At 41.0% G+C, this 121,896-nt stretch overlaps 2 protein-coding genes and 1 long non-coding RNA gene across 4 annotated transcripts; 2 read left to right on the top strand and 1 right to left on the bottom strand.

The window, feature by feature from the left end:
* Positions 1-458: 458 nt before the first annotated feature.
* Positions 459-85,470, top strand: MAP3K15 (mitogen-activated protein kinase kinase kinase 15). Its single transcript, XM_072137955.1, has 29 exons — positions 459-1,106; positions 30,452-30,591; positions 31,738-31,761; positions 42,967-43,160; positions 44,576-44,744; positions 46,400-46,506; positions 55,320-55,490; positions 57,860-57,972; positions 58,590-58,749; positions 59,997-60,147; positions 60,941-61,048; positions 61,914-61,963; positions 62,324-62,419; positions 66,279-66,366; positions 67,228-67,361; positions 67,446-67,573; positions 68,212-68,342; positions 69,832-69,937; positions 73,692-73,849; positions 75,834-76,017; positions 78,593-78,773; positions 79,205-79,379; positions 80,230-80,415; positions 80,538-80,643; positions 80,763-80,970; positions 81,992-82,101; positions 82,194-82,297; positions 82,395-82,471; positions 83,264-85,470. The coding sequence occupies exons 1-29, from the start codon at positions 734-736 to the stop codon at positions 83,340-83,342; spliced, it is 4,011 nt and encodes a 1,336-aa protein (XP_071994056.1). The 5' UTR covers positions 459-733; the 3' UTR covers positions 83,343-85,470.
* Positions 85,471-88,826: 3,356 nt separating this feature from the next.
* PDHA1 (pyruvate dehydrogenase E1 subunit alpha 1) lies at positions 88,827-100,382 on the bottom strand. 2 transcript variants are annotated; one of them, XM_072137953.1, is made up of 12 exons: positions 100,175-100,382; positions 98,409-98,423; positions 95,682-95,750; positions 94,653-94,826; positions 94,287-94,413; positions 92,939-93,030; positions 91,916-92,008; positions 91,623-91,778; positions 90,529-90,600; positions 90,370-90,437; positions 89,435-89,543; positions 88,827-89,349 (listed from the first exon to the last, which is right to left on the bottom strand). In XM_072137953.1, exons 1-12 carry the CDS (start codon positions 100,235-100,237, stop codon positions 89,185-89,187), a joined length of 1,203 nt encoding a protein of 400 aa, XP_071994054.1. In that variant the 5' UTR covers positions 100,238-100,382; the 3' UTR covers positions 88,827-89,184. The 2 variants fall into 2 exon arrangements, with proteins under 2 accessions (XP_071994054.1, XP_071994055.1); XM_072137954.1 differs by lacking the exon at positions 98,409-98,423 and having other exon boundaries at positions 100,175-100,381.
* LOC140119184 (uncharacterized) lies at positions 94,041-98,983 on the top strand. Its single transcript, XR_011853346.1, has 3 exons — positions 94,041-94,092; positions 95,398-95,466; positions 98,264-98,983. It is a non-coding gene; the product is annotated as an uncharacterized lncRNA (long non-coding RNA).
* Positions 100,383-121,896: the final 21,514 nt, after the last annotated feature.

Below are 121,896 nucleotides of genomic sequence, written 5' to 3'. Positions count from 1 at the left end.
GTTATGTATTTTATAGTTTTATTTGCTAAATTAGTTTAATTAATCCCATCAGTTTTTCCTTTTGTTATTGTCAGACAATACAAGATATTTGAAGAACAGGCGCGTCTCTGTCATTTTTCCTACAGTATCAATGTTTTTTCTTTAGTAAAATTGAATAATTGTCACTTGTTGGAGTGAATATCCATCTTCCCCACTACCAGGGCAGGTTATGCTGTGCTACATTTCTGCACTTGAGTTGTAGTTTTGCTCTAGGCCTCTCTGTCTCAGACAGTCCCAGTCTCTGACCCCTGATTCCCCTAGCCAGTAATGAGTGAGGTGGCTCTCTCACACTACTGTAGGTAGGTCTCTCTGTACAGGAGGTGTCTGCCTCTGGCCGGGTCCCTGTGCTGGGGAGAGGAAGTCCCTGGGAGCTCAGCCCATTCCCTGTACAGTAGCCGCACCCTTGTCCCTGACACCGGGGTCCCCCTGCAGGGTGTGAGGTGGAGGAGGAGGAGAGCTGCTCCCGCCCTCAGGACGAGCTCTGAGCCGCACACACAGCAGCTGATAAGAACATCCAGCTGCCGCAGAGCTCAGGAGACGCCGCACTCTGCCGCACAGTGTGCACAGTACCGCAGGCTATGCACTGGTACCCCGGTGTTATAGGGCGCTCTCCATCCTCAGGTGATATACTATGAGGTGACCCCCGTAGTGCTCCGTGCACTGATCCCACTACTTTCCCTATCAGTCTCCCCATATGGTGAGGGAGAGAAGCTGCAGCATGGAGAGCAACGGGACAGTGACGGCTAATGGGGAGCCGGGGGCCAGGGAGCAGCCGCTGCCCGGGGAGCCCCAGTGTAGCCCCCCATGTGGAGGCTCCGCAGCCTGTGCCCTGACCGAGCCCCCATCTTCAGGAGAAGGAGCCCAGTGGCTGACCAAGCAGAGGTCCCTGCGGGTCGTCTATGTACTGAATGACAGCCTGAAGGCGGCCATGGGGGGCAGCCCAGAGTCCGGAGCCCTGCACTGCCTGCGCCGTGCCTGCGACAGCGAGGGGGCGCAACTCACCAGCGTCAACTTCGGGGAGCTGGACTTCGGGGAGACCGAGGTGCTGGACACCTTCTATGATGCCGGTGAGTGCAGGGACTTGGGTACAGGCAGGGGGCTCACTAAAAGTAATCCTACTAGTGCATATAACAAAGTTGTCAGGGTTACCAGTATATTGTCTGTAACAATCCCTCCATGAGGTTAGAATCTCTGCTTCCTGTCATCCAGTGGAAAGTTTAATTGTGTATACCCATTGTATAAAAGTGTAGCATAAAAAACAATACCTTCATCTTTCCCCTGTGAACTAGTACTGGGTAGAGATGAGGGGATCCGAACTTTGCGTTCATGTCTGTGTGCGTCCTGCACGACCCGGACATTTTGGCAGCAGCAATCTAGCAACTTGACCCTCTTAGGTGCTAACCATGGCTGTGAGTGGCCAGGGTGCCCTTTATAGCAATCACAGCTAGTAGCTAGGGGCCTCAATTTGGCGGAATCTGGCAATATGTAAAGGTGGTGTGGGATGCACCCGAACTTAAGGTTCGGACAGCTCATCTCTAGTGCTGGGACTTTGGCAGTGCCCCTGGTTATGTTTGCTGGTGGCATGTAACTTCATGCTGTACTTACCTGTATGAGGACTGTAAGTGTCTGTATGATGTAGGTCACCAAGATGACTAAACAGACTGTAGGTCCCCAGGGCCGAATGCACATTGGGGTCTGTGTTGGGTCTGTGATAACGGGTCCAAGTGGTGCAGCACTCACTTCTAGCACAGCAAAGCCAAAAGAGTTGAAGAATATCAACTATCAAGAATATCAAGAATATCAGAATATCAAACATTGGAGCACATTTACAATTCAGGACTTTTGGCGACCGTTCTTTATGAATCTGGCACGCCCTGCACTTTCCCGACAACTCACCACACTTTTCTTTTTGGTGCACGGTCCGACTGAGCACCCAAACGCCCCCTAAGTCTTGTTGCATGATGCTTAGTGCTGCTGCACCACAAAAGGGTTGCGTGTGACACAAATGAGGCACAGGCACTTCTTAAATACCTGTGCAAGCAGTTTGCACCTAAAAGAACGTACAAAGTCAGGAAACTGGCGCACAGTCCTTAGTAAATGTGTCCCATTGTCTCTGATGCACTGAAGTCTTCCTGTGATGTAGTATTTGAGTAGAGGTCATTGATGAGGCCGGTGTTTGGCTGCAATGGTAACTTAAAATGAGACATAGTGTCACCCTGTGTTGGCGATCAGGCTGGCAGAGTAGGAGCGGCAGGTGAGTTGTGTTGCACATGATGCCTGTTGTTTGCTGTCATCATTCTCAGACCTTACTCCTGGGTGCTGAGACATTGCTGCAGCTCCCTGATGGACAACGTTCCTTCAACCCACAAGATCTTATCTCCAGCTTACAGGACTGGTCATCAGGGATGATGGAGAGGACAGGAGATGAGACCAGCAATTGGAAAACATTTTATCCAGGGACATTCTAGAAGGGTATTCCGGCCATTACAAGTTATATGATATACACGTGGCTGTCTCCAGTTGACTTATGGTGAATGATTTGTGCGGCCACACATGCACAAACACTCACTACTTTACCCCCCGTGGTATAAGAGTGTCCTGCTTCTGTATTGGACCGGGTCCATCCTGGGTGCATTAAACAATTTTGAATTAACATAATAATGTTTTACAAGTTGCTGTCTTATTCTATATGGAGTAATGTAGTAGCATGCAGCGCTATTCAGACAGGAATACAAAGTAAGGCTGCATTCACACGACTGTAGGGGGACATATATACAGCAGCTGTACATACGTCCCCCATAGACGGTAATGGGCGCATAGAGTGATACGGTTACCACTCCTTAAACAAGGAAAATTTAGGACATGTCCTATTTTTCCCCGTTTAACGGCACCGTGCGCCATGTATCACTATGGAGAGGTGAGGGGTCACCCCTCCTCCTCTCCATTGCAGCGAACGTATACCCGCCAGGCTACGGCCCAGCGTACATACGTTCGTGTGCATGTAGCCTAACTCTTACTACTTGACATAAAGGGGTTCTTGTGATCACATTGTCAGCAGCCTTTTCTTGTATCAGTAGTGCCCTGTTTCCCCTATAATAATACACTGTCTTATATTAATTTTTGTTCCTAAAGAAGCGCCAGGTCTTATTTTCAGGGGATGTCTTATTTTTCAATGTACAAAAATGTATTGTTGAGCACAAAATCAACATTTATTAATATTCTGTAGTCATTACATCACAAACCTCATCATAACCAGACAAACGCTGAATTCCTTCAAGAACTTCTGGTGACAACTTCCTGGTACAACAATCTATGGTACATTTGCAGATCCCAGTATTTTAAGGCCGTATAACTTTCTTCTGGACCAATTTGTCATGCTTTGTGCAGCGCTGTGTAATCTGTGTGCGCTATATAAATAAAGAATTATTATTATTACGGTATTTATTATTATTAAATCCTGAATTTCACACTGAATTTCTTGTGACTCCCCTTCTTTTGGAATCATTGGCCCCAATCTCTCACATTTTAGCAATAGCACTTGCCTACAATGAGGACTTCTTGTCCATGTAGCCTGCTCATAGCACAATTTTAACTTAACAGTCAGTGATTTTATCCTATGAATTAATCACCCATGTCACAACGTGCTGCAGTCTTCTAGACAATCTTATAATACTTTTGTATGGTGTGGGGGGGCTGTAGCTAAGACTGTCACAAGGTCTTATTTTCAGGGGATGCCTTATATTTCTAAGCATCAAAGAAATTGCATTAGGTTTTATTTTTGGGGGGTGTCTTATTTTCAGGGAAACAGGGTAGATTGTCATCACTGTACAACCTGTTGATATTCCTCCCCCGTCTCAGTTTAGCAATCCTGTCTGTAATCCTAGTATACGATTGACTGTCCCCCATATCTGTATATAAAAGGCTGCCAGTCACCAGTAGGACCAAACCCTGGACTTGTGAACCCAGAATCATCATAGCTTTAATTGGATATAATATACAGTAAGTTATTCTGATTATTAATATCAACCTGCTATTCTCCTATGATATGTTGTCTGCAGATATTTTGGCATTGTGGAGTGATATCGTTAACTTGGCACTTTTGCTACATGCGCAGTTTTACACAGTTTACCATTAGTTTGACATTAGTATTTATCATGGTGCATGTATGAGAATTTCTTGTACAAGGACTGGCTTGTAATTCAGTGCCTGGACTCTGTCCATATTGGCAGACTGTACCAGAAATATTTGTCACAGAGCTAATAGTTATTGTACTCATTATTGGCAGGGAATTGCGCTGTGACTTGGTGTTTGTTACCGCAGCCTTAGATCTGTGTAGTAGTGTTCTCCTGAGCAGGTTGTATCTGGTGACGTCTAAACATCAACTGTTTGTAAAATGCTCTAATGTTGAGGCTCATCTGTCATGGGAAGAATTTGATATGGAAAAAGAATTTGTCATTAATTTAGCGGCAATGATAACTTTTAAAAATGCAGGGCTAACTTAAAGGAAACCTACCACTTAAAAGTGGTAGGTTTATATACATATACATGGCACCAGCTCAGGGTGAGCTGGTGCCAGAGCATATTTTTGTTAGGGGAACAAAGCCCCTATCGCAGAATTATAAGTTTTATTAACTTATAACTCGGGGAAACAGGCCGTGCTAAGTTGCGCAGGCGCGTGTGTGCCGGAGAGCTCGGTGGCGTCACCGGCTCTCCAGCACTTTAGAATTGGGCGCACGCACGGGCGGGCGCATGGTGCGCCGTGCCCAAGTGCGGTGCGCCGAGTTATAAGTTAATATAACTTATAATTCTGCGATAGGGGCTTTGTTCCCCTAACAAAAATATGCTCTGGCACCAGCTCACCCTGAGCTGGTGCCATGTATATGTGTATAAACCTACCACTTTTAAGTGGTAGGTTTCTTTTAAAGGGGTTGTCCAGTGTTTTGAAAATCGGCCTTAGTGCAGGGAAAGCGATCACATTGCAAACTAAATGTTATATTCCCCCAACGGAAGGAAAGTCACTTTGTGATCCCGCCTGTCCTGCAGTGATGATGTACCCACTATACACATGTACTAGTCTCAATGGGGAGAAGTTGGGGATCCAGTTATGCCAGACTTCTATTTGCAACAAAAAGCTGTCCAAAATTCCTATTGCCACATTTATTGAGGCTTTTAGTCCCTTTTGACTCTTTTCCAAATAGCCCGTGGTCCATGAGTAAGTGTAAGGAGCATCTTTATGTATCCGGAGCAGTGGGGATATCATCATACACTGACGCACAATATATTTCTCCTAATGCTATGGTCCCACAGTCAACATCTGCAAAGAGTTAAAATTTTCTTTTTGCGTTTGCGTGGGTTTCCTATAGGTCTTCCTGTTTCCTCCCACACTCCAAAACATACTCGTAGGTTGATTAGATTGTGAACTCCATTGGGGACAGAGACTGATTTGGCAAGCTCTGTGCAGCGCTGTATATTCTGTGTGCACTATATAAATAAAGAATTATAATAATTATTATGATCACCCTAAAGAGGTGTGTTTATTAAAGTGTATCTTTCACCTCCTCTAAATCTAGCTTTTGCTGGCTTTAGTGGGCGTCACTCCACTGATTCTGGTGCAGAATGTTCCCTCTAGCCGTCACTATTGCTGATATTATTAGTAGGCTGACGGCTTCAGGCGAGGACTCGTCACCTAACAGTAGATTGCCTGCTCAGCATGCTGGAGGCTGAGACTAACATCTAACTAATTGTTTGGGAATGGTGGGACCAGAGAAAAAATTCCAACTATGCCAGAATAGGTGGAGAAACACCTATGAGAGGATGCATAGAGATGCAGTTGGTGGAGGTGATGTAAGGTCCACCACAAGAATGGGAAGAAACATCTTTAAGGAAATCAGCGGGTTACAAGTGCTTTGAGGGGTGTGTCATTATCAAAAATCCCAGTGGGGCTCTGGTAACGCCCCCTGAAGTACTTTACATAAAGATAAAAGTTTATTTTATGGCTAAAGTTGCAGAGGAAAGGCGCTAATAAACATATTTCTGTATTCACACTGCTGGAAGCTACCCAGAGTGATGTCTCATGGACATGCCCATTATTGGGGACATGATCTGCCCGCAAAAGGCCAGCTCACAGCCCCCATAGAGGTATATGGCACCCGGGCACAGAGGGGTGAGCACTCTGTGTTCTTGTCACAGCACTGTGACGCCGCTGTGCAAATGGGACGTCCTATATTTTGCTGTTTTGTGGCTGACTATGCTCGGCTTTCTATGATGAGCGCTTCTCACCCCACCCCTCCTGTCATACATGTACGTGAGGCCTGAATCTGATGGGAGATTTCTCTTAATTAAAAAAAAAATTACTTTAGGGAACATTTATTATTGACTTTCCGCCAGAGAAGTGGGATTTTTTTCCCTTCTTTGCTTCCTTTTCCGACATTTGCGCCTAAGTGCTGCGAAACTAAGTGCTGCAAAAAGCTGGTCTATGGAGTTCTATTTGACCAACATCTGACCAGCTAGTTCAAAACCTTTGGTCGTGCACCAAATTATTAACCCCTTGCAGTACAATCTAACATCGCAATATAAATGAAAGCACGATTTGTGGACAAAAACACTGAGTGTACTACTGGCCCTTCTATGATCATCTGTGACATTTTCCTGTAGATTCTTCTAACAATTTCTATACAGGCAGTCCCCGGGTAACTTACAAGATCTCTCCCACCAAAGAATTACCCATTATCAATGTCTTTAGTGTAGCATTACTAACAGCTCCAGTATCAGTACTCTGACTTCAAGTAAATACATGTGAGCTAAAATTAAACTTTGCTGCTGGTACTTTTTCCCAGAGGTAAATATAATTCCATAATGACTTGTATTTTTAATAAAAATTGCAGCATGGTTCCAGATCGGAGGTATAACATATACCATCTGCAGCTGAACACAGACAGGCCTGTTAGAGTTGTGTGCATAGGCCATCAACATAGGATAACAAATTAGTGAAGAAATGCATGTGTAGTAAATGGGATATGGGAGAAGGCTCCTGCTACACTCATATGGCACAGTAGCCTATATCCCAGTGAATGTATGGACTAGGGAGTTTAATTTCAGGAGGGGGGATCTGGAGCGCCATCAAAATGAAGAAGTTCAACCACTGCACATCTAATGAGTATGGCTGGCTTATATGACTATGCTAGGGAGACGATTATCACATGGAATGCTCTTTGGCGGAATGTCTTGCCTGCATGAAGCATTTGCTCTTATGATGTTAATGTTTGGATGATTATCAGATAAGCGGTTAAATTGGAGCTAAATTCAATGTGAGCTAAATACATTATTAGCTGAAATCCCCTGCTAGAGGTAAATACATGATCAGGCTGCTGGCAACCTGTCGTCAGAATTAAACACTTTCCTGACCATGTATTTTCATGAAGCACTGAAGTCAAGCTCTCAACAGCACTGAACATTTCCTTCCCTGTGAGTGACATCATTAGGAGATCTTGTTAGTGATGTCTCTAGATTCAAGACCATCAGTTCAAGTAAAGTTTGTGATCTGAGGCAGGGAGAGCTTGACTTTGGTGTAAAACTCTGTGCCTCCTCAACTGTATACAACCAATTTACAGCGCACTTTAAATTTGATTTCTGAACGATGCCACCACTGAACGATGTGGAAGATGTTAATCCCCTTGACAACATTCTCGTAGTGGTATATTAGATCAATTTCTGCTGTCAGGTTCCAAAAGGAATCAGGTATGTATTTGCATCATAAGCCAAGCTTTCTGATACATTGTGTATATATGTATATATAATATTCTTACAGTGCATATGTTTCATAAAAGAAACAATAAGTTCTCAAGGAGTATAGATGGTATACACATTTCTAGTGTCTTTAGATCAAGGTCAGGAAGTGTCATTCCTCATTTACAGGACACAAGTAATTCAGCCTGAAAGCTACAAGGACAGGCCAGTTGTTAATAGAAATAATTTCACTCATGTTGATCAAAGCCGGCACTTTCCTCCTAGTGTAGCAACAGCCCATAAATCTACCACACATGTCACATAATGTAAAGGCCAAAATAGCAGTGTAGTATCTGTATGGTATGGACACTCATTCAGTCTGACACTAACAAATCCTGTCATGTTCTTTATCTGTGCTAATGACAGGCACATGCTACTTCATATTATGCATGATTATTATTAGGATATATATATGTGTGTGTAAAATAAACAAATACTAGTAGTCCCCATATTAGTTGTTTTTTTTATTTGGAAGTCCTTTACGCTTTACATGTTCAAGTAATTATGATTTTGACTTAAAGTGAAATTTTTTACTGATAATTGAAAGCTCAAAATAATACGCAAGTAACTGTATTTAAGTTGAAACGGATATGCAAATGGGACAAGACCCTCCCTGTTTTCAATAAAATGGGTTTCAAAGCGCAATTCAACCGGAATGTGTGATAGCAGTCATAACATTGCCCAATTTTTTCATTAGATACAGCTATGTGCCCCCCCCCCCCCCACAGCTATCGGCCCTGGCAATTGCCGAGTGCTAGTGCCGGCCCTGGCTGTATGAATATTATAACCCCTACAAGTGTCCCTTCTGTCCGCTTTCAATTGGCCCTAGTGTACATGTGTATTTAGAGCAGGACCAGATTTACAAGGTGAAGGTATACCCACCGAGTATAAAATTCGGTGGGTAGATCGTGTGGCCATGGGTCCCCCAGGAGTCCACCCAAATCGCCCATATTATAATCCACTACTGACACTTGAAAGGATCTACAGTTTTCTACTTTATTGGTTTCTTTTAATGAAACCCCACGTTGGAGTGCAATCATGGAGTGCACCTACGCTAGGGAACCTCGCCAATTAGCCTTTACGCTCCGGCCACTTACACAAAATGGCATCTTTACGCTATTTTCTGCTCCCAAGCACTCAGCACACCCAGTCAACCCAATTCTTGTCAGGGAAACCAAACGCCTCAGAATCCCAGACCCTACACCCCATGCACGCACAGCCCAGGGGGCACACAACCACGCTATGTACCCCTTACCACTTAGGCCCCTTTCACACTTGCTTTGCAGATCACGTCAGAGTTTGATCAGGGTGCGATCAGTGTTTGGTCAGAGTTTGTTCAGTGTCTCAGTTTTTCATGTGCGTTTTCAATGCAATTTCAATGCAATTTCAAAGCGTTTTTCACGCGCAGGTAATGGACTCAGGACTGAGCTCTATCTTTTCTATGGCAATTGTTGCGTGAAAAACGCATTGCACTTGCAAGTGTCTCAGAGTGCAATGCGTTTTTGATGCATCTCCATAGACTTGTATGTTGCGTTTTTCACGCGCGTGAGTTGCAAAAGTAGAGCATGTCGAGATTTAAACGCGCGTTTAAAAAAACGCACATGTGTGCGTGAAAAAAAATGCAAGTCTGAAAAGACCCATTGATTACAATGGGTCAGAGTGCAATGCAAGTTCTGCACGTCAAAAGCACGCGCAGAAAACGCACGTGAAAAACGCCAGTGTGAAAGGGGCCTTACGTGCCTATGAAATGCTACTGCACAGAGCCACTCTGACACAGTCACAAGCTCACACTTATCACAGCTACCACCACAAGACACCAACACCAGGGCCGCACACACTTGGTGCCAAGAGTCTGAATCCATTAACAATTTTATTCATGTCACAGAGACAAAATCTGTATCAGGGTGGGGTTTGCCTGGTACATACAGTCGGTGTTAATTATGTTATTTTATAAGGGATTTCCTCTGGGGAAAAAAGTGCCTTGTAAGCCATAATTTATTACAGTTACCTTATCCCCTTATTCCCTACCCTGGATTTGCTTTCTTTCTTGGTTCACAGACGCTTTCCCTCCCCATCACACATCCTCAATCTTTCTCTGTCCCCAGTACAGCTTTCCTTTCTCTCCTCTTTGCTTCTTCACAACCCATTTGTTTTCCTGGTGACTGGGTATGATATCCAGAAAGTTTTATAGTAATATATATATTTTAAGTACACCTTGACAAATCCCCAGACACCCCACCAGTAACTTGCAGACTTGTCTTGGGAGTGTGGGCTTTATAACATGAAAGTATCTTATTGCATGAAAGGGTGTGGGACAAGTCACCTCCTGTCTTTTTACTCTGGAACAATAGACGACTATTCATATCATGGAGGAAACCATAAACTGCAACTATTTCTGGCTATAGAAGGCACAGTATAGAAAGTGGCTTCACATTGTTTTCTGTGTGTTCACATTCTAGTCTGCTATAACAGGAAAATTTAAATAATATAAAATAATAATACATAAAAAAATGTCTGAAGTGCTGAATCATTTCTTCCCCAAGGAACGCCCCTTTGACACAGGCTGGCATGTTGGTGATGCAGAGGGCACCCTGTATAAAATAATTAATTTACTACTCCACTTAGTATAGTAATGATGGTGTTTACCCTTTAAATTGCATTTTGCCAACTTTCGATTTCACAAGGTGTGACGGTAGATTTCACTGATTGTACTACATTACCTGAATGAATCTTGTGTATATTTACTACATTTCTGCTCTCTATATGTATCAATCAGGGCAAGTCTTTTACCTGTACAGGCAGTTCTTTAGGTTTGTACTGAAGTTGAATTTGTATGCAGTAAAAAAGTTTTTTTGTCCCAGTGACATTTGCCTTTTCAAAAATATATGCTGTCATGAGAATAAGGATTATAGATTCATTACAGACACCTTACAGCTAATCATTGCAGCCTATGACTAAAGTAAAGCATCCAGAGAGCTTCACCAGAGATCACAGAGTGCAGAGAGGTCCGGCTGTAACTGGGGGTTGTCTGTTAGTCGGGTGAAAGTACAGGTGCACCGTGCATGCATCTGTTATGTGCATGGCTCTGGTGTGATGGAGAGCTATCCAGCCCTGCACTGGCACCTGCGCGGTGCACCTGTAGGGCCGGCCACGGACATGCACGACAATGCCAGACTTACAGACGGACTGCGCATGCGGGGAATTTCGCTGATGCTTCGTCCTGATGTCAGGACGAAGCATTAGCGAAACGCGCGTCGGGGTGTACCTGCTCGGCCTTCCTCCTGACTGCCCTCTCCTTGTTGTTACTATGCCTGCGGGTAAGTGCAATATGTAAAGCCATTAACTGTATACACCGGAAGGTACCTCCGGGGTATTGAATAGGCTGGAACTGTATTGCTATCTACCCTCTTTTACCTCACTGGCCCTATTGCTGGGCACTGTCACTAACATCTTTATTCTACTTGACATGTCTTTACCTATGAGGCTTTAGAAGGAGGGGGGCCGTTTTGGTATTCTGGGTGGTCCCAACTGTCATCTGGGACACCTGGTTCCCCTGGTATATTTTTAACATGATCTGTATATTGATATGTGTTTGACTTGGAATATTAAGAATAAAAATATATCTATTTTTTCAAAGTAATGAATTGTCTAGCTCTTTTTTCTCTGATGTTAACTATTTAAACTGTTGAGAGCTGTGTTTGTGCACTCTACACTATTGGTTTTGGTTTTGACACAATCTAGTCTTGTCTGTTTTTCACAGATCACTATAGTTTACAAACATCAGTGAAAAATGCCACATGGATGCACCATAGCCATGGAAAATGGATTGAAAAGTTCAGTTTTTTTACACCTGATAATTGGCTTGGTTGTGTGAAGAAAACTCTTACACAGTAAAAGCTTGTACAATACCATACAGCATAGAGCGCCTGTATTTTTCTGTTACAAAGCCATAGGCACTGCACATGCCATAGTGTTGTGAAACAGTATAAAGTTCTGCACCTTCATCCTAAAATGTCCAGTGGGACATCAGAGCTATTTTGTTTTCATTGATTACCATATATACTCGAGGATAAACTAGCCCGGATATAAGCCGAGGCCCTTAATTTTAGCAAACCTATTGACTCACGTATAAGCCTATAGTGGGAAATTGATTGGTCATAGCCTCCCTCCAGTATATAGCCAGCTAGCCCCCTACCCCCCCAGTATATAGCCTGCCAGCCCCATTATAGAGCTTGCCGGCCCCCAGTTTATAGCCTGATCGCCCATGCCACAGTATATCGCCTGCCAGTTTGCCAGCCCCCTGCCTGCCCCAAGTATATAGCCAGCGCAGTCTATGCCCGCAGTATATAGCGAGACAGCCCTCTTCCCCAGTACATAGCCTGCTAGCCCCCAGTATATAGCCCGCCAGCTCATGCCCTAGTATATAGACATCCAGCCCATTGTCCCAGTATATAGCCTGCCAGTTCCTTGTCTGATAGGTTCTGGTAGGTTTGTTCTTAAGTTGAGTTTGTATGTAAGTCGTTGCATACATTATAATTGTAACCCCAGTCAAAAATGTTTTAGGTCTCTGTGACAATTGGATTTTAAAAATTTTGGATTGTCATAAGAACTAGGATTAACAATAAAGCTTCATTACAGACACCTGTGATAACTGTTATAGCTGTTTATTGTAGCCTAAGGATAAAGTACAGTAAATTACCAACATCTAGAGGTCTGTTTGTAACTAGGGGTCGTCAGTGAGTCGGGTGTTCTTAAGTAGAAGAAGAGGACCCGCAGGGGCGTCAGGTGAGTACTAAGTTTATTTTTCAAATTGCGCTGAAAAAGTCTGCTTATAAATACTATATGATACAGTATATCAGTGACAGAAGTTGAGTGTGGACCAGAATATATGGAAATTGTATTTTGAAGCCATATACAATTATCTAACCATGTATGATATATTTTTAGTCTTTCAGTTATACGTTTCCTTCTGGATAAACTCCTGGCTAAAATGTCTGCTGCAAAACTATAAGTGTGAATCAAGTCATAGAGATGTATTTACCGTATTTACTCAAGTATAAGCTGAGGTACCTAATTTTAACACAAAAAACCTATTTAACGTATTGACTGGAGTATAAGCCTAGGTTGAGAAATGCATTGGCAACAGCCTCCACCCAGTATATAGCTAGCCAGTCATCCAGCACTTGGCCCCAATATAGCCAGCAGCCCCTGCCCCCAGCATATAGCCAGCAGCCCATGTCCCCTGGTACATAGCCAGCAGCCCATGTCCCCCAGTGTATATACAGCCCGTAGCATAAAGCCAGCAGCCCCATAGTATATAGCCAGCATCCCCCTAGTATATAGCCAGTAGCCCATGCCCCCTATTATATAGCCAGCAGCCCCTTGTCCCCTAGTATATAGCCAGCAATTGCCCCCTAGTATATAGCCAGCAGCCCCCTATTATATAGCCAGCTCCCTGGCGGTATATAGCAAGTATCCGGGGAATATAGCAAGCAGCCCACTAGAATATAGCCAGGTGCCCCCTAGTATATAGCCAGCACCCCTTAGTATATAGCCATCAGCCCCATTGTATATAGAAAAATCCCTGCCCCATAGTATATAACCAGCAGCCCCCTAGTATATAGCCAGTAGCCCATGCCCCCTAGTATATAGCCAGAAGCCCATGTCCCCTAGTATAGAGCAAGCAAGCCCCTGGTATATAGCCAGCCCCTTGCCCCCTAGTATATAGCCAGCCCTTTGCCCCCTAGTATATAACCAGCCCCTGCCCCCTCATATATAGCCAGCCCCCGAGTATATAGACAGCAGCCCCTACTATATAGCCAGCAGCCCCCTAGTATTTAGCCAGCCCTGCGCTGTTGCCCCATATACCATGACTTCAGCCGCTTGCTGACATCATAGTGTGTGGCGATGGCAACGTACACACTATGATGTCAGCAAGACCTGAGGGGATTTTTCAGCACATTTTTTATATAGGGTATTTATTTTAACATTGATATTTATTTGACCACAAATCTCCATGCCCATTATAAATTATCAGAATCCTTACCTATTTACCCAGCACTGTTTTACAGCACGGATTAAATCGGATGAGATGACACTGCCCTGGCACAAATTTAGGTGACACAGTGCATTCTTCATTCGTTGTTTTCATACACTAATCCTGCACAGATCTTATTTTATCTTGTCTGTTTTATTTCCATGTCAATAAAGGGCAACAACAGCTTGTTCATACGGCACAAACATAGACTGGGAGGAAACAAAGCTGCTTACATAAAGCATAAACACTTCCCACCGTTTTTTTATTATGCCTTAATGTCAAGAGACAAGTCTACTATGATTAGTTACGTGTGTTTTGACTAAATAATTTACAATAAAAATAACAATTTAGGAGCAATTTTCCTAAGAACCATGTGTTTCGATGTTCTTTCCTCCTTGAAATGTATCTATAATTTGACATAGGTGAGTGTTAATATGCCCCGTGTCAATAAGACCCAGTTCATACCACTTCATGCTTTTCGTTCTGTCCACATTGGAGCACATTGATTATACAAATGTCAAAAATCTTGTCAGAATCCTCTAATAAATACATTAGAGGTTGCCCAAATTACTATACTTGTTTGAGACAATGCCAGTTAGAGTGCCCACGTCTTGGTTGGCTAGAATCCAAAGTCAGTCATGACTGCAAGTACCTCAAATGGAGGCCTTGCCTTCCCTGACTTGCAACTGTACTTTCTCAACCCATCTCAGACATATAACCTCCTGGACCATGCTTCCAGCATACAATAGATGGACTGAACTAGAGAAATTCCACCCAGCCACTTTGATTTGGGGTCCTAAACACGAGGCAGCTCCTTCTACTCTTTTAGGGCCTATGCAATTTACCAGAGAGATCTGGCTCAAACGTAGAGTCAAATTACAATTAGCTATGCCCTGAACCCCACTAACTCTAATCCTCTTCACCCCAGATCTCTCCAATAGTGTGTCCTATTTCAGCCTTGGTTCCAGGCCTAATTATTTCAGATAAAAGATTTTATAGACGCCCACACAAGGCAGATCCTCTCATATCCCACACTAGTATAGAGACATCCCGATCTAACAGGAGGGCTTTTCTGTTATCAACAGATCAGACATTATACTTATATATATTTACTTTCCATTTTAGGATCCAAGACCACCTTTGAGCTATTATTTGCCAGTGGTCCATGCACTAAAGGTCTGATCTCCAGTATTTATAGTATCCTTAACTCCCCCACTGTAACCTGCCTGCCGACACATGGGTATATGAATAGGTGGGAATCTTAGCTGGGTAGGCATTTTTCATTGGAACAATGGCAGATCATCTGGACCAGAGCAAAGAAAGCCTTTGTCAACTCCCTTTCAACCTTTAAGGAAAATCAAATGAAAATACTCATGACCTATAGAAGGCAATGGACGCACAGAGCGATACTGTGCCACAAACGTGCGCCGTACAACTCTGTACACAGGAAAAAGATTGGACATCCTATCTTTCCCTGTGTTATGGGCCGTACCTAATGCATTTCAATGGAGAGGGGAGGGGTCACCCCTCCTCTCCATCGCCGCTGACGTATGCCCGCCCCAGCTGTAGCTTTGTAGACATACGTCAGTGTAAATGCAACTTAAGAATGTACGGGGTTCGAGGGCCACGCTGCTCTTGTCCTTACTGTGGCTAAGTGTTTAATCTCTGTATTCTGGAAGAAATCCATTCCATCCTTAACTATGGATCTATATGTATGCATCAAGGACATGAGGCTAATGAAGCACTTGACTGCTCAAATGAACAATCAGATGGATGCTATTTAGTGCTTTATGGGATCTCTGTTGCACAACACACGGACTTGGATAATTGTGCCGTCTGCTTAGTTTTTTTCTCTCCCTCTTTGTACTAGACTTGAGACAGGAATATTTGTTTTATGTTTTTGTTTCTTACCATGTTCCATATGTTATTTTTCTACTTAGAAACATGCTATAACATATTCTATATATATGAGCAATGTTTTTGATGTGATCGAGATTGTATGCCCTGACACATGCCTTCTTTTTGCCCTTGATAGGGCTGATGAAAATAAAGAATTGATAAAAAAAGAGGTTGTCCGGAAAAACTTGGCTGCATTCTTCTAAAAACAGCACCTCACCACAACTAAGTTCAATTAATTTCTATATAACAGAGCTGCAATACCGTCACAAGCCATAATCAGGTGTAGTGCTGTTTACGTAAGAAAGCAGCCATGTTATCAACCTATGGATAACCCCTTTAACTGACCTTAATGAAAGCCATCCATATTCACAAATATTTATACGCAACCTTTACTGGGGCAGGAGACGGGAAGCAATCAGTTTAACAATAATACCAAACCTAAATCAGTATGCGAGCTAACTGTGACACCACAGAGTAAAAACCAACATGAAATTCCTGAATTAATTTTTCATTAAACCCTATTACACAAGATCATCACAAAGACTTTTGTATTTATGAGATGATAAAATCTTGGAATATGTGGATGCCCTACTCCTGCTATTGCATTCTGTAAGAGATGTAGACCATATGGAATTTCTTTCTCTAGCCCTCTAGGTGCACGGTGCCACACTGTCTAATCCAGACCAGTGACGTCCACCTAACTTGCAGAACGTAACAGCACTAGGATAAAAATTCCAAGTGTTGCAGAATTAATGGAGCGACACCTATGAAGGGAAGCAAAGAGTTGAGGTTGATGGACATGTCGAAATGTCCTCTTTAAATCTGTATACTTACAATTATCTACAATTCCCAGTCATCCGGCTTTACTCTATGTGGGACATTTATCGTACATTGGTTCCGGCTTCCTGATGTGTTTGGTGTCGGGCTGCACAGGTGTACTACCAGCAACCATTCCGTTTAGGCTTGAACAGTCACAGACTATAGCGAAAATGAATGAGCAGGAATTTCCCTCTATGTCTATATCACAATTCTAAAACCGGGCCCCATCTGTCAGTTCACCCCCTTATGATGACAAGTCCAATCTTACAGTTATTAGTAGTTAGCAAGCATTGCATACATCCTTAGCCACTGAGCAGCTACTAGGACCACAATTCTCATCTTTAAAATGACGTGGTGGGACCATACGTAGTTCTCAATTCCATAGATCTAAAGCTATATGCAGCTGAATTGCCAATTGTTGGCTGGATTTAATAAAAATAGTCTTTATACATATATAGTGCCATCATATTCTGTAGCACTTTACAAATCATATGGGGCATATACAAAATAAAATATTACATTTAGTAGTACAGTCATATGGAACAATAGGAGTGAGGGTCTATGAAGATGAGGGGGTAAAACAGGTGTAAGAGCTTGTATAATGGTACAGCCATTCTTTACAAGGGAACGGTATAAAATAATTTAATAAATAAAAACGCTGCTGCTAGAACCAGTCATCAGCCGCATCTTATATACAGAGTTCATTTAAGAATATAAGCTATTGGGGATTTTGAGGATTATTGTATGAATAAATTTAGCTCATCTTCAGTGATTTTTACAAGTTTTGACTTTGATTTTATTTATACATGACAAAGCTATAACTTCACCTGACCACTAGGGGTGCTGCTGACCAGAAGCCCTGAGATGCAAAAAAGGCTATTGTAAATGCAAAGCATACATTTACAGCACAAGTGTTATTTAATAGAGGACTTAGAAGATGAATTCTGCCGGTAACCATTGTCACAATACAGTTTTGTTTTACCTTGTAACATTAAAACAAAAAGAAGCAAGACAAATATACATACACAATTTAATAAAAAAAAGCTCTGCCTATTTAAATTTGCCATAGGCGTTGTATTCCCTCAGGACTAAACATATCAAGTATCAAAATTGCTCGCACAGAAAAGAAAAATTATTTTAACAGTTTATTTTGGAATTGATTTGCAATTTTAAGAGCACATTTAACTAAAGAGACAAAATAAGGAGAGAAAATAAGTTGTTTTTGCCTTTCTTAATTTTAGGCATTGACTTTTTTCTGTTGCGGTTTTCTGTTATCCTGTGAGAGACCCCTCAAGGTGCCTCCACACACCTACGGTATTCCTGCAGATTTCACACTCAGATTTTCAGTATGATAAATCTGCAGCGTCACACAGTCGTGATCTGCAACGCAAGTGTGAAAGGAGCCTTAGAGTAATAACTTTTACATCAATAGCATAAAGATACAAATTAATATTCTGGCTCATCACAAGAAAGTCCACAGCAAACCTAGTGATGTTTAATCTTTTCTTACGTTATACTATATAAGAGAATGTTGGACACCTTATACTGATGGTAAATGGATGTCCTGTTCACAATTACTCTCAATAGACTTGCAGGCAATGATGGATATTTATCAGGACCACTGCGCACCGCCAGTGGCGCAGAGGCCCTGAAATAATCGCAAATGATAGCTTATTGCTAGCTTTTGCGATTATTTTCCCCAATCCGCCACCTTCACGCCAGTGGGGCGTGAAGGGGGGGGCGCGGCCGGCCGAGCGGGGGGCGCGGCCGGACTGGAGTGGGCCGGCGCGGGGCGTTACTGTCCCCGCGCCTGCGCACTCGCTGCTGCCGGCGACTTTTCAAACGTGAAAAGTCGCCGGTTGCGTTTTTTTCTACGCCAGGCCCTGCCTGGCGTGGATAAACGTTGCGCTACTGGCAGCCCAGGCACGAGCGCCAGCGTATGATAAATATCCCCCAATGTCTCCTTCTATCATGGATTTGCTATTTGCAAATGGAAAAAAAGGTTGCAGTTTGCTTTATTTTATTCATTTATATATAACTCTAAATAGTGATGCACATTGTCAACGCCAATGTCAACTGAGGCCTTAACCACTTTAGGACGCAGCCAGTTTATAGCTTAAGGCTCAGACCCAATTTTTGATTTCTGACCTGCGTCGTTTTTTATGGTTATAACTTTTGAACACTGTTATTCATCAAAGCGATTATGAGATAGTTTTTTCCTCATGTTGTACTTCAGTTTAGTGGTAAATTAGGACTGGTAAGTTTTGAGTTTATTTACAAAAAAAAGAAGAATTTATGAATTTAAAAAAAAAATTGCCATTTTCGAAATTCAAAATCACCACGTTTTCAGGCAGATAGATTTACCACCTAAATAAGTTGCTGAATAACAGTTCCCATATGTCTTCTTTACATTTTCATCATTTTTGAAATGTTTGGATACTTTAACGTCACGCGGCTTACAAATCGAATATCGGTTTCCGTATTTTCAGAATTTACTATTTTGGGGATAATTACTGTTTTGAATGAAATTTTAACAAGTTTCACAAGTACAGAGACCCACGACATGTGGCTGTTACTTGTTCCCCGTATAGCCTAATAATCATGTTCTCTTTATTCTATGAGTCAATACGATTACAGGAATACCAGGCTTTGCAGATTTTTTATTATGTTTTACAAAATTTGCCAAATAAAACCCTAATGTGGGGAAAAATCTATCATTCTTGATTCGCTGTCCAAGTGGCTTAACATTTTTACTTTTTTGTCTACAGAGCTGATTGATGGTTTGTTTTTTGCTGGACCTGTACTTTGCAACAGTATCATTCTGGAGTACATATTTTTTTTGATCACTTTTTATTGCATTTTTTGTGGAATTGGGGGGGAGCGGCAATCATGGGGCAGAGACCCCTGGCAGGCACATTAATTGCTGCGGTCGTGCTGACTGCGGAATTTAACGTGTTAAACACCCAAGAGCTCAATCTGACTCGACTTGGGTGTTACCCAAGTTTGTCCGCGGTATATTACCGCTGACACCCCGCGCCTCCCGATGCCGGCTCGGCTCCGGTGCAGAGCGGAACTAGCATTGGCTCAGCGCTGTACTACAAGCTTTTGTATGATAAATTGCTATTCTAATGGACTACAGTGGGTGCAAAAAGTATTCTGACCCCTTTAAACTTGACACTCTTTATTTCATTGCATCCAATTGGTAAGATCAAAAAAGGGTTTTTTTCTCATTAATGTACACTCTGCACCCAATCTTGAGAGAAAGAAAACAAAAATCTAGTAATTTTTGCTAATTTATTTAACAACAAAAACTGAAATATCACACGGTTAAGTATTCAGACTCTTTGCTGTGACCCTCATATTTAACTAACATGCTGTCCATTTCCTTCTGATCTTACTTGGATCTACTCCTTCATTGGAGTCCAGCTTTGTTTAATTAAACAGACTAGACTTGACCTATCTATTTAAGACCTCACAGCACACAGTGCATGTCAAAGCACATAAGAATCATGAGGTCTAAAGAAATGCCCAAGGACCTCAGACAGAATTGTGTTAAGGTACATATCTGACAAAGGTTAGAAAATAATTTTTGCAGCACTCAAGATTCCTAAGAGCATAGTGTCCTTCATAATCCTTAAATGGAAGAAGTTTAGGGCAACCACAATTCTTCCTTGACCTGGTCAAAAGCCAAACTAAGCATTAGTGAGAGAAGAGCCTTGGTGAGAGACGTAAAGAAGAACACCAAGATCCCTGTGGACATGCTCCAGAGATGCAGTAGGGAGATTGGAGATCCCTCAAAGTGAACTACCAGTTCACCCTTCACCAGTGAGGGCTTTACAGCAGAGAGTGCCGATGGAAGCCTCTTCTCAGTGCAAGACATATGGACGCCTTCATACAGTTAGCAAAAAACATATGAAGGACTCCCAGACGATGACAAATAAGATTCTCTGGTCTGATGAGACGAAGATTGAACTTTTTTGTGTTCATTCTAAGCGGTATGCGTGGACAAAACAATCCTGCAACTTTATGTTGTGGGGGTGTTTTTCAGCTGCAGAGACAGGGCGACTGTAAATGCAGCCAAGTATAGAGATATCTCAGATGAAAACCTCTTCCAGAGTGCTCTGGACCTCAGACTGGGACAAAGGTTCACCTTCCAACAACACAATGACCCTAAGCAGACAGCTAAAATAACAAAGCAGAGGCTTCAGAAAAACTATGTGACTATTCCTGACTGGCCCAGCCAGAGCCCGGACATAAACCCAATTGAGTATCTCTGGGCTGTCCACCATTGTTCACCATCCAACCTGAGGGAACTGGAGAGGATCTGCAAGGAAAAATGGCAAAGGATGTCCAAATCCAGGTGTGAAATACTTGTTGGTTCATTCCTAAGAAAACTCATGGCTGTACTAGTTCAAGAGGTGCCTCACCTTAATACTGCGCAAAGGGTCTAAATACGTATGGCCATGTAATATTTCACTTTTCCTTGTTTAATAAATTAGCAAAAATATCTACATTTCTGGTATTTTGTGTCAAGATGGGGTGCAGAGTGTACATTAATGAGCAAAAAAAGAACTTTTTTGATCTTACCAATTGGCTGCAATGAAACAAAGAGTGAAAAATTTAAAGGGGTCTGAATACTTTCTGTACCAACTGTATTAGTTCACATTTAATTATATTTCAGTTCCATGGTTTTTTCTCCTATTTGTCTGGAGGGATGATTAGTGTGGGTGTACATTACATACCGAGCTCTCTGTGGCTTATAGAAGGCATGTCTCAGCTTGTTACATGTCTGCTGGAAATCTGACTTATGTAAAAGCAACTAAAATGTACATCAAGGAGCTTATAATGAGTTCACCTTGAAGGAGATGTCTTCTAATACATGGGTAGCATAGGCTAATTTTAAAGGAAACCTACGAATTCAAAATGGTCATTTTGACCTAAACATACCTTTACCTTGGGGTATGTAAGCTAATGCTGGAGGTGGTCTTGTTAAGGCAGATAAATCCGCATTTTCTCCAAAAAAATCTATTTTTACACTAATCAAATGACCCCATTCGTCGCACCAGGACGCTTGGTCACGATCATAAGAATGCATGCGCCTTGCGTGTGTAAAACTGTTCCCCCTACCCTCTCTCCCTTGCTCCCGAGGAGCCGGTGACGTCACCGAGCTCTCGGAAAGCACTGGCGCATGCGCACTGTATCTTAATTTCGTACCTCCGCAATACAAAGCGGACAGCCGTGTGTAATGAAGATACAGTGTCCGAGAGCTCGGTGACGTTACCGGCTCTTGGTAGCAAGGGAGGGAGGGTGGGGGGAACAGTTTCAAACATGCAAGGCGCGTGCATTCTTATGATCGTGACCAAGCGCTGAGCGTCCTGGTGCGCCGAATGGGGTAATTTGATTAGTGTAAAAATAGATTTTTTTGGCGACACTGCGGATTTATCTGCCTTAACAAGACCACCTCCAGCATCAGCTAACATACCCCAAGGTAAAGGTATGTTTAGGTCTAAATGGCCATTTTGAAATGGTAGGTTTCCTTTAAAGGAAACCTACCACTTAAAAGTGGTAGGTTTTACACACATATACATGGCACCAGCTCATATTTTTGTTAGGAGAACAAAGCCCCTATCGCCGATTTATAAGTTATATTAACTTATAACTCGGCGCACCGCACTTGGGCACGGATGAAGTGCTGGAGAGCTGGTGACGTCACCGAGCTCTCCGGCACAGAACCAAAAATAGAAAAATAAAATATAGTGAGTTTGTGGGCTTATTTATGTAAACATTTTGAATATGTAGCAATTTTTATGTTGCTCACTGCACTTGATATAAACTAGATTTATCAGTGTCAACATTTTACACAAATGTCTTAAATTGTCGCAGTATTACTTCAGTATGGAGATGTCATGGAAAGTGGAGTAACACTTCACGGCAGATGTTCAGGACCTTGTACAATGTTTAAAGAGAACCTGTCACCCCGAAAATGACCCCCACAAAATGTGCCCCCTCCATACTCCTCACCTCAGCCCCTTTCTCCCCAGACAGTTTTTAAAAAAAATGTATTTGTGTTAAATTGCTTTAAAGCGATCCGACCTCTTACTAAATAAGAGGTCAGATTCTCCTATCTTGTGGCGGCTTCTCCATGCAATGTTGCCGGCTTCTCCTACAGGTCCCCGCAGACAGGGGGCGTGGAGGGGGTGTGTCAGCCGGCCCCCTAATGAATAAGGCCGACTGCCCGGCACAACATAGGAGAATCCGACCTCTTATTTAGTAAGAGGTCGGATCGCTTTAAAGCAATTTAACACAAATAAATTTTTTAAAAAACTGTCTGGGGAGAAAGGGTCTGGGGTGAGGAGTATGAGGGGCACATTTTGTGGGGGTAATTTTCGGGGTGACAGGTCCTCTTTAATTATTTTGGTACAAATTACTAAAAAACGAACTCAAGTAAAAACCAAAACAAAACTATGGGGGACATGTATCTTTATTTTGACTTGTGTTTCTTTCTGCACATTTTTTTAATTTTTCTTTTGTGTTTTTTTGAGAGTATGTGCACATTTTGTATTGCTGTGTTGCTTATGTATCTTTACAAGACACCCTCTTTACCCTTTATTTTTGAGAACATTTTAGGCACAAATCGAAGTACAACTGACCCCTTCTTACTTCCACAAGTGTGTCTAAAATGTCACAAAAAATAAAAAAATGTGCAACTTAATACACAATAAAAACAAAACACATGTTTTTAAGTATCTCAGACTGAGATATATAAGAACACACAAGTGTTTCGATAGAAGAAAACAAAAGAGCGGAAATACAATGATACATGTTTCTTTTATGTTTTGAGGTAGTGCACATTTGTATCATTTTATCACTTTATCAATGCTTGCACAAAAGATTATTGCATCCACATCTATTCACTACATACATACACTTATGCACACACATTTAGGTACTGATATATACACTGATATATTCACAGATCTATCCCAGTAGCTCATGACCTGGATCACATGAGGAAAGTACACCGCAGGAATTAGAGATGAGAGATCCCTATTTCTGATGTCCCCTCCCTCTCCCCCGACATTCATGTTCATAGTACCGATTCGGGCTATGTACTGTTCTATGTTCTGTGGAAAATGTTCGCTGTTATATACATTTTATGGTATACAGTGTGCAGCATAATATTTATGTATAAAATAGTGCATACCCTTCATTTTTTAGTGCGTGAGGTGTGATGCTGGGGCCTCCTGACACTATGGGCCCCATGGCAGCTGCTGTGTCTTCTATCACTGTAGTTACACCCCCTGTTACCTGCACTAAGTATGTAGAAGTGTCTATTAATAAAATGGATCATGGCATGCCATAGACATATGTATTCTAAGCCCTGCCTGGCGTAAAAATAAAGCAGCGAGTGCGCAGGTGTGAGGACAGTAATGCTCCTCGCTAGCATTTGCAATTATCTCAGGGATTCTAAGCCACTGAAGTGGCACAGAGGCCCTGATAAATATCCACCATTGTCTGCATCTTTGTATGGTCAAAACTGTTAGTGGCCATCCCTTTAAAAATTAAAAATTTATTTTTATGGCCATCCCATAAAAATTTACACGGTTACCTTACTATGGTAAAATGGTTGTCATCATCAGGACTTCCTGTGACTTTATGTGTCCTGTTGGCTTCCTGCAGATGGAGGAGGCCGTGCAGTCATTACTGTGAGATTTAGCATAGCTGTGGTACAAAGGTATGAGCGCAACAGTCTCCTATAGCATTTTGGAAAAATAGATTTTAAATGGCTTATCAATGAGAGCATATACAGACAATGGGGCACATTTACTAAGGGTCCGCGGACCGCATTTCCGTCGGGTTTCCCAATTACTTCCGTTTTGCGCCTCATTTAAGAGGGTTTTTTGGCACACGTGATCAGATTTTGGCGCAACTGCTGACTTTCATGCAACACAAATGGGGGGGGGGTGGCCGTCAGTCAACCCTACTGATTCAGACTAAGCGCAGGATTTAGAATTCAAATTGTGTCGCAAGCCATGCACTCACATACACCAGAAAGAAGAAGGTGAACTCCGGCGGACCTGAGCGACACATGCAGGATCTCGGGGCATGGTACACTTCATCCTCATCGGAAAAAGCACCTCGTGGATCGCGCAGGGACCAGGTAAGTAAATATGCCCCAATGTGTGCCCAGATAGCAAAAGACATGAGTTAAAGTCCCTCAAACTTTATGTCATGGAGGAGGCTGTGCAGTCCTTACTGTATTCATACCCCCTCCTTGATAACCACATTTCACGCGGATGTCCTTGGCACATCCTTCAAACTGCAAATGGTTATCATGGAAGGGACATATATACAGTAATAACTGTATGGCCTTCATCACCCCTCGAAAGTCAGACGGACACGGTACTTCACAGGAAGTCCCAGCACCTACACAGAAAATGTTTGTATTAGTCACTAGCCCTTTTAAGGGCCTTTAACTTATGTATTTTACCATCTAAGCGCACATAGTCTATGTAAGCTCTCATTGATGAGCTATTGAAAATCTAATTGTGTTTAATGCCAAAAGAGCCCGTTGTGTTCATACTTTTGTTCCACAACCATGCTAAATGTATGACTCTTTCAGGCATTCCCCTGGCTTTTCGCCTATGTTCCTTAGTGCAGACATCACTGACACCGTACCCTGGCTGCAATGGCAGATGACACTCACTTCTCACACACAAAACACATTGGTTTATTCTCTGACCATCTGAGATTTTTAAATTATTTGTGCAAAAAAGCCTACTCTGTTCTAGATTGTAATTGGTGGCCCCATGAAGAGGGTCAGTCTAGTTATGTAGACACAGTTGAGCAATTTGAGGTTTGTTGTAATCTGTCTCTCTGGAAAATGTTGTAGCCTCAGGATCATGTCTGTTTAACCATTTAAATGTCATGGACAGAAGACTTGGTGACATGCAATAATGTTGTACTTATACCACCCAAATGTTCTTGTGTGCTGCCTGTTTATTATCAAGGTGCCTCTGGAAGGAGCTCATGTCACCATCTGAGTTTAACCTATTAGATTGTGTCAGCTTTTGGTGGAATAGAACAATGAACCTCTATAGCACTGATGGCGAACCTTTTAGAGACCGGGTGCCCAAATTACAACCGAATCCTACTTATTTACCATGAAGTGCCAACATGACAACTTAAACAGTAACTTATTGCTCCTTGTTCTTCCACAGCATTCAATCATATTGGCCCCCTGAGGCCACCAATATAGTTGAAAGCAGGAGGACAAATTCGGACATTATTGTAGCTTCTCTCCAGTGTCTCTCTGTACAAGAAGAATCATGGGGCCAGAAAGGGGACCTCAAAAGATAATCTTGACTTTCTCACTCTTCCTGCATTTCCAATCAGTCAAGGATGTGTCACCTTAAAATAACATTGAGAACTGCAGGAATATTTTGGTCCTGTCTGATGAATCTATCCTAGGGTGACAGCCTGGGTGCCAACAGAAGGGGTTCAGATTGCCACCTCTGGCACCCGTGCCAAAGGTTCGCCATCACTGCTCTATAGGATCACATTAACTTGTGGTACTAAAAATGTTTTATTGATATCCTCTGTTCAATCAATCCTACTTCTGGGACCCCCCACTAGTCATGAGAATAGACGTTGAGCAATCGGCACACTGCTTGGCTTTTACTGGGACCCAAATTGTTAGTGAATGGGAGTGCTGCTCCACCCATTACTGAGAATGGGCCCCTGTCCTCTGGATTGTTGGGGGATGGTTATCCATTTGTTCATATATGTGCAAAATTTGTAATAGGAAAAAAAAAATAAATAAAATTTGTGCCTATTAAGTTATTCTGTTATCCTGAAGGGGGTCGGCCAGCTCCAAAATCCACCCACATGTAAAACCAGCATTTTGTTGGACACTTTATTAGCTTCCCAGACATAGTTTTCCTGTTTCCTGTTTCCTGTTCAATTCTTTTGTCATTTTCAAGAAATTTCAGTTTTTATCTTTATGCAAATTAACTTTTCAGTGTCTTTGGGAATGAAAAGGAAACGCTTTTCGTCTTTGTTGAGATAATGTAGTATCATGAATGTAGAAGCAGTACACATAATACATAATAAGCCCTGAAAAAAAAAATTCTCTGTAGAACTTCCACAACTGGGTTTCTACCAGTAAAGAGGTGAGTGGTTCACACTGGGCAGTTCATGACATGCCACAGATGCCAGCAGTGTGGTAATAGCAGAGCCCTGTGCTGTCACAGATGATACATAATTAGGTCTATGAGGTTTGCATCACACCGCCTCAGTTACGTTACATTAGAATCACCTTCTCCTTCTGTATTAGGTTCTTCTATATTAAACAGTCCACACAATTTCTGTACAGTAAAATGCAGAGTCTGAAAATATTGGAAAATGAGAGATTATGTAATGCAGGGTTGTCTGGTTGTAATAAGGAAGGAAATTGGTAGATGGGTGTGGGGGAGGGGTTTTCGTTCTGCCTTCATGTTGGGGACTGATAAGGGGGAAGGGGACAGGCAAAGAACTTTTCAGATATTTGGTAAAAATAGATGTTGGTGCATCCTGTATGGATTCAAGTCACTGTACAATCAATGTGAATTCACTACTAACCACGTACATGTCAACTCTCTGCCGTATGTTTGCAGTGGAGCTGTCTACACTCAGTGGTAGTAAGGGAATGCTTCCTGCACCTAAATCTGGATTACAGCACACATTTCACATGCACAGCAGGTGCAGAGTCTGCATCCTTGTGCATGTACTATACCTTTGGGCCACTATTCTGGTAATTTTTTCCATCAATATTTGTAAGTCAAAAAGATTAGTGTAATTTATCTTATCTTTGACTTTCAAAGATTGATGCAAAATACTAATCAGAATGCTGCCACAAGGCTGGGAATTCATGGCGTTGCAAGTGTTTTAATTTTGATTAAAAATCAGCATTCACGCACACAAACATGAATTTTGGGCATGTGCTGTTGTTTCACGATCCTCTATTCATGGCAGTGTGAAACTGCACCAAAAACTGTAGAGCAGAGATTCTTTCCATAGTGTCCATTGTGTCCGAGTCACACGTGGTGCACCTAAACGCATACTTCAAATTGGCTCATCTCATACACACATACACACCTAGCTCTAGATCCCGGCACTGCCCGGTATAGGAAATAACAGCTGTTTGCTATGACAAAATAGAATGGGTTAACAAAAAATATTTTATATATATGTATATATCTCTCTTTCTGGACTGTCTCCCTGACCGTCTCTTTCAGTGCCTATCTTTGACCGTCCCTTTCACTGACTGTCTCTAACCGCCCCTTTCAGAGACCGTCTCTGACCGTTCCTTTCAGTGACAATCTCTTTTCAGTAACCGTCTCTGACCATCTCTTTTGGTAATCGTCTCTGAGCTTCGTCTACGATGGTCACTTAGTCTATGGGGAGATTTGTCACAAGTGTTTGAGAGCAGAACCAATCATAGCTTAGGTTTCATTTCTGAACAGCTGTTTATAAAATTATAGCTGATCCCTGATTGGTTTCCATGAGCAACTGGAACAGTTTTGCCTCAGACATTTCTGATAAATCTCTTCCTAACTCACACATAAGTTGTTTTATACTCATTGCCTATAGTAACCAATCAAAGCGCAGAGCTCATATTAATGACCTGTGGCATTACAGTAACCAACCACAGCTCAGCTTTTAACTGCCACAGCCGCAGCTCTTGGCTCCTGTATATGGTGGTTAATAAGTGTATTTTAGAAAGTGCCGGGTTAAAATTACAACTGTACATACGCATGTACACATACACTCGGCTTTATATATTAGATTGTCGAATACAGATACTGTATAACAGCATCCATAGTATGCTTCCAGTGACTGCATCCTACAACTTAGAAATCCTACTGCTCCGCTCTAGTTAACATTCTTTGCCTCAGAACAATTCCCAGGCTGTCTGCAAGATTTGTTGGGAAGAATTTTTGACTTATTTTCTCAAAGGAAGTGCATCTATTTATAAGAATTTGTGACCACTAGAATAAAATAAAATCTTAATGTAACACATCATGAATGCAGCTTTTTTGTTTTATAGAAGCAGATCTTCCCACATTTCCTGGCACATATCAGAATTTCTAATCAGAAAATGTATATACTATAAAAATAAATGTTTATGACACATGTTTTCCTTAAATGTATTTATTTTTAATGTTGGGAAGTAAGAGCTGCCAATTAAGGCCATTGTGTGAAGACTTATAGCCATTGACGCTCCACTAGGGGATTCTAAGAAAATATGCAAATAAGTACTACGGTACGGCGGGCATACATCGTGTGAATGTAGACTAAGGAGAACTCTTACTTCCAAACCCTAGCTACAAGCCTCTCACTCTGCTAAACCAGTTCCCTACGCTGTACTGGGGAGACCCAACCAGGTTGAAACAGTGCTGTCTACAGATGGGAGTCTGTTCCTTTTGGAATAGATATACTGGATTGGTTTTAATCCCACATCATGTCATAAGGCCTCTTGTAGGTCATTATTGATGTCAAGAGAGCTGTCTTACAAGGTAGCTAAAAGAGGCGTGGTTTTCCTTACCCCGTCCTGGAAAACATATTTGTAATGCAACATGTTTGTATTCCAACATACTGCATGGGATTTACTAATAACAGAATTGGAGGGACACATCATGCTTTTGTGCATGTGAGGCTCTTTCCATTTGTTTCTGTGGGAGTTAAAAAAAAAAAAACCCATCCAAGTACATATACTCGACTTGTGGAGCTCTCATGTGTGACCACCTCCCATCATTCCTAATGGCTGGGGGAGCCGGTCTCTGTCCTCTGTTTTTAGAATAGGGAGCACTTTCTTTTTTCATAGCTATCTATAAAAAAGTAAAAAAGGTCTTGTAAAATCTGCATTTAATGTTTATTTGCACAGCATTGACAAAAAGGCTGCATGCTGTTCTTTTTTTAACAGACAAAACACGGCTACGCTATTCAATGCAGATGCTTTTTTTAACAATCTTGTTCCAGTTTTTTTTTAAATACTCTGCAATACAGTATTACTTTCCACACTTTTACACATTGCAACCCTTAGGCGTCTAGATAAGGGAGATATAAGAGCAAGATGATGACCCCCTACGGTAGTTTTATGGGACTAATACGGCATGCACAACAACACCTCTGAGTGGAGGTTTAGCTTGGGTGCTTTATTGGTACAGCATTAAGAAGTTACCTGTGTAACCTGTGTAGAGGAAATTGGTTGCCAAAGAACAAACCGATTGCCCCAGGTTAAGCTGGATTGGCACCAACGACCTTAGCAATAAGGGTAGATGCAAATGGAGTTACCATTAATCTGAAAAAGGAGGTAGTCCGCCTCTGTTATAAAAAAAAAATAACTTGATGTGTGGATCCCTTCTTAGAATTTTTCCAGCCTTACCTTTGTCAATCAGCTTAGCTATCTAGATGACATATAAGCACCCTTTACTTTCTTATAAATGTAATGCATCAGGCTCTGACTGGCCCAGGATGAACAGGTAAATCTAGGTTTAGTGGACTCCCAAGCGCTGCAAGAGTCGTGTATGGCAAGCTAAGCTAACAGTATTTTATACAACATATTCAACATGCATCTGTATATTAATAAGGCTTAGTGAGGAAGTCATGTAGACACAAGGACCTGTCAGCAATTTACTGACAGGGCTCCCTGGACCCTAACACTAAAGGTCAAGGGCTAGGAAGCAAGCTACTGTACTAGCAAAGAAATTTGACTCCTCTATGGTTTAGGAAGTTTTGAATAGGTGTCAGATAAAATTTGCACGTTACTATACATTTTCGAGGATGCAATGGAATAATGTCTGACGATTATTAAACATCTTCCTGTTGTAGATGTTGCTGTAGTCGACATGAGTGACGTGGGAAGACAACCATCTCTTTTCTACCACCTTGGAGTACGAGAAAGTTTCGACATGGCAAATAATGTTATTATTTATCATGATACAGACCCGGATACATCATTATCTCTGAAGGTAAACATTGTTTTGTCCATTTTTAAAGGGAATCTACTACCTCCAACAAGTGTTATATTGTTGTAGAGAGATTCACTGTGATTTCAAACATACATTAATTATTTGAGTTTACGATGCCCAGGCAGTGTCCTCAGCACCTGGAGCACTGCTATTCCCACCTCAAACACTCACTCCATGCTTATCTGATGGAGAGTGGAGTAGCCCAGGCAGGATAGCGGTGCTCCAGGTGAGGAGAGCATGGCCTGGGTGCACTGACTGCCTCATTAGCACAGGGATTACTCTGGGAATATCTCAGAAATGGCATAATAGACACAATTAATAAAGATATGGTTGAACTCACAGTGAATTTCTCTACAACATACTGCCATCAGACTATAATGCTTGGAGGAGATAGTCTCTCTTTGCGATCATATTCAAACTCCCATAATGTTTCCATATTACAGCTGCAAATTTTGACCCAAATTTACTTAACTATGGGTGTTGTATGTCATATGTGTTTGATGTCATATGTTTGAGCAAATAGACTGTAGTCGGGTGAGATTTGTGGATGTAATATTGACCGTAGAACAAAGACATTTTACAACCATTTCAGTGCAGACCATTTTTAAAAATGTACTAAATGAAAAATTGTGTGTAAAAGCAACATAAAACCTGGGTGTATGCAGTTGAGCAAGAGGAATTATTAGGAAGATTTTATTGTTCTAAAAACCTTAAAAGTAATGTTCTTTACAGCAGCAAATTATTGCTATACCTTTGTAGCAGAAATGGAAAATGATTTGTTTTCCCTTTTTTGTCTCATATCCTGTCATGTACTGCCACTTTCAGGTACTTCATATGCCAGTACTTTGTGTCTGTAAAGAAAATTGCTATTCAGGCTTTTAAGCTCATACGATCCTCTCTGTATGAAGAGATGAACTATGTTGCAGTATTTGTCATAATGAATGTTCAGTACAAACTCACTTTCTTAAACATAGTATCATATAAAGTTCTGTGTGAAAGCCCTTAGGGGTGACTAGATCAACAGAAGATGAAGAAAAGAGGATCTCCTCCTGTGTTAGAGATCCATGTCCATGTCCAGAAGAGTGTTTTAGATTGTATTGCCCCTATTTTTAATTTTGGCTGAAGTATTTTGTTTTTATTTTTTAGGATATGGTAGCTCAGAAGAACACAGTGAGTACTGTTTCCTTTTTTTGTATAGTGTTTTCTTTTAATTTTTTAGTGTTTTTCCAAAATTTCTGAAAACTCCCAAGGGGTGAACTCACTGCTGACACTCCCAGCTGTACTGGAAATGGGCACAGGATTTCTGAGGCCAATCTACAGTCTCAGGAGGCCTTGGTGACATCACTGGGGTCTAATGAGTCCACTGATCGGCCGCAGTGTCCCAAGACTACCAGAGCAAGGTAGGTGTAAAATGGGACTGTAGGAGGATTTTATAGGAGATAGATAGGTATATTGATAGAAGTTTAATATGAAAGATGATATAGATTTATAGATGCATAAATATAAAGTAGATTATATATAGATAGATAGATGATAGAAGAGAGATATGAGAGATAGGCAGATACAGTAGAATAGAGATAGAATATAAATAGACTAGATAGATAAATGGTCAGAAAGAAAGAAATATGGATAGGAAATAGAAAAATTATAGGACATAAATAACTAGACAGATAGATGATAGATATATAGGCAAGAGATAGATGATAGGCATCTTTACCCGGGCATTCAACAAAGGGGTATTAAAGGATGATACCCGGTGCTTACAGGTAGCACTATGTCATCCACCAAGTTCCTGACACTTCCCTATACACCCCTCACCTTAGTGGAGTATTATGGAAGATGGCATTGGTCACTTTCTATAACATAACAAGAAACTACAAAGTGGCATTTATCATTCTCATCCTCCTTTTAAAGGAAACCTACCACCACGGATCTACCTATTAAGGTAGATCGGGAGGTAGGTGCCTCTATTGTATGTGTGGATAGCCCTTCTAAGGGCTATTCCTCATGTCCCCTGTATTGTTTTATAACTTTTATTGCCCTAATATGCTAATTTTCTAAAGAGGCTACTAAGGAGTGGAGTAGCCGGATCTGAGGCCTACACGGTGTGGCTGCCACACCTCAGTAGCCTCTTTGATCCTCCTACCCACATATCTATGGCGAGGAGCTTGAGCGCCCTTGTCCGCAAAGCTGGCGGTACGCAGGCCCGCGGCTGCACAGTCAGCCGGCTGCACAGTCGGAGCTACTCCAGCTTCGCAGACAAGGGCGCGAAGCTCCTCGTAGCTGCTTGCCAAAGATATGCGGGTAGGAGGATCAAAGAGGCTACTGGGGTGTGGAGCAGCCGGACCGTGTAGCCTCAGCTCCACGTCCCAGTAGCCTCTTTAGAAAATTAGCATATTAGGGGAATAAAAGTTATAAAAACATACAGGGGACGTGAGGATTAGCCCTTAAAAGGGCTATCCTCACATGCAACAGTGGCACCTACCACCCGACTACCTTAATAGGTAGATCCGTGGTGGAAGGTTTGCTTTAACCATCATTTCACATTCATATTTTATTTCAATCTTTATTTCATTATTTACATCTTCCTTTATCACTACTATCCCAATCACCCTCCAATATACACAATCTCCTACTTTCTTCATCCATCCATTGCCGGATTTCATCCTCATCCATTAATAAGAGCATTACTCTCATAATTATTATTATTATTTTTTTCTATTCATTTATTTTTTTAAATCTTCAGTTTTACAGCATTCGCTGAAATTACAATTTCAGAATTTTGTACAGGTGTAATGAAAAGTTTTATATTTTTAGGGGGGTTTGAAGTCTTCTCTTCTTGGTCTCATGTCTAATCTTGTAGTGGGATCTGTTCTTACCGGTTGTGACTTTATATCATTAGGCAAAGAATGTTCTTCTTTAGTGTGGTACATTATTTCATCTATTGTACTACTTACAGTATAATGGCATCATCTCAAGTGTCCAGCGGTTTCACTACGTGCCTAGAGGAGCTGTCACCTCACTAATCTTGGCCCTGAACTCTATTCTGCTGCTGTATTGATCCAGTGACATCACTTCTCTGTCACCCTGTGCCCCAGAATCACCCATCCATCAGGCCTGCCTCCGACAAGCTATATTACTACGTTTTCCATTTTTAATTCATAGCTATGAGTGAAACTTTCTGGCAATAGTACAATGTGATGTAAGAGATAGTGATGATTAGCAATATGTTTCCCTACTTATATCTAAATAAAATAACCATGTCGACTGATCCCCCTCTTCAATTCTTTTTCCTGATGGTTGTTCCTACTCTTTGGGGATGTTACCCCAACTAATCGGGATGGATACCCCCCCCCCCTATAAATAGGTCTCTTCCAACTGACATGACCCTGTTACATTACCTTACTGGAATAATGATTACCTGTTGCTCCTTATAATTATGTTACATTATGATTATTGTTGATGCTTGTTGATTGTTTAAAACTTCAATAAAAATATAGTTATAAAAAATATATAAAATTAAATAACCAGATGCACATCTACACGTAGCCTCTATCATTTCCGTTTATTAAATCCATAAACAACCTCTTTTAGACTCCCAGGCTGATAATACACATCAAATCCCCTGGTTTCCTTTGCCTAAATGCACCTTATTTTCCTCAATATATTTTCCCTGCTAATGATAGAAAGAAATGGACATAGTACGGTAACTTTGTGCTGGTAAAAAGGCTTGATATCAGTTTATCAATTTATGTGCTGTACTCAATATTTCTTCATTGAATTTCAACAACTAGATTGGCTATGTGCTACCAAATTTAGTTTCACCTCATTGAATTCTATTAGGGCATGCCGATGAGTTGAAACTCAATTTGCCGGCACTTGACAATATTCATTCATGATATGTACTTTTAATGAATATGTTTGTGGGTAATCCTGAATAAATTGATGGCAAGCCTTTTTACAAGCTCAGGGTCACTTTGTCCATGTGTTTCTTTCAGTAGAATGTAAAACATTAATGAAAAGATCATGGGGGGAATTTATTAACACGGCTGTTTTAAACGCCAATCTTAAAATTACCTTCGTGGGGGCTCCGCCGCCCAGATCTACTGAGAGGCTCTCAAAGAAGTTTCATACACAAGTCCTCCTCTCTGGCTGGTGCAGGGTTCTTTTCTGTCACCAAGAAGGACGGCTCTCTGCCTCCCTGCATAGACTATTGCGGCTGAGCAAGGTCACGGTTAAAAACTGCTACCCCCTGCTGTTGATTACAGAGCTCTTTGACCGTCTGCAAGGTTCTAAAGTGTTCTCCAAGCTGGACCTTTGTGGGGCCAACAATCTCATCCGGATCAGCAAGGGAGACGAATGGACATTTTGAATACTTAGTGATGCCATTTGGATTCTGTAATGCTCCTGCTGTCTTCCAGGAGTTTGTGAATTACATTTTCAGGGACCTTCTGTATACGTGTGAAGTGGTCTACCTGGACGACATCTTGGTGTATTCTCCAAACCTCGAGACCCATCAATCACACATACGTCAAGTTCTTGGCCGGCTAGGGGCTAATCATCTCTACGCAAAGCTTGATAAATGTCAGTTTCAATAGCGCAGCCTACCTTTCCTTGGCTACATTATCTCCGATAGAGGTCTCCATATGGATCCTGCTAAACTGTCTGCAGTTCTACAGTGGCCACGGCCAGAAGGTCTACGAGCCATACAAAGGTTCATGGGTTTTGCAAACTATTATCTGCAGTTTTTTCAGGACTTTTCCACTCTGGTGTCTCCCATTGTGGCGCTTACCAAGAAAGGTGCCAATCACCGTGCCTGGCCCCCTGCAGCAGAAGAGGCCTTATCCAGGTTTAAATCCGCCTTTTCCCCGGCTCCTGTTCTCACTAGGCCTGACGCTGAGAAACCCTTTCATCTAAAGGTGGGTGCATCCTCCGTGTGAGCTGGAGCAGTGCTCACCCAGAAAGGGTCTAAGGGCCGAACTCTTTCTTTTCCAAAACTTCTTCTCCCACAGAGAGAAATTATTCTGGAAATATTCTGGACCATTGCCTCCACAAGAAATTTCTTGGGACCAAGAAAAGGGGGAGGCTGAAATGGGTACTGTCACAGGTGCCCCTGTGATCCATGTCACAGATCGCGAGCACACCCGTGCCCCTCTCCGCGGCGCTGCGCCCCACCCTGGTCCGCACTTAACTCTGCAATCTCCTTTCCTGGCTAGGCTGCGTGCACGTCCCCGCTCCCTAGGGTGTCGCACCTCTGAATAGCGCTGGCCACTTCCGGGTTTCTATTTAAACCGGCGGCTCCCATCACTCCTCGCCTGATCTTTGAGCTAAAAGCTTTAGAGAAAGCTCCCTTGTGAGTTCCCTGTGTTCCCGTTTGTCCTTCACCTGTATTCCTTTTGTGACCTCGGACATGACCTGTGACCGTGCATCTCTGCTGCCAGCCTTGACTACTTGCCTGTCTTTGACCTCGAGCCTGGATTCCAATTCTGTACCTCGACCTTGGCTGCCACCGCTGGTTAGTCGCACCTGTGGAACGACCTGGTGGCACCCTGCTGCAGCAAGACCATCCCGCTTTGCGGCGGGCTCTGGTGAAGACCAGTTGCCACTTAGATTCCGGTCCCAGGTGTAGGCTAGTACCACGGGGGGTCCACTGACCCCGAACCCTGACAGGGCTCACTTGTTCCCTTTCATTTTTCTCCTCTCTAAGAGTCTCTGATCCTGCAAACTTTGTCTCTCTCTGCACCTCAGGCTGCACCACACTTCTCTTTAATATCTACAGTCCCCTCTCTGGAAAATTCCATATCAGGCTGCTCTTGCTCCTCCAACTGTTGCCCGCTACTAGATTAGGTCACAGTGTAGATACTGTAGTTACGCACTATGTGGAGCTCAGTAGATATACATTATAAATCTTCGTTGGATTAGCTACTGAGTTCATGAGAACACATGGCATCATGGGAAGTGAAGGCAGTATACAGTGGACTGTAGAGCAAAGATAGTAAACCCTTACCACTTCTGTGCTGTTCAGGAAAATGTTTGCAAGTAGTTTCGGAACTGGAAAAAAAAGGTTAGCTTTGAAAGCTGGATAAAAATATTTATTTAAATTCATTATGAAACCGGAGTTACACATTCTTTGAATGTTGTAAAAGTGGCTGTGTAACGTATTTTTCGGACTATAAAAAAAAATCCTTTGATTTTCTCAGAAATCAAAGGTGCGCCTTATAGTCCAGTGCCTTATATATGAACCGCACATACAGACAACAGCTGCATTGAACTGTGCACAGGTCTGCCACCTGCTGGTCATTCATCCTTATAATCAGGTGCGCTTTATAATCCGGTGCGCCATATATATGAATCTAGACATTTTAGCAGGCATTTATTGATGGTGCGCCTTATAATCTGGTGCGCCTTATAGTCCAAAAAATACGGTAATTCGGTGACCCATAACATATATACTCTTGTATAAGCCGACCCAAGTATATGCTGAGGTACCTAATTTTAACTAAAAACTGGGAGAACCTATTGACTCAAGTATATGCCTAGGGTGGGAAATACATTTTTCCACAGCCTCCAGCAAGGATATAGCTAGCACCCACTGGCCTCAGTATATAGCCAGCAAGCATCTGCCCCAGTATACAGCCTGCACCCACTGTCCCCCAGTATGCCAACTGTATATAGCAATTCATCCCCACTATATAGCCATTCAGCCCTAGTATATAGCCTACAGCCCCTGCCCTCACTATATAGCCCTTCAGTCCCAGTATATAGCCTGCAGCCCTTGCGCCCACTATATAGCCATTTAGCCCTGGTATATAGCCTGCAAGCTCCATAACGTCTGACGTCACGGTCTGTGCAACGGCAGCGTGCAGGGACAAAGAGCTGAAGCATTGCCAGAGAAAGAAGGAGACCTGCTGCAGGGGGTGGGGAGGCGTCAGAAAGGTGAGTTCATTGTTTGTTTTTTTATTGACTCGAGTATAAGGTCATGGTTGTAAAACCACAGCAATGCCACTGGAAGTGCAAGAAGGAGAAAAGCAGTAAGAATCTCTCTCATGACAAGAACTTAATTATATTTAAATACTAAATAATTCTTTGTCAAAATAAGGCTTAATAATTGTTTCCACCTCTGTATTAATTTATTCTCTACGAAGAGGATTTGCAGCAGCGTAATATTTCCTTGCTTGGTGCGTAATACACAGTCACTGTAATTACTCATTAGAAGTATTTGAACCTCGGCCAAATTTAACATTCATGACTCATGGCCAAGACTAAGTGATCTGTAGAATTCTTTTTCCCACATCAAACTGTATTTCATCTTAAGGAAACTGTTTCATTAGGAACATTTTGCAACTTGCAGAATAAGTTCTATATATACTCGAGTATAAACTGTACATACCCGAATATAAGCCGCTCGCTGACGTTCTACTCTGTGCATCGACACACAGTATGATTTCGGCAAGCGGCTAACTTCACGATCCCTGCGATGGACGCCATGGGGATATGGAGAAGATATCCAATCTTCAATTGATTGAAGAGGATCTGCTGGGGGGACGTCGGAAGGTGAGTACATGGTTTATTATTTTTTTTGCAGGCTATATATACTCCAGGGGCAGGCAGGCTATATACTTCAGGGGGCTGGATGGCTATACACTACAGGAGGCTGGCTATATACTACAGGGGGCTGGCAGGCTATATACTACAGGGGGCAGACAGGCTATATACTACAGGGGGCTGGCAGGTTATCTACTACAGGGGGCTGGCAGGCTATATACTACAGGGGGCTGGCAGGCTATATACTACAGGGGGCTGGCAGGCTATATACTCCAGGGGGCTGGCAAATTATTTACTACAGGGGCTGGCAAGCTATATACTACAGGGTCTGGCAAGCTATATACTATAGGGGGCTGGAAGGCTATATACTACAGGGGGCTGGCAGCCTATATACTATAGGGGACTGGAAGGCTATGTACTACAGGGGGCTGACAGGCTATATACTACAGAGGGCTGGCAAGCTATATACTATAGGGGGCTGGCAGGCTATATTCTATAGGGGGCAGGCAGACTATTTACTACTGTGAGCAGGCAGATTATAAACTACAGGGGGCTGGCAGGCTATATACTACAGGGGGCTGGCAGGCTATATACTACAGGAGACTGGCTGGCTTTATGCTACTGGGGACTGGCTGGCTATATACTATAGGGGACTGGATGGCTATATTCTGGGGAGACTGTGACCAATGCATTTCTCACCCTCGGCTACTCGAGTGAATAGGTTTTCCCAGTTTTTTGTGTTAAAATTAGGGATATCGGCTTATACTCGAGTATATACTCGAGTTCTGGCTTGTCATGCCCCATTTAAATGGGGATTATAATTTGGCGCTGCTGACCCACAGGATAGAACGTTCTCCTCGCATCATATATAATTTTGATGTACTGAGTCCTGACTCCAGAGCACTTTGGTTGGTCTGTGAAATCTAGCTAGCATACGGCCAGCGATTCATGGACTAACCACGGCCATCTGCATCTGGCCTAAGATTAATAAACCCTTTTTTGCTTCTATTTTATTTTACTAGATAGATAGTGACTTTGATCACTGTGTAGGCATTTACTGCTGTGCATATTTTGAATATTTGGATCCATATCCATTGTCTTGTATGTAGGATTATGTAAGGAAGCAGGACAAAACCGGTTTTAGGACTCCTGCGGGATGTTATATTTTCTTATCATAAAGGGAAGTTACAAATCACATAGTCTAACTTATATTGTTATATACTAGTGAAGAATGTATGCATGAGAGACCGCTTGGGAGGCCACTGTATAGGTCACTGCACTCCCCCAGACCAAGTAATTACATCTCTGACTGTATGAGCACCAATGCTCATGAAGCCAGGGGGAGTTTAATCTCTATTATGCGGATGGTTGACAAAGCATACAATTAGGTTGGTCAGTTTTGTTTTGTTTTTGTAATTAAAATGTATGTATAAGATTGTGCGATGACCTTCCTGACCATTAGGAATAGTGTCGTATGTGTGTTAAAGTGTTGACTAGGTGTCTGCAAAAAGATCCAAGCCTAGAGCATAGATACAAAACAAATCCAGAGTTCTCATGGCATTCAATAAGACTGATGTTAATACTAGCTATTTTCCTTAGCCATGTCATTTATTGTAACACAAATCCTTTGGAAACGAGATGGTTGTTTACTGCTCAAAGGTCAGAACGTAGCAAATATTTGCATGTTTTATAATTATTCCAGTTTTGAATTAGTCAATGGAGAGGGATTTATCATGGCTTAAAAGTCGAAATTGCTGGCACATGGACGGTAATTGTGACTCCACCCCCCAACATACACCACTGGTCGGGTTGGGGCAGGAACGCCGATCAGTGGTGCATTAACTAGAACCGGTACCAGTTTCCATAACCTGGTTATAGCACAATTCTAAAATTAATCCCTGTTGCACAACCGGAGCCTCTTAGTATATCCGGTGTGATGTGCGCAGCGAGGGGAACATCACAATCATGATCAGCCAGTTCATGATAACATTTACAAAATGAGTTTTATAGTCACATAGGTAATCCATAGATAAACAACATAGTAACATGATTTGCTGGGGTCACATGCCGGTTCTCTATAAACAAAAATCAAAGTTACCCTTACAGCATCTGTGTTGGACTGACGGACAACCTCTTTGAAAACCCCAAAATATTTTTTTATCCATTGAATTAACTTGTTGACTGCCAAACATAGCATGGTAGTGTTTGCACAGAGCAGTATTGTAAGCTCAGCACTTAGTTTGCGGTATCATTATCTAGCTATGACATTTCACTCCCCACAGAAGTGTTCCAGTCATTGTCTATTTGTACTACAGTTCAATGGTAATGTACTATATACTGAGTGCTGCAAACTCAGACCCAAACCAATGATTCACATCCTGAAATCAAAAAGAGATGCGTCAGAAAGTCATGATCATCTAATAGTGACACCAGTAATCTAGTACAGACGGTCCCCTACTTAAGAGCACCCGACTTACAGATGACCCCTAGTTACAAAGGGACCTCTGGTAATTGGTAATTTACTGTACTTTAGCCCTAGGCTACAATAAACAGCCATAACAGTTATCACAGGTGTCTGTAATTATGCTTTATTGTTAATCCTGGTTCTTATGACAATCCAACATTTTTAAAATTCAATTGTCACAGAGACCAAAAAAATTTGCCTGGAGCTACAATTATAAAATATACAGTTCCGATTTACATGCAAATTCAACTTAAAGGAAACCTACCACTTAAAAGTGGTAGGTTTATACACATATACACATGGCACCAGCTCAGGGTGAGCTGGTGCCAGAGCATATTTTTGTTAGGGGAACAAAGCCCCTATCGCAGAATTATAAGTTATATTAACTTATAACTCGGCGCACTGCACTTGGCGCAGGCGCGTGTGTGCCGGAGAGCTCGGTGACGTCACCGGCTCTCCAGCACTTTAGAATCCGGCGCACGCGCGGGCGCGCGCATGATGCGCCGTGCCCAAGTGCGGTGCGCCGAGTTGTAAGTTAATATAACTTATAATTCTGCGATAGGGGCTTTGTTCCCCTAACAAAAATATGCTCTGGCACCAGCTCACCCTGAGCTGGTGCCATGTATATGTGTATAAACCTACCACTTTTAAGTGGTAGGTTTCCTTCAAGAACAAACCTACAGAACTTATCCTATACGTAACCCGGGGACTGCCTGTAGTTCCACAAGATTATTAATATGAAAACACCAAAATTGCTAATTGTATTTTGGATAAATTTCCCAAATTGTTTTACCATTATCATGTCGTTGGTTTTGAGAAAATCAAGTGCTATAATGTATGTATGGCAGACTTAAAGTGACCTTAAGAAAAATTATTCTTAATTGCCTGAAAGTTCACATGCTATAAGAATAATTTTGATAAATTTGGCAGAACTAGCGGTGACTGTCCTGAATTGTAAAGTCAATGTTTAACTCTTGATGAATGAAATCTGCTAGATCTGCAATTATCCATGTTTTGCAAAAATTCATAAAGAATGGAACAGAATACAAAAAAAAACTTTACTGTCTACTGCTGACCATTGCAGTGGATACGTGGGAAAGTGCCGTACCGATTGACATTACTGTTCCCATTGCTGTATTCAAGCATTTGGGACTTTTTAACATTTTTCACATCGGAGTTCACTACAGGAGGTTAAAGGCCACATTTATCTTGCCCTCCTCCACTTTTTGTGACACAAATTTTCTGTAATTATCATACATTTTACTGAAGGTTTTAGCCATGTTTTATGTTTACCCTCAGCGGTATATACTTTTCCTTATGGTTTGCTACAATTGGTTAATGTGCTAAGTCCCCAAATTCTTTTCTAGGGCATCTGCAGCTTGCAGAAGGATTCTCATGCCACTATGTATTGTCACTACATTATTAATTATACCATCCTCCCACTTACCACAAGTTTTTATAAATAACCAGTGGCATTGAAAAATATTTTGAGATGGTCAAGATCTATTAGGTTTGTTTAAAAAGTAAATAGGTATGAGGATTCTGTATTATCATATTCTGTTTTTCATTGAAGGACACTTTAAACTTTATATATACCCCCTGCTCTGTTTTCATGTTTTCCCGTGCTACGTAGCAGATTGTCAGGTTAATTGAACTAGAGAAGGTAACCAAAGAAACCACTACATGTTCTCAAGAACCAAGCTCTTGGTCTTCTTCTTCAGAATTCTATTTTTAGGTCCGTGAATGTCACAATCTAAATTAAATTTTAGCTCTTTTCATCTCTAAAAATCCGATCAGTTACATGTCTGATTTATCCACACATGGGGCTCTATAATATTTAAAAATATAAAAATTTAGCCTTTGAAGTTTTGAAGATGGGTTTAAATATTGATGCAAGGCTACATTTCAAGATTTTAGCTATTTTGTTTTATTCTCCTGTCTGCACTGACTGGAAGGATCTAGTTGGATGCCTTCCCTGCTCTCTCCAAATATATATATAAATATATATATATATATATATATATATATATATATATATATATATATATATATAATATTGTAAACTGGTACAATGGTGTTACACAGTTTTTGTTTCTGGGTAATATGTAGCCTTTATTTGTCCTTATCTGCAGGTAGCCTAAAGGGGATAGTAGGTAATAGTCCCAGTGAGGGATATCAAAGTTTTTTGCTGAAACCAAAATACTCTTTTTTACAAGTTACTATAATTGCATTAAAAGTGCTCATTTCCTGTATGTTTTTAGTTTAATTGTCTCATACCGGGATTTTCTGCTACAGTATAATGATGCCAATGTCTATAAGTTCTTAGTTTTTTACAAAGATTTGATTTTTTTTTCCTTCACTTTTAGGCCTCAAGTGGTAACTACTACTTTATTTCATACATTGCCACGCCATGTGGTGACTACTTTTGTTGTGAGAGTGATGCCCAGCGGAGGGCTTCAGAATACATGCAACCCAACTGGGACAACCTGTTAGGACCCCTCTGCGTCCCCTTGATTGACAGATTTATTAGCCTTCTTAAAGACATACATGTTACATCATGGTGAGTAAAATATGTTTCCAGAGATTATTGTTGCCTGTTTCTGGACGTGCAGTCATATTCTTATTTTCTACAAGGCAAGATACATTTGCAGCTGATCATTGTATCCAGTGGACTTTTCCCATCTAAGGTTATGATAAGGGACGAGCAGCCCAAACCTTCAATGTTTGGCTCTGTGCCAGACCTTAGCAAAAAACCTGGGTTTGGGACCAGCTTCAACCCACCATCGCATTTAACTGTTTACACCATTTTTCATAGTATTGTCGATCCCTGATGACATCACACTATTTACATGCTGCTGGCATGGATGCAACATCGATCATGGGTGTTAATGGTGGGGGTGAACGTTCAGTTACGCTACCTCAACCCGGATCCAAACCAAACTTTGGCTGATCCCAAATATGAAAGGCTCTGCTCATCCCTATTTATGATTGCTGTAAAATAACATTTTTTTACTAGTATTTTAATAACCACACATCATGAGATGGATAATTTAGCAAGTAATTTTGCTCCAGTTGTGCGCCTAAACACCAAACTAGCCATTCTGCAAAAATATCCATGTTTTCCTCATTTATCCTATCAAACCAGATGTTTTGTTGCTTCTACTAATGATTAATCATTAGCGACTTTTTGATTTAGGCAAAATTCTGACACAAAAACATTCCAGACCAAAGGTGGGGTAGACTGAGAAGCAAGTCCCTGAACTCTTCTGCAGATCAGTGTTGTATATTACAGCAGCAGAGTTCAGCCAGTGTTTACACTACACTACTACATGCAAACACTGTTTATAGTTCATGAGCGTCTATTTACAAATAATCTGCAAAAGCAGCAGCTCAAAGCAGGATAGAAAAGAAGTGTGTGGAGGAGCTTGCAGACAGTACAGAGAAGTGTCCCTGTGTACATGCCTGAGAAAGAATACGGGCCAGAATTACAGGGGGGCAGCAGAAGATTAGCACTGGAGAATCCCCTCCAGGAGATGATAAAAGCCACTGCTGAGGCTGGGGTGTGGGAGAGCACAGTGGAGCTTGTATAGGAGGCTTTGTAAGTGCCCAAATCAAAGATTGAGCCTATATTGAGGGAGGAAGGAGAGAAGGGGGAGGAGTATATAAAGATATATTGATGATGACACAGGGGCAGTTTGCTTGTAGGGAGCCAGGTATACTTTTGTGAAGTGAATGGAACCCGTAATGTAAATTATAAAAGTAGATTGGACATAAGTATTAAAAACTACAGAAACCTGTCATTAGGTATAAATATGAAATCTTGATGAAAGGTTCTCTTTAATGGGGTTGGCTAGGAAATTATTATCAATGATGGTATTGATGGTAGGCCATCCATACCTGATGCTGTGTGCCTGGGGGAGGGATATCATGCCCATGATTAAAACATGTTTTTTGCTTTTCTTTATTTTTTCATAGTGCATACTACAAGGAAACTCTTCTTAATGATATCAGGAAGGCCAGAGAGAAGTACCAAGGGGATGAACTTGCCAAAGAATTAGCAAGAATAAAACTACGAATGGACAACACAGAAGTACTGACATCTGATATTGTCATTAACCTGCTTCTGTCATACAGAGATATACAGGTGAGAGTCTGAGAAATTGTATAATACTGTCACAGACACATGTAGGGTCTTGCCTTTCATTGTAGCAAAATGAGGCATTGTTTTCCATTACCCACCTTGGAAAATGTATATGCATATTTCCCAGAATTTTCTAGTGGAGCATCAATGGCTTTAAGTCTCCACACGCCTATAAAGCAGCCTTAATTGACAAACTTTCAATAAGGAGAACTCTTATTCCCTCAACCTAGTCAACAGTTTCTCAATCAGCCAAACCAAATACACTGTACTGAGACCCAACCAGGTTGAAACAGCGCTGTCTACAGTTGGGAATCTGTTCCACCTGGAATAGAGAAACTGGTTTGTTTTAATCCCACATTATACTATATTATGGGGGAGATTTATCATAGGCTTGCGCCAGCGTATGATTAAGCCACGTCTGATAAATCATTAGTTTAAACTTCATGATGTATCTGGCAAACATTCTGTAAAAATTGGCTTACATTCAGCAGAGAATGTTCGCAGATTTTTAGCAGTGCGCAGGCATAGGGCAGGAATGCTCCTTGGTGCTGCAACTTTACTATAATTATTTTTGGTGGAGTGAAGCCTATTTGAGGAAGCTTACAACCACATTTTTTTCTGGTAACTGTTGGTCTGTTTGGCGTCAGAATATGAAAATCATGAGAGGTCTTGAGTTGGGTTTCAAAATGACTTTGCGTCATTTAATCAGGCATTGGCAACCCTCTTGCAGCAGCTAGGCTAAAAAGAGTTTGTTGCATATTCATGGCTACTCTCCTTATAGGCCCATAAGAGTGGCAAAAATAGTCTAGTCTATTTTCCCCTATATTTTCTTGCTCCTCTAGTATGGAAAGTGCAAGAAGCTCTTCATTCACTCCAGTTTGTAAAAGGCCAGTGCATCCTGGTTCTCGGGCAGAAGCCTACTTTCCGGTATATGACTGTTGCGCCATCACTTCCAGCATGCTTAGTTTAGTGGGCTGTAATGATCTAATCATGACCCCTGCAGCTAGTCACTGGCACCAAAAAGCTCTTTCGCCCCATTTTTTTATGATCTCAGATAAACCCTTTAAATCAAATCTACAACCCAAATATAGCATATAAAACCAGAGACACTTACTCGCAGATCTTAGTGCTGAGGGAGCAGATGGGAAGATGAGGCAATATAACAGTCTGTAAAGCCAGATCACAGAGGGGCTAGGGTAGCCCCTCGGGCGCATTAGCATCAATTTAAACGTTGATTTTAGAGGTAAGGAGTCCATGCATAACAGATATAAGAAGATAGTCACCGTGCCTGAATTTATGAGTTAGAGCCCCTGGTTTATCATGCTTGATGGTACATTTCTTTCAATATAAGAAACTATTTGTATTACCACATTTAGAGATTAATATCTGACACTATAATATGACGCGAGGTTGTGGTTTACTTGAACCTGGTTATTCACAGGGAAAAATCTTTAATCTGCCTTAATTGCCTACTTGATGACTAATGAAGTATTGGCAGGAAAAAGAAAACCTCAAAGCAGATAACAATTGGTTTAATTTAATTTATATTGAACGACACAAAACAAATACTGTGTTTTTTTTCTTTAAACTGCTCAATAGATAATAGTTCTTTTTGAACGTTTCCTTGTGCAGATCATGAACATTTATTTGATTTTTAGGATTATGATGCCATGGTCAAGTTGGTGGAAACTCTGGAAATGCTGCCAACTTGTGACTTGGCAGATCAACACAATATAAAGTTCCATTATGCCTTTGCACTAAATCGGTAAGAATCATTTAAGGCCACTTGAACTCTTTTTAAATGTGTTGTATGACACTGATGTGCCCCAGATCAGAGGGAGTTCAAGCAGCTCCCCCCACTCTTACATGTCCTCTCTGGTCACAGATAGAGGTGAGTAGTGTAGTGGAGAAAAAAGCCGTAAGCTCCGTCCTTCACTACAGATAGCAGGAGACATGGTAACATAACTGCACTGCGTCTCCTTCTTCCAGCAGCTGACTACAGTGCTGGAAGACCGAAATGCAGTATAATGATGTCACTGTGAACAATTAAACAACTCAATATAACTGTTAGTAAATCGAATTTCTGTGAAATCAAACTTTCCCCTTGGGAAGCAACACTGATTGACGATCAATTTCACAGGCAATTAGCAAGACACACTCAATAAATGAGTGGTTCTGCAGTTGGGGACCACAGACCACTTCTCAGTACCCTTGCTCTCTGGATGATGTTTTGGTCAATTTTGAATGTTGGTTATGCTTTCACACTTGTGGTAGCATGAGATGCACTCTACAACCCACACAAGTGGCTCACGTAGTGCAGCTCATCCAGGATGGCACATCAATGTGAGCTGTGGCAAGAAGGCTTGCTGTGCCTGTTTGGTGATGCTGGGCTTAACGGAATAGAGAACAAGTATAGTCCTAGGGCACGTCACCTGCAGGCACTGGATGGAATTTCTTCCTTATTTTCAGTTGGTTTTGTTGAAAGGCATAACAAGGCATCTTGTCAGTTGCAAGAATGCATTACCATTTCCCGACACTCGAGGTCTCCCTAGGTTGATCAGGCCTAGAGAAACACTATCGAATGGAGGAAGGTTTTGATTTCACATTTTTGTGTTGGCAGGGGTGTTGCACTCATTTTAGGGGGTTATGTACAGGAATGGTCACTACTGACAATTCAGTACATATGCATTGGGGCCTGTCCCCCAGATTTCTTTTTACGACCCTAACAATGCCCCTGGTCTAGACTCCATTTAATGTCTCCATATCCACCTCACTGAAGTAGTAACAGGGTCTTTGGACCTCTATACCAGTAATTATTGGGAACCATTTAATTATTCATTAGTCCCTTATGTACCATGTTGATTGAGACTTAAGGTTAACCTGTTCCCATATCCCAATTTTTCTAGTTAGATCACATGATACATAATCCAGCTGTCACAATTTCTTGCAGTGGTTGAACATCGTCTGCCTGTCGCATGATTTTACTACTTGCACCTGTAAGGAATGGTAACACATGGCCATATGTTATACATTGCATGGTATATTAGCTATTAGTCGCTACAGTGTACAAACCATACTGTTACCAAGAATTCACCAAACATAAATCTGTCAATGTGACTTGATTTTCTTTTCTTGTTGGATTCAGTTCTTTATGTATAAGCTGTTAAATGCATAACCCTCAGGCTTATATTGGTTGGACTTATATTCTGATAAGAGGTTCTTTAGACAATTTCACATTCTGTCCCTACTACGGCAGTAAGTCATAATTCTGTTCTATCCCTATAGCTCAGCCTCCGGCACATAACTACAACCTGGAGCGATAAGGCGTCCAAGACCATTCAATAATCTTTTGCATAGACAGATTTTTCTTTAGCCTTATCCATTTCCCGGTACTAATAATTAAACCAAATAACTCTACTTAGAGGAATAAACATTGTGCCCTAAGCCAAGTAATTAATCCTGTTAATAAATAAAATACGAGAACATTCTGTTGCCGCTGCTATTACATTAGTGGTTCTCCAGCTGCCAGAACTGAGATACAGGCGAGACTGTTAATTGACAGTTTATTGATGTGTAATTCAGTGAAATTACATAAAATTTTGAAGTATAATAATGAAAAATGAAAGATTAATCCTTAATAATAAGTTATACAAACTGTTTAAAAAATAAAAGAACAATATGCAGATCTGTCTAAATTTATTACATTTTGTACCACATAAAGTACATCTTTTTCTTATCAGATCTAAATGAGATATGCAAACCAATAAATATATAGGTGTCTGTGGAAAACTTGTTGCATTTGTCATTGGGTTAGTTTGTAAAGAATCAGGCAGCAAAGCGCCATTTAATAACAGCCTTATATCTCTGTTGATAAGGAAGAGCCTTATTCCAGCCTGACTATGGGTATATTTCTGCCCTCCGTGTGTTTGTTTACACAGCTCTGAGTGTTAAGTTTTAAGCCTTCCATCTCTCTCCCTTGCTGCTGTATTCTATGAGCATTATTTTCTAACAGAATTTTTTCTCTGTGGCTCTTACATTCACGTTCAGCTTGATAAGGAAATATCTGCCGAACAGGAATTGATGAGGTCTTCTGTTACAAAATAGTGCTTATGGAAAACTATAACCAGATACTATACTATAAAGCAGAAAGGATAAATCCTCATTGTTTAGAGTTCTATAGACACACCAAGACAAGATGTATGCTAATAAACAAGAAGCACCCTGAAGGTGTTAACATTGCCCCTCTGTGCTGCAAACAGGCTGTCTCCACCTGCTCCCTCAGAACTTCCTCCCTCTCACTGTAATCTCATAGCGGCTGAGGAAGTTTCAGCATACAGTGGAAGGAGGAAGTGCTCCTCCACACTGTAACAGCCTGGAGGAGCTCTGGTAACAATGCCCAGTGTCCTTCAGCCTCATTAGCCTAATTTTAAAGAAGATTTTAGAAAGAAGGAGGCCAAGGATAACAAAGATCCAAAGGATAACAAAGTTAATGTTAGTTTTTTTTCTGTAGCTCAGATTTTAAAAGCTAGTCCGCTGGATCTGAGACACTTTACACATGGAGAGAAATATACAGTATATGTTCATGTTGTTTAATAATTACCTTTAACTCTATGGACTTAGGCCTCTTGCTTTTAAAGGGGACCGGCAGAAGAAATTGACCTAATTAACCACTACCAATATTTTATCAAGTAGCTTAATACCGATCATGTTTACTGATCATGTTTCTTTCAGGGTCCAGAGTAGTGGCATCAACCAGAAAATCAACTTTGAAGAGAGATGTAAATTGAATATATAACCTCAGGCAGAGAGTTTAGTCAGGCTCTTCCAACCTCAGAAAAACCCCTCCACTACAAGGCTTCAGGAGAGCTGCTTAGTGAAAATTTTGGACATAAGGGCATAAATGCAGCAAATGGGGGCAAGGAGAGCTTGACTTCAGTGCTAAACTCTCTGCCTCTGTGCCTTACTTTATAGTTGATTTTCTGGATGATGATACACATGAAAGAAACATAATCTGTAAAATGATAATCTGCTTGACAATAAAGGGTTGGTTTATTAAGTATTTTATAAATAATTAAGTCCATTATAAATAATGGTGTGTAAAAATAATGTTAATGGGAATCAGTCAGCAGTCTTGACCTTATAAAGCCACAGACAGCGTTAGGTAGCACCCTTGAAGAACTGTGAAACCAAACCCTTGTCTGAGTCGTTAGTAGCACCAGGAGATGCTACTGTGTGTATAATGTGTTTATCTTCCAGTATTGCATTTGGTTCAGTTCTTTGGTGCAGGGGTGTGTAAGATCTCTCTTGCCGCACAACATAAACTTTAAACATAAACTTATACAGAAGGGGGTCAGTGTAGCAATGCAATGAAGAGATTTCACACACCAGTGCATCAGAGTGATTTGAGTCTAGCTACAATCCAAGAATATACATACATTTTCACAGTCCTGCTGTTTCTAACTGAAAACACAAACGTGTGGTTACACAGATTTCCAGGGCTGCTACCTAACACAGTCTGCATTTCTTTCAGGTCAAAATTGCTGATGGATTCCCTTTAGCAACTCGGCAACGCTTTTTTAATACAAGACAACAATAAGTAATAGCTTCAATAAGCAACCTCCTACGCAAGCACGGACACTAGAAATTAAGCAACTGATCTGTTTGCTAAGGTCGATTCTAATTGAATATATGAACCATAGCAAGGAGAATAATCAAAACAGTCAATAAAGAAGTGATACGACCTAAAACCGAAAGCCTTTAGTGCAGATAAAATATAAGCTTATAAAACCACACTTCAGGAGATTATAGTAACCGTTGAGTTTCTTTGCGTATTTCCTTCCTTCTGCCTCGGACCAAATAATACACAAAAGTCTGTTTACCTTTAAGATAAAGTCAATGAAGGTCTATTGAGAGGACAGGGGCACTTAGCTTCTGGATTTATAAAGAGAGATGGTGCATTATGCAGTGATTTTACAACAGAGCTGAATTTTCGAGTGATATGATGGACTAGAAGGATGCTATATGTCTCTCCCTCCTCCTCTCCCTCTTATCTCCATCGATTTCATTGTAAGCTGATTGGTGTGTACAGAGAGGGACAGCAACTACAGAGCGTTATACGAGCAGAAACAAGAGGAAGGAAATACGTAAAGAAACCTCTTTGTTCACAAATAATAATACAAAGTGTATCCTGAATTGCCACTCATCTTCCATAAAGTGTAAAGGACTGGTTGTATCCAGTTGAGTTTGCTCCCACATTCATCCTAGAACTTCTGAAGAAAAATGTCTCTGGAGTTACACTTACCGGTACATACATACCTCTTCTGACAAATTCAACAAGCCTACAGAACTGGTGTAACTCCCGACAGAAAAATGTGAAAATTAGATTTTTGGGTTGTCGTAAGAACAACAATTAATAATAAAATGGCATTGCAGACACCTTTGGTAACTCTTTTGGTTGATCATTACATCATGGGGTACAGTAAATTACCAGCATCGGAGATCTGTCTGTAAATAGGAGTCGTCTGTAACTCGAGTATCCTTAGGTAGGAGACTACTTTATTATGTTCTGGGAAATATGCAAATATGTTTTCCAGGATGGGATACTTAAAACAATGCTTCTGTTTGCCACCTCAGCCCCTTTAACATCAAGCATGACTTTCAAGAGGCCTATTGACATGACAAGGGATTAAAGCCAAACCAGTATATCTATTCCAGAAGGAACAGGTTCCCAACTCTAGACAGCACTGTTTTGTCGTGAATGTGTATACAGTGAGACTAAGGCTATTAACTAAGGTCAGGAACAGGGCCAGCGCCTGGACAGGGGATGCCTGGATAAGTGCCAGGGCCCAGAGCTGGTGGGAGGGACCACATAAGGCTCGACATAAGGAATCCATGGGTGTGAGGGTAGCTGTATCTAATGAATCCAAAAGGGTGAGGGGGGCTTTAAATAGAATAACCAAGAGGGGGCTGTATATAATACAGCCCATGAAGGGGCTGTGTATAAAATAACCATGAGGGAGCTGTTAGGTATAATAAACTATGGAATGTTTTAGGGAACAGGAGACTGTTTTAGTTTCTGTATTTTTATTGCTGCCACGTGAGCTCACTGCAAAGGGGCCCACTAATGCTCTGTCGCCCAGGGGCCTACTGAAACCTAGAGCCGACCCTGGTTAGGAAGTAAGAGTTCTCCTTACAGAGACTTTTCCAATTAAGACCACCTTGTAGGTGTGTGCAGACTTCGATGCTCCACTAGGGGTTTCTGGGAATGATGCAAATATGTTTTCCAGTTCTAGCATATGGACAACATAAATGTGACCTCCTGGTAAGAGCATATAGTAGCTACAGTAGCTAGTAGCTACAGAGAGACTCTCTCTCTGGTTTTATCTGATACCATTTTGTTTCAGAGGTCAACTGGTGATGTGACCCTGCAGATCTATCTATCTAGAGCCAGCACATCCCTAGTAATGTCACTTATCAGGGCTGGCTTCCCCATATCTGGCTCTGTATTCCTCTAGAGGTCTTTTCCCACTATTTGGGGAATAAATCAGAAAAAAATTGGTAGGATTAATTAATATAATTAAGTAATAATAAATAAATATGATCTGTCAGACTTAATATAGGGGGTTTAGGGATTAATTAAAGGATCATAAGAATAGGGGTTCCTTGTGCCCCTGTCCCATCTGCAGAATATTATAGGCTCTCCCCATGCATGTTGATCCACACACCATTTCATTCCTGATACTAATCATCGTTTTGAGTAGGGTCAGCTTGGATTACGCAGGTCCTGAACATCGTTGTCCAAGTTGTCGCTATGAATAATAGGAGCCTTACTGGAAGCAGCTGGCTGTAACTAACCGCGCTTACAGAACAAACAATCACATTTCTTATACTGTACATTAGCCAATTCCTGGATACCAGGGGATCAAAAAAAATCATAATCCAGACTGAAAACTGATCAGTAAACTTTCCAAATCCTGTGGTGATTACCAGCACGCCTTCAGGTGGCTTTTAAGCTTAGGAGATGTGTTTGCTTTTCACGTAGAAGCACTTTTTCATCTATTCACTGTACAGTGACCTTTTTTCTGAGACTGGAGGGAGGAAGTTTTAATTAATGCAAACTGTGTGCTAAATACTTGTTTTATCTGGTTGTAAATGCAGACCTGGGTTATCTCTGGAAAGCGGCAGATAATGATTCCAAGTCTATTCTTCTCCGTGCTCTTTCCCGTTTTAAAGCTAGGAAGCGCAGTGCATTAAGTGTCCATACATTCTGCTTGTCTCTGCCCGTAAAGCTTTTTATCCTTTACATCCTTTTATGTCAACCACTTATTTGCTCTTTATTACAGAGCTTTTATTTATAATAAAAGCAGAATGTCTTTGCGTTATGTAGATAATTCACGTCAGCCATATGTTGCTCTTTCTGAACTACTTTATGACCGACACCTTTGTGGAATATTTTTTATTCTTTCTAAAATAAAATATTTTTATTTCTGCAAATATTGCAAAAATTATTTTTAAAGGAAATCTACCACTTGACTCAAATGACCTTAGCACACACCCTCCGGGCTCTGTACTATTGATCCCAGCACATAACAAAAACAAAATCGATAGTTTATTCACAAAAATGATTTTATAATATATTCCAATGAGGCTCTGACTTACCTCACCAGGCCAATTCCTCGCCCCTCTGATAATTAATTATGCACGCCTCCATGTTTGTTCTGGTCCTCCTGCTGGTGCTCTCAGCACTTCTCGTGCATGCGCCATCACTTAATCTCATGCAGTCGAATACATATATATGTGTAGCTGCTGGCTGCATCAGATTAAGTGACGGAGCATGCGTGAGAAGTGCAGAGAGCCGAGTTGCATTATAGGCTCTCGGCACCAGGAGGAGTACCAGAAGAAACATGGAGACATGTATAATTAATTATCGGAGGTGCACAGAATCAGCCTGGTGACGTAAGTGGAGTGATAGAGCCTCATTTTGTTAAGATTGGTGCACAAAAGACAGGGGATAGTGAGCCCTGAGCTTGCCCCAACCTCTGTCCCTTCCTATAGCCCCCCCACGCTAAACCGTGGGGCGACTACTTGAAGACTTCGAGATACGCTGGAATAAGTGTGGGAAGGAAAACACAAACAGACTGACAACATAAAACACAAAAGAATGGTAAACAAGCCGGAATCACAACGAGAGGGTACGTCAATAGCAAAATCAGTAAGCAAAGAGTCAAAGTCAAAAAACTAGCCGAGGTAACAACAATACAGATAAAGATACTGAGCAATACAACCTAGAGCAGCGAGTGGAGAAAGGGATTTTCAAACACTGGCACAGGTGACCAGTGAAGCTGCAATTTATGCAGCCAGAACTCCACCTCCAGAACCTGATAGGTGCTGGACAGCATCTGGGAATTAACCCCTCATGGTGCAGAAACAACCAGGCACCAAGCAGAGGTAAAAGTCCCAGCCACTCCTAGACAGCGCGAGATCTTAGCAGCCGCTGCCCAGGACGAGAGGTGGAGTTTGCGCGGATACGCGCCGGGGTTCGGAGAACGCTGCTGGTACCACCAGAAGAACCAGAAGTCCCAGCAATCTCCCTAGCGAACCTGACACATTTGCATATATTATTTTAAAAAAATTGTGACAAAACTATCGTTTTTTGTCCCTAACCAAACTATGTGCTGGGATCAGTAGTACAGAGCCTGGAGAGGTCAAGTGTCAAGAGGTAGATTTGCTTTAACATCCAGGCATTGTTTTGTTACAAGGAAATTTATAAATTAATATTTTAATGATAGAGATTAGAAAGGTACCTTGCCCTACATAATGGTGGCTTTTTTGTGGACTTTGACTGTACTGTATTTCTACTGTACCGCCTTGCAAAATTAGATGATGAACCCCTTATTTTGTTTGGTTTATATGCAAATTAAATTGGTTGTCTGAGACTTCTCACATGATCCCTAAAGTATCTTCACTTCCTACCAAGCACGGTGCATAGTATGATGGTTGTGTTTGCTATTGCTGCTCAACACCCATATATCTGAATTGGGTTCGGCTGCACGCAGACCATATGTCAAATGGAAGTGTCCACACTTATATGGAGATGCAGTTTTACACGGCGGTCATTTTTCCATATGGTCTGTGTGCAGCTCAAACTTGTTATACTAGGACTACTCATACCTACCAGAACATAAAGAGGGTGCTGAGTGGGAGTACCATTTTATGATGTCCATAGGCCCTAGTAGGTTTAATAGTCCTGTAAAGGAAGTCTGTCAGGTTCAAAATGTCTCCCAAACCAATGATAAAGCTAAGTAGACACCTTTTAATAGTAAACACATAATTATAGCCATAAACTGATGAAGCAATTTAGAGGTAATTTTCAGAGGAGAGCCGAAGCCCTTTCAATTTTCTGTGGGAAAAGCAGTCCCTCCCCAAAGCATCCGCAGACTTATTTGCATATCCATAAATAGAGAATAACACCCTTTGAAACATGGCCAATAAGTCTAGTGACTTGTTTCACCTGTTCAAGTCACCAATGAACCAAATGAACTTTGTATACCATAACATCTCTTCTTCTCCCATTTTTAGAAGAAATAATACTGGTGATCGAGAGAAAGCCTTACATGTGATGCTTCAAGTGCTGCAGGCCTGTGATCACCCAGCACCGGATATGTTCTGCTTGTGTGGACGGATATATAAAGACATGTTTCTGGATTCTGACTGTAAAGACACTAAGAGCAGGGATAGTGCAATTGAATGGTAAGAAAAGAATTAAAAGTTTAATGTTGAATTTAATGTAGTAAAGTTTACAGGACAGTTATAGTTGTACAAGGATAATGTTATCATGTCTGAACAGTGCAAAATATAGTAAATAGTACAGTGGGTGGGGGAGTATTCAGAACCCTTTTAATTGTTCACTCTTTTTTTCATTGCAGCCAATTGGTAAGATCAAAAAAGCTTCTTTTTTTAGCTCATTAATGTACACTCTGCACCCCATCTTAAAAAAGAAAAGAAACAGAAATCTTGATATTTTTGCTAATTTATTAAACAAGAAAAACAAGAAAATATCAGATGGTCATAAGTATTCCGAGCCTTTGCCTTGAGGAGAAGCACCTTTTGAATTAGTACAGTCATAAGTCTTCTTGGGAATGATGCAACAATGAATGCAATTCGGAATGATGCAATTTGGGGATTTGCCATTCTTCCTTGCAGATCCTCTCCAGTTCCCTCAGGTTGGATGGTAAACGTTGGTGGAAGCCATTTTCAAATTTCTACAGAGATGCTCAATTGGGTTTATGTCCAGCTTTGGCTGGGCCAGTCAGGAATGGTCACTGTTGTTCTGAAGCCACTGCTATGTTATTTTAGCTGTGTGCTTAGAATAATTTTCTTGTTGGAAGGTGAATCTGCGGCCCAGTCTGAGGTCCAGAGCACTCTGGAAGAGGTTTTCATCCAGGATATCTCTGTACTTGGCCACATTTATCCTTTGCAACGAGTCGTCCTGTCCCTGAAGCTAAAAACACCCCCATAGCATGATGCTGTCACGACCATGTTTCACTGTTGGGATTGTATTTGACAGGTGATGAGCAGTGCCTGGGTTTCTCCACAACAAAAAGGTCAATCTCCGTCTCATCAGACCAGAGAATTTTATTTCTCATAGTCTGGGAGTCCTACATGTGTTTTTTTTTTTCAAACTGTATGCAGGCTTTCATATATCTTCCATTAAGGAGACACTTTTATTAGCACACTCTGCCATAAAGGCCTGCTTCTTGAGGGCTGCAGTGATAGTTGACTTTGTTGAACTTTCTCTGATCTCTCTACTGCATCTCTGGAGCTCAGCCACAGTGATCTGTAGGTTCTTCTTTACCTCCCTCACCAAGGCTCTTCTCCCACGATTACTTAATTTGGCTGGACGGCCAGGTCGAGGAAGAGTTGTGGTCGTATTTCTTCCATTTAAGGATTATGGAGGACACTTTGCTCTAAGGAACCTTGAGTGCTTTTGTAACCTTGGTCAGATCTGCACCTTGCCAAAATCTGTCTCTGAGCTCCTTGGGCAGTTCCTTAGACCTCATGATTTTCATGTGCTCTAACATGCACTGTGAGCTGTGAGGTCTTATCAAGTCCAATCAATTAAATTAAACACAGCTCAAGAACTATCTTCTAGAACCATCTCAATGAGGATCAAAAGGAAATGGACAGCATGTAAGTTAAATTTATGTGCCACAGCAAAGGCTCCGAATACTTGTGATATTTCAGTTTTTTTTGTTTAATAAATTAGCAAAAATATCTACATTTCTGTTTTTTACTCTCAGGATGGGGGGCAGAGTGTAAATTAAGAGAAAAAAAGAACACTCTTGATCTTACCAATTGGCTGTAATGAAACAAAGAGCAAAAGGGGGTTGGAATACTTTCTATGCCCACTGTATATATTACAATCACTTCAAAGTATATACAGTGCACAACATTGAAATAGCAAGCCATACGGTTATGCTAATCAGTGTGTGTTGCAAATTTGCAGATTATATAGCACCTAGCTGCAATTTGTGGCAAAAAAGTGAGATCCAAATATTGCACTGACTACTTTAAATGATTATCTTGATGTAGACCAAGACAGCAGTGGAAGCTGTAATGGAAGTCTGTACTATTAAGCAATGAGTTCCATGTTTTATGGATGCTGGATATTGGCTTCAATCCTGTGATTTCCACAGGTCCATGATTTTTCCTTTGTGTTGTTGCAATTTAAAGGTTGAGGAAAGCATATCCAATAGGCCTTTTAACACAATTATATCTGAAACCTATATTGCAACAAGAGATTAGAGTCCTTTTATAACCCTATATGTTACAAGATGTAGAAAAACCATAATATGATCTCGTACACATATAAGGAAAAATATAGCCAAAATGTAAGATTATGGTTTAAGTCCTCACACCACATTACAAAATATACGTTGTATAAGTCCGTGTGAGAACACAGTCCATATAAGCAGTAAGCATATAACAAGTAAGGATTTAACATGTGTATGTGCTATAACACACTTTTCACTGTATATGCAGTATTTTTGTATCTTGCAGTTAATGACATTTCTCTATGTTAAGATAAAACTACTGAATTAGAACATTATTTCTGTCAGGTATCGGAAAGGTTTTGATCTTCAGCCATCCTTGTATTCGGGAATTAATCTCGCTGTTTTACTTATTGTTGCTGGGCAGCAGTTTGAGACCTCCATCGAACTCCGGAAAATAGGTAAAGGATAAAAATTGTAATGTAGCAGAATATATATCAGAAGCATATAGTTTCAATACTAATATAATATCTTCAGGGGTGTTTTCACATAAAATGTAATTTAACATTTTCAATCATCAAGTGAGAGAGGTAGAGCTCTCTGTATTTTTCTAGGTCAAAATCCCCTGGATGAACTAGGTATGAAGGACAGCACATAGCTGCATGATACTTTATAATGGACATGTGCTCCCTGATCGATCCAGTAAAACGTAGAGCATGTCCAATTCAGATCTTTAAGGCTTGTTGCTACACTATAGTTCATGAGGATCAGTGAAAAATGGAGTACAGACTGATGCAAATATCCGTTTTTTTCATGGCCTATACGTATCTCCAATGTTAGTGTGCAGGTAGTGTTTATTCTATTAGATGTGGAGCTGGGTGGTTCATGTATATTAGTAATGTAATGAAGAAGAGGCAGGTCCATGAGGAATAAAGAAAGTAAGTAAGGAACAGTAAGGAATAAAGAAAGTTTGGTTGTTTGTAGTAAACAATGCCATGTTGCATGCCATGATCCTACTGAAATATTTCAAACTTGGTTATTATTGATCTGTTTTAACACTTGAGGTTCTGTGTTTAAGGTGTTCGTCTGAACAGCCTGCTGGGAAGAAAAGGAAGCCTTGAAAAAATGAACAATTACTGGGATGTGGGTCAGTTCTTCATTGTCAGCATGCTGGCCAGTGACATTGGAAAAGCTGTGCAGGCGGCTGAGCGCCTATTCAAACTTAAGCCTCCAGTTTGGTAAGAATTCGGAATGTACTGGGCATCCACTCTTTACTGGTACTCCAGGGAGCACTTTACCAATATGGTTGTTCACATGGCATTATTAGTGTTCTATTTTTTGTACTATTTGTAGAGCCTGCTAATTGAATTCATGAGGCCAGTTTCTAGCAAGAGGTTTTTTTCTGTTCCATTTATAGCAATTGTTTTTATTACTTTATAAAAAAAACAGCATAAAAATGCTGCTTCCAGATGTTTCAGATTATTTGCATTATAAATAACTACCCTTTTTTTTTCTAAATGAAGTGCCATTTTTTGCATTGTTTCAAAATTTTTATATACATTTTTTAAGATTATTATTATAGGAACGAAAAAAAGCGTGAAAAACCTCAGGATGAAATATGCTGAGTAATACTGGTGTTTTTTAAAGGAAATTACAGAAAAATAGATAAAAAGTCCCTCTGGCTTTATGGTTCAGTGCCATAAGTCTTCATTTTCTAACTATGCAATGTTTGCATCGTTAGCATCAGGCATAGAAAGATAAAATAGGACTCTCAGGTACATATGACTCTTCTCACCTAATTTTTACATGAGATAAGTCAAGTTTACTGATTGTAGTGGTAGTGTCCCTATCTCCGATTCTAAAGTACCTAGAAATATGCTACTAGTGTTATATTAAAGATAAGAATCTCCTCTTTTAGATCCAATCTTACAGCTTACTGTTCTGTGATCTACAGAACTGGACATACAGGCAGTTATAGACATAGTTGGAAATGCAAGTTGCAGAAAAAGATCCAGCTCCATCCTATTTTTAGCTGCCTATATATTTAGTTCTGTAGCTGACAGAACCCTAAGGTGATATAAAAGATGAGATCCTTATCTTTAATATGATGAAATACACTTGTTTCAAGGTACTATAGCAGCAAAGATAGGGTCTTCTGAAGAGACACTAACCCTTCCATCACCAGACTCATTTCATGGAAAATGGGATGAGGAGAGTCATATTTGCCAGACTTTGGGGAAAATTTTTGTAAGTAAACGGATGAGATTTCTAGAATAGGAATTCTAGAAAGGACATTTCTTACCCTACCTGAGGGGGCTGGTAGTTTAGTGAGGTTAAAGCTGGCAACAGTTTCCCTTTAAGGACTACCCTATTCTAGAAACAGGTGTAAAATGTATGATAAACTCTCCTAATTTTGTTTTCTTTTTCAGTCCATATGGAAGAAGGCAGCGTTAACCTGATTGTACTGATTTGCTTTACATGCCAGGTACCTGAGATCCGTTGTGCAGAATTTGCTTTTAATACAGAGATTCAAGAAACTCAACACTGAGCACTCACCAAGACAAGAAAGACTGAATTTCTGGATGGATATCATTGTGGAGGCCACAAAAGAATCAACGAATGGCTTAAGATTTCCAGTATGTATCTGTTAATAAATGTTGATTTTAGTTGTTTTTTTAACATGTGTGTCCCAGGAAGGGTTCCTTTTCCATCATACTACCTGTGCGCATGACCACCATGGTCACATTGGCACAGAACATGGCGGCTGGCGGATAATCAGCCAGCACTATTATCTTTTCTCACAAGTCTAGATGTGTAATTCTAGGTGTAGTTCCTCCATTTTCTTAGAATAAAATTCCAGAATTGCTATTCCTAGAGGTGAAAATCATGTTTTTTTTTCATTTTATATTGGTCCTATTAACATTTTATCAATATTTTATTATCTGCAGGTCAGCTATAACTGATCAATGTTATTTGTAAATTTATTTTTGTGGCTTGGGAAATGTTACAAATAATATAACCATTGTCTGGCAATTTTTTTATAACTATCTAGTATTAAAGGTTTAACAGCTAATAATAATAGCAGTATTTTTAAAAGTAATTTCACAATATTTTAGACAGCAATTTTCATCAAATGACAGGAAAAGGGAACTTTCACAACTTCACAAAATGTGTAAGAGTGAAAAAGACTGGGTTGGAGGGGCAGTTTTGCATAAGAATCAATTACATTGTGCAATTTATATCTTATTCAGAAGTATAAATATCAATGAAATGGAAAAATAATTTAAATCCATTACGGGATCTAGTTTGGAATAATTTGTGGTGGATTTTGTAAATTTTGTGTGGATTTTGTGTAGATTTTCAATGTGTTTTGCATTTCATTATATATTTACTTTACCTGTAATGACTAAATGGAATATTTGCTTCTAGGTTCTTGTCTTGGAGCCCACTAAGGTTTATCAACCATCATATGTCTCAATAAATAAGGAAGCAGATGAGAGGACGGTTTCATTATGGCACGTGTCCCCTGTGGAAATGGTTAGAGCTCTGTTCTTATAGAAGACCCTTCTATAACCTTCTATCTCTGTACCCACTATGATTGTATATAAGACCCAGTACTTATTTTATTCATACAGGACATAATGCAGCCTAGCTGGCTGATCAAAAACTTTTTGTATATTTTTTTGTAGATTTACCCAGCCTTTTCCATCAATCCCATAATGCCTCAAAACTGCAGAGTGAGCAGTATGGCTTCTGCAACTTGTAGGCGTTAAAGGGGTTTAATCCTCCAAAATGACCTATTTATGCATAATACTTTTATTTGAAACATTTAATTTTTTTCTATTTTTTTTTATGTACCTAGAGAGAAGTTTCCTCTCGGGACGCTCATCTTCCTTTTCTGTAGAGATCACATTTCAGCAGTTATTCCTTATTATTACTGAAAGGATGTCAGTGAACATCTGTCAAGAAAGCTGCCTTTATAGTCCTATATAAAATTTTGAGTTCAAAAAAATCTCCCAATAGAAAATAAAAATATTTATATATATATATATATATATATATTTTTTATGCATTCATGTACATTGTATTGAAAAATACAAGGATTAATTTATCATTAAAGGACATCTCCCATCATTTTAGTGATGGTAGATGTGTCCTAATAAGAAGTTGCACTAAACTAATGGTAAATGTCCTTTAACAAGAACTCTCAGGATGTGGGAGACATTTGTTTCAATTTCCCATGCAATTGGTGCTCTTATCAGTGCAGAACCAGTTAAAGGCTCCCCCTACTGGTAAATGTCATGATTATGAAATTATGAGGAGAGGTTGCTGAGATCCTTGCTGCAGAATTTTCTTTTTACTTTTTTACTGTCTTTGTCTTTTTATTTTCTGATTATTTCAGAAGGGAATACATGAGTGGAACTTTACTGCATCTTCTATCAGAGGAATAAGGTGAGAGACATAGCCCTTACAATGCCTAAAGGGGCTGTCCACTTTCAGCAAATAATTGTTACAGTTTGTGTAATGAAAAGATATGCTATCTTCCAATATACTTTATTTATCAATACCCCTCTGTTCTGTAGATCTCTAGAGAGATCTTGTTTGTTATAGCACAGCTTGTTATATCACAGAGATTATTACTCAGAGCTGTGTGATATAATGGGCGTGCACCTGTGTGACATCACAGGACCATTACCAGCAGATAATAACTCCATTGGAAGTGTTAAAACTCTTTCAGTTATATATATATATATATTTAATTTTATTAATTTCTATAAAAAACATTAAACCTTTTTTTCCTCCTTTTTGCAGCATTTCAAAGTTTGATGAACGTTGTTGCTTCCTATACGTTCATGACAATTCTGATGACTTTCAGATTTACTTTTCCACTGAGGACCAGTGCAATAGGTGAATATATATGCCTTTAAATCTTCCTAATTCTTTATACTCTTAACCAGGAGAGGCATCTGTAGGAAAGCAGCAACTGAATGCTATGTGAAAACCCAAGTCATTCGCCGATGTACTGCAAAAAGATTCTTTCATCTGCATTCTGCAAGTAGTATATTGATGTATGCGAACTCCATTCCCTTGAATTGGACAGTTGTAGAAATGTCCGAATGTGAGAACATATGCTGAACCTGAAGAGAATGTATCTAGAGAACTCGCTTATCTAACATTCTTTATGGCCAGACTATGAAATAACTTACCTCGCCTAGGTCTTCTCAGCTCTAAGAGCCCAGATTCATTTTTGTCATGTAGATGTTTAAAATCTAATAAAATGAGCTGATTTTTAAAAAAAAAAGAAACCCATGAAATCAGCCTAAGGAAAGAGCTGTGGACCGGAGCAGGTAGTGTTGCTGGCCACGTTCCAAAGCCCAAAGCACAATCATAACCAAACAGGCAGTACCAGGTATAGTGCCAGGTATTGTGTACAGATTCATTTAAGGATTTTTTTTGGACTTTGGAAGGAGGTATGAAAGAGGACATGGATTAGTGCCATTAAATGGACATGCTTAAAGGGTAACTGTATAGGTTTTTTGTTTTTCACAAATCAGTAACTATTGGGATGTAAAACATCTTTATTACCTGTATGCAGTAGTTTCCTTGTTATAGCCCTCAGATTACATTAGTGCTGCAATGGCTGCCTGTTCTCCATGTGCTGATAAGTCCTGGAATCCGTCAGAGAAACAAAGTGTAAATAAACTACGGATTCATGGGAGGGGAGGAGCTGCTGCTCCCTGCTCACAGAGGAGGAGGTCATGTAACAATGAATGCAGCAGAGCTGGATGTGAATGCAGATGTCTCCTGCACAGAATAGTGAGGTACAAGATCTCCCTGTTCCCTCCCTCCATCCCAGCCTGTGATTCTACAGAACTTTATCTGTCTGTCTCTGCTCTTCTCACTGCTCACTTCCCCCACTCTTGTCATCGGCAGTATCAGCTTTGTCCAGATAAGCTATTAAGCCTTAGTGCTCACACAGCATAGACTGCATGCAACTGGGTTACTTATGATTTATTTCACCTGTTACTTGTTCCATGCTCCTCCATGTGATGGAAGATGCCAGACTGTCACCATTTACACCCTGTGTGTGCACTGTGCAGTGTATTTACTTGAGGGAAACTGAATGGATTTAATGCTCAATTACTTTGAGAGAGAACACAGGGCATCATGGGACCTGTGGGAAAGCTAACTGGCCTCAGCTTGAGGGCATAGAATGACAGTAGTCTCCTCCCACTTCACCTCTCATGAGGAAGATTTTTGTCAAACACTTTCAGAACAGAAAATGACATAACTGTGGAAAGAAAAGACGAGAAGCACAAAGTAGGCTTCGTTCTGTTTGTTTTCAAAGGGGGAATCACATATAATAATTTGGTAAAATCACTGTAGCTTTACAGTGCGTGGTTGTGCTGGAATAGTGATAGAACCTGCAAGAGGAAGCTACAAATCTGAAGGAATGGAGACTAGATGAACTTGTTTTTCACACCAGTGTCATAAGCTTCACATCTCAGTCAGCAAAGCTCTGACAATAGAAACACAAACACGGTTGACTTTTCCCATGGAAATATTCATATAGAAGTTTGTCCACCTAGAGGACAGAGGCTCTTTGTATGTGGCTGCTGTATTTTACTAGTCCATAATCTGCTCTACAGTCCTCTCTATTTTGGCTCTCTTGAATATATAGTTTGTTTTCAGGAATGTAATATTTCATAGTAGAGTTGTGATGCACTTGGATGTTATGCCATATAAGTGTTGCCAAGTTTTCTTTAGCCACAGAGTTAGGTTACAATGACTGTAATGTGGATCAATTAGATCTTTAAAGATAGAAAAGCTTCAGTGTCTGTCTGAGTAAATACTATGATACCCATGATAAAATGTTGAAGCATCTTTCCATAGCACTTGCCATTTGCGACATGTCCATATACAATCTGCCATAGCCCAGTCAGTGCTATGTAGCTGTGTAGGGACATATCCAATGGATAATGGGAATGGTCATATCACGTTTATTTATTTTTACATTTCTAGAATTAATAGAGTAATCGGCATAATGCAAATTTCATTAGATGCATGATCCAGAATTTACTGTAATCAATATTTCACCTGCGCTAAATAGTCTTCTTTTTTCAGTCAGTTATATTAAGCAAGAAAAAAAACAGACACAAAAATTCTCCAATATTGTAAGATAAAGATTTGTAACATAACAGCACATCCAATAGTCAATAAAAGGCACAAAACACTACAATAGCTTCAGCAAATTGCAATGTATATTTGATGGTTACCGGAAAAAAGGAGGAAATCATCTAATGACTCTTAGCTCTATTTCCTTGCCTCATAGTTACAGAATTAAAAAAAAAATGGGGGCAAATAGTAGTGGGGGATCTATGACAAGAGGAGGCTCTAGTGGGAAGTACCAGATGATGGCCAGAGGCTGAGTGGAAGGGCAGCGGTCGGGGTTGCCTGACCACTAGGTCTAGCTCTCCACCTCCTTGACTGCACCTTAGGAAGGAATAAAAGTACTTTTCTTGGACAGGCTGCAATATTATAAAAAGACCTCCTGCAGTCATACACATGGAGGAACAAGGTGCTGTTTGTGGGATTGGGGGTTGTGGTGACAGGTTCCTTTTAATGTGTGATCCAAATGACATAAATATCCGAATAACACATCCTTTTTAACCCCTTTGTTACTCACACGGTCCTTGGTGCCTGAATGTCCAGGTTCATTTTTGACGTTATGCTGTGCACTTCTATAAATGACAATATCTTTGGAAACACATATCGAAACAATTTTTGCTTTGTTTTTTTTTCATGACATGTGAGACCTTAACTTGATAGGATGGTTTTATTAAATACATAATTTTTTTTATATAAAAATAGCTGAGAAATTACTACAAATGTGGGAAAATAAGCTTTTTTGTAATTTTTCAGATTATTTTTTTTAATAAGTAGTAAAACTTTTACCAAAATATGTTATTAATATGTACAGCAAAACCACATCAGAAAGGGAGCTCGTTCAGACCTCCAATAAGTCTCGTCTGACACGGTCCCCAGTAATACCTCACCGTGTCTTAGTGCATTCCTGTATAGCATATGACACGGTGCATCATCTCAAAACCACAGACCAACATTAATCCGGACAGTAAGGAATAATAGGGTGGATCTCACCAGTCTTCGATGCTCTGTCTCCTGGTCGAGCGGTACTGGTCCGGAGGTACAGGACCTATTAAGCCCTACAATCGCTTTGTATCCTGACCCCACAATATTGCTCCCGCCCTGACAAGGACGGTCCCAGTACTGTCCCTTTCAGACCCCGTTAGTCCCTAATATGTAATCCCTACGCGTTTCATACGTCGTGTGACGCACTCATCAGGGGAATAAAGTAATGTAGTGGGCTCTGCAGTCTTGATGCTAAGTATGGCTGCAAAAGCTCCACATAAAAGGGTTAAAATGAAGTTATACTAGTATGGTGGCTATATGTAGTGGCACAGGCCCATGCCACTACATCTAGTCACCATACTAGTATAACTTGTATTATACGGGCCACTGCTCGTTTTTGATTCATTTTAACCCTTTGATGTGGAGCTTTTGCAGCCATACTTAGCATCAAGACTGCATTATGGTTTTTTTTTTTCAAACTACTGTAACTGGGAAGTACAAAATATGTATCAGCGGATCTTCCACATTAATGTATGTCTCACATTAAAATGTTGGCTTTTACTTGAAGTCTATATTGTAAATTGGGTTTAACAAATAATTATTGCCATATTTATAGGTTTTGTGGTCTTGTAAAAGAAATCATCACAGATGTCGTTGGCAGCACTGTAGAATTGGAGGGTGAAGCAGATGGGGATACATTAGAGGTGAGCAACTGTGTATGGAGAATTCATTTTGGGCATTATAATGCACCAAATGTCTAATTTAGTCCTTGAGATCACACATGGAAAATAAAACCTGAGGGGTAAAACTGCAAGCAGTTCTATATAGAGGACGGAGAGAGCTGTGTGAGAATACTTGGAGTAGTGATCAAGTAGGTTGCATGACTTAAAAATCCACATTTTATTGTACTCTACACAAGCCTGAACAAAGGGCACTGTGCAAGTGTCTACCGTCTTTATAATGTGGCCTTAAGGGAAATGAAGCATGGATTTTTCAGTTCTGCAGCCCACAACCAAGGTATACTTACACTGTTATGCTATTTCATCATGCGAGTCCTAAAATAATGAAACTGTATTGAAGAAATCCAGATCCCTCAGTCACAGTAGCTGTTAGACAATTGGAAAATCAGTACACCTTGTGTGACTGTGAATGAATCCAGCCCCCCATCACATGATGCCATAAATCTCTGACTCTTAGGAGGGGTGGGGGACCATGAGATTTGGATAGAGGGCGGCACTGGACACATCGGGAGGGACTGCAGAGGTAAGTACAAGTTTCCTTTTTTAAAGCAATTCCTCTTCAGCCACATATCTATTTTTCATAGGGTCTCAGACAACCCCTTTAAGTATTGTAGTACAGCCTTCCTATAGATTATTGCTTGAAGATCGTAAGCTTCCACCCACATCCCTACTGCTCTACTCCAAAATGTTCTTGTGGCTTCTGGACACCACTTAACAGTGAATACACTGCTTCATTTTTATATTCCCTGGATAACCCCTTTAATTTAGTAATGTTATATCTCTTTGTGCATTCATGTAGTTTATGTTACTATTTTTGACTTTCAGTATGAATATGATTATGATGAAAATGGGGACAGAGTGATCCTGGGCAAAGGTACCTATGGAGTAGTGTATGCAGGCCGAGATCTCAGCAACCAGGTCCGTATAGCTATCAAGGAGATACCAGAAAGAGACAGTAGGTGAGTGTAGGCCTTTGTGTATCTAAACTATAATGTTTGCCTATTGTAAGCTGTAGTAGATAATAATATTTTGCCATCTTCCAGATATTCTCAACCTCTTCATGAAGAAATTGCACTTCATAAATATCTTAAACATCGCAACATAGTTCAGTATCTTGGCTCCATTTCAGAAGATGGATACATTAAGATCTTTATGGAACAAGTCCCAGGAGGTTTGTTTTATACATTTTCATTTAAAGAGGACCTTTCAGTGCCTCACACATGTGGAGAATAACATACCATAATGTAGGGTCTGGTTCACAGATCTGGCGTGGGGTGGGGCTTTGAATTTTCTATCTAGCCTCGCGTTTGCTGAGATATCAGTCTCGGTATCTGATCATTATATTCTTTCAACTGTCAGTGAGGAGGTGCTGGAGCTGAGGAGGGGTTGTGTGTTATAGTAATCTTTCTTCTCCATGGAGACACTGAAAAGTTTATCATAAAACACGTCCTCTGCTCCAGGACCTCCTCTCTGACAGTAGAGAGTATTACAATGCTGAGATACTTGTATGTCAGCAACCGTTAGGCCTAGAAAGAAAATTCAAAGTTCCCCTGAATCTGTTTAGCTGTCGCTGCTGAATATGTTCATCACCACATGCTTGAGGGCTCAATGGCTTTAAAACATTTTCTATAGGTACAGCACATTTGTTTCTTCAGTCTAGTCTTCAGATTTTTTGGTTAATAAGAACATGTCATATATACATTATATATACATATCATATCTTTGTATAAAGTCTTCTTAAATGTTATGCTCACTTTGTAATTGCCATTTCTAAAATAATAAATGCAGATGCTCTTATTCTGTAAACAGGTAGCCTTTCAGTTCTTTTGAGATCTAAATGGGGCCCAATGAAGGAACCAACAATTAAATTTTACACTAAACAGATCTTGGAAGGATTGAAGTATCTTCATGAGAATCAAATAGTACATCGAGATATAAAGGTAATTAAAATATTTATAACTGTGAATAACTATAACTGTAGAAAGTTTCCAGCAACTTTAGCACACCATGAGGAAGGACGCTGCACACTCGGAGGCAGCCGAATGACAAAATTCTAGTCATACTTCTTCTAGTTAGTAAATCAGTGAAATGGCTTCTGGTAAGAATATGCACAGAAATGTTTTAGTGTGATGAATACAGAATCATTTATCAGCGTCAGAAATCCCACATGTAAGCGTTAGCTGTCATGAACATAAGTTGTGAGGATAACATGGTGAATTCCACACATTGTTTGCATGCATTAAATGCAGGAGCTGCAACTTGTCCAGGCTAGAAAGAGCACAATAGAAGTTATCTGTTCTCTGCTTATATGGACATAGTGATGTGTTACAGTGAAATGTATTTATGGTATAGCAAAACAGAGATGCATCAATAAAACTTTGGATTATTAAAACATGACATGATGGGTTCTCCATGTAGAAAGTATTTTGCGTGTATGCATGGCTGGCTTTTCCAGTGGTTGCACGCTGGATGACACTTACAGTCATACATTGGCGTTAGTCCTCTATAGTCCTCCTAATGGACTCTGCTGATCGTATACTGCTCTATCCCCTTCCAGCAGGAAGCAGGATGATGTAGTGCGGACTGCTAAGCTTTTTCATCCATTGTTTCCTGTTAAATGTAATTTATACTGAGCAGCTGGAGGCAAAAAGGCGTATACCCTGAACATGTCACAAAATGTGATGAAAATGTAGCCTAATAAGGGAAATATTTTTGCATTATTAATAACGGGATCTACTTTGCTGGCGAAAGAGCAAAAGAGATTTCTTTTTTACAAACCTCATACTACCAAACATTTTTTTAAATAAATCTTTATTTAACAGCAGAATAAGATCAAATGTAGAAATAACTCAAATTGTGCAGAACAAACACTACCAAACATTTTCTACTATTCTGTGCATTGGGAGATGCACTATATGGGCAATAGTCCACAGACACCTACACATTATACATAAAGGTTGTTTTATGACCTCTAAATCTAAATGAACCCTTTTAGTAGGTTTTACTGTAAATTTTGAATTGATATTTTGGATGGCTGGAAATATTAGATGTCTTTAGTGCAATGAATGATCATGACAGATGATGCTGAAGAGTTGGATTGGCTGTGATTTTATTAGTCGTTGTTGGGGACTGTAATATAACAGGTCTGTACCCCATAAGTACAAGCAGAGTTTTATCAATCAATCAGGTATGGCATTATTGCCCCAGATGACAACATTTACAGACATTCAAAACCATTTAAAAACTGCCTGGCAAACTTAAGAGTGGAGTATTAGTTAAATTATTAATTATGTAACTTTTTAAAGTCATACTGTCATATATTGTAGCTATTGTACAGCATTTGTTTCATTTCTCCATGCCATATACTTAGGCCAGAATAATGACATGAATTGGCATGTAACAATTACATATCTGACGTCTTTTGTCTAGGGTGACAACGTTCTAGTCAACACGTACAGTGGCGTGGTAAAAATATCAGATTTTGGGACATCAAAGCGACTTGCTGGAGTAAACCCATGCACCGAGACATTTACCGGTAATAACTTGGTTATTATGTTTCCCTGGTTACAAAGATTAATGTAGATTACTGTAGGTCAACATCATTGGCTGTGTTCTGTCACTGTCTAAAATTCTCATTATACTGTTTCCTTTGATGTCTTCACACAATGTCCTTTTAGAATTCTCCAGTAAGCTGAACTGAAGTGCAGACAGTCAGTGCATTCTTGTTTAGCAACAAATTGGTTGGAAACCACTGCCACATAATAACTGCATAAAAATATACAGCAGATTATGTTGTTGCTGTTTATTATATGTAACATTCTAGACTCTACACTAACACTTATAGAACTAGGGGGACCTATGGAGGACTTGCCCTGTAATAGTATGGTGCAGAGAGATGTTCTTACACTTTGTGCAATGCAGCAACTGACACTTATCTGTAGTCGTGTATTAACCCTTCTGCCCTCACCCTTTACATTTCTATACTTAGAGGTTAGAGCTTATAACAGCCTAAAAGAGAAGAATCAAAGGGGATGCCACTTTGATTGTGCTCTCAGCCAACTCAGGTAGGGAATGAAATGTCCTTTCTAGAACTTTATTTTTTATGTGAAATCTCACCCATTTACCTATACAAAATCTCCCAAAGTCGGGCAAACTTGACTCTTCTCATCCCATTTTTACATGAGATGAGTCAAGTTTAGTGGTTACAGGAGTGTCACATCAGATGCCCCTACCTTCTGTTCCGTAGCACCTAGAAACATGCTGCTGTCATATTAAAGATAAGATCTTATCGATTAGCGGCTGACGTCTGAGTGACGGCCGCGCGGAGGGACACAAACCTGGAGCATCACCAGAGAAATAAGACCTGTGGGTGGTGGGGAGGGTGTCGGAAAGGTGAGTACAGTGTTGTTTTAATTGACTTGAGTATAAGCTTAGTTAGTGTGTTTCAGTACATTTTTTGTGCTGAAAAACTCGGCTTATACTCAAAGTATATACGGTATTTGCCTGATTTTGGGGTACATTTTTTTTTATTGGTAAGATTTCACGTAAGAGATGGAATTCTAGAAAGGACATTTCATCCCCTACCTTACGGAGCTATTAGTTTAGTGGGGTAAAACCTGGTTCCCTTTAAGGGCTTGGGAAGAGACATTTCTTCTTACTTATACTTGCACGGTATTTTCAGAGATGAAGTGACTTAGTAACAATGCCCTCTTTTGAGCAGAGGATGATATCATCCCCATGCTGCTCAAAACCCACACCACAAAGTACATACAAATTGGAGAAAAAATAAGGATTTCCACCATTAAAGCCTGCCGAAATGGCCTGCTGGCAGTTTTGATATGGAAAATGCAGTATGCTGTCCTCCAGAGTAAAAGTAGGTTTAGTTTGCAAGATTTTTTTCAGTCCAGTTTTTGCAGATACAGTGTAATTACAGTGTAATTCAGTGTAATACAATCTGAAAATAATTTGCATGTAGAGAAGTTTATGTGCAAACCACTAATAGGAATGGCAGGATACTGCAGATTTCAGTATCCTGCCATGGTGCCCCCTAGTGTTCAATATCAGGGGTGACAACATACTTCAGTTCATGTATACATTTTGTGAGAATCTGTTGTAATAAAATAACAAGGTAAAAAAATACAACAGTAAAAGAGAAAAATTTCAGATCCTTTAAAACATTTTTTAATATGTATAAGTGTCTGTTTACCTTTAAAATCATCAAAACAAGGGCAGCAAAGTCCCCTGAACAGCTGTATTCTACATACTGTAGGAGCCCTGGGAACAGTCCATCCTTTGGTTGGACTCTGCTTGATCACATATGTATATATAGTAACAGGGGCTGTAACCAGATTTCTTACATTACGTATAACAGAAATTTACTCCTTTAGTTACGTATAAGTGATGGCTGGAGAATGTGCTGACCAGCAGACTGCTTGGTGATCTGAACTTAATCCTTAATCTTATTAATGACAAGTTTTAATCAGAAGCCTTCCAACTAGTATTATGTTCATGAAACACTTGTAGGGAACATTTACGGACACTTAATTATAGTTTTTAAAGCCAGCTTCAAAATAACACAGTTACTTTACATAGGTAATGGGTTAAAAAGAAGATCATAGCATCCAGTTATTTTATAATAATAAACTTGAGTTAATCCAGAAGTAGCACTCACCACTTTGGCAGAGAGCCAGGTTGCCATGAAGTGGAAAAATTTTCTCTGACTACGATCTACATTAAAGGGGTATTCCCATAAAGACAGGATTCTTAAATATACCCAGGATATCAAAATAACACATTCGCTGTTATTATCAAAAATACAGCATTTCACAGATATAGTTCCTACCTGTCTCTATCAATCCTGGTGTTTACAATTTGATTGTCCCTGGATCCGACATTAAACTCCTGACTATGGTCGGCAGATTCCTCTGACTTCTCTCCCATGGCAGGAGCAGGGTGAGGGGTAGGAGGCAGAGAGCAATACAGACACTTCCCATTGCAGCAGCAGCAGGTGCTTTTACACTTTTCAAAAACAAGAAATAGTTTCGGCACCAACCACTAGTCTTTCGACAACGCCCCACACATAGCTGTAAATGGATAAAGGCACGATAGACGTTGACTCGCCACAGTTCCGAAGGGTGTTGCTCAGCCCGAAGTAAAGGATACAAATGTGGAATATACTCCAAAAAGAAGCAAGGCGGCACTCGCCGGTGTGTGGAACTTTTCTTTATTCAGGCAAGGTGCAGTACAAGGGCAGGCCCTGCTCTTTCCTTTGTACTGCACCTTGCCTGAATAAAGAAAAGTTCCACACACCGGTGAGTGCCGCCTTGCTTTTTTTTTGGAGTAGCTTCTACACTTTTCTCAGCAGTCTGGAAAGGAAACAGCAGCACTACAAACAAGATAAAATCTTGATCCTAGGGGAGAGGGTGACATAGCAGAGCTGACTGTGTATGTTTTATTTATTAGGTGAGGCAGTACAGCTGAGTATGTCATTGTGTCATATATCCATCTCATGACTCTGATCTGTCTTATCTCTCTTTTTCTATGTGTCTGGTATTAGTAGAATCTTCAGAAGCTAAATAAAAGTGTAGCTAAACCCTGTACCCTGATAATCTAAGCACATTGTCAGCTCAAAACATTTCATAGCACAGAGGAATCATGAAGTATCTGCTCAACTAGTCCCCGCCCACACTCAGTGACCTTACACTAACCATTACTGAGTGATAGGAGCAAACATAGCAATAAAACTGACTGAAATTGCATTAAGGGGTTAAAAATATGTAAACATCAGTAGGGAATTACAATTTGACAATTTTCTTTTATGGGCAAATTTTTAAATACCAGAATCCATGTATATTGTAGTATGCAATAAAGTTATCTAAAACTTTTTAAATCTTTCACCATTTACTGTCATCACCAAATCCTGTGGCAGCATGCTCGTTAGCATAGAATTTAAAGAATAGAGACTATATAGAATAGAAAAGAATATATAGAATTTAAAGAATAGAGAGTATATGGGATATATCCAACTTTTTTTTTTATAATTTGTGCTATAAAATCTATGTAAAACGTATGAATATGGCACATGTGACCTCCGCACCTTCATAGGAACTGAATTTAGCAATATGGCCACATCACATAACACCTGATGGAAATCCTACTGTAGCAACAATTGCAAACAAACTACATACTTTACTATCTAATGCTATTTCTATCAGTGATTTACCTCTGTTTAATTGCTAATAATGCTATGATAATGTTTTCTTATTCCCATATATCATCTGCTGTTTCAGGCACGTTACAGTATATGGCTCCAGAGATTATTGATAAAGGACCCAGAGGGTATGGTGCACCTGCTGACATCTGGTCTCTTGGATGCACTATCATTGAAATGGCAACAGGGAGACCTCCATTTCATGAGCTTGGAGAACCCCAGGCTGCCATGTTTAAGGTACTAGTCAATGTTTATTCCTAAGGATTTAACTGAATTAACAAGGCTGTGCTCACATGGATGTATTACAAGGCTATACACAGCACATCTTCCCCGGTGTCTAACTAAAATACCTCTGTCCTCATTCACAAGAACGTAAGTGCAAAATGGCTGCAAACAGAGGAAAGTGATCAATATGCTTGTGTACATGAGAACTATGTCAGATGGGCAATCTCTTACTCCATGCCAAAGCCTCAGCTCAAAGCTGCAGCAAATCCTGCAACTCTGCCACAGAAAAACCTCACAACAGACAGATCAGTCTGATTCAGCAAATCCTGCAGCTCTGCTACAGCAAAATCTCACAGCAGACAGCTCAGTCTGATTCGGCAAATCATGCAGCTCTGCTACAGCAAAATCTCACAGCAGACAGCTCAGTCTGATTCAGCAAATCCTGCAGCTCTGCCATAGAACAATCTAACAGTAGAAAGCTCAGTCTAATTCAGCAAATCCTGCAGCTCTGCCATAGAACAATCTCACAGTAGAAAGCTCAGTCTGATTCAGCAAATCCTGCAGCTCTGCCACAGCAAAATCTCACAACAGACAGCTCAGTCTGATTTAGCAAGTCCTGGTGCTTCCCTTCGTCCGCCACATCCCTCCCTCCAGGTATATACTCACTGCCCAGTCTCTTCTTCCATGTCTAGAAGTGTCAGTAGATAAGACAAGATCTATTTGTAAATCTCTCTGTATAGCGTATTTCCTATTTCCTGATATTACCTATTGACATTGTAGTAATGCAATGTAAATATGCTAGGGAAGAGGCTGTATTTCGGAACTACAGGCAGTCCCCGGGTTACATACAAGATAGGGTCTGTAGGTTTGTTCTTAAGTTGAATTTGTATGTCGGAACTCTATACTTTATCATTGTAATCCCAGCCAGAACTTTTTTGGTCTCTGTGACAATTGGATTTTAAAAATGTTGTGTTGTCATAAGAATCAGGATTAACAATAAAGCTTCATTACAGACACCTGTGACAACTGTTACAGCTGTTTATTGTAGCCTAGGACTAAAGTACAATAAATTACCAATATCCAGAGGTCCGTTTGAAACTAGGGGTCGTATGTATGTCGAGTGTTCTTAAGTAGGGGACCGCCTGTATGTACCATGTGTTTTAATTGATCTTTGTTTCATGAAGCTGTCATATCCTTTAATAAAAATATATTTAAAACACTGAGAAAATCCCACTACCAGGCAGCCATAAGTACTGTAAAGGTGCCCCTGTATAGCAACTGGGGCCAAATATATGGAGCTGGATGTTCTTGCCAACCACATCCAGCTTACATACCGTATTTTCCGGGCCATTAGGCGCACCGGAATATAAGGCGCATTAGTCCGATGCGCCTTATATATGTAATAATTCCATATATAAGGCGCATCGGACTATAAGGCGCAGGGTCGGGGGCGTGGCAGAGGTCCGGGGGCGGAGCGGAGACCCGACGGGACGAGATGCGACGCAACGCCGAGACGCGACGCGGAACGCGGGGAAGGTGAGCGGGGATGGTGAGGGGGAGGTGGAGGATGGCAGTGGACCATACTTATATAGGTCCCCGCTACCGGAGACAGCAGATCTCCAGCGGGAACTGCAGACCACGCGGCAGAAGTTGTTCGTGCCGCGTGGTCTGCAGTTCCCGCTGGAGATCTGCTGTCTCCGGTCTCCGGTAGCGGGGACCTATGTAAGTATGGTCCGCTGCCCTGTGCCATACATAGGGCGCACCGGACTATAAGGCGCACTTTGGATTTCCAAGGAATAGTCCGGAAAATACGGTATATATCTCTCTGCAGGGGAGTCACCACACAATGGCAGTCATATAATGAAAGGATCTTTGGTAGCTGGGACCAATCCTGCAAGCTACATACAGCAGCCATCTGTAGAGTAACATTATATTTGTATACATATGCTGTCGGTATACAGTACAAAACATGGCTTGTGATTTCCTTATTGTACAGGTGGGAATGTTTAAAATCCACCCAGAAATTCCAGATTCCTTGTCTGTGGAGGCCAGGGCTTTTATATTGCTGTGTTTTGAGCCTGATCCAGTAAAGCGTGCAACAGTAGCCGACCTGCTGAGAGACTTCTTTCTAAGGCAAGCGAACAAAGGAAAGAAAAGTAAAATCGCATTTAAGCCTTCAGGTAAATTTCCATTAATATTAAATCCATTGAGATGCAGTTTTTAGGCGAAGACTCAGTTATTATAAAGACTGGTCCTGACCAGAACGTAAGATTTCTCCAGCTGCACATATACTGTATACACATATACACTGTACATATAAATGTTTTTCGTTAGTCTGGAGGACTGCACCAGTTTTATTTTTGTAGCTTTTCTGCTCCATTGTTTTACCATAGGTGGATTTACATACAAATCATTTTTGCTACCTTATAGTTGCAATTTCTCTTACTGGCGCTATTTTTGCACACCCCTCCATTACATGTAATCTCTTGGTAGCCCATTCACAGGACTATTCATAGGAAATAAGTGTTATTTATGGGAAACCCTATGACGTATTAGTACATCACACATTGGCTGTGGTTGTATGAAAAGGACTCATGGGCAGACCCCTATCCATACAAGGTGAGTGTTTGCTGCATATTGCAGCAAACAACGATTGGTAACACCCGAGATTGCCACTGCCAAAGCTACCGACTGTGGTAAAAAGATTTGACATGGCTTTGTATAGCTTCTGATCATAGATGATCAGTAAAATCCACATATACTGCCATACTGTATTATGTGAGTACATGGTAGGATCAATCAGACAACTTAGGGTTAAAGTACCCTATGGGGCCTGAATAATAGTAAAATAAATTTAAAAACATAAAAAATCAAATCAACCCCTTTTTCCTAGAACTCCCAAAATACAATAACTGTTATTCCCAGTGTTTAACCCCATAATGGAAAATAGAGCCCCAAAATGCACTTTTTCGCCATTTTGCAACATATATAAAAATGATATGTCAGGCAGAGCGGAGGAAGGGACCACCATAGCCTTAGCATAACATATTTTATTGCATTGCTGCGTTAACATCACGTTTACTATGCGTTTTGTAAACGCAAATGTTTACAGTAATGTAATTAGGCAAATGACCTCTCCTCAGCTGTTGTAATGTGTTTTAAAATGCAATCAAAATGCAATGTGTGAAAGGACCCTTAGAAGTAACCAATACATTTTTAAAAATGTAAATGCAAAAATTTATGACTTTTCAAAAAACAGGTTACTGACCAAAATTTTTAGCATTTAAAGCATGTGAAATTATTCCAATTACATGTTAAAATGGGGTCCATGGAAAAAAGTCCTTCCTTTGCACCTGCCCTGGAGCAGGTGCAGATTTGCGCTTGAAAAGTCTCAAAAATAAAGTGAAAAGTCGCACAGAACATCTGGAAACTCAAGATAAATAAGGCACCGCACAAGGTGCAGACCATAGTGCACTTGAAAAACGACAGCAAAAGTCGCCGTGAAAAGTCTCAAAAACTACAAAAGTCGCAAAAATGAGACAATTTGACTAGCAATTATAAAGATACATGTCCCACAATGTGTTATCTAAATGGCCTGCAGACGTTCCCCTTATGTCTTCTACAGGGATTGTTGGTGTTTGTTAGTTTTCTATTGAACTCTGATGTATGTTTATAATAATAATCTTTATTTACATATAGCGCCATCATATTCCGTAGCGCTTTACAAATCATAAGGGACATATACAAATAAAATAAGAAATTACATAGTACAAAGAGTCATATGGAGCAATAGGAGTGAGGGCCCTGCTCCCAAGAGCTTACAGTCTATGAGGGGGTGACACAAGAAGTGTAAGAGCTTGTATAATGTTTAGTGAAAAGAATAAAAAATTGTGGGATGAAATGCATAAAACTTATCCTTTAATCATGAATAATATAAAAAGACAGATAGCCCGTGCCAGCTCACAAATACTACTGGGATTGTAATAGGGTTTTTCAGAGCTTAACCATATAAATAGTGTCAGTGTTGGGCCCTTTTCAGGTCAGGAGCTTAGATATGGGGCATGGTACAGTATAGGAGACACCATATAACCTTCAGATAGAGCAGTATACTGCGCCTTTTATCCATCTACAAAGACAAGAAGCCAATGGAGGGTCTTCCTTTTAACATTGCTGTCAATAATACAAAGTTGTTTTGATCCTCTGACAAAGTAGAACATTGCACCTAAAGAAGAATGAGAAACTGTTTTGAGCAGTGGCCAGGGGCGTAATTTGAGGGGGTGCAGAGGTTGCAATTGCACCCAGGCCCAAGAGGTTTAGGGGGCCCTTATGGTGTCACTTTTCAATATGAGAAGACCATTATTATAAACCACACATTATAGTCAGGGCCTGGCACAGACTTTGCACTGGGGGCCATCAGCTTCTAGTTACGCCACTGGCAGAGCCATATCAAGAGCTGTTTTACCAAATTTAAGTGGACAGTTTAGGTAGCCATAGGCCCCTAGAAGCCTTCAGTCCATGGTTAGGGTTACATTAACTTATATCTGTGTAATTGTTTATATGTCTTCCTGGGTCTATTTTATAATCAATGATTAAAGGATAATTTTTATGTGTTTCGCTCTGCTAGTTTTTGCCTTGATATTGATTTGATAGCTTTGTCCCGTGAAATGTTGGGTCTTGTCAGATCTTTGTTTGCTGCTTCTCTTTAACAACACTGTTCCTTAGGATAGTGATATAATGTCAGTGTTATGGTTGCAGATTACAATCGCAGTGCGTCTCTGCCCCTGCCAGTGGCCGGGGAGCTGGCGGGAAGCAGCAGCAGCGAGCATGGATCGGTATCACCTGACTCGGATGCAAAGCAGGAACTATTCTTTGAAAAGGGCAAAAGATCCAGTTCTGAAATTCCTTCCAACAAAGCTCCGATGTCCAATCTATTAAGGTACAATGTACATAAAAGACTTTTTGGTCAGTTTGGTTTATGCAGCTGAAGATGTTTTCGATATTGATTATCAGAATGGATATATGATTTATAATAAATGCATCAGATCCTGATAAACTGTGTTCATGTAAATGTGTAGTCATTGTTATATTTGTCACCTTTGACTATGATTTCTACTTAAAAATGATCAATTACATTCCCGGAAATGTGGAAGATATAATTGTCTATACATTTACATTGTACATTTTAGCTTCTCAGAATATAGTTAAATATATTGGAGGCTGTTTGAGAAAGTACAAGAATAACTAGTAGATGATGTTCTATTACTGCATGTGCATTAAAATGTACTCATTACTATTAATCCATTGAACGGCGGAAAATTACAATGAATACAGTAAATTGAACCCATATATTAATTCATGGTTACACAGTGTTCCAGATGAAGGCTTGGCATCCGAAGACCGCAGCACCCCCCCTTCTCCGGATGAGCGGGATTCTGGTCTGTTTCTTCTGAGAAAAGATAGTGAGCGTCGTGCAATACTTTACAAAATCCTCAAAGAAGAGCAGAATAAAGTGTCTTCAAATCTGCAAGAATGTCTTATGCAGGTACAATATTATGTGGCATGTACATTTGTCCTAAAAGGCATTGAATAGCATGAAAGGAAGGGGAAAAATACTATAGTATAAGATAAAGTCGGGGATCCTCCTTCTCTTGAGCTATTTTTTCCATTTCTTTGCTGTTTTGGTGACCACTTAGTAGCTTCAGCCTGATGCTGGTTTGTTAGCCCACTTATACACACGCAGTTTATCTGAGTATTCATATGTTCTCATTGGGGGGAGAGGGAAAATGGCCACCACCAGACATGGTCACCACCAGATTCCTCTGGCAACAGCCTATTTGTCCTGAGAATGAATTATTGGGTATACTAAAAAGTAATATGTCCACTCCTGATGTGGCTGAACATAAATAGTGCAGGGTAAAGGAGTTATCAATATGAATAGGGGTGGGGGTGGGGGGCCGCAGTATGAGTAAAAGCTTAAATTAAAATGGAAATTTGTTGACCATGAGGATATGATGTGGGTGGTATTCTAAAATGGGTTATGAAGATACAGAGAAAGAATATGGGATGAAAAGGGGGAGACTTCTTGGTAAAGGTTAGTAAGGCAATGGTTAATGGGGAACATGTAATGGGAACAAGGGATGGAATGATGAGGATGTGGTGTTACAAATTGGAAGAATTTTGTTTTGTTATATGATAAATGCAGCTTGTTAAAAATAAAAATTTTAAAGAGATATGATCTGAGAATCAATGATTTAACTACTTATCGTAACTATAAGTACATACCCATCATATTCCAACATAGTATTTATATATAATCTAGAAGACCGGGGGGCTGAGTGTTTTGTACTATATTTGTATGTATAATTAAAGCTGCTGCACCCATTATCTTATAGAGCTCAGAAGACGTGCAGCTGTCAGTCACTCACATCAAACAAATTATTAATATCCTGAGGGACTTTATCCGCTCCCCAGAGCACCGAGTTATGGCCTCCACCATATCAAAGCTCAAGGTGGACCTTGACTTTGACAGCACATCTATAAATCAGATCCAACTTGTCCTGTTTGGCTTTCAGGATGCGGTGAGTAGGAAAAACCAAATCATTGTGATAGTGTAGACGTTATTGTGAAATTGACAACATTTCTTAAGTCTTCAGTGTTTGTGGAGTTTAATGCTGTTGTTAATAATATATTATCTTCTCAGGTCAATAAAGTCTTAAGGAACCACTTAATCCGCCCGCATTGGATGTTTGCAATGGATAATATTATTCGACGTGCAGTTCAGGCAGCTGTCACTATCCTTATTCCTGGTAAGTGGTAGTAATACAAAGTACTCTCATTAGTTGCCATCTGATGCTCTTTAAATTAAGGGTTGGATAAATGAAAAAAATTCACTTACTGAGTAACTTTTTCTTCTTTCAATGCTCAGAGCTTAGGACACACTTGGGGCCTGCGTCAGAGAGTGAAGGAGTGGACAAAGAAGTGGAAGATGAAGATTACCAGCCAGTTCAGCAGAACAGTTCGGAAGAGCCGGTTGTCACATCCGGTGTTAGCACACTTAGCTCAGTGGTTTCACACGAGACACAAGGACATCAGCTGAATCTACAACTTGGGAAATTGAAACAAGAGACTAACAGGTAACATGACCATATCCATACCTAAGAGTGAATTTGCATATATATAAGATACATGTAGGCTAAAAACGGAGATTTTGATGGCATCTGCCAAACAGGAAAGGAACATGAAAGAGTGAAGTTCTAGTTGGTGGAGGTGGTAAGACGTCCTTTTGATGAGTAGATATAATAAATATATAATATTGTGGTGTAGTGAACAGGAAAGAGTGAAGTTCTAGTTGGTGGAGGTGGTAAGACGTCCCCCAGAAGAGTAGACAGGAAAATGGCAACCTTGTCCCTAAATCACCAAATAGCAGTTGTTACTTCCCTGTCACTGCATCTCGTGGCAAACTCTGTGTTCATTCTACTCAAGGATTTGGTAGAGGTGGTAAAAGGTCCTCAGGGGTTTCCAGTTTACTGTTCTACCTCATTTTTCTGCACAGAAAACAATTTTGAAGCCATATTTAAATTAAAAGTGGCCGATTGAATAGGAAAATTCTGAGGTCGCAGGTGATTTGTACCTACTGATTTCTGAGATTCTGAAATTCATAGCAATATGTCGAATATGTTAACACTAAGGTTCAAAGAGAAAGAAATTCATTGTGAGGTCCATTTCATGGAGAGAATTGGTTATGATAGTGGAGAGGCTGAAAAGGTGGAAAAAAGATGCATAAATTTCAGCCTTTAACTGCATAGGGCAATACCCACTCAAGGAGGTGGATGCAAATTCGGCTAAACTCTTTCCAGAATCATAATAATTCCGTTTATGAAAGGGACCATGTACTCATCACTGTATGCCCGACTTCCAGATGCCCCTCCAACCACTGATACAGGAATGGTTATCATAAGTGATCAATATGATTTGACCCTATAAGGGCCTTGTACCTACCCTGGTTACGTTTAATATTACTGGCCAACCCCTTTAAAGATGGAAAATAGATGCTTCTTTAAAAGAAAAAGAAGAAACATGTTTACCCCTGGACCCAGATTGTATACCAGGTTCTACCAGTGGCTTCATTTAATTGTCTGGATTATGTTGTTCTAGATTATTGGAAGAACTTGTTCAAAAGGAAAAAGAATACCAATTTCTTTTAAAACAATGTCTGGAACAAAGAAGCCACGACTTACATCTCCTTCAGATCAAATCCAGCATGGGTAACTATCCTTACACCAATTTATTTCTTGGTTTCTATGCTTATATTTGCATAGTTCCTACGTATCATTCTACAGCCCTTTTCTCTTTTCAGATGTTCCCAGATCTGCCTCCTTTGTGTCTATTGGCATTAATAGAGACCAAGAGCTGGTGGAGTGGCTGAGGCAGCAAGGCGCTCCAGAGGAGGCTGTGGAGCAGGTAATGTACACAGCTCATCACAGATCATTCTCACTTGATCACATTAAAGGCCCTTTTTAATTTCATCTGATTTTTTACATTTTGGTTCGCTTAACAGTTTGTTGAAGAAGATTACACCCTTTATGATGTTCTGCATGAAGTCACCAAAGAGGACCTGAAAAAACTGAAACTCAGGTATAAACTGATGGGAGTAGGAGGACATTATAATTATAAGTAGCACGTTCAGGGGTAGGGAAAGTAATGGGGCTAAGTTCTAAAAATAGGGGACCCACACCTGGGGCCGGACTCCTCATGGCAGTGTGGTCAATATTGGCCTAATGGCCCTTCCAATATGCTGCTAAGAAGTCAAGTGATTGAATAATGGGGTACATGGAGACAGAGGCGTAGCACAAAGATGATGGGCCCCCGACTATACTCTATAGTTTATAGTACTAGTCTTTCAATATGGGAAAGTGACACCTTATGGGTGTCACAAGCCTCTTGGGCCGGGTTCGACCACACCCTCAGAATTTGCAAATGGTTAGGCACTGCTGCGGCTGCCTACTTTACAGCTCTGATGCACAGCTTTCAATTGTATTGGTATTGAAATCTAATACCGTTGAAAGAAGGATGGAAAATTTGGAGTGTGATTATAGCTTCTTTCCAAGGTTTCCTTGAACAGGAAGAAGTCTTGCACTGTCATCACCTCCTGCAGTTCCAGGAAATGTTGTTTTAAAAGTGCACTGAATGCAGCACAACTGTGCTGGGGTGCTGGGGTGATGGCCGGGTTCCCATAGAGGTTGCTCCGAGGGCCACCTGTGGCACCCTTGCCTGCCCTAGATTAAGGATAACATTGCACATTATTTTATCTAGATTGCGTCATCCTAGGGAAACGTATTATTACAATATCCAAGGCGTCACAAGATAATCTCGCTGTAGATTGTAGAAGTGAAGGAAGTCATACTGATGCTTCTCTCTGTATCCTAGGGGTGGACCTCTCTGCAGGATCTGGAAAGCAATCTCCAAACACCGGAAACCTAAGAAAATTCCTAATATGGAAGATTAACAGTATAAATATATGTGATCTGTAGAGATACCAAATGTAAAATGTAACATATAGGACAAACATTCCATGTTTTAAATTATTTCTCTTTTGTACATGGCTGTATAGGGATTACCTCCTAGGTGTATGTTACTTCTTATATATAGAGGTTTTAAAACTGTGACTGGTGTGCAGAGATTTTCTTGTTGCTAAATCAGACTCACTGCAGTAATGTAGCAAGGGTTGTGCAGATTTAGAAAAACATGGCTCCTTTCCCCCAAAACCAGCTCCACACCTTTTCACAAGTTGTGTGTGAAGTTGACACATCCCATGGACCAATGTGGTCATGTTATTCTAATGCTTGGACAATTCATCCCAAAGAGCACTAAACCTAAGTGCCTCTTTCAATCGCTTAAGTAATTTATGCAGAAAATGAGCAGATTGGGGTTACATGGAGCATATTAGGCCATATCCACAAAATGGTAACAGAAGTTGACCAGCTGAAACCATCCATGGCTCATCCAGCATAAACACTGTGCTCATGTAGTACATCATCCTAATTCTTATATTTTATTTAAACATTAATCTAAAAGAGACGGTGTAATGGAGGCCTAGGCCATAGAGATAAGGAAGGAAGATTAACTCTTTCCATAGCTAGAGAATATTTCCCAACTATATGAGGAGATTAGACTATCCAGGGACTGTCTGTAAATGGTGAAGTCAGACACTGTATCAGATTCCTTTATCTCTCAGCTTTACACAAACTACTTAAATAATGAAGTCAGGCAAAGGAAAAAGGAGGAGACAGGAACACATTTGATAATAATAGTTAATAATATCATCTGCACTGTTCATTTATAAAATGTAAAAAAAAAAACGTTTAGTTACACTTAAAACTTGTGAAAGCAGCCATAGGCAACCTGTACCGTATCGTTGCGGCACAATTTGCATACGGTCCGATGCATTTCATTGATCAATACGTCTATCCATTTTGATGGATATATTGCTTGCCGTATCGGGGGAAAGATAGAGCAGGCTCTATCTTCCCCCACAAGTACGGGCGAGCCACGCTTAAACCTATGGAGAGGGGCGCGCTGCTGTGTGCCTTAATTATAGGATCAGGCAGAAGGCCACCAGTCATTTGTATAGCAGATCACCACCATGGAAGAATAGACTGGCACATGAGAGACAGCTTAAAAGTGGTTCGCCCATTAAAGAAAGTTATCATATTTTAATCCCCTAGTGATGTTTACACAATAAAGATAATTTTTAACCCCTTACTTTTCAATTGTCAGTTTTATTGCTATTTTTGCCCATATCGCTCCCTAGGCACTCCAGTGTGGGAACTACTGCTAAGCATATACCTCGGGCACACACTGCAAATGTGAATGACCCTAAGACTAGTGATCTTGGCTGCTATACATGTCTTACAAACTAGGAATACATTTATACTATGGTGCATTGCTTCAATTGCAAATGAATTGCCTTAGGCCACATTCACACAGTTGTGTTCTTCGCTCAGACCACATCCCTGGTGCAGCACACTTGGTACCCTGTCATAAGGAGCAGCAGGTCCCAAGGGGCGTGTGATCTTCATGCGAGTGACTGGGGCACATGTGCCTTTGTTTCTGCTCCAGTTTTTTTTTTTTTTTTTTTTTTACTGGTCAGATGTGTCTGGAGTTTTGCCTTTTTTTTAATACATCTGAGTTTAGATCGTTAAATAATTTTGCAGCTTGTTGGACAAGTGTTGTAAAAAAAGTCACAACATCCGGAATTGGGTGATAAATCAGTAAACACTTCAGAAAACTAAACAGATGTGCCCTAAAGTCACAAAAAGAATAAGTCAAAGGTACATGTGCCATCTCCCTCATCCCCCCTCCCTGAGGCGGGGCGGAGCAGAGCAGAGGATGGTGGGAGGAATGAGGGAGGTGCTGGAGACATGGGACGAGTCTTTAAGAAATGTGCAAAATTTAAAAGAAAATAAATCCATCCTTGCAGACACATTTTTAACATACACAAAGAAAACACTCAAAAGGATATTGACTAAGAAGTCCTTTGTGTTTCTCATTGTTGTGCAAGTTTTAGCCATTAAAGAAGACATAAGTAGCAATAGTGGACAATGACTTTCTTAGGGTGCTGTCACACGTCGCGTTTACCGCATGCGTTTAAAAAATTGCAATAGCTGGAGAGTGATTTGCCTAATTAAACAGCTGCTAACACCTGTGTTTACAAAACGCAACCGTTAACGCATGCGTTAACATCGCGGTTAACGCATGCGGTTGTTAACGCATTGTTAACGCATGCGTTAACATCGCGGTTAACGCATGCGTTTTGTAAACACAAGTGTTAAGAGGTGTTTAATTAGGCAAATCACTCTCCAGCTATTCCAATGCGTTTTTTAACGCATGCGGTAAACGCGACGTGTGACCGCACCCTTAATGATTTGTAAATCCGGCCCACTGTGATACATTTGGCACAGCTTTGGTGAGCCTTATAGTAGGCGACACTGCCAGCATTAGTAACTCTGCTAGGAGGTTTTTTTTTCTTTATTGTCCTTCCCCATATGTTTTATTTTAATCAAAACTTATTTAAACATTTTTATATACATATTCCCCCACCTGCTAGCAGACAGACATAACCCCCCCCCCCCCCCACACACACACACACCACCCCCACCCCCTCCCAAACAGTCCGGACCTTCCCCATATTTCTTCTTCATGACACAAGATACATTGAGGGTTATTTTTAAATCTGTGTCATTGAAAGTTTTTGTAAATGGAATGAAAAATGAAAGCTGCTAAAAAATGAAACTTTGTTAGTAAGTTATATGACAAGTTTTTATATACTGAAATTTCCATATCTTGTACTGAATCTTTTGGCAATCCATTGTGTGTACCTGCAGAGATCGTTATTCCTGGTCATTATGTGACTTTGGAAGCAGTTTTCTGGGAGCTGGGTAGCTAGCTGTGATGCTCCTGTGCACTCATCTTCCCCTCTCCATCCACCTTTTTGTTTGACACTGGGTTGTGGTCCTAACCATGAAGATTTAACCATCTTTTGGATTGTTAGATGTGTGAATCTTCCAGTTGCTTTCCTTAGAACTGCTCCACTGTTGTTAAGGTTTCAACACTTATTTCTAAAAATACACATTGATGACAAAGGCTTGAGACACAATGATAAAGGAATCAGCCCTGAGGGACACCACCTCAGGATAAAAACAGTCATAACCTGTGATAATAAATCTTTTAATCACACTTGTGTTCTTGTTTCTTAGGAAGTAACTTGTTTAAAATATGTTTTGTAGATGAACAATGCAGGTTAATATCAGAAACCTTGCTCTATATCTCCACTATTTCCTGTTATCAGCACTTTCCTACCTGCTAAACTGCTCAGATCTGTCTATAGTAAAGTCACTTTCATACAAACTGTATCCGTATAAAGTGGTCAGTAGAATGCACATCCCACAGGTTCTGGTCTCTCTGGATACGGCATGTGTATATAAGTTACATACGGTCCACAACTGTATATAGTCACATACTGTATGCAGCACACATGCAACATGTTTTTTAAAATGTTTCCATAGACTTCTATGGGGAATACGGAACAGAAATACTGGAGATAATAGAGCATTTCCTATTTTTTTACATCTCACTCACGGTACGGTGGACATATAGACCATTAAAATGAATGTGGCGGTCTGCTACCTGTATGAAAACCGTACAGTAAGGATAACATATGGCTGTTTTCACATGTTCCTGTGAAATAGGGCTAAGGCTATTCTCACACTGCCATGTGTTCACCTGGACGAGAGTGATAGCGATCTAACACAGAGGTCTTGGAGCAGATAAAATTAAGACATGTCACCAGAGCTTTTTCACATGTACAGGGAGTACATGAGAGGTTTGTTCTTAAGTTGAATTTGTATGCAAGTTGAAACTGTATTTTATATTGTAGTTCCAGACAAAATGTATTTTTGCCCCATTGACAATTGGAGTTAAATTCTTTTTTGCTGTAATTGGACCAAGGATTAGCAATAAAGCTTAATTACAGACAGTTTACACTGATTATTGCTGTCTGGGAATATAGTAACATCCAGAGGGGTCTGTCCTTAACTATGGGTCGTCCAGGTCAGGTGTCCTTAAAGTGCTTATACCGTAAAATCTCTCTCGTCTGAAGTAAGGACACAAAGCAGTTTAAGCAGGGAGAAGAGGACAAATAAGAGAAGATATGGGTTAATTTCTTTGATTAATTTACAGAATATTTTTTTGAACAGCTACTCCATTTTGTGCCGACCATAGCTCCTAGATGCCGCAGATCCCACTATCTATAGCCTTGGCAGGAATGGTTAGTTTGAACTGAAACTTGTCCAGCCAGAGAGATGGGTCAACAAATTAATATTCATTTAACCAAACATGCATGTTAGTGCCAGATAATGGAAGACCAACTTCCTGTTCCCTACCCTTTGTGCACAGTGTGCTGAGGATAACCTGCAGACTATCAGATGGTCCATAGGAAATAACATTTTTATTAACACTTTAAATAAATAATTTATGTGCGCGGTAGTTTGCTTGCATTTGTATTGGTATTAGTCATGCAATGAACGAGCCGTCTTATGCCGCAGTAAGGTGTCATGTAGCTGGTATCTGCATTACCAAGGCATTAGATCTGTGACTTTGTGTCTGTAAATAAAATCTCATTTCATCCGATTGTCTCTAAAGACTCTTCTTATACATTAAATCATCAGCCTGGATTACATTCATGTATATTGCAGCATTTTCCATCTGAACACGTTCATCTTTTTAGTAATGACCTTGTTCTCCTGAGTAACCCCCTTTGCCGAGTGTTGGACAATGTCCTCAATAGACCTGGCTGAGACAAGTAAAAATCTATGACTTCTTTGGCAGAAATATCTCCTCCTGGAAAAAAAAAACCTCTCCATATAATGGGAGGGGGATTGCCAGTAAATGTCAGATAGCAGCAGTGCAAGATACTTGGGACCTTACTTACAGTTTACATCTAATTGGACACAGACTTGCCATTGGTTTATGTAGCAACACTGAGCGCATAGTAGCAAATGGTAGCGAACCATATATAAAGCATCACCTCCCACAAGTGTAATAATCTTATGCCACCATGTAGTGAACTGCATTGCAATTTCTCGCATACTTTTTATCATTTCTGTCCATTACCAGGATATCCTCAGTTTCATCCATATGCTAATTGGTGCACCACAGTGCTGTTGCCTGCAACCAGAACACTGCTATTCCTGCTTAAACCACTTCCGTCTTCTGCCATGGTCACCCTATAAGTCTCACAAGATAGATCTTCAGCTTGTCTATTGGGCAGGGTAGTGTTCCAGGCAGGGAGCTGTGCTCCTTGATACAGAATAAAATGGGAATCTCTCAAACTGTACAATGGATAGAAATAGTAAAGCTATTTTGGAAAATCTGAGAATTTCTCTACAAACTGCTTTACACTAGAAGATGTATTGAAATAAGAGAAACGCCATTTACATCAAGGCCAATTTTAATGACTGCAAAAAATATGCATATGGGTAAGACACATGATAAGCTTTTGGGATAAACTTAAAAACTGGAGCCTTCTATAAATAACAAGAAAGTGATGGGAACATAACATAATACCATCCTAACCCGTGGGAAGACCATAAGGCAACTGGCAGACTCCATTTAATAGATTCATACACTTACAAGTGTCCCCATTGTATATGTTAAAATAGTCTGCAATAGACATCTGATGATTTCCCCATTAAAGTTGGAAAGGGCTAAATGAAAGGCAGAACAATTCCCATATTATTGAGTAACAGACTAGAGGAGACTTGGTTACCCTGTATGACTAAGTGGAAGGTTTAGCTGACAGACTTGTACTTGATCCAGGGGTTTGCACCTCGTACTTCAAATGTAGGTTCATTGTGATAAATGTGATATCCTAGTTCCTCCAGAGGGGGTTCTGGGTCAGTGGTGGCAAACTGGGCGGCTTCCTCAATTTCCTTTCGCACTTCAACATCGATTTCCTACAATAAATAGGAGTATGTTATAAGTTTTCCAGAATTAAAGACCCTAAAAAAACCCTCACATATCTGCAAACCCCGACTATACCTTGAGTTCCTCCACACTGGACAGGTTGTTGTTGAGCATCCTGTCCTTCAGCAGGGTGATGGGGTCACTTTTACTCCTCACCTCCTGGATTTCTTCTCTTGTTCGGTAGCTGGAAATAACACAGATACTTTATATTATTAACATGGCAATAAATTCCCAAAGCATACTAAAGCATTTATAGAGAGGATTGTCTCCATTACAAGAAGGATGGTTAATAGTTTTGTTGCTGGCATCCAATTAACCCCCTAATGCCCTGGCTAGAAAAGGTATCAAAAGTAACATCTTAGGGCTTATTAACACCATTGACGCCTGGTTACGGTGTGGTGAGTACAGGTTGTCTCACCGCACCTGTCCAGAGAAATAGATAATAATATTTTGTGTGTTATGGTCCCGACCCTGCGCTGCTCTATGGAGAGGTGAGCAGTGATTGGTGCCCTGACGTGTGCTCGCCTAGCCAATCGTCTGAATGTACCCTTATTGAGTAACCACTTCTTGCGGATGTGGTGGTATAAAGGCCCTCTATTATTATATTTGGTGACCTACCAAAGAAATGTTTTTTTTTTTACACTATGCAACATTTATTGTCTTTTATTCTACAATTGTACATCTCCCCTGGAGTCCAGGAGAGGAACTGCAGCAATGCTGAATACAGCAGGTAGTCAGATTCATATTCTGGACATTTTCTGCTGGAACATAAATATTAAACTAATTTCGCCAGGACCCAAAAATTGATGCTAGCTCTAATAGACTCCAACAGAATTATATCCAGTAATATAAGAAATATAACATTTTTTTACCGTTTTAAAACTGGTCTGCTGCCCTTTTTAATTGTATAGTTTCCCTGATACACATTGAACACACACTAGGAACTTCCCCCGGTATGTATGCCAAACACAGGGCTCTATGAGTACCCAAGTATGAACAAATTTACTTACCTAACACCAGGATCACTCATACTATGTCCATGGTAGCGGTAAGTCTGAAGCTCCATCAGAATAGGCCCCTGAAAAACAAGGTGTATTCAGGCAAAGTCAGAGACAAATCTTAAAATATGTACTTGTAACTTCATACATGGAGAAGGCAGCTCCTCTTACCTTCCCAGATCTGCAGTGATCAGCAGCGAACTTGGTGGCTTCTCGGACACACAGAACATCCATGCCATCAACCTGGGACAAACAATTTACAGTGAAAAAAAGCCCTCACAAAAATTAAATAAAAAAAAAAAAGGAATTTCAGGAGACCATTTCAGGGCCCTGAATGGTGCCCTATTCACCCCTGGATCCGGGCTTGGCGATCTAATAACCTAGACTGAAGAAACCCGCTATCCGCCAAGTATAACCAAAGCAAGATTAATGAATGTTCCACATATTGTTTAGGACCACAAGTTATGAGATCAGGACCCAGAATGGACCCAGATCGCAATGTGTAGTGCCCTTAGTGCTACATTTGTGTTATAGTTTTGAATAGATTTTACGTTGTACTAAAATAGTTAAAGAAAGGATACGCAGGTTTGCAGTTCTACCTGATCCAACGCTGCTCTGTGCCAGGCCCCAACTACACTCCCTGTCTAGGTGTCTTTGAGACGCTAAGGATATGCTTGGAGTAACAATGACTGGCAGAGGCTAAAAATTACCAGTAAGTGAAGCAGAGAGGTTTATAAACTATTTTTAATATGCTGGAAAATCCCTTCAACACAAAGAAATATGCCAATGCACAAGAACTTTATATAACTATGTCATAGTGATCTGTTAATGGGACTTAAAAAAGTAAAATAAATGTAAAATAGAAGACAAAAAAAAAAAAATTCTGAATTTGTTTCCTTGTGTATGATAAAAAGAGAATACATAGAGAGATTTCTGAAAGTGTGCATTCGTACTAACTAGCTGAAGGAAGTGGAGATGTGTAGCAGGAGAGCTGCTGTGTCTGGCCCCTGGCTGGGAATAACCCAGTGTAATATTAGAGGAATATAGGAAGAAAAAAAAAATGGGGCTTGACCAATTGTGGTGTACAGTGCATCAATTGATCTTTCCTTGTGCATACATCACATAAAAATCATAAACCTCCACATATAAAGATAACCACAATGTCATAACAAGTGAACAGGGTATAAGGTGTGAATCTAGAGCAGCTGTCATAAAACCATGATGAAAATCCCCCATCTCCATATTATCCTTATCCGAAAACTCACCCTGAGGCCTGGGATGTAGTCCCCACGTTTGTAGTAGTCGGTGCTGGCTGCTGCTCTCTCCACAGAGGTGCCCATGCCGTATCGGTTGTTTTCACAAATGAAGATACAAGGAAGTTTCCATAAGGCGGCCATGTTGTAGGTCTCAAAAATCTGACCCTGGAAATTCAGAATAAAAGGGAATGTTTAAAATACTGAGGTAAATTGTAGAAATATGTTGCTATAATTGTGCATCAGACAGTTCAGATAATAAAGAAAAGGAGATTTTACTACATAAATGACATCACACGCCTTACCTGATTAGCAGCTCCGTCACCGTACAAGGACAAACAGATCTCATTTTTTCCAAAGTACTTACAGGCCAAAGCAATGCCCGCTCCGAGAGGAACCTGCAGGATATGCATCCGAATTACTTCTCCACAGAATAAACAGCTATCACATTGTACATGCCTGCTCAATGGAGATGGTCTGATCTGTGCACTGGGAGCTTAAAGGACACCTGTCATCAGGTCTCTGCCACTAGTCCTGTCACCTCTACCTGTTGGAGCAGCTCACAAGGATCCCATCCCAGCCTTTATCTAGTCATTTCATACATTATTCATTGTAAAATCATCTATTTTTTATCATGTAAATGAGGCTGGTCACATGGTCAGAGGCAGTGATGTCACCCCTGTTACCCCTCCCCTTTCCTCCCCCTGCTCATGTCTGTGTGTAATGTATAGTAAAGCATGGCTAGTGTCTGTGCTGCATCTGATGACATGCTGCATCCTCCTAATATACAGGTGAGAGACACAGACATCAGCTACACATGAATCTGACATGTTCTGCTGTAACATGGCTGCCTGGAGCTGCTGTAGCACACACAGGCTTCAGGGGTTGTGGCCACCAGCACCAGGAAGCACATCATTATACAGCCTCACATCATTATACAGGCTGTCAGTCATGCACTGGGGGTGTGGCTGTGAGTCCCACTCATGAATAGAGTGGACAGCTTGAATATGCTAATGCTTCATTGGACATTTCACAGGTCATTTGCATACAGCTTTAGGACCTCATTGCTTGGTTATGACATGGAGGTCTTACAGCATAGGAAGGACTGGACTTTAAATGTCATCATTCACCTCTACTCAAAAACTGAAATGCTGGATCCCTCATAAGACACAATTAGGTCGTATTGGACACCACTGACCATAATGGGATCCTTTGGGTCTCTGTTATAGCATTGTGGCGGGTGAAAACACCTGCGTACAGAACAATTGTGTTTTTTGACAGAATCTGGGACACGGCCTCCATGTATCATAAAGGAAACCCTCACATACCTGAGCTCCCACGATCCCATTGCCTCCATAGAAGTTCTTGGCATACATGTGCATAGAGCCGCCTTTACCTTTGGCACAACCACCTTTTCTTCCTATTGTAAAAATAAAAAGCCAACAAAACATGACTGAGTAAAATATAATAATCTGACTATTAGCAGAAAGATATTATCAGATAGAAATTTGGTTAAAAAAATTAAAATTAAACAAAACTCACTCATATTTCTGAGGTAATAGCTAATGAAGCCTTAACGTAGTAATGGCAGCCCATCAGGGGACAGCCAGTGATGTCACTAAGTGGAGGGTTACATCACATCACATGTCACCATTTAATGAGATCCATGTCAACACTGCCAGGTGAAGCAGTAAATATCAGTGTCAAATCAGAAAATAGAGTATTACTGTATAAGTGTGTGGTAGGATGTAAAAAATGATGGGAATACTTCACTCATGGTCACAGCTGAGGTGACATTCTCAAATCTGTATTCCTTCTCCTTCCCTGCATCTATGGCCTCTTACCGAGCTAAATCAGTCCTACACTGTGCTGGTGAGATGCGAAACATCGAAATAGCGATGTCCACATTTAGGAAGCCTGTAACTTCTACAACAGATGCACTGATTTAGCCATTATGCCACATCATGTCATTAGGCTCCTTGTAAGTCACACACAGATGTAGAGGGAGCTGCCTTTAAAGGTCACACTGAGGCAAAGTTTTCCTTATGTAAACTGAAAATCAGGACGTAGCACATAGGAGGATCTAAAACTCCCCTCAGTGTGAGACCCTTGCCCCTAAGTTATGGTCTTAAAGTGGGTTTTACCTTAATACTAGCATTAGCAATTACTTAAAAGGAACCCATCAGCAGAAATTTCCCTAATAAACCACTATCATTAAATTGTCAAACAGTTTAACACCTTAAAGTTGATGTTTCTTGTGTGGCCCAAAGTGGTGGCATCATACAGAAAAACAACTTTGAAGTGAGATATAAAATTGGTTGTATAAAGTCATGGAGGTGGAGAGTTTAGCATGGAAGCCAAGCTCTCCCCGCCTCAGAATATTCCCTCTGTTGTGATTGTGAGATCATTAGCCAGACTTCAGGAGAGCTGGTTATGAGGATGGATGCAGAACCATCAATGACAGCGGGGAGGACATTCTGAGGTGAGAAGACCTTGACTACATTGCTGAACTCTCCACCTCCTTGACTATAAAGTTAATATTCTGGACGCCACCACACTGGGCCATGAAAGAAACCTAATTTCTGCTGACAGGCACCCTTTAAGGTTTTCATCTGGAACAAGTCATAGAATAAGCTATACATGACATGTCACATGTGAAAGCTGTAAAACAAGTACCTGTAAGCTCTGCCAGAATTTCCTTTACAGAGACCCCGCGGGTATAGGTGTATCCATGTGCTCGGTACGCCGTGATCAGGTGATCTGTGGGATTTATAGCGGACTCCAGGCCAACACAACAGGCTTCCTGTACAAGTATAGAAAAAGAAATGAAATTTCATTTAAATACATTTTCTACTAGAGGAGTCACCAAGATAATGCATGGTATGCAGCTTCTGTACCACTCCCTGGGGGAGACGGCTGCACTCCTCTTATGCATTAGTCGGCTTACACTTTTCTCACCCTTACTTCTAACATTGGATTCTGCCTGATCCTCAATAAAAGAGCATCCTGTGTCAGGGGTCAGCACAGTGTGTCGGCACTTACCTGCCCATCATACAGATGACAGAAGCCCCGGATGATCTTCTGCTTGTAGAGCTGATCTGACTTCAGTTCCATGCGGCGGATGATCTGCATAGTCCTGTAGTACTGCAGTCCCTGCTCGCGGGTCAGCACAGCCGTGGTCGGTGGGGCCTCCTCCAGTTTGTGAACGTCGCATTTCTGATTAAAAGAATATGAGTATTAGGGAACACATCTGTATTTGGGGAGAACTTCTTACAAGCATGTGTTACAAGTGGTTGTGCAAACAAATTGGGGCTTATTTACTAAGGGTCCCCCGGACGCATTTTTGTCGGGATTCCTGACTTTTTGGGGATCACGCCGGGGATTGTGTCGCAATTGCACCGGCTTTTGAGTGACACAAATCGAGGGGTGGGCCGTCGGACGATCCGACCGATTCTGACTATTCGCGAGATTTAACATTAAATTTGTGTCGCAAGCCAAGCACTTACAGAAGAAGGTGAACTCTGGCTGACCTGAGCGGGGAGCGACACATGCAAGATATCGGCGCAGTATCTACGTGTATCGCGGCACAGTGCATCATCGTCAGAGAGTGCGGATCGGTGATCGCGACTCGGCCGGGTAAGTAAATGTGCCCAATTGATGCCAACTTATTTAGCCAGGGTATGCTCCATAATATCTGATTTTGTCATGTACAAGATATGTAAAGTAGTGGGGAATATGACAGCAATATAAAGATTTATTAAGCAATACTTAAATTCCCTTTTACAAGGCCTCAAGCACACAGTCTGTATAATGGCAGAAAAACCCCTCTGTATATGACTTCAGTCTGAAATCACAGGTAAGTGGTGCTATAAGAGACATAAGTTACATCTTACATCACATCACTATGTAAGCTGTAACACAACCACACATGACATGGTATAGGATCCAGAAACAATAAGGCCGCTTCTAGTGATCCAAAGTGGGTTTAGTAGACCCATAAGTAGCACCGGGCTACAGACTTTTCTACTAGGTAGAGTTGTGATGTGCAGGCATCCATGATAAAACTCTTACCTTAATGTCAAACGTTGCTTCAGATGCAAAGTCTGCGTAGCTGCGTGACGCCACAATAACACGGGCAGCCTAAATAAGACAAGAAGAAACGGTGTACATGAATCAGGACGATGGACATTGGTATAAGGATGAAGAACATGACATGTGACATTGGATATGAGGTGGTGCAGTAGCCATTACAGTAGATGTATCTCCACACTGCAGCGAGGGGGGGGGGGGGGGGGGCTTGTATAAAAACTTCTAAATACACGTTACTTATAAGCTACTCCTGCTTGTTGTGCAGTCTGATATCCAAGATGGGTCTCGCCATCTACCTACCTCTACAGGTACCAAGTCCAATAATAACATAGCATTACCCCCTGCAGCAGGGATCGGGGTTAGGTTTCTTGCATGTTTTCACCCTTTGTAATGCATAGAATGAAATAAATGGGAGGCAGGAGCCATTACCACATCCTTCTCTGGCATGGCTGGTAGGTTTTCTGTGCATGTTCATGAATGGAGTATAAACTGTAATCTGCAGCCAAGTCTGGTGATAATCTGCATATAATAGATTGTGGGACTTTGTGCACCACAGACTACAGGGACTGTCACAAGCCTGTTCACCACTAAACTACCAGCCCCCTGTAGTGTATGAAAGAGGAATCTCCCACAGGGGGATCTACTTTCTCATGTAATTCCTGTGGTAGATTCCACCTCATATACCAAATAGTTTTTATCTTCTCCTTGTAAGAAGCCCTTTGGTTAGTAAACTATTTTATTAATATGCAAATTATCTGCAGAGGCTACTCGGGTCGTGGAGTAGCCTCTGAGTTTTTTGGGGGTGAATACTACATGACAGCCACAGCCTCTGCTGATCCACCGACCTGTTCGTCTTTGTCTGCTGTGAACGTGGCCACTGGACCCGCTCAGGCACAGTGGTTTCTGGCCGGCCCTCATAAGCAGGGGGATCTGCTCCCACACACTAGCTCCTCTGCCAGTGACAAATGGTTCCTCACATGTATCCTTCATCAACAAAGCCGGCAGAGGAACAGGAGCTACTGCGCAAGTGCAGAGCTCCCCTGCCGCCAGCAACCATTGCACGGGGTACAGCAGCCATGTGCACTGCAGGAAAGAGATGACTGCCGATCAATCAGGGGAACACATTGGGCTCATTCATACGATAGACACACAAGGCAGGGGAACCAGGATCTCAGCTAAATGCATAGGTATACAAGTCATACGTAGAGAATAAAGGTGGCACTCACCGGGGTTACCGTATATACTTGAGTATAAGCCGACCCAAGAATAAGCCGAGGACCCTAATTTGACCACAAAAACCTTGGAAAACATATTGACTCGAGTATAAGCCGAGGGTGGGAAATGCATTGGCCACAGCCTCCCCAGTACATAGCCTGCCGGTCCCTGCCCCATAGTATATAGCCAGAACAGCCCCCCAGTATATAGGCAGCCACCTGCCCCAGTGTATAGCTAGCAGCGGGAAAAGCCAGAAAGGTGAGTTTATATATATTTTTTTTTACTTGAGTATAAGCAGAGTTTGGGTTTTCAGCCACACTTAAAGAGTCATAAAGACCCTCCCGGAGAGTTTCCACCTTCATTCTCTACGTGTGACCTGTGTACCTATACATCTAGCTGGGCACGGCCACAGATCCTGGTTCCAGTACCTTGTCTGTCTATAGATAAAGGAGCCTGATGTGTTCCCCTCACCTATTCCCTGCTTGTCGAGCAGGTAGGTGGATCTACAGAGGCCACTGGGGACGTGTTGTAGTAGCCTTTGCCACGGAGCTCACAGAGGCTACTCCACGCCACAAGTAGCCTCTGCAGATAATTTGCATGTTAATAAAATTAAGTTTATTAACCAAAGGGCTTCATACAAGGAGAAGATAACCGTATGGGGAAGGTGCATCGAGGTGGAATCTACCACAGGAAATACTACAGAAAGTAGGTCCCCAATGGGAGATCTCGTTTAAGAATTGCCTCTTTTGTAAAAACTTACTCCAAGTTCATATACAAATGAGCAGAGCAGAGTCACTTTTTTGGAAGATTTCAGTGTCACTTCAGGAGTCGGATGTAATTTAAAAGTTAAAATTATTTTAATAATATGACAACTATGGAGCCCAAGACGGAGGCGTCTGAAGTGACCCTCAGCAGTTTTTTTTCTCATTTACAAATTACTTTGGGTTATGTATTTTTATAGGTAAACAGGTAAAATTTTTCACTTAAAAGAGGGAATTCTAGGAAGGATATTTTATATCCTACTTCAGGGGACTTTCGGTCAATCAGGGACACTTAACAACCTACTGATCTATGTGGATCAGTGGTTTAGTGTCCAAAAATGCTGTGAATTCCTGTCCATGACCAAATTAAAAAAAAAAAAAAAAAAAAAAAAAAAAAAATGTTTACAGCAATTGGTTTAAATAAAAAAAAAAATTGATGTCAATAGATGAAGGAAATAAGCTTGGTGTAATGCAGGACATCCAACACACACAACTACAAGGCTCTGTTCACACTGTGTCTGCAGTGTAAGTTTACCAATGCACAGATACTGTAACAGATCTACAGCCCCCACCCTCACTATTTGGCAGGTATATATTGGGTTTCCGGTGTCTGCACTGTATGGAATTCTACAAATCCTGCACTATTCCATACAGAGGCTTCCAAGAGGAAAAAGAAACACATGTGAAAGGAGCCTAAGAAGAGAATTCACTGAGGTCTTGAGAAGTTCCTTACCTCGCCAGCTGCCCCCTGGCCAACAGCCACATAGACAAGACATAAAAAAGAAGAAATACAGTCTTACTAAGGAGAACGCACATAGTGATGGGCAGCACTTGTACAACTCATTCCACATTTACCGGACACAACTAAGCGCAGCAGGTCAGATCAGCTACACAGAGTTAGGGCCAGTAAATATCGTGGACACAGTTTGTCAGCCGCAGCTCTTGTATAACAGAGAAACAGACTGCAGTCAAACACTGGAACCAATTTACTGTGTCTTGCCTGCCCACAACTGTTATCCATGGGCTCTTTTTACATTTATGCTAATGAGTCAGAAAGGTTCCTGGGGACGTTACCAGAGCCCCTCAGTGGTGCAGCTTCATAGGCTATTACAATGAACAGGATCCCTTCCCCCTCCCACTGCATGCCAAGACTTCCTCACCTACAAATGGGAGGACAAGATAGTGTTACAGCCTGTGAGGCTATCAAGGGCCTTGGTAATGCCCCCCAGAGCCCTTCTGACTCATTAGAATGATTTTAAAAGTGGCTTTTAGAAGGAAGGATGCCGTGGATAACAAATATAAGAATATTACCACAGTCTCAGTGCCTGGATCTATGAGTAAGTGTTCCTGGTTTATCAAGCTTGATTTTGATGGTAGATTTCTTTTAACCCTTTTCAATAAGACTGGGAGAGGCAGGGACGTTGCCTTTTCAGCTCACATGATTTATGATATACTGCACCAGAAAAATAGTGCAGGTTACACTATAAAGAGTTTAAATCCCCCAAATAACTCCTGTCGTCAAAAAAGAGCTGGTCTGGAATCGGGGCACGCTACAGCCACTGCACCTCAGTATACAGAGACAGAGGTTGGTGTTAGGAATCACTGCGCTTAACCAGAGCCCTGCAAAAAGGGGGGTGCAACCTGTTTGTTATTTTTATACCCCCAGAACTCACTGATCCCCAACAGCCCCAATCATATAATGATGACACCGGATCAGAGAATAGGGGGATTATGGTTTACCAGAAAATGGGTGCACACTAGTAATGGGACTTGGTGCATATTCAGACAAGGTGTGAGAGCTAAACCTAATATTGTCATCTAGAGAGGACACCAGAGAAGAAGTGACAGGGAGCCATTGCTGACCTCAGAGTCCTCCAAGGTAACAAAGGTTGTATTATTGTAAAGGAGCAGAAGACGCAATGTGTGTTGTTTCCCAGGGGGCTGCACAATTTACCAATATCAGAAAAGATGTCTACAACTTCTTCATGGTTTATACGGCTGAGTATACCAGAGCGCTGTACACTATAGTGGCTGGTGCCGTGTATGGTCCAGCACTGCGCCCCCCACAGTACAGCTAGCTGCAGGGGGGCACTGACCCTCAGCCAGGACAGGTGTGATTATCTGTGTACTGCGCCATCACCGCTATAGAAGCGCCAGGGAATAGAGACGTACAAGTGTCATGTCCACATGTGGCTGCAGAATAATGGGACACCCCTCATATAAGACCAGATTCACATGTGTAGGGTTTTTTGGTGCAGTTTATAAAGCAAAAAAACGAGATATGTCCTGTCTGTCCTTCATAGATCCTCTCCTGGTTATAGGCTCAGGAACTGCAGGTGTGAACACTGCTCTATACTGAGCGCCTGTCAGTCCTGTGCGGCCTCTGCCTGGTTGCTATAGAGATCGCAGCATTGTCGGTACATGACATTGTACCCCGGTCATGTGACGCCCCCTGGCGGTGCCCCGCCGCCTCACCCCTCTGTCCTCTGCTGTACTTACAGTGACAGGTTTCTGGGCCGAGCCCTGCAGCACACGGGACAGGAGGGACAGCATCTTTTGCATGGGCGGCCGGTCAGAAGAGGATCCGGGTCACTGTCCGAGGCGAGATAACAGTCTGCTGACACGGACGACCTCAAGAGCTGAGCGGCCGCCTGTAACCTTCCAGCGGCCTGGCCCACACTGCCTGGCGCGACCTTGACGTCAGTAACACACCTCCCTACGTCATGACGTACGGCCGCGGCGGACATCTTCGCTAAGGGCAAAAAGTCATAGCGCTCCTATACGCAGTGCACGTTACATCACCAGACCGTCCTACACATTGCCAGTCACACTAGTGCAGGAGCACAAATACCGAATCAGGGGCAGTGCCCAATAAGTACCGTCATAAGAGACAGCAATACAGAGCCCTATTATTACAGTGACACAGGGAGGGAGGACATTGTGGAGCTCCAGTCACTGAAGGGGCAGAATCATTCATCTTTTTACCTCAGGATTCTTCAGGCTGCGTTTATCCATTGCCTTTCAAATGGATTTTTAAACGCAACTGAAACGCAAAGAGATGTGCACGTACCGAGACGTTGCGTTTCCACTGGAGGCCTTGATTAGTAACCCTTTCAGGACCTCGCCCTTTTGGTTTTTTCATTTTCATTTTTCACTCCCCATGATCAAAAATCTATAACTTTTTTATTTTTACATGTACAGAGCTGTGTGATGGCTTGTTTTCTGCGTAACAAATTGCACTTCATAGTGATGATATTTATTATTCCATGGCGTGTACTGGGAAGCAGGAAAAAAATTCCAAATGCAGTGAAATTGGTAAAAAAACGCATTTGTGCCGTTTTCTTGTGGGCTTGGATCTAACGGATTTCACTGTACACCCCAAATAACATGTCTACTTCATTCTTTGGGTCGGTACGATTACGGGGACAACAAATTTATATAGGTTTTTTCATAAATAATATCTAAGGAGTTTGTGTCTCTGCCCTAAGGATCAAGTAAAGTGTGAGTCCTAGTTCATTATGCAATGATCATATCCCGTTGGAGAAAAAATTGTAAATAATGCATTTGAACGAAAACAGACTCCTACGATCCAAGGTACTAATATTTATTCAAGCTGAATAGGATAAGTACAAACTACCATGTAACTACTGATCTCGGGACAGATAAATGCTTTGAACAAAGAATGTATAAGCTGAAGTTTTGAAGTAAAAATAATCTACCGTATATACTCGTGTATAAGCCGAGTTTTTCAGCACAAAAAATGTGCGGAAAAACCTCACCTCGGCTTATACACGAGTCAAGTTAAAAATAAAAAACTTAATACTCACCCTCCGGTGTCTGGATCGTTGGCGCGGGTCCCGATCTTAAGTGCCAGGCTCCCGATCCTCGGAGCGGTACCAGGCGGCAGCTCCTCTTCTTTCTTCTGTAGCCGGCAGATCACGTCCATGCGATCTGCTGGCGGGCGCACAATAAGATGCAGCGGTGTCATAGTGCGCGCCCGCCGGCAGATCGCATGGACGCGATCTGCCGGCTACAGAAGAGAGAAGAGGAGCCGCCGCCGCCACCTGGTACCGCGCTCTGAAGATCGGGACCCGTGCCATCGATCCGGACACCGGAGGGTGAGTACTAAGTTTTTTATACGCTTGGCAGGGGGCAGGCTGCATACATTATGGGGGCAGGCTGCATACATTATGGGGGCAGGCTGCATACTTTATGGGGGCAGGCTGCATACCTCATGGGGGCAGGCTGCATACCTCATGGGGGCTGGCTGTATACCTCATGGGGGCTGGCTGTATACAACATGGGGACTGGCCGTATACTACATGGGGGCTGGCTAGCTGTATACTACACCCTCGGCTTATACTCGAGTCAATAGGTTTTCCCAGTTTTTGGTGGTAAAATGAGGGGTCTCGGCTTATACTCGAGTATATACGGCATTTTGCTAAATCGCATGTGTGGTCATTGTATTGGACACGGTTCATAGAATTAGCTGCAGTATGCAGCAAAGACTTACCGGCTATGGAGAGGGCTCAGCCCGTCACGTCACGGGTCGTGAAAGGGTTAAGGAGCAAACGCTTTTGCATTGTTTACATTGAGCTCATTCCTGATTCAAAATATGATCGGGTAAAACCCCTCCCCATTGCGTTTGAATAGCGTTAAAAAATGCAATTGAAACATGTGAACATGGCCTCACCAACAAATTTCTTGTGCCATATTTATTAAGAGTTTTGGATAGTTTTTAGACACTTCTGCGGATTGGGCAACAAAAGTACCTGGTCTATGTTGCTACAAAATTGAATCATTTACCTCCAAAAAGTCCCTCCCTTTTTTGAGAAACCATGCCCATTTTCCTGCACATTGCCCCAACCCCAAACATAATATAATATCATCATTAATGGCCCCCACATAGTATAATGCCCCTTCCTAGTGCCAACCCCCCTAAGGACCCATATAATACTCCATTATGCAACTCAGCAAAATATAACGCCCCCTCTTAATTTTATCACTCATTTACATTTGTGGCCTCCTGCCCTCCATGCTCCCTCTTCTTGTGCTCTTTTGGCCTCCATCTCCCTCATAATGTAGCCTCCTGTACTAAAATGTCCTTAAGGCTACTTTCACACGGCTGTATGTGGGACGTCCCCCATAGACAGCAATGGTCGCACAGTGCTGTATGGGAGCGGAATGGTGCCGCATACCGTTCAGTGGCCGGGGGAAAGATAGCACAAGTCCTATCTTTACCGTAATACGCCGCCATGTTTCTCAACCGTAGCACAGCAAGCACACATCAGAGCCCACCTCCTCCTCCTCACCCGGGCGCTGCTACGTGCTGTGCTACAGTACGGCAGGCACACTGTCGGGTGAATGTAGCCCGATATTGTTGCCTTCTGTCCTCCATCTCCTTCATATTGTGGCCTCCTGTCCTCCGTGTCCCTTATATTGTGGCCTCCTGTCCTCCATCTCCTTCATATTGTGGCCTCCTGTCCTCCATCCTCATATTATGGCCCCTGTCCTCCATCTCCATCATGTTGTAGCCTCTTGTCTTCCATGTCCCTCATATTGTGGCCTCCTGTCCTCCATGTCCCTTATATCGTGGCCTCCTGTCCTCCATATCCCTCATATTGTGGCCTCCTGTCCTCCATATCCCTCATATTGTGGCCTCCTGTCCTCCATATCCCTCATATTGTGGCCTCCTGTCCTCCATATCCCTCATATTGTGGCCTCCTGTCCTCCATATCCCTCATTTTGTGGCCTCCTGTCCTCTATCTCCATCATATTGTGGCTCCAACAGCTGTTCTGGGACCCAGAACACACCCGAGTCTGGCTGATGCTGGTGCTGTCCCTGCACATGCCTGTTGTTTTCACAGCTCCATGTATAAGCCTAGTGCCCCAGCACAAAATAGGGTATATCCTATTCTACCTTCCCATAAGATGTCTATGGGACTGTGAAAAATACATGTGTAAATGCACCTAACACCCCTGAGGCCAGTGATAGGGTGCAGCAAGCACGTCAGTCTCTATTCACAGAGACCATAAGCCACGGGAGCCATAACCAAGAAAGTGGTAAGTTTTACTTTTTTAGTTAACGTACAAATGATATGATTCTATACTGTATATCTGTAAGATCTGCTCTCAGTACATGGGGCTGTAGTGACTCTCTAGGCCACTAGATGGAACACGTGTTTCACAAAACAGTTTTTTTTTTTTTGTTGTTATTTTTGATGATCTTTGCAACTGGGTTTTCCGTGTCTTTAGGGATATGTAAGGGGGCATCCACATGTTCACTTTTTTAGATGCAGTATATGAAGCCAAAAACAGATGTGGATCATAATAAGTGAGAAGAGTTACTCCTCTATTTTCACTCCACTCTGGATTTGGACATCAAAAACTGCATCTGAAAAATTGAACGTGTGGACGCACCATAACGGATTACATTGATAACCATTTACTGTGATTTTCTGATACCAGGTATCCCACAGGTGGCAAGTTAAATGAATTTAATTTTACATAATTATACATACATGTTTGTTGAGAATGGACCGCTGGCAGGACTGTAGGTGAAATTTCTTTTTCTTTTATTTCATATTCTTTAAAAAGTATTTCGTTTCACAGGGAGAGACATATGACAGCAGGAAAAAACGCAAGATGAAGTGCTAGGACAGCGCGAAACGACTCGTCCCTCTAACCCTCACCCCCATTTTTTCCTGCTGTCATATGTCTCTCCCTGTGAAACGAAATACTTTTTAAAGAATATGAAATAAAAGAAAAAGAAATTTTAATGAAAAAACGGTGAGTGACGACTTTTTTTCTATTCTCTTGATGCATGCCAGATGAAAGACTTTCTCTTTAGTCGACCAAGTCAGAGCACTGTATATGTTTTTTTCCCCAGATTGGATGGACTCCATGTAAAAACATCATCGTTAACCCCACAATCCAGAGGGTGTAAAAAAAGTGTATATAGGAATTTGAGGATATGAGCAGTGCCCCTATATTTTTCTCTTTTTTAGTGACTAGGACTGTAGGTGAAGCCTTGAAATATTGTACATGGGCTTGTGTCAAGACATTCTGTCCAGTCCTGACCACAACATTATACACATGAAAGTAAAGGCCTTGAAAAGCAACTTCAGATAACAGGGCTCCTACAGTATTAAAATTTGTTCCCTGTTGTCTTCCAGCTGATATGTAATGTGTTGTCTATGGTAAAGCTGGTGACAGTTCATGTTTTTTCAGTTCATGAATTTTTTCTATTTGCATTTTATAGTTTATGACAATTTCTGAGAAAAGGAGTGTGCAACAACAGACCAAAATATCACACATCATCTTTATTACTACATGGAAATACACGTACACATGACATTTAAAATCAATTAAAAAATATGCAAGTACAGAAAACAGGACAGAGTGAAAATGGTGGCCCCACTCCATCCACCACCCTTGACCAATAGTGAAAAAAAGGTTACATTGACAACACACGGGTTACACGGGTCATTACCAGTTATAAATAGTGTATATCACTTTGATCCCTAATATTGTAAACAGTAATTAATTATAAGCCAAATAGAAAATTGTTAGCATGATAAAGCTGACACATCTATCATTTGTACAGCATGAAAACTGAGATAAGTCAGAGGTAAAGTGCATATGTATGGGTTACAGTTCTGTACCACAAGAGATGCTGTATAACAATAATGGATCCAAGTAAGGCCTCCATATAGCTGCAATGCGCTGTGCAAAGCCTAGATCAGCAGCAGGGTGACACAAAAGCGCCGATATGGAACCTAACACTATTCCTCGATCAGGGTCGGAAACGGAACCCATGCACTTTACCTTTGACTTATCAAAAATTGTCTGGAGCCACAATTATAAAATATACAGTTCACCTTCCAACAAGACAATGACCCTAAGCACACAGCTAAAATAACATAGCAGTGGCTTCAGAACAACTCTGTGACCATTCCTGACTGGCCCAGCCAAAACCCGGACATAAACCCAATTGAGCATCCCTGGAGAGAATTAAAAATGGCTCCCAGCAACGTTCACCATCCAACCGATCCCCAAATCCAGGTGTGAAAAATGATTGTTGCATCATTTCTAAGGAGACTCATGGCTGTACTAGCTCAAAAGGTCCTTTCTACTCAATATTGACCAAAGGGTCTGAATACTTATGACCATGTGATATTCCAGTTTTTCTTCTTTAACCCTTTACCGACGCGTGGGTAATAGTAAGGCACACGTCGGGTACTGGTGCCATGTAGAAGGCTCACTGGCTGGGCCCTCTCCATAGGTGGTAAGTCTTTGCTGTATATTGTAACAAGCACCGATCTGGTGTTTTCCCGCTGATCGCCGCCGGCATTGGCAGCTTGCCAATGATTGTCGCTCCCCATGACGTAATCAGGGAGAGGCGACCCATCGCCACGACATTGTAATGAATGAGGAAGAAAATCCCCATATACTGCCATACTGTAGTATAGCAGTATATGATAGAATCGATCAGGCAACCTAGGGTTAAAGTACCCTACGGAGTCGGAAAGAAAGTAAAAATAGAAAAAAATTGAAAAAAAAATTATAATAAAAAAACAAAAAATTAAAATCACCCCCCCTTTCTCTAGAACTGTTATAAATATAAATAAACAGTAAAAATCATAAACATATTAGATATATATAATAACGGTTTTTCACTGTGTTAAACCCTGTTTGCCCAAAGTAAAAAATGGCACTTTTTTGCCATTTTGAAAATATAAAAAAAACTATAAAAAGTGATCAAAAGGTCAAACAGTCCTAAAAATGATAGCAATGAAAACGCCATCAAAAGTCACAAAGAATTACACCACCCACAGCTCCGTAAACCGAAGTATGAAAAAGTTATTGGCGCCAGTAGATGGCAAAATAAAAAAAAAAATTTTGTACAGGAGGTTTTCATTTTTTTAAATGTATGAAAACATTATAAAACCTATACAAATGTGGTATCCCCGTAATCGTACCAACCCAAAGAATAAAGTAGACGTCATTTGGGGCACACAGTGAATGCTGTAAAAATCCACCAATTTTATCAGCAATTTCACTGCATTTGGAATCTTTTTTCCTGCTTCCCAGTACACGGCATGGAATATTAAATACCGTCACTATGAAGTGCAATTTGTTATGCAGAAAACAAGCCATCACACAGCTCTTTAAAAAAAAAAAGTTATAGGGGTGAAAAATAGAAATGAAAAAACAAAAAAAGGCCAAGTCGTTAAGGGATTAAAAAATTAGCAAAAATATTTAAATTTAATTTTTTTTACTGTTGAAATGGGGTGCAGAGTGTACATTAATGAGCAAAAAAAAAGATGGTTTTTGATCTTACCAATTGGCTGCAATGAAACAAAGAGTGAGAAATTACTTTCCGTATCCTTTGTACCCATACACACAGTTAAACCTCTCCAGAAATCCACTTCTCTGAAAAGACTTGTTTTATCATAGTATCACAGTATATAAGGCTGGAAAAAGACGCAAGTTCATCAAGTCCAACCTTTAAGAATTAAATAAATGTTTTATCCCCATAACCTGTGATATTTTTTCTCTCCAGAAAGGCATCCAGGCCTCTCTTGAACATGTACATAGAGTCCGCCATAACAACCTCCTGCGGCAGAGAGTTCCATAGTCTCACTGCTCGTACAGTAAAGAACCTTTGTCTATGTTGATGGTAAAATCGCCTCTCCTCTAGGCGCAGAGGATGTCCCCTTGTCCTGGTCACACGCCGAGGTATAAAAAAATCTTTGGAGAGATCCTTGTACTGTCCGTTCAGGTATTTGTACATTGTAATGAGGTCTCCCCTCAGTCGTCTTTTTTCTAAACTGAATAATCCCAAATTTTGTAATCTGTCAGTTTATTCTAATCCCCCCATTCCCCTAATAATCCTGGTTGCTCTCATCTGCACCCGTTCCAGCTCTACTATATCCTTTTTATACACTGGTGCCCAAAACTGTACACAATATTCCATGTGTGGTCTGACCAGGGATTTGTATAAGGGCAAAACTATGTCTTTATCATGAGAATCTACACTCACCGGCCACTTTATTAGGTACACCATGCTAGTAACGGGTTGGACCCCCTTTTGCCTTCAGAACTGCCTCAATTCTTCGTGCCATAGATTCAACAAGGTGCTGGAAGCATTCCTCAGAGATTTTGGTCCATATTGACATGATGGCATCACACAGTTGCCGCAGATTTGTCGGATGCACATCCATGATGCGAATCTCCCGTTCCACCACATCCCAAAGATGCTCTATTGGATTGAGATCTGGTGACTGTGGAGGCCATTTGAGTACAGTGAACTCATTGTCATGTTCATGAAACCAGTCTGAGATGATTCCAGCCAAGAAAATATTCCCCACACCATGACACCACCACCACCAGCCTGAACCGTTGATATAAGGCAGGATGGATCCATGCTTTCATGTTGTTGACGCCAAATTCTGACCCTACCATCCGAATGTTGCAGCAGAAATCGAGACTCATCAGACCAGGCAACGTTTTTCCAATCTTCTACTGTCCAATTTCGATGAGCTTGTGCAAATTGTAGCCTCAGTTTCCTGTTCTTAGCTGAAAGGAGTGGCACCCGGTGTGGTCTTCTGCTGCTGTAGCCCATCTGCCTCAAAGTTCGACGTACTGTGCGTTCAGAGATGCTCTTCTGCCTATCTTGGTTGTAACGGGTGGCAATTTGAGTCACTGTTGCCTTTCTATCAGCTCGAACCAGTCTGCCCATTCTCCTCTGACCTCAGGCATCAGCAAGGCATTTCCGCCCACAGAACTGCCGCTCACTGGATGTTTTTTCTTTTTCGGACCATTTTCTGTAAACCCTAGAGATGGTTGTGCGTGAAAATCCCAGAAGATCAGCATTTTCTGAAATACTCAGACCAGCCCTTCTGGCACCAACAACCATGCCACGTTCAAAGGCACTCAAATCACCTTTCTTCCCCATACTGATGCTCGGTTTGAAAAGCAGGAGATTGTCTTGACCATGTCTACATAGTTGCCGCCATGTGATTGGCTGATTAGAAATTAAGTGTTAACGAGCAGTTGGACAGGTGTACCTAATAAAGTGGCCGGTGAGTGTATTCCTCTCTTGATACATCCCATGATTTTATTTACTTTAGCAGCAGCCGCCTAGCTCTGGTCACTAAAATTAAGTTTACCATCTACCAATACCCCCAAGTCCTTTTCAGCTCCAGTTTTACTAAGTAATTGACCGTTTAAAACATAATTATACTTTTTGTTTCCAAGGCCCATGTGCATAACTTTACATTTATCTACATTAAACCTCATCAACCATTTCTCTGCCCACTCCTCAAGCTTCCACAAATCCCTCTGTAATGCTAAACTATCGACCTCCGTATTTATTACTTTACACAGCTTAGTATCATCTGCATATATTGAAACTTGACTGTGTAAACGCACTACAAGGTCATTAATTAAAATATTAAAAAGAAGTGGCCCCAATACTGACCCCTGTGGCACTCCACTGGTAACGTCAACCCAATCTGAGAATGTGCCATTAATGACCACCCTCTGTTTTCTACCACTAAGCCAATTACTTACCCAAATACACAGATTTTCTCCTATTCCCAGCAGTCTCATTTTATATACCAACCTTTTATGTCGCACGGTGTCAAATGCCTTTGAAAAGTCCAGATATACAACATAGTCAATCACTGTTTTGTTTTTTGCCATTATACTCTATGGAAGCTGCCCCCTATTTGCAGACTACCCTTTCCTGTGCAAAGAGGCTCAACTATATATATTCATGACATTTAATGGGGAACTGGAGCCCTGTCTTTATTTGTACTTTCAAACTTTCATACATACGTGTCTGCTATTTTCAAACTTGGATGACCTGAAGCATGTGATCAGTCACATGCTTGTGACATCACTCAAGGTCCTAGAGTTTTTTTTCATTCTGTCAGCAAGTATGAGGACTGATATTATCCTGCACCTATCAGGCTACAGATCGTCTTCTAGTCCCCCTCCCAACAAGATCCACCCACCCTTCTCTCCTCCATGGATTCTCATGGTAACCAAACAAACAAAGGAAGCAAGCACAAACCCTGTTAACAGGCAAACGGCTGCAGAATTGCTTAAATTAGCTTAGTGAAGAGTTAGGCAAACGTTTTTATACTTTGCAGTTGTCCTTTAATTCCATTTAAGTGATAGGACCACAGATATATATTCTGAAAAAAACAATGATTACTTTATAGTAATAGCAATTGTATAATGATATGAAACCAGTTAAAAGGTTTCCAAGCAATATTAATATTAAGGTGTCCGCTTGTAACATATTTGTCAATCATTTTGGATACCTTATTACTAAATATGTTACAAGTGGACAAAGTATCATTGCCTCATTGCACAATTTTCTGTGCCATGTACATATTCCTTGTATATATTGTACATATTTACTGTCTGATACTATACTCTACTATATTTTACTCTGAAAAAGGCAGCGTTGCCGAAACTTCCACACCATTTAAGCCACTAATAAAATAGTAACGTCTTTTTTCAAACAAAATCTCACTTGGTGTGCTTGGATTTAATTGTCTAGCAGATTTGGGGTGTAATCTGATCCAAAAACACATATCGGTGTGCAACTGAACCTATGCATTCTAAGGAGCCTTTAAAGCAATCTGCCATTCAAATTAACCCACCCAAAATAAAATACTTCATTAAAAACTATAATCAAAAAACATTTCCCTTTCATCTCCATGGCTGCAATGTTAATTAAAATCAGCTTACAAACTTATTTGTAACTCACCTGATGTGAGTCCAATGATATTAATGGAGGCCTGCAAAGTCAATATTCACTGGACTGCCCTGCCTCCCTGTACCTGATTGAGAGGTCTCACTGCTACAAACATGTTGTTGGTATGGATCTAGTACTTAGGGAGTGTCTGCCAATATTCAATACAGTCATATACACTCACCGGCCACTTTATTAGGTACACCTGTCCAACTGCTCGTTAACACTTAATTTCTAATCAGCCAATCACATGGCGGTAGCTCAGTGCATTTAGGCATGTAGACATGGTCAAGACAATCTCCTGCCGTTCAAACCGAGCATCAGTATGGGGAAGAAAGGTGATTTGAGTGCCTTTGAACGTGGCATGGTTGTTGGTGCCAGAAGGGCTGGTCTGAGTATTTCAGAAACTTCTGATCTACTGGGATTTTCACGCACAACCATCTCTAGGGTTTACAGACAATGGTCCGAAAAAGAAAAAACATCCAGTGAGCGGCAGTTCTGTGGGCGGAAATGCCTTGTTGATGCCAGAGGTCAGAGGAGAATGGGCAGACTGGTTCGAGCTGATAGAAAGGCAACAGTGAATCAAATCGCCACCCGTTACAACCAAGGTAGGCAGAAGAGCATCTCTGAACGCACAATACGTCGAACTTTGAGGCAGATGGGCTACAGCAGCAGAAGACCACACCGGGTGCCACTCCTTTCAGCTAAGAACAGGAAACTGAGGCTACAATTTGCACAAGCTTATCGAAATTGGACAGTAGAAGATTGGAAAAACGTTGCCTGGTCTGATGAGTCTCGATTTCTGCTGCGACATTCGGATGGTAGGGTCAGAATTTGGCGTCAACAACATGAAAGCATGGATCCATCCTGCCTTGTATCAACGGTTCAGGCTGGTGGTGGTGGTGTCATGGTGTGGGGAATATTTTCTTGGCACTCTTTGGGCCCCTTGGTACCAATTGAGCATCGTTGCAACGCCACAGCTTACCTGAGTATTGTTGCTGACCATGTCCATCCCTTTATGACCACAATGTACCCAACATCTGATGGCTACTTTCAGCAGGATAATGCGCCATGTCATAAAGCTGGAATCATCTCAGACTGGTTTCTTGAACATGACAATGAGTTCACTGTACTCAAATGGCCTCCACAGTCACCAGATCTCAATCCAATAGAGCATCTTTGGGATGTGGTGGAACGGGAGATTCGCATCATGGATGTGCAGCCGACAAATCTGCGGCAATTGTGTGATGCCATCATGTCAATATGGACCAAAATCTCTGAGGAATGCTAACAGCACCTTGTTGAATCTATGCCACGAAGAATTGAGGCAGTTCTGAAGGCAAAAGGGGGTCCAACCCGTTACTAGCATGGTGTACCTAATAAAGTGGCCGGTGAGTGTACAGCTCCCTTTACTTTCCCCTGCAGGAACTGTAGGAAAGGTATTACATTCGACACTTGCCGGAACATTGATAGAGAGTCTGACAGGGTCTGTGTGTTACTCAGCACTGTTACATCATTAACTCCCTCCGAAAGGTGGGGACTGAGAGACCTGGCTATATGAAGATAAATCAACTTAATGCTTCCCTCAGGAATTGTCTTCAGAAAGTCTTTCATTCATGAGGGGGCTGGCTTAGCAATGTTGAGCAGTGAGAAGGTGGGGTATACAGACTGTATACTGCAGCTCTCCACCTCCATGACTGGAACAGAGGACATCAATAAAAGTTTTTTATAGAAGAATGTTGGCTCTAATTCCATGGAGAGGCATCAATGGAACATGTATAAAAACATCTAGAAGTTACTGTGTGTGGTTTGTGGGGTGAGTCCTTGGTGACAGGTTCTCTTTAAGTCATGTGTCAAGATATTCTGACTCAGTCTGCTGCTTGTTGAATCTTTCCTCCATTAGAACAATGGACGCCATGTTTTTGGATCTAAATACATCTTTTTCTTAAATAAAAACAACTATGCAATCCACATTCTAACAGGGTGAGACAGAAACTCAGCTAATGTTACTTGAGCTCTATGCCAAGTCTCTGGCAAAGTGGTTGAATTAGGAAAAGAAATCTCCACCCTGGACAGCATTCCTGAAACATGAACTTACTGAACTCTGTAGACCCAGGACGCCTGGCCTTGACTAGAGACTCTCTGGTAGCTCTCACAGGGGTAAGGTTTCTATAAGCTTTCTTGTTGACGTGTTTTGGAAGGCTCTTTGTATTTATGAAAGTCTCTTTGAAGTATTGTCTATTCTACACAGGCATGGTCACATGTGTACATTTTCCATTTCATAGTAAAAGGATGCTAGTACATTGGACACTTGAATCACATTATAATGAAGTAATAAGGCTAGGGATGTGGTACAGTAGTAAAGTACAGGCAGTCCCCCGGTTACATACAAGATAGGGTCTGTAGGTTTGTTCTTAAGTTGAATTTGTATATAAGTCAGAACTGTATATTTTATCATTGTAACACCAGCCAGAACTTTTTTGGTCTCTGTGACAATTGGATTTTAAAAATGTTGGGTTGTTCTAAGAATCAATATTAACACTAAAGCTTCATTACAGACACCTGTGATAACTGTTACAGCTGTTTATTGTAGCCTAGGACTAAAGTATAATAAATTACCAATATCCAGTTGTCCGTTTGTAACTAGGGGTCGTATGTAAGTCGAGTGTTCCTAAGTAGGGGACCACCTGTAAACAGTTTGAGAGATGGAAACCCTTTATCTCTCCATATTGAGGTGACTTCCTGCCATGAACCTTCTTACAGATTTCCAGATATCCAGTGGCTGCTGTAAGGAGGAATCTATAAACTCTAGTTGTTTTCAATATATACAGTGGTGTAAAAAAAGTATTTGTGATTGCATTACAACACCTGATATTTCATTACTGGTTGTGCCATTATGTCTGAACAAAAGATTAAAACTATAGAGTCTAATGTCCAGAAACATGATGGAAATCCTACAGCTGGCTTAAAAGAGTTGGGGTTACATCTTACTAAGAATGTTGAGGCCACCAGCCTGATATTTGGTATCCTAAAGGTAGACCAATATATGGTTCTAATGGTGGCTCTAGGAATTATGGTTGATTACCTACAGTGCCAATCGTTGACCAATATGTCTTAATTGTCAAAAGGTTGGTCATGTAGAGCGTGAATGCAAGCAGTTAAACTAGTGTCTCCAGGTGCAATGGACAAACCCTCAGCAATAGCTTGTGTCCAAATATTTTTGCATACATTGGTGATTGTCCTACACTTACTGTCAGGGTCATTGGTGTGTCCTGCCTTGCATTAGTGGACACCTGAGTCACAAGTGACTACTACAAGTGCAACTGCCCTTCTACCAGCAGCATCGGCAGCTTGACCAGCTGATCCATCCTACTGAAATACAGATAAATGTCATCAATGGATAGCAATGGATAGCCCATAATGTCCTGTAGAGAACTGGAAGCCCGTTGTGCAGATTGATAATACTGAATTAGAGCGGCAAGGGTAAGTAGTTGTACATCTGCATGATGAAGGTCTTCTCCTGTGGTCTTGGGAATTAATATTTTGCAGAACTGTGTGGAGGAATTGTTGTGTATACTCCTGCAAAAGTAACAGCCAGCCCTGTTTCCTGTCTGCAGAGTGTTATGGCACACACTAAGGTCACAGAATTCCACTACTGCTTAAGAGGCTGATCGACAAAATCCTGTCTATCTACAAGCACCCATGGTGGATTGGACACAACATGGAAGCTTTGTACTACAGGAGCTAAGAACTGTGCTACAAACCAGTAAGTGCCTCACACCACGTCAAATAGAAACAGCTGACCATGAGCTCCTCAAACTATTGAGAAAAGATCTCTTTTATTGAGAAGGGTCCACTCAAATGTTGTATTATTTATCCTCTGACACATGACCGTAAAATTAAGGCAAGTCAAGATGGCTATGCCTATACGCTTACAATCATTCACCATTACGGCAAGTTTGTCATGATGATACCAGTGAAAGACTTATCAGCTCAAACCACAGTTCGCAGGAGATTTATATATAGTGTCCTTACCTCCGCTGGCTGGGCTTCTGACTAGTTGTCGATAATGAGGTACATATTTAATATTTCTGTCCCGAGTTCCAGTTTCTATTCTGTGCTCATGTGCCAAAGAACCAGCTACTAATTATCAGTCGCTGTGCAGATTACCACATCAACGGCCCACCAATCAGAAATGGACTAATACTAAGCCTTTCTAAATCCAATTTGTAACATTTAAAAGCCTGCCCCATAGAGCTGGGATATCTCCAACCTCCATGTACATGTTGAATAAATCATCTTGTTGAATCCTGAATGTGTCGGGAATGCCACTGTTGAAGAAGGGAAGAGGAGCATTGAACCTTTGGACATTTGTGGACATTTGAATATTTCCCCTATACAAAGTCAGCACTTCTTACTTTATGTTACATCAAGGGTTACATTAATCTATAGTGTTTTGTTATATACATTCTGCTTAATAGTATTGTATCTGTTTGTATCTGTAGAAAGAGTTGATGAACACTGAGAGACATGTCTGACTGTGTATCTCTAACTAAAGAGAAGCTAGTAAAGCTATAGAAGAAATTGTTTTGCAGGAGAAAAACAGACTTGTTGACCAGAAAAGCAGACAGCCTGTCCTTTAGAATAGACAGGTGCTGTCTGGAAAGTTGTTTACCACTTTAGTACCTTTCTGTCATAGTATATTAGGTAAGTCTATGGGAGAATGCTTTGTCATTGTGCTGAAATAGCAACACGTGATGGCAGCTCGATGGTGCCTGGGGACCCAGCATAGCGCAAGGGCCACCCCTAAACTGGGCACTGCAGCTTAACATAATTGTAACCATTGTATGATAACATCATTGTATATAACAGGAGGGTGTCTAGTTATGTGGCATTGGCTATGATCCCCCTTTGGTGCCCAGACTGGGATGAGATTTCGGCCTTACTTTCAGCTATAACTACACCCCTGGTAGACAGATTTTAATTAGGTGGAGTTTGCGGTTTAAGGTGGTTCCATTGTAAATTCTGTATTGGAAAAAATAAATCCCTACTGCTGCAATGAAACTCATAAAAACTCCAGACATGGTAAGAAACGAAAACTGTGAAGCAAAAATTGGCAACTTCAGAACACAGCAATGCTGTATCATTAATGCCTAACCTACCAGCACACTGAGAAACCTACATAGTTCTTAGCTATGGTAGAATGTAAGTATATGAGTCATCCCTCTAGAGGAGCAAATGTTGTAGTTTGATTTATGAGAGCCATTCAATCTCTTATGGAAACTGAATGCTATGCATAATGTCTGCAACTTTCCATTACACATCTATTTAAAATAATGTCACTGAAATCATGTATTTTGTTCAGAGTCTTAATTATTCCAATTTGGAATGTAAGGTGCCATGTGTCTGCAAATAAGTCACTGCTATAAAACGTGGGAAACATTAAAATGGCATTAGTTAAGACCAAACGAAAATCCCTACAGCTGGTAATAAAAAGCACACACATAACTCTAAGAAGTGTTGTAGTAGAACCACTGATTAGATCACTGCCATCTGCTATAACATTCAATCTATCTAGCTATCCATCCATCCATCCATCCATCCATCTGTCTTAAGAATGGCATGATCTTTATACAGTACTGCTTTAGGTAACATCCTAATTAAGGCCTTTAAGGAAACTTACCATTTGATTTGATGCATTATGAACCAAATACCTTGAGAATGCTGTAGCTATACTGATGCAGGATCATATTTTGATTAATCCCTGAGTTCTTTTGCTGAAAAAACAATGATAACATTTAGGACCTTGGGAAAGCTGGATTGCATGATTGCACAAGTTACACTTGTATTACACACGGGGCTTAGACCAGACAGCACTAATCAACCTGAGCTGGATCACTCATACACAGCAGCTGGGGGATGGTGCAGCAATTGATTATTCTGCCTTCAAGCACAACATCATCCTGTGATACAATGAATAACTAATGTGGTAGTAGAAGCGCTGCGCCCAGCCACAGATGCGAGACAGCTTCATTATCATATTTTTGTTTTATCAGCAAAACCACTCAGCTCAGGGATTAACCAAGATATGATCAGTGTAGCTACAGCATTCTCAAAGTGTGTTTGGTTCACAATGCATGAAATCAAATGGTAGGTTTCCTTTAAGCCCTTAACGGCCAGGTAAACTTTAGAGAATTTGCGGACATAGTGGTTTAAGGGCTATAACTTTATGTGTGTGCTACCTTGAAAGTTTTACCAGCCTTCTTTTCAGGACACTTAGGGCTTTGTTGAATAATCGTTAAAGTATTTTGTTATTTATTTTTATTTGACATTAAATTTTGTAATGTATAGTACATTTTATTTACATTCCCAAATTATCTATCCAATATAATGAATTTCCTCTTGTGTAATGATCGTTTTGATATACAGATGTAAAATTTCAGGTAAATAGGGTGACTACAGACTATTGGGAAATATTGGGATAAATGTGGGGACCAGGTGGTCGGCTCCACTTCATCTGCGTTAATACAATGGGAAGGGAGGTTCTAATTCTCAGAGACCTTTGTGAAAATGTCCTGGTTTATATAATATGAATTCTGACAGCTACTAAGTCAGGATTTTATTAGAGATTTCTTAGTGTGAATGTTGTATTTTGCATATGGATACCAGTAAATACCAGATTTTCTAATTAGATCGTCACTTCTTTTCAAAATTAATGGAAAGAAAATAGAAAAGAAGTAATGTAATTGGACAAAACTTTTTAACTTTAGGGCTATAATAATAATGCATAAGTCCGTATATACTGTAATTGTGTGTCTTTTTAGTAGAATCGCAAATGTAGAAAATTGATTTATATTCCAGGATTGTAGCTGGACTTGAAGCACTGGGGAGCGCCTTTATTCAGGGCAGAGGGGAGTGGCTATGAAGTAGCTCATTGGAAATATCTCACAGCACAGCAGGGTAGGGATACTACCCAAGTGCCTGAAGTCAAGATACAACCCTGAAATATAAATCCATTTTCACAGTCCTGCAGCTATTAACAACACACACACAAAGCTTTCAGGTACCAATATATAGTTCTGTCTACACTATTAGTTTAAAGAAAACCTATCATGTTATGAGCAGGATTAGGTAAACGGATTGATACATAGTTGTGTGGGAAAAGTTTCTTTATAACGCGCATTTTATTCATTTGAATCACTGCTCCTTCTAAAATGATCACCGCTGGTTCTACCTAGCGCTAGACAGATATCTTTGCATTGACACATAAAGAGGATGTCAATTATTGAATCTGACTTGCGATTCCTAGCTTAGACAGAGGTGGCCCTGAAGTGTATATTACAGGGGTTTTCCAATGAAGCAAGTTCTGCCCTATCCTAAGGATAGGGACTAACTTACCGATCAGTGGGGGTCTCCCACAGAATACTATAACGAGGGTCCAATGGGGTCTGTTGTACCCCTCTCATACCCCTCATAGCACCACCAAGATGGTCGGAACAGCCAGTTGTGCATGCGCCACCTGCCTCGTTCATCTCTATCTCTTACATAGGTTACAGAGTATGGCTCTTGGCAATCTTTGTCAGCTCCATAGAGATGAACGGGCAGCCCGGGCATGTGTGACTCAATGCTTACGACCTCTCAGTGGTGCTACGAGAGATGCGACATCGGTACATCGGACCCCTGTTCTTGTGATCCGTGGGGATACCATCACTGAGACCCTCACCTGTGGATAGGGCCTAACTTGCTTCGTGGGAAAACCCCATTAATATCTTTTCTGTAATTTGCTCTCTGGATATCACACATCATATTTAATAAGATATGTCCAGTCCAATGATGCCCCTGCTGGAGATGTGATAATGGATTAATTTATATAAATATAATCAGAACTGAGAATTAAATGAAGGCTATTATATTATACTTTATCCTTATAATCCAATAAAAATGTTAAAAAATAGGGAAAACATTTACATAAAAAAGTGTGGGACTATTAAATTACTTTTGGCATTAGGTATAAAAACATGTAAGATATGAACTTAAGCGTTTGTGAAGCTTCAGTAGTAAAGACGGGGAGAACCTTCACATCAAAATGGTGCACTACCACTTTTACCCAGCAGGTGTGCAGTAGAGCCCCACCATATTTCTATTAAAAGTTCTTTATTACTTAAGAGCTGTGTGTTTCGGAAGATATTTGACATCATTGCTATTAGTTGCATAATATTTTAATTTTAAAACTTGTTTCAGATAAGTGTTCATTTATTTATCATGCAAGATTACTTTTCACTTTAGGTCTTAAATACATATATGACAAAGTAAAACAATAATATGTAAGGAATGTAGAAAATTGCACATGGCGCTTTTCCTATTAGTTTTCTGAAGTGTTTGCCTTTTTTACAGAGAGCAGTGTCCAGATTAAGATGGTGTGGTGTTTAAGGGTAACTTAGCATCAAAGGTAGAAGCTTCTGGACCTTACAGGCGACTTTTGTGGGGCTGAGCGCCAAAAGCAATAACGTAGGAGTTTGTAGCAATCCAAAAGAAAACGTCTTTATTCAGCTTTAAAACTATTACAGGAACAAAAATAACAAACAGCCTAGCCTCTACTTAGGGTACTACCTCACTTTTTGACCCTACCTTCTAGGTGCAAGGAACACTGCTGGGGTTCCTCCTCAGCGTCCGGCTCTTGGTGAGCTCAAACAAACAATGTCCTTACTGGATCCCAGTCCTCTTGGGACAGACCACCTATCTGTCTCCAAGTGGTCCAAAGTCCTCCTGCTAACTGCAGGACACACAGCACTGGCCGGCCGGGAGCTCTCCCTCTGGAGTTGGCCCGGGATGGGAGTGATCAAGGTCCTCTCCAGCGCCCCCATCATATCTGTCATATGGACTTGTGTCTTTTGTTATCTGATATAACATTGTGTTTTTAAATTCCTCATTGGCTGAAACCTTGGGGTAGCACTTTAAGAGTTTTTTGGCTGAAATTGTCAAATTAGCATTGGTACAAATTAGCAAATTAAGATAGATGTTGAAATCCATCCATTAGTAATAGTTTACAATTACTTCCATACAAAATGCCTTTAAAGAATAAATCACATAAACATATATAACATAATAATAATATAATAATAATCTTTATTTATATAGCGCCATCAAATTCCGTAGCGCTTTACAAATCACAGGGGACATATACAACTATATTACATTACAAAGAACAAACAGTCATATGGAACAATAGGAGTGAGGGCCCTGCTCACAAGAGCTTACAGTCTATGAGGATGAGGGGGTGACACAAGAGGTTGTATAATGGTCCAGCCATTCTTTATAAGGGAACAATATAAAATAATTTAATAAATAATTTACTAAACAACGATGTTGCTGCTTGAACCAGCCATCAGCCGCCATCTTATTTACCGGGTCCTAGGTGAAAAAGACTGGAGCTTGGTATATATTAGCTGTTTGCCAGATAACAGATGAGATAGGACATAGGATAGATTAGTAAAGGGAGAGTTGACATTTCAAGCAGTTAGCGAGTGTGATAGGCTTGCCTAAAGAGATGGGTTTTAAGAGCACGTTTGAAGCTTTGGAGGGTGGGTATTAGTCTGAGAGTCCGGGGAAGGGCATTCCAGAGAATTGGTGCAACTCGGGAGAAGTCCTGGATACGTGCATGGGAGGTTCGAATTAAGGTAGAGATTAATCTAATGTCACTGGCAGAGCGAAGTGCACGGGAGGAGTGATAGAGAGCACGGGAAGGGTACATAGTGTCAGTAATTTTAATATATGACAGTGTAGGTCATGATAGGAAAACCAATTATTTATCCTAGGAAGAAAAAAATACCTTAGTTAATGCTGGTGTACAGACATAAAAAGAGAGCCCTACAGCTTGGCCCACCCAGCTGTCCCTACCTACTTGCCTATCCTACCGTAGGGTGTAAGTGAAAACTGGTGTAGATTCCCTTCTTGTGCCAAAGTCAATACACGGAGACAAAAGCAGGACAAACAAACCCAGAATAATGGTATTACAAATATGGGTCAAAACCAAGAGGACGATGCAGTACAAAATAAAGAGACAAATAAATAGACAGAAGACAAGCAAGCGCCAAAAGATCAAAACATAGAAAAGTTTATGAAATGCTAGCAAGCTCCAAAAATACATATAGTAAGTACTGGGAGGTGGGCATAGAATGCTCTTATGAGATATCAAAGTCCCAGCGCAGATAGTGATTGGACCAGTCCACAGTCAAAACCAAACCAGACTAGCAGAGGAGGAAAGTAATTGGAGGAAGCAGGTGTCTATCACAGCTAGCATAACTGTACGCAGCCCAGGGCAAAGTCAAGAGGAGACAAACGGTTGTGGTGGAAATCAATTAACACTTGATCTTCTGCTGTACAGTGGATAGTCAGCTTTTCTCAAATATAGAATATTATGATTTTGGGGGCAGATACAGAGACTTGAGTTGCTATGGATCTTTAGAAAATCCCTATAAAGAAAATAGTACTTAAAATCTGTAAAATGGTGCTGTTCTAGAACTGATAACTTTCTACTTAGCATTACTTACTGCTGAATCTATAACTGACTTTTTGTTAGACTCATTTGCTTTGACCGCTGCAAGCAGTGGCGTACTGGAAGCTTATGGCCCCCAGTGCAAAGTCTGTGCAAGGCTCCTGACTATAATGTGTGGTAAATAGTACTAGTCTTCTCATATGGGAAATTGACACATTATGGGCCCCCTAAACCTCTTGGGCCGGTAGCAACCGCACCCTCTGCACCTCCTCAAGTTACGCCCCTGGGTGCAAGGCATGTGTGGTACCAATATTCAAAAAAGGCTCTAGATCTTTGCCAAGCGATTATAGGCCTGTAAGCTTAAATGGGTGGTCTAAGTTTATTAAAAATTTTGTGATGGCATAGGGGGGAGCTGTAAAAAAATAAACCTGTACTTACCTGCTCCAGCACTCCCAGTTTCCCATGTGGTCCTTCGGTGCCATGCTCCTGTTTGTTTACAACTTCCACCTGTCCTCTATCCCAGCACTGTATAAACTTGGACAACCCCTTTAACATACATTGTGGGAAAAATATTGGAAGGATAGAAGTTGTCAAACTAACTTGATCTACTTCTATGAAGCGGTGAACAGATCCCTGACAGAGGAGCTGCTGTGCATCCTGTGCTTTTGGACTTTCCAAAGGTGTTTGACACTGCCCCTCATAGACGCCTCATGGGTAAAATAAGATCTACTAGTTTTGCAGGAATTGTTTGCAAATTAATCGAAAAACTGGCTGAAGGATCATATCCAGAGAGTTGTGGTCAATGATTCCTACTCAGAATGGTCACCAGTTATGAGTGGTGTACCTCAGGGTTCTGTGCTTGGCCCACTACTATTTAATATATTTATTAATGATATAGAGGAAGGAATTCATAGCACTGTGTCTATTTGTGCAGATGACACCAAGCTGTGTAGT

The sequence above is a fragment of the Engystomops pustulosus genome, chromosome 2 (assembly GCF_040894005.1).
Source record: "Engystomops pustulosus chromosome 2, aEngPut4.maternal, whole genome shotgun sequence".
NCBI lineage: Eukaryota > Metazoa > Chordata > Amphibia > Anura > Leptodactylidae > Engystomops > Engystomops pustulosus.
This window is presented reverse-complemented; position numbering and strand designations above follow the sequence as displayed.

Bases quoted from the DNA above. Each gene is read 5' to 3' on its own strand.
- MAP3K15 (XM_072137955.1), top strand. From the start codon at position 734: ATGGTGAGGGAGAGAAGCTGCAGCATGGAGAGCAACGGGACAGTGACG. The intron at 46,507-55,319 runs GTAAGAATCATT...TCCCATTTTTAG, and splicing joins TATGCCTTTGCACTAAATCG to AAGAAATAATACTGGTGATC. The intron at 68,343-69,831 runs GTAATTAAAATA...TCTTTTGTCTAG, and splicing joins TAGTACATCGAGATATAAAG to GGTGACAACGTTCTAGTCAA.
- PDHA1 (XM_072137953.1), bottom strand. From the start codon at position 100,237: ATGCAAAAGATGCTGTCCCTCCTGTCCCGTGTGCTGCAGGGCTCGGCC. The intron at 92,009-92,938 runs GTATGTGAGGGT...CATATCCTGCAG, and splicing joins ATGGGATCGTGGGAGCTCAG to GTTCCTCTCGGAGCGGGCAT. The intron at 89,544-90,369 runs GTAAGTAAATTT...TGTTATTTCCAG, and splicing joins ATGAGTGATCCTGGTGTTAG to CTACCGAACAAGAGAAGAAA.